At 35.7% G+C, this 144,179-nt stretch overlaps 1 protein-coding gene and 2 non-coding genes across 3 annotated transcripts; all 3 read right to left on the bottom strand.

Annotated features, from left to right (window-relative positions):
• Positions 1–6,568: 6,568 nt before the first annotated feature.
• Trnaf-gaa lies at positions 6,569–6,641 on the bottom strand. The gene has a single exon. It is a non-coding gene; the product is annotated as a tRNA-Phe (tRNA).
• Positions 6,642–18,242: 11,601 nt separating this feature from the next.
• Positions 18,243–18,315, bottom strand: Trnam-cau. The gene has a single exon. It is a non-coding gene; the product is annotated as a tRNA-Met (tRNA).
• A 59,816-nt stretch (positions 18,316–78,131) lies between these two features.
• Positions 78,132–130,441, bottom strand: LOC124634149 (transcription factor collier). The gene is made up of 14 exons (XM_047169572.1): positions 130,303–130,441; positions 125,373–125,526; positions 123,413–123,476; positions 121,194–121,249; positions 115,989–116,062; positions 114,435–114,503; positions 86,652–86,733; positions 84,042–84,186; positions 81,809–81,966; positions 81,284–81,410; positions 80,693–80,784; positions 80,119–80,293; positions 79,488–79,625; positions 78,132–78,235 (listed from the first exon to the last, which is right to left on the bottom strand). The coding sequence occupies exons 1-14, from the start codon at positions 130,431–130,433 to the stop codon at positions 78,132–78,134; spliced, it is 1,569 nt and encodes a 522-aa protein (XP_047025528.1). The 5' UTR covers positions 130,434–130,441.
• Positions 130,442–144,179: the final 13,738 nt, after the last annotated feature.

Raw genomic sequence — 144,179 nt, 5'->3', positions numbered from 1 at the left:
GTAAATACTGTTCAAGTGACAGTGATAAATTGTTTTCTTTTTATAGAAATCGATAACTCGAATTCTTTTCTTAATTCTGTAACTACTGAATGTCTCAAAAGATGAATCATGGAAAAGTGGATGGTTATCATTTATTTTAAAAGTATCGAACGAAATATTATCTTGCATTGCATGTGGCGGAAGTGATCATCAAATTCTCCGTAGTATCAATATTAGTGGCACTAATTTATTATTTATTTCATTTTCCTCTATAATGATGATTAATTTTAATCAACTGTGCTAAGCAGATAGATACAAGGCAGAAAATTGGGCGCATACTTTCAAACACTTTACACTGTATCTATAGCATAACACTATAAGTATCCAAAATACCCTTTAGCAAAAGATTACAAACATATTACTTACAAAAGTTGTGTTGAAAAGTTTGCTGGATACAAATGTGGAAAGCCGAATAAACATAGTTGTTACCTACATTTGTTTCTTTTTCTCACATCTGCATTTGTTAAATCTAAAGGGAATTGAAATTATAGAATAACTTAAGTAACCAATAAACCTCAATAGTTACAATACTTTCTTCATATCGTTGAGATTTCCGCTCCACAAGATTACGGAGTTAATAAATCCAAGTCTTCCCTTACTAAATACGGTATCGTTTCCCCTCACAATAATTGGGTACTACAAGTAGGTAAATTTATTATTATATTTAAGACGCCTCAATTACATACCGTGCTTAATAATTAGTATGGGCGTATCACGTTACCCGCGTAATTTACGGACCTTAATGGCCGATGATCGCGCGTAATTATTTTCGATCTTGTAACATGTAGATATGTGTATCGACTATCAGTTTATTTTTAACGTGAGAGAATATTATAGCCATAAGTATGTACGGGAAGCACAAGAAATGATTCGTGTTTTCTTTAATTAAATACGGTTAATTAACCAAGCTAATACAAAATACAAATACAAAAATACAAATACAAAATCTTTATTTATGTTTTAAGAGGTAATATATATATGCTTGAGAATTCCGTAATTTGAGGACATTAAAATTATGTGGGAAATTGATATTTTTCTTTCTAGAAAGACATATGTTTTTACGAAAATCCATTACTTGACTAAACAATGCTTTTGGGACACTCGAAATTCCGTTGATAATAATATTTGTCTTTGGAATAATTATCATAATTTAAGGTCGTGTCACCTGTCCTCGTTCGCTGGGCATCCCCGAATACTTCAAAACAATTGTTGTATAAATAAACAGGAAATTTCATTAATTGATATGAAAACAAACATTACATTAGTATACCTGATGAGAGCGATAATATCTCATTAATAAGATACTATGTTTTACTTACATGTTGCGACATTGTGTCGTTATCTTATCTAAGATTGTTTATATCCGCCTGAATCTCTAATTAGACCTTCAATTAGGTAAATAGGTCTGTAAGTCTGACCTAATTAGGTCCACTTAATTATGTATGTTCAAAAGAAACTGTTTACAATCCCAATACCTACTCCTGTAGCCAAAACTATAAATAAATACATATATTTCAGAGCATCGGAGTTACGCGTAGGCTACAATAGTTTGTTCTAACCCCGATAGGATAAATTAGTTATGCCTAGGCCAAACTAGTTCGTCCTAAAGTCGGGTTTGGCCGGTAACATACATATTGTGCTAAAAATATGTTTCATATGAGAGACATTTGAGGAAATGGAATAACAGAACATACTCGAATGAAATATGATCATTAGGGGTCATGAACGATTATGCCTTACATCACGAAAATGTCTAACAGCTTAGTATAGTACGGTTTCTCTCAATAACAGCACCTAATGCCTTTGACCTCTCTTACGTCGATACTAATAGTGTCCTTGAGTGACCACCAAATTGGCGAAAAGTCACAAAGTATCAATTTTCTGCAATCGTACGAATTTTCTTGGTTCTTCACTTTTAACTCAATCTTTCGTAAATTGCCTTATACCCAGTGCGGTGAGTATGGGTAAATCTCCACAGCTTGGTGGAGACATTTGTCCAGCAGTGAATGTTTTTAGAATGTGACAACGACAACGTTAATAAGATCCGCTGCACCTTGAGATTGAAGACACTTAAGCAATGTCTTAAGACTAACTCCACCTTATTATAAAACGTGGTCCTAAAAAAAGTACTCAATTCAGTTCTGGATATAAACCATCGTCTCGAACAAAGTTATTGTTCTAAACCTACTACTTTTTAATACCAATTTTGTAATAAAATGGACGGATATCATTGTGCCACAGAAGAGCGTAGGTAGGTATAGACAGTAAATGAATGATATAGAGTTTCATGGAAGTCTTTCAGACACGGAAGGGCTAAAAAAGGTACACCTAGTATTAAACAAGTCGATAGCTATAAAAGGACCCTTCAACCTCTAAAAGAACAACGTAGTACATACATAATCGCAGTGTGTTTACAATGTTATCAGAAACGTATGGGCGACGTCATAGCTTCACAATGCATTATGAGTGCACTCGAACGCACGTGTCTTCCGGGCTGCTACTAGTACCCTGACTGCTAGTGCTGATGCATTGCCAAGATAATATTTTTTTTCATAAGTACCGGATTTTTGTACGGTTTAAAGAGAATATACTCGTTGCCTTTCCTTCCAGCCAGCTTCTTAAACTTTCGCCTTCTTTTTTAGAAGTTTTGAATTTGGAACACCTAAGCTGTGAGGCTTCACATTTCGTATGACTGTATGAAATACCTATATGGTTTAAAGAGTCTATACTCGTTTGCTGTGGATCCGGCACATACTAAAATTCACGCATTCTTATTTAAATTTTCGAATTAAGAACACCTTAGCTATGAAGTGTAAGCCCCTACCATTTGATGTCTGAAAGGATTCTGTAGATCTAGTGTTGGTTTCAAAGAACCGGTTCTTGTTTAGAGAAGTCCCATAATATCACTTTGACCAGTAATCACAAACGTAAGGCTAATAGGCTACTTAGAAGGACCGATGTTCTAGCATCGAGTCCTTAGCTTCCCTATTATTATGGCTAATCTGTAGCACGATCTACGATCGCTTACCGTTTATTCATCTTCCACACATCTTTAAGCTATTTCGTATTCCTAACCAGTCGCCTATGTTTATACATATAGTATAGTACCTTTGAACGTAGCTGGTTTTAATCATAAGCATTTCTTATAAATGAAAATTAAACAAGATTGCCATACTTAGCCGATGTTTCATTAATATGATCGAAACAGGACAATGGATAATGTTCTATAATTGATGAGGCATTTTAAGACTATTTACAGAATGATATTTAAACTAACACCAAGAACTGAAAACTGAAAAGAAAGTAAAATCTTGAAGTCATTGCTTAACACCCAATAAGTATAGCACCAAAAGTATGGACCACATACAACGATGCAGTAAGAAAATTAATGTCGTATTATTACCAGTTTAATAGCAGAGTTCTCAACTCAAATTGATAACCAAGCAATGGTCGGCAGATGGCGTAACTACCACGTATTTAGCAGCTTGATTCATTGTACCATTCATGCCTGCACTTGGTAGTGTTGTAGAATGTGTGAATTTATCGCTGCTGCCTTTTTTTAACTGCAGGTTAAGGTTCTAGGTGTAAATCAGTGATGCTGTAATCATAGTGCTATTATGATGTTCAAGTTAAGATTGCCATTTAACGGTAAAAAGCAGTTTTATTACCTAGACTGTTTTGGGAAAATGTAACGAAAAAGTTCTTCTACCAAGATGTTAACTCGAAATGAATTTAGCAACCCATGCAAATGTAAAAGCATGCAACCACTCTATAGAAATCTAAAAACGAATATCTATGACTAGTTCATAGCTCTAAACACAAGGAGTAAGAGAAAATGAGCCAAAACATTAATTCAACGGGCTGAAGAAAACTTAAACAAAGCTGGCACCTTCAAGGGCTGCGGGTTGCTCGAAAGAGATACCGCGGCCCTGGTACATAAAAGGCCTATGACGGAACACGACGGTTTTTAGTCAGTAAGAGTCTGACACTCCCTCACCGCTGCTAACCCACAGCGGGAGGGGTCATTTGATGATTTTTGACGTCGTTAAAAAAAATGGCACCTTCAACATTTTCACCAATAGATGGCGCTACTATATTACGTAACAACATTAAAATTGGATGCCCGGTACGTAATCCTAACGTATCATTATTATACTCTTCATATCGTTGCTTTGCAAGACCTTGTCATTGAATTCAAGGTCCCAATTGATTAATAAAACGACAAAGGTACGATATTTACTCTTGATGTAGGTTAAGTACCAACCTCTGTAGGTAACTTGATAAGTACCTATCTATTTACTACTACTACTATTTAATCAGATTAAATAGGCACTCTTATATTAATAAGAGAAGCTCTCACAAAAATAAATGCATGATTGAATTAATCAGTGATTTGTCTATTTACTTAAATCTAATTTTACAATTTGTCGTGTTCTTTTTTTTTTTTGGTATGTCATCTCGCAGTTCAGCCTAGGAGGCCGTGTACTGCTTAACCGGACTTTAATTGTCGTGTTCTACCTCGCTCCGGGTTATATAGTACGGTAGTGAACGAAACCATAGCGTGATTCAATTCGATCCCAACGCCATCTAGCCAGGAAAAAAGAATTAAAGGAAAATGGGCAAGATATTTTAATATGGTCTACTCCCTTTTAATACTTCGTTTGAGTAGGTAGTTACAGGTGAATATTGATATTACTTTAAAAAAACTAGAAGAGTTTGTAACTTAAATGCAGATACTTAATCGATTGAACCAAACTAGGTAAGCAATAGTTTTTTTTTTTTATGTTGTAAGTAGGTATTTGTGTAAAAATATACCTATAAAGTATCAAGATTGTTTATCTTTTGTAGTGCCTACTCAAGAATGGAGTATAGTTTTTTGTAAATTGAAAACATTTTTACATAATTACTTTTATGAATTAAGTATTTTATTCTATTAAAAACTATCATCAGGTTAAAAAGGCACTCTTATATTATTATGAGGAGCCCTCACAAAAATAAATGCATGTTTGATTCAATCGCAATGTTTTTTTATTTAATTCTAATCTTACAATGTGTCGTGTTCTTTTTTTTTTTTTTTTTTTTTGGTATGGCATCTCGCAGTTCAGCCTAGGAGGCCGTGTACTGCTTAACCGGACTTTAAGTGTGTCGTGTTCTACTTCGCTCTGGGTTATATAGTACGGTAGTGAACGAAACCATAGCGTGATTCAATTCGATCCCAACGCCATCTAGTCAGGAAAAAAGAATTATAGGAGAATGGGCGAAATATTCTGATCTGGTCTACCTCCGTTTGAGTAGGTAACTACAAGTGAACAATCTTGATATTACTTAAAATTAATGACACAATTAATAACCTACAATAAAACACAATTAATGACCTACATAAAAAGATTGATGTATTTACATGTTGTTTGGGTGATTTCACAAAGGAATTACTGTTTATTTTATGCTATAAGTAGAATAGGTAATAATATTTAATACCATGTTACCAAGTAGAATAATATATAATACAATAGTTTTAAATAACGTAGTTTTTAAAATAGTGTTGAGTATGTTCTTAGCTATCGTATTAGGATAAGTCCTGTGATGATAGTTTTAAGGTGGTTTAATAAATAAATAAATTACTTTAAAAAAAACTGAAAGAGTTTATAATTTTTATGCAGTTACAATTTTTTGGTAAAATTCAGTATGGGCCCAACAATTACCTTTTCTTAAACAAAACTAAGCAGTAGTTTATTTCCTTAACGTTGTAGGTATTTGTATAAAAAGACAAACGTATCAAGATTGTTACCGTCTTACCACAAAAACTTTTAAACGTCAGTTTAAGCCTTGTCTAAAAAAATGACAAATTATGACGTTGACATATGGTTCATTTTGCAGCCACAAAATTTTTAGACAACTGTAAACCAGGCGTTAAAGTTTTTGTAGTAAGGCCATTTATATTTAGTTCAATGCCTACTTAAAAATTGAGTACAGTTTTTTTTTTTGTAAATTGGAAACAATTTTGTATGAAAAACAGAGCACTATACATACGCGAAGAGAAGGGTTAAGATACTAACAGATATGCTTTAAAAAAAACCAATAGTAAACCGCTTCTTTCATCTTAAATCTTCCTTTCTAGGGCTTAAAAACATAAGTAGATCGGTATGCGTTTTATATTATGAATAAAAAAGGCTGTTAGTCTTAGGTACTCACTAGGTAGGTACATACTACCTAGTTGCTTATATTTTCACTATGTTGTGTACACCCAGCTTTAAGTACGCTCCATTTATTTCAACCGCAGTCGCTATTTAAAACAAAGATTTTCTTATGTAATTTCGCTAACGATGCATTGTTTTTCAGTAAATTACATAAACAACAATATTGTTACGAAACAATAGATGTTTACTATTTATTATGTTAAAAATACAATTTTATGTGAACATTTCCAAAGCATTTTCTTCTATATGGTATTCCATAATTAATAATTGTTTTTACTTTATACTGTTTATACACGTGCAAAAGCAGTTATCAAACGGTACAAAAAAGAGACTGCCGAAACCCGGGATTGAACCGGGGACCTTTAGATCTTCAGTCTAACGCTCTCCCAACTGAGCTATTTCGGCCGATGCCTATGATGGCGAAATTACTTATCACAAGCTATAATCTTTGATTGACCTTACTAAGTGACGTCACATGCCATGTCCAAACATTTTTTTTAATTGTTAGTTTCATTTAATTTACGGTCCAGTTTTCGAAGTATTTTTTTTTTTAAGAAAACGGAGTTTGTATAGTTTAATTAAGTACTATTTATCATAAGCGTGTAATATTGTGTAATATTTATAATAAGCCACTGGTGTCCCTAAAGTGTAGGTACTATGTGAGTATGATACCTTGATGAAAAAAAAAAAAAAAAAAAAAAGGCTGTGACATTAGGGGCACGTATTTTATTAACCCCTCTGCTCGACAAGATTTTGACATAAGACTTTACCGTTGATTCGGCGGGATATTTTGAATCGCGACATGGAAGTCAAAAATTTGTACTAACTTTCAACACATGAATTCTAAGTCCGTAATGCCTGATCAGAAGTATTTTAACTATAACTTTAGAGCTCACTTATTTGACAACAACGTGCAAAGGTCAAATGGGGTCAGTTAATTCAGAAAAAGATAATAATTACGGTGTTTTTAAGTCTATCGAAAAGTTAGGCATTTCAAATTTGGTGAAAACTTACCAATAAGTAATCGCATCACTTTCTCAAACACAACACAAACGTCATATTTATAACATTTTCAATCCGTTGCAATACATTTCGTGCACTTATTTATGTTCAATAACTAAAAAATCAGCACATAAAATACACAATAAAAATGAACAATTTACAAGATCAGTCAAGTCACAGACAAGTAGAGTTTGGAATGGAGTATTTTTTTTTTTTCAATCAGCGGTGTGCATTCGATACCTAAATCGGAAATTTATTATAAATAATCGAATACCAATTTTATATATACCTATTTTTTAATAGCAACTTATTTCAATTTTATTTATTAATTTTAAATTATAGGTTCAATTTGTTTTTGTTGTTAAGAAAAAAGATATTTAAGTTTTTAGCATTAAATTTTTATATGTGTTGTATTTTGGTGTTGCGTCATTCGTAATAATTTTTAACTTTAATTGAATTTTTATTACCTATTACGGAATTTTAATTTATTCTTATATTATTTCTCAACAATTCTAACATTTTTGTTTCGGCGGAGGGTATGCGGGTGTTCTGAAATATAATGCAATTTGTAACTACCAAAGGTATGTACTTATTTGATGATGAGAAACAATAATAATAATTGATTGATTTGCCCCGCAGGGCATCTGAGGCGGATGACGGGGAGTAGCGACCCCGCGGGGCTATATATCCGAGTGCTCCAGGGAGAGTATACTGTCCCCCATCTCCGGCTTGCCGGAGTGAAGCATGACGGGGGAGAGGTCTCCCGCCTCTTGGCTTGCCTTCACCGGCCGGTCAGAGTGGAGTCGCTAGAGTAGGGTTAGCAGCCCGCTCGGAGGGTAGGTGCCTCGTGGTAAGTGGCGAGTGGGCCGGTGATGCTGGACCCACAGGGAGCGCGTGATCTGCGTTTAAAGTCCGCCGAGGTATCCTCACCCTTCAGCCGCTCATGTACCTGTTGCCCTCTTGTTGCGATTTAGCGACTGATTCCCGGGGGCCCAGTAAGTGAGTTGGCGAGTCTCCACCTGCCATTTTTACGTGTATTTATTACATTGTTATCGGCAGGTGCCATAGTTCCCGTAGTTTCCCCATTCCTAGTCCACTAGCATCCCATCACAATAGCCCAAGTAGTTTTCATCCATAGTTAGCAATAGTTTAGCACAGAACCGGGCATTGTCCTTGGGTACATTTCTATAGTGTATACAGGGATAATCGTCAGTTTTGTGTCACCATTTCATTAAAGTTGTCTCAAAAGGGCTTCAGCGTGTTGGCTTCGGCCCCACGTTCGCCTTCCAAAAATCCGGGACTCTGTAGTCCCGTGGTCGGTTAGAGACATAATAATTGATTGATTTTAAAGTCACCAAATATTTTTAACCGAATCCCAAAAAGGAGGTGGTTCTCAATTTGGATGTTTGTTTTTGGTCGAAAGGGTATATTCCCCATATTTGTTATTAGGTCCAGGATCTGATGATGGAAACCTTGAGAAATCGAGGGCAGCTCTCGAAAATTGTAAGCATAGATAAGGTTATAACTTGACACTCAGATGTATATCTGATAACACTATGAGACAGTAAAGGTTTGGAGCTGACCTGATGATGGAGACCAGAGAAGGTCAAGGGAACTCGACAACCGTACTTCTCTCGTCTCCATCTCCTTCACTGTTGCAGAGGCCTCGTAAATACGAACAATATAAGCACAAACACGAGAAAGTTTAAATATTCAGTTGTCGAGTTCCCTCGACCTTCACTGGTCTCCATCATCAGGTCAGCTCAAAGCCTTCACTGTTGAATAGTGCTACCAGGCAAACACCTGAGTGATAAGATTTCAACCTATGTATTTCTGCAACTTTCGAAAGTCGCCCTCGATTTCTCAAGGTTCCATCATCAGATCCTGACCTAATGATAATGGGACCACCTCGGAAGTACACGCTATCAAACAAAAAAAGAATCATCAAAATCGATAAATAAATGGCTGAGTAATCGCGTAACAAACATACAAAAAAAAACGGTCGAATTGAGAACCTCCGCTTTTTGGGAAGTCGGTTAAAAATAAGTCGGCGGCGGCCATCTTTCCATCTTGGACCAGCTTTCGATGAACAGCGAACTATTTGCCCCTTCAAACAATAAAATCGTCATAAAATTTTGCGATAACTACACCTAACTACGGCTCTCGTCAAATAGCTTTGCCGCTCAGTTAAAAAGTTGGAAGTAACGAATCGCCATTAAGTTTGGCAGATCTACAGGAATCCTGCACATAAAACACCCGAAGAGTAAGTAAGAATAAGTAAGTAAGAGTAAGAAGTCTTCATTTGCCGTCTTCAGAAACCCTAAAAACCGAAGATTTTTTTTATTCCGGCTACAACGTATTTTCTACCACTGATTTTCTAGCATTTTTTTCAAAATAAATTAAGTCATTTTACTTTTCCTAATTTATTTTCAGATTATGGTAAGTATACAAAAGTGCAATTTAGTAATATTATAATATCAAATAATATAAAATTATTAAATCGATTCTTTATTTTAACGAATCGGATCATTCGATGCAAAACTTCTATCACCGTCGCCATCTTGTCTATGCGTCTTCAAATTTAAAAAAACAACTAATGTAAACAAACATGGCGAGTTCGATCAGAATTCCCGGTAATTACGATTGGATTTTAAAAAGGTATATTTCTAACGGGATGCTAAATATGAAAGGTTTGAATGCGTAATAATAATTTAAATTTATTTAGTTATTTTATTTAGTACTCACAAATGTGGTTTGATTGGAAAGAAAATAAATATGAGCGTAAATAATTAGGAAAGTGTATGACTGATTCGCAGACCCCAATTGGGGTCTAAACCGAGCTTACGGTGACATTGATGTTCAGACCCCGATTGGGGTCCGCTACGGATTTGACGGTTAAAATACTACAAGTACATCCAACATCGAAATATTCAACACCTTAATTTCAAAGGCCAATATGACTACGACAAAACTCTATCAAAAATACAATAACATGGCATATGAACTAAAACACAACGACTATATCCTTTGGATGCAGAAAAATTAAACCGACAAAATTGAAGGCTAGGTAGCAAGAAATAAAAATCCAGCGAAAGCTATGGAACACACAAGTTGGACTATAAACACCCGCCACCCAGCTCTGCTACCTTTTATTGGGTAAACTCCAGTTAATGTGAGCGCTTTAGATGCTTTGAAGCAATAAAATGAAAGGAGGACTCATCGGAATGGCGAGAAATTGGGAGCGTTTAAAATAATGTTGGGGAATAAATAGGGCAGGATTAATGAGGCAAGTACTTGTTAGTTTTTGTGTGTTTTAATGAGTTTACGATGTGGGTAAGTTTTGAAAATAAAAGCAAAGTAAAAGATAACAGTAACAGTCAAATTAAGTAAACAAGTCTGTGAAATTAAATCAGTAAAACAGTGTATAAGTATGTAATTGTGAATCGCCATAAGGAAGGTTGGCATCAATGACTTTTTCTGGTTTGTCTAGAATTTTGGTAAGGCCCCACATTAAGAGGAATGTTTCTAAGAATTTAATAAATTACTTTAGTAACAGAAGCTGAAACTTGAAGTATCGAATGTACCATCAGAAACGGTAATCACCCAACCAATCCTGCACGAAAAAGGTAAAAATTCTAACTGGAGGAATTCTTTAATTTCCATCGTTTCCTATTATTATAGACCACAGATTTCCATGTGACCCGGTATAGATCAGGATGCGATGATCGATCCCATTACCCAAGGAATGGGTTCCGCCCTATTATTAGAATGGCCTCTCAAATTATTTAAGGGAAAATTTTTGTTGTTTTGAAAAAAGGGGACGCAAAAAATCAATTTGTTTGTTGTTTTTGAGCAGTTACAGTTTCGACGTTTGGAGATATCAAATCATATTATTTTTTATTGATATACAGTCACGTAGTACGAGTACGTCATAATTAAAATGAACGTACGAAATAAGGTATTTTATCAGACATTTACTTCTGAATTTAATAGTATTGTCTAAGAATAATTCATTGCAGATTCTACTACCGTAATCTTCGCATGAGTATTGAATTTAACATTTCTGTTAACGTTAACAGTTATAAATCGAATGGCATTAATTTAAAAAATTGACCGACAATAGTCATCTATAAAAATACAATCCCAATTCATTAGGCGCTAACCCTGCGGCCACTCGAATGTGGTCCGATCGACCGCACGGACCCAACCCCTAAGGCACTCACTGGTCATCCTGACCGATCGATTTGAGATAAAAAGAGCCGCAGGTAGCATCATTAATTGACTATTAAACACGTATCGGCACAAAAAGATATATAAAAGCTTAAAAACAATGAATTTCACCAAACTTGATAACTCAATTTGGGTCGGCGTAATAGCACAGCGAATGGCTTTGAGCGGATTATCTCAATATTTTATTTTTAATATAATTCGATCTATCGATGACTTGTCAAAGTTATTATTATATTTAAATATTAAACATCACATCCTGGAGATCTAAAAAATAATATTATTATCTATTTTACGTTTCCAATGAATTGTTATGAACATAATTCGATGATTAAACAATATTAGGATTCCCATAAATAAATTTTACACTACGTCAATGGCATACTAATTCGCAGGATTTACCTAATAAAAGCAATTAATAATTATGACAACTTAATATGAATTGAGCTTTAACGTTTCACATCAACATTAAATTAAAAGATTAATGTCAAATATTAATTCTATGACAGGAGTGATATTTCAAGTGTCATATCAATATGGAATAAATAGTTTAGTGGTGATGTCTCCATCGATTCGCTGTTCTTACCATCCATCGTTGTCGGCATCGTTTGTGAAAAGATGCAAGCTGAATAATAATAGTTTGTGCATTAATAATATCGAACACTTTACCTACATGATCGATCCGTTAGAGAGATAACTTGAGTTAAACGTCATAATTCTCTTTTATCTTGTAATCGACATGAAGGCATCAGGGCTTTGTAAGTGTAAAATGAAGTTGAAATTCGGTGCAGATTTGTTCTGCTGTCAATACCTACTTTTGATGATATTGTCAATAAGGTATTTTATTTTATAGATATAATATTTACATTATGACATAGTAGACAGGTACATAATGTTATACGACTATGCACCTAGGTTACGTAGTAGTTACCTAAAAAATACATTTTTCTCTAAAAAGCATAGGTATTATTTTTTACAAAAATCAATTCCATAACAAAAAGCCCCGGAACCACTATTTTGGACACGCCAAATAAATTAATCTTAAAAAGGTCACTAGAGGTCACTACTCATTTAAAATCTAAAACACCAAAAAGACTGCAAAACTTAACTAATCAGAGAGCTGCTAAAACAGATCCGAAGTAATTAATCACTGGCAACTATCTTTTTTTTTTTAACAACCGTTGCTAATCAACGATGGTCGTAATGATCATAGATAAATCAGTAGTTCAACGGTTAATAGCTTTGGGCGGCGCCCCTTAAAAGGGGCATAATTGGGTGATTCTGAGGGTTGCACCGTCACCGTTTTAGGGTTAAGTGGAAGCTGTGAGGGACGGTAGTTTAAAGTGGGAATTGCATTTATGATAGATTTGATTTCATTTTATCTCGATCTGTAATTGTGGTACCCCTTGTAAACAGTTTTCGGCAGCAAGTGGCGTATATTCTGGTAAGTATCTGATTTCGAATAAAAAATGCTGGGATTATTACAATTGCATATTAATTTTCATTTTTTTTTATGTGACGTTCTTATTAATTAGGTAACTGAGGAAAGACGTTAAAAATAATGACAAAGGAGTCTGTTGCTAAAGCATCTCTGTAGGATCTCGTATGTACCAGTACGGCTTAAGTTAAGAGCCCCTGAAATAATAAAAACTTTTGAATACAAAACTATTACTTACCTACTATTATAATTGCTAAGCATTTTGCTCTTCAGTGAAAGTGACACCTAATTGAACTTCGACCCTATTTAGACTAATACAATTTTACCTCGTATCAAAAGGTGAACTAAATTATCATAAACTATAGAAGAGCTTCTCTTTAAAACATTCCTAAGTGCATGGTGCCAAGGTAAGGTCAAATAGCAATCACATTAATATCGTGATTTATATTTAACAGACCGCCCTTTGTCCTGTTAAGGGTGGAGCTGGTAATTATAAACTGTGATTTGAAAAGGATTCAACTTTCAAGGAACAAAAAGGTGCATCTTCTCTGTTTTTAAATAAACTTATGATGGACTTGGACTAATTATATGGATTTTATTTAGAAGAATAATAAATCGAAAGTGAAATATGTGTCTGGAGAAGGACAACAGTTTTCAAACCACATACTTAGGTACGAGGTGAATTATTTGAAAATATTTGTATGAAATTTAAATGTAGCTGCGTAGGTAACAATTGGTATAAAGATAGTGTATAAATAAATAAGTGTAGTAGGTATATTTTATTTACAATTATTAGCATAAAATAACACTACCTAGGTACACATATTCTTAAAACATCCAGACTCAACAAACACCCCGAAGATTTTCCTTGTTGATTTAGTGAATCTTAATCCGAAATCTGATATTATACCAAAGAACAATACTTGATATTTATTTGTTTAACACTTCAAAAAGATGTTTTACAAGTTCGAATACCTTGAACATTAACGTCATTGGGTGTCGTGACGTTTAGTGATTCTGAATAATAACGTGTAACGTGAAATGCGTTGTAAATAAATAACGCAAACCGGTAAGTAAGCATGTCAGTTCAAACATTAATATGTGGGACTACCTATATTATTTGGCGCCACTTCAGCGTCGATTTCGTCATTTTCATCGTTTTGGTCATATTTCAATCGTTTATTCTCATTCCGATTATTTCCGATGGGTTGCAGATAACTAGAGCTACTCTTTGAAACCATGATCCCGATTGTTACGTAACCTTTAAATCCTTGTGATTTATGTAGTTCAGGATACTGATTACCCCTTTTAACCTACCCCTTTTTTTTTTAACGACGTCAAAAATCATCAAATGACCCTTCCCGCTGTGGGTTAGCAGCGGTGAGGGAGTGTCAGACTCTTACTGACTAAAAACCGTCGTGTTCCGTCATAGGCCTTTTATGTACCAGGGCCGCGGTATCTCTTTCGAACAACCCGCAGCCCCGGCAGGCCTTGGCCCTGCTGGGCCCCGCTGGGGTTGCTGACATCTCTTTGAGGAGCGCGTGGAACAACGCGCGCCGTCGACACGGGTCTGTCGTCTAAGTAGACAGAGGGACGTGGGAGTCATCTCGCGACACCCGGCGCCCATGGTGTCTACCTGGTCCAGCGCGGCGGCCGGGATGAGAGGTGCGTACTCTCTGGCGTTCCGCCTCCGCCTTCTCGAGCATGACCGCTTCGCAGAAGAAGGCGACGGCATCCCATTCCCTCTCGCCCCGGACCAGGGCCGGACGCGAGAGGTCGTCGCCGCCCAGAGCTTCGACGAGGACCCGGCGGTGCCCTTCCCATGCGGGGCACACCTGGACTGTGTGGTCCACCGTGTCCTCGGGGCTGTCCGCACAATGGTGACACCCGGGCGCCTCCTCACGACCGATTCGGTGCAGGTACCTCCCGAAACAACCGTGTCCGGTGAGGACCTGCGTCATGCGGTACGTAAGGGCGCCATGACTCCTCCGGAGATTTAACCTACCCCTCATATATATATTATATAAGTATTATATCATGTACAAAATATTCGGTCTGGATGGCCGGACACAATCATACAGGTACCTACTCATAACTTTTACAAAATACCAGTTTTACCCCTAGAGAGCTATGGATTCCAGGCTATGAAGATAAAATCATTCTTCACCTAGATGCTCATAAGTGAACTATGCTGAATAATCTTTGGACTCTCGCAGTCACGGTCTTAACCGTCAGGCTGTGAGTCTGACATTTCAACACTAGTCTATAATTAAACTAACCAACATATCCTCGAACGTAGAATTTTAATCAGACTATCATAACAGGTATAATTGAAAATAAAGTTAGTTAATCGCTGCAACGTGACAGTGAGCCACGCTCGTCAACTCGAAGGATTAACATGATCAATGATTTTATTATAAAACAATCTGCAATGTTTACAAGTTACTATTAAGTTAATTTACGACGTCGGTTAGATAGAAGTGTGGTTTGTTAACAGGGAAACGATGAAGATGGTCTAATAGACCGCTGGCATCTTTCATCTGTGAAGTTTAGTTTGTATAATGGCTTTTTGCAATTTCTATGTGTCTGTCACTAACTGATATAATCTTTTCGGGCCTCATATTCAGTATAAGAAGTTTTTTCATTCAGGTACTCACAATAGTAGATAATCTAGCTGACGTTTCATTGGGGGAGGCCTACGTTCAGCAATAGACCTCAAATGATTGATATGATGATGATGATGATAATCTGATACCCTTTAAAAGGTCTCATTTACGGGTTAACGTTGGATCCTTATTGAACAAACGTCAACAATCTGTTGATGTTCAATCAGTGAGGTAAATACAGACGTAAAACGGTGGATAATTACGTTCTCACAATAAAATGAGTTTAAGTATCAATAAATGAATGAAATGCGGAAGTATTGTGCATGAGCACGTGAGTATCACAATTTCATAGTAGTTTCTACTACACCTACCTACAGATTTTTTGAGTCATTGAAAGTTTGATATAAACAAAAAGAAAACCTAGTTAACTCCTCATAGTATGAATAACGTAAAAGACAGAATCCGCGGTTGTTAAAAGCTAGGCACAGGTACTGAAAAGAAATGGATGAAGTGAGGAAAGACCGTTTACTGTGGTACCTATGGACGTGTCATGAGGAGTTTTATACTCGGGCGTGCCAAGTATGAATGTGGATGGTATGGATGGAGCTCAATCTAATGAGAATAATTATATAGGTTATAAGAAGAACAAGTTACACCATTCTATCATGTAGGTTGCTTATGATGCTTCATCTCTGTATTTTTCTCCAAATACACCCTACCTTACCTCCTTTAGGATGGTATATTGCTTTTCTAGGTAAGAATACATACTTAGTTGAAAGGTCTCATTAGATGGCTTAACTGGGTTGGCAGACTGTGGGATACCAATACCTAGGTACTTACCTACTTACTGCTTCCTGAAAAAGAAACACATTCCATTGGAAACTAGGCTAACATCATTAACAACAAAACACTGTAAGCGCACAATATTACAAATTCCATAGAAATACCCATATCAGTTCTGTTCAGTGGCCTTAACCCGTGCACAGCGCTGAACGCGTGACGGAATCCGAAACAATACTCCATCAAGTTGCGCGGGCGCCTGGTTTATTTTACTGCCTTAACTGTCAAATGTGACCTTACTGGACGCTAGTTTACTGGCCAGTGCCAGTGGCTAGGGATTGTGTTGCAAGAATGCGAATATTTCAAACTTTGAAGGGAAAAAGTGGTGTGCTGCGTTAAAATCTGTTTCGGGTTGAGATAATGTGTTCTAGTGGATAGAGGGGAGTAAAGAGGAAGGGTAGTAAAGTGACAGTAGTACTTCGAGTAATGTGTTTACATTCTTATTGAAATGACTCTGTACCTGTATCGAATCTAATATTACCTACGCCCCTACACCTAATCCTATGTTTACTTAGTTACAATCATACTGATATTCCTACTCACAATGCCTTTGATTGAAGGTACATTTATAATACCTATAGGTACTTAACCCTGCCTTAATTAAGAGGTAGGTACCTACCTAACCCACCTTAATTAACAGCACATGCGCTTTGAAATAATTTCTTGATTAGTCCATCAGCAAATGTATTCATAATTTTTTCAAAGATTCTAAACAAAATAATGCAATAAAATTTTATTTAGATAATCGCAATAAAAATTCGTATTGATGGTAAAAGGGTTAACTACCGTAAAAGTCAAATATAAAATGCAAACATCGAACTTTTATCGACCATGCAACCTTCATAACAATAAAATAACAGTCGTTAGAATAAATAATTGGCGATGATAAGTAAAAATATATTAAAAAAGAGGTAAAATCCCTTGTTATTTAGCCATAAGTCCGGTATCATCAGAAAAGAATTTAAAACACTGGCGCCAGTGGACGACCTTGTAAAAAAACAATTCTCAACTTTATTTTTAATCGTTTACGTAAATATTTTATTGATTTAGAAACGTTAATAAATTGTCTTTTTTATAGTTAACTGGTAAACTAAAGTCAAATACATGTTAAGATTTTTTGCAACAATAATTCTATATTCTGACACGAAACGCCGTGATCGTGACCTAATCGACGGCGACGCCATAATATACTTCATAATAAATTAACTATCTAACAATATCCTGTATTTTTTGAAACTACACTTACTGGTTCATTTTATCGATTTTGACCTATCAGGTAACGAAGAAAAAACGCAACCGTTCTCAGCGTTCTGGCAAAGAGTTTTGAATACCTTATAATTTTTATAGTACCTAGATTATCAGATACTTTTTCTGATATTTTACAAAAAAAATGATCTTACGCCATCTAGCGGCGCATTTGTGAAGTTTTAGTCATAAAGAGTACCGAGTTCCACCGAGTTTCCATCTCCGTACGTAATTGAAGTTCCAAATAATAATGACAGATGGCGTAATATTAAAGCGCCATCTACAATGAATCATATACAACAAGTAGGATTGAGAGCTTCATGTATTACATTCTAACAACTATAGATGTCGTTACTAGTCGCAATTGTCATTGTTACAAGAAACACTTTCACAATATCCTAACAAAATTAAACAAGCACTTGCCAATTTGTTTTGCGAAATACGGTGTGCAAGTGCGTTTTGCTGATTTTTAAGGATAAATGAGTTTAAACAGATCAACACAACAAAAACCCCCTAAAAAAAAAACGTTGGATTGCAGTTTGTGTTACAATTTCAGTTTAACACATTACCAGTATAAATAATTATAGTCACGGAACATTATCCCGTAAAAATCCAAAATCATAATATAGGTCGAAACTCCAAAAGAATTGCCCCGGGTGAGGATCGAACTCACGACCTTAAGATTATGAGACTTACGCGCTGCCTACTGCGCTACCGAGGCCGGTGATAAGGGCAGGAAAATTACTATTTAGAAGCTAATCATAGTTTCGATTATTTTGCCATAGAATAAAGTCTAATTTTCCACGTCGTTATTTTCCCTCAATAAAATTATTCACATTTCTTGTGTGTGAGATGTACCTGCCTATTTGGAAAAAAAACATCGATCGTAGAACGACCTGATTTATTAAAGTTGGATGACGTTCATTTTTATTGGTCTTTTAATGACTTTTTAAGAGATTACATAGGGAGAGTACATAAGGGATATACACTTCTGGACACATCTATTGGCCCACCTTAGAGTTTAGGTTTCGATGGCCCCTACTGAAATATGATTGCAAGATTGAACAAAAACTGTTGATGCAGTTTTAAACCTGATACATTTTACCTTCTTTTTCGATCGTATTGTTTTAAATTTGAATTCAGAATACCACAAGACATGGAGCTACGCCTAACGAGTCGGATATGCGCCTTGTTAAAGGCAATTGATTTTTGAATAGAAAACATGTTTTATTAAATAAAGGTTTAATTTAATAACGCGTGTTGCCTCCATGGGCATCTACCACAGCTCTCATACGATTAGGCATAGAGTTTATCAACCGCTCTATGAAATTTTGAGGGATCATCTCCCATTCCTCTTCTATGGCAGTTTTCAACTCCTGCATCGTCTGGGCAACTGGCTGACGAGCCCTAACACGTCTTTTTAGCTCGTCCCACATGTGCTCAATGGGGTTCATGTCTGGGCTTCTGGCTGGCCAGTCCATAACTGTGATGTTCACATCCCGAAGATATTCCCTGACGTTGCCGGCTGCATGGGCTTATGCACTATCATGCATAAAAAGGAAATTTGGGCCCACATAGTCCGCGTATGGTATCACGTGAGGTTCTAAGCACTCACGAATGTACCTTTCAGCATTTAATGTTGGCAGCCGTGGTCCTGTAACAACCTCAAGTTGAGTTTTGCCGCTCGCGGATATACTGCCCCAGACAGTCCATGAGCCACCGCCATAAGCAACCGTCTCTTCAAAGCAGCATTGTGAAACGCTCTCCCTTACGTCGGTAGACCTTCTTCCTTCCATCATTGCCATGTAACACAATTTTAGATTCATCAGAGAAGAGTACACGGCTCCAATCTTGTTGTGTCCAATTTAAATGACTGCGTGCGAAATGAAGGCGCGCTGTTCGGTGGGCTCGCGTTAGTTTGGGCCCATTAGCTGGCTTGTGTGGTACCATATCGCGTTCTTTTAACCTTCTCCGAACAGTTCGAGCGCTCACAGATATTCCGTGAAAGTCGCGAAGTTGGTTTTGTATCTCAATGGAGGTAAGGTGACGATTTCTCAAGCTGTTCGTCACTATGAATCGATCCTGCCTTTCAGTTATGACCCGAGATCGTGGCCTTCCTTGGCGACGAACAAAGCCGCCAGTCTCTAGGTCCTCCGATAACCATTTTGGACCGCAGATCGACTTAAATTAAGTTGAGCACTCACGTTTCTTTGGCTGTGTCCGGCCTGAATAAGTGCCACAGCTTGGGCGGCGACTTCAGGTGAAGTATCCATAGATTATTGATAGAACCTCACCTTAACGTTAAGAATAAGTAATGTTTGTTGCAAAACCAAAGATATCAATCACTTTTTCAAGAATTAAATCCAAGTAAACCAATAAAACCAAGTTTTCTTAGTATTCGATTGTTTGATATCAACAAACAGGCTCCAAATTGTCTTTTGTTTCTTTAAATTCTGTGTTCGAAATTCAAAAAAAGACTATTGAATGAAATTGTGAATGTGCTAGGTTCAAAACTGCATAAAAACTTTTTGCTCGACCTGATATAAAATTTTAGCTAGGACCAAACGAAACTGAAAATACAAGGTGGGCCAATCTGAGGGCACGGCAGTGCCCCAGCCAAGACTCGAGCAAAGCGGGCACGGCCGTACCATCTTTTCTCGAAGCGTTTCGCGGCTATTTCAGCCCCCTGTATCTTCCATGTGAACAAAGCTAGAAGTTTAGGTTTTCGATGACCAAGAGTAAGTATCAGAACAAGCTCAGTCTCAAAATTACAAGACATTTGAATAAATAGTTTACGAGTTATGAGCGATCAAAGTTACACCATTTTGTCACTGACTCACTGACCGATCATCAAAAGTCTAAGGTACTTCTAGCAAACTTAGAACCTTCAAATTTGGCACCAAGATAGGTTATTAGCTACATATAAAGGGAAAATTATAAAAACCTTAAAACTTAATAAAAAATAGGAAACAAATTTATATTTGCGGTTTTTCAAGAACATTGTGTCTGAATTTTGACTGCATTGATAACTTTGTTATTTATTTATGTAAAAAATGTATTTGTTTCATTGTTACGTAGTGTGGTATATTGTTATCATGTATTAAATATACATACATATGAATAAAAAAGCTAGGTTAAAATGAAATGAATAATGATAAAATATTTCATATTAATGCAGTGCGATAAATACTGCATGCTCGCTCGATAGATGGCGTTGTGCTGGTCTAAATCACGCTATGGTTTCGTTACATAGCTTAGTATAAGCAGTACGTTAAAAAAAAATCAAATAATTTCATATGATAGCGCCATCTAGGTACCTGTGAAATAAATCGATTCAAAAATTCAACAATTTCGAAATTTTATAGTTATTTAAAAAAAATGTTGTTTACATGCTACTTTAGGTGTACGTATTTAGTTTGTTATGCATATATTTAGTTAGTTGCATGTAAGTTAATTTAATTTGTTTTATCGGGTGTGTCGTTCACAATCACATTAAATGAAATGCCTTAATGTACTGGTTAATATATGTCGATTAAAACAAAGAAAAAATAAAAATACGTCAAAATAAAAAAAAATGGATTTTTCAAACAAAGTAAATAGAATAAAAATGTGCAAAAATTAGAACACCATATAAAAGTCAGTCATTACAAACAACTGACATTCTCCCTTGAAAACTGACAGCTCAAAACATTCGATTAATCTCTGCTTTACACATGATGTTGTAAATTATAAAAACGAAAAATGACTCCTCTGGCTAAACCACTGAATGGATTGGGCTATTTTTTTTACAATTCGCCATAGAATACCATAAAGTATATGCGATAGGATTTAATGTGATTGTGAACGACACACCCTGTATACTTAGAGAAGAAAGAGACCTACAAAAAATAAATCAGATCCCACCAAAAACATTAAATGTAAAAAAAGCCAATCCTCTACGCAATTCCTCCACCATAAAAAGTTTTGAGATCGCATAGAAGCCAAGTCCTGTTCAACTTTATTTATAATAATAAATCAATATTTTGTGACTATATCAATAGTTTTGTTCACATTACAATAATATTGTCTTGGCCATGAGCACAAGTTAAAAGTCGCTCCTTGAAATAATGTGTAAATACCATTGAATTGATAAATTCTATATGGACATGATTTTACGATTGGACTGATTATACACTGATTGGAATTTGAGATCACCATGGACTAAACATGCGCCATAGTACATGTGCAGTTCATTGATGTTGGATGATACTGACTGTCGGTCATTGAGTAACAATTGAATAAACTAAAAGTATTTAATTCTGTGATATTAAACTTCATGTTTGACTTTCACCTCTCCAAGATATGCTGTATTATATTTGTAGTTTATTGTGCTCATGGCCAAGTCAATATTATTGTAAAGTGAACGAAACTATTGATATAGTCACAAAATATTGATTTATTATTATAAATAAAGTTGAACAGGACTTGGCTTCTATGCGATCTCAAAACTTTTTATGGTGGAGGAATTGCGTAGAGGATTGGCTTTTTTTACATTTAATGTTTTTGGTGGGATAGATGTGTCCGGAAGTGTATAAGGGGAAGATAAAAGAGTAAATAAGGGCGAACATACGGGAAGCATATAACGAGGCACCTAAAACGAAGAAATAAGTGTGACGCTATAAGTAAAACATGCAGGATTTTGGTCATGCCCACGGTGCCCACTACGGCATATCTGCCTCCGAAATGGAAACCATATCTATGTTCTATAATAAATAGGTACCTACGAACAAACGGAGAGGGAAGCCTTTGGGATTTATGGCAATGTAATGAAAATATTAAAAGTTGGATGTTCGTTGTCCGTCTGTCCACGGCTACACGTCCAACTGTCCCTTGGCTATTTACGAACATAGAACAGAAATGTAGTAGAGTAGGTAGAAGTTAGGTATTATTTTACTTTTCCTCCTGAAATAATGAAATGCTGTAGGCGTGTTTTTTTTATTGAAATTAGAAGAATTTGATCTGTTTTGACACATGACTTGTACTACTTGTACATGATAGAGTCCAATATATTTTTATAACACAGAAACTATTTTATACCAAATACAATAGCAAGATGTGGCAGCATCATAAAAATATAAAAATATAATATTTTTATTTTTAGTTGACTTCCCAAAAAGGTCTTCAATTGAGATGTTTGTTCGCGCATATTTTAACCATATCTGCGGGCGATTAAACGAAATTTTATGGCGTTATTGATGGTCTACATCTTTCTTGTTCTGCCATCTGCGTCTAGATTATATTTTGAGTTGCGCCATAGTTCTGATGGAATTATCTCAGTAGCTACCAATTCCAGTGCTATCAATAGAAAATTTAATATGATGAGATCGAGTTTCTATATAGCATGTGTAGGTAGGTATTTTTAAACAGAAAGACAGAGTATTTGTGTACAAATAGATATCTAAATACTTTGGTACTGGGAGGTACTTTCTCGGTGCCCAAATACCCTAACACCTAAACTTTGAAAATATTTGAACAGCCCATCTAACCTGACAGCCCAAATCCTTTCGCAAAAAGTTTAACGTCCAAACTTTTCCTAATCGACACCTAAAATGTCATTATTTCTCACAAATCCTCCCTGGAGTGATGAATTTTACCTCGTTTTTGAAGTTGGTAACCCTTCCTGGTTGAATATTTAAAAAGTCGTTGGCAACATTTTAATTGGGCAATCCTGGCAGGATTAAATTATCAAGACACCTAGTTAAGGCGCCTACAAACTTAATGAATTCAACATGAAATTAACCGTTGGGCGGGTCTTTGCTTTCGCGGGGTCGGAGCTGTACGGACTAGGATACCGGTAGAGGATTTTTATTTTCATAGATACCTTTGGCCTTTGTGCTTAGTACCTTTGTTTTTTTTTACGGTTTTTGTTATAGTTACAGTGCTCTTTAGGAGGTCAAGTGTAGAATGTCGAATCATTATTCGATTTTGATGGTTTGATACCTAACTCTTTTATTGCACTTGAAAGAGTTGAAAACGTTCATAAATGTTCGTTATTCAGTTACCTTTACATGTGCCTATAGAAAACCCGATGATGAACCGATTAATTTAAATACAAAAATAGAAACAACCAAAAATATCGTAGACAATGTCCTCAAAATGTGTACTTACACCGTCACCGCGGAGCTTACAAAGAGCTTTTTTAATTCACAGCCAACCAATTCCTAAGCGAACGTAAAATGTTTACTCTGCCAAAAGAGGGGGACATTTAAACTTTATTTTTTTGGACTTTTTCGTGACTTAATTTTTTACAGGGATCCTCTCGAGACCCATGTTGGATTTGAAAAGCCGGAGTTCCAAAACTTCTTAGAGTTCGTTAAAAAACGACGTTTTTACAATGGGTTACGTAAATTTTCGGGTGGATGAATAATTTTACGGTTCCCTTACGGCGTCTCGCTTTGTTTGTTTTGTGAAAGATCAGAGATTAATCGTGTGGAGGTTAAATATGTACGATGTGCTGGTTGTGTAGCGTGTGACTTGAGGGGAGACTGGTTACTTAAGAAGTTTCTATTGTTTGAGTTTGGTAGGTACGGCTTTGGCCTTGTAGGTAAGCTTTACAGCACTTCGTTATACCTATTTCCCCTTCGTATCCTCCCTCAAATACTAATAAAGGTAAACCTAGATGTAGATGAGATAGTTGTCTGTTGTTGAAAACTTACTTATACTATTCATAATGCATGAAAATGAAAAGACACCTGAAACAAATCGAAAATATTTAAAACAATTACTTAGTTACTACTTAGTTTAGAACTACTTAGTTGTAACAAAAACAAAAATAAACCTATTACAAAGGTACAGACGGTAGCACATTAATACTTTAAGTAACACGTAAACTTCAGAGCCCCTACTACGCGACAATATTTCGTGAGGAACATTAAAATTTATCACTAGCGCGAGAGTTTACGCGAAAGCCGGGTGATAAAATAAAATGACAGTTGTTTAGTATGGTCCCGGGAATATTGTTGGTACATACTAGGTAGAAATTGAAAGGTATGGGGCGCTGGAGACCTGTTTTATTTATGTCTGTAAATGGGTTTTAGATTGGCGCGAGTTCGTGGTAGGGGTAAGAGCATTGTCGTATGTGAAAGAATACAGTAGTAAGACCAGACCAGTAATTGGTATTGTCAATAGCCTTAAATCTTATAAACATGTAACTCATCTTTATCTACTTACATACATCGATATTATATTTGAGAGATATTTATTTGTAACCGAATTAAAAGCTGGTGAAAATCAAATTGTCATTATTGTGAATTATGTTTTGTCTTATGTAAATCCAGGTTCCTAATTTTAGTTTTCTAAATCTGCTCCTACCTCGAGGTAAGCTAGCTTTTACTAAGAAACCAATCTTAATAATGTTACCTCTATCAAGATCTAAAGTTAATCCAGTCACGTAATTACCCAAACAGGCAACACAGTTCCAAATTCAAAATTCAATTTCCCACACCTGTACTAAATTTAACAGGCTAATTCGGAATTTACAAGTAATTTCGTCGCTTCGTTCGATAAACGTTAACTTTGTACTACGTTCACGGATTGCGGGTACCGTGCCTTTGATTGCACGTAGAGTCACTTCACGTGGCGGTAAACCCGATTGTTACGAGCTATTTCTAGAATAATCCGGTTTCAGTTTGAATTTGGAATACGTGCAAAAGCTGAATTGAAAGAAGGTTTGTGTGCAAAAAGGCACAAGAAGAACTTTTTGGGACTGATAATGATAACGAACTAGTCATGTTGAGCGTACTTTAGTATTAATTATCTTAGTATCACATATCCATATTACATATCATATTACCTGTTTCACATAGAATCCTATTACAGTAGGGATGTAGAATTTTATGTAGGTATACTCTATATTCTTCTTCTCATTTTGTGCTTAACTTTGATTTAGACGTAATTTTATTTTATTTTTCCATTTCTCCGTGTCATTCTAACATTAAAAGACTTAAATTTAGAATGCCCTAGCCAAAATCTGCATTTCAAAAAAATGTATCCCAAATAGGTACGTCGATAACTAACAACTTTTGCACTCGACAGTACTCGTAACAAACACCATTACAGAAATTGTTCGAAGCGCCATGACTTTTATGTGCACCAGTACATAAACGATACATAAGTTAAGATTTTACCGTCGAACACAACATAAAGGGGTTGTTCTAGCTTTACGCTGTAGGATTAGGTCGGGCAGTAAACATGGTCAGGAAAGGTTTTATATCCCGTGGCAAATAATAGCACATAAAACTTGTGTGAAAAACACTAGTTACGGGGCAGATGAACGGCCGGTGTAGCGTGTGCGTATCAGTGACATCCTTATTAAATAAAATTATTTTTGTACTATATTGAAAAATATCTCGTTAATTGTTAGTAGATGGGTACTTTAACAGCTGAAATCGAATCTAGAGCTGAAAATCTTGGCAAACAATTTTTAATTATTTTGTTATCGTTAACTACCTCTAGTTCTCAGTCTTTTTCTTAAAACGTAAAACAAAAGTATATTTTCACAATTCAAAAGACCCTAATAGGTATGTATCATCATCACCATCATCATCATCATCATGAGCCTATCGCAGTCCACTGCTGGACATAGGCCTCTCTAAGTGTAGGACGTCCTCAGGCACGGTGGAGTGATGACTTGCGCAAGACGGCTGGCAGGAGCTGGATGCGAGAAGCCGAAAATCGATCTCAGTGGCGTGCACTTGGAGAGGCCTAATAGGTATGTAACATTCATAAATTGTTTTAGTTACCTTTTTAATAAGGCACAGCGTTTTATCAATATATTGCCGTTGTAAATATCTCTATATTATAATTAACATCGAAAATACTATTTCAGTAATATCCAAAAAAATATATACAGAGGGTTATATTTTTTTTGCTAACCGTACGATAATTCCTAATTCGGACTAAGCAATAGGGGTGAAGTAGCTCTTATATGGAATGTCAGGACAAGATTTAGCGGCTTCTGTGCATTGGGACGCGAGGTAACATATAAAACTAATTCACTTTGTTTTTACGTGCTAAATAATAATATAGTTTATAGAGATATTATTTGTACAGAGATTATAGGTTATAGGTGTAATGAACATTATTAATGTCATATTCTGTAAAAATCTAAATTGATATGATAGAGATAGGTAGTCGCTCCTTGTAAAACACTGGAACTCAGCTGAATCCGGTTAGACTGGAAGCCGACCCCAATATAGTTGGGAAAAGGCTTGGAAGAAGAGAGATGTATTGATACATACAATACTTAAAAGTAGTAGAAATTAAGACTTGTACTTTAACTTGTAGAACTCCAAAATGTCTAAATATTTTTTGATAAGTAGTTATAGTTGTGATAAATAGGCTACTCCTTTCAGTAAGTTAAACTAATCAAAGTCCCTTAAATATATTTTCCTTATCAAAATAAATTAAATATTCGTCAATAGCCGACCATAAAGTCCATCATTGTTCCAACAAGATGCTTGATACTTCATGAAACATTTACGAATTAATCGTGGAACCATTCCGTTTGGTCGTAATGGTGAAGCTGAGCTATAACGTCTATCGTAAAAACTGCCGCACTTTGCTATGAAAATTATATTAGGATAGATATTGTCTTGTTGTAGTACCTATTGCTTTAGTATTAGGCAATAAATCCTCTGTATGTGTTTGTTGTAATCATGACAAAATAGTAGGTATAATAAACTTAATTAGTAGGCAAATAAATAATTTGTACAAGTTTGTTTCAACGGCTATCACATTTTCTGCATTTTACATGATTATTTATTAAAATATTGATTGTCTTGAGTAACTTATGCTATTGTATGTATTTAGTTACTATATTTTATTAGAATTTAACTTGTTATAGCTACCTATATAAATGTATAACTACTTAAGTTAGAACACAATAGGTGTCAAATAAAATGGCAGAGGTATTCTCTAATTTAATTATGGAACACAAAAAAACAAAAACCGAAATTTGAATTCGGAATCAGAGAGATAACAATCGAAGTTAGAACCTACACATCCAATTCGGGGAGTTCAGATACGATCCTTCAAAGTCCCCAACGCGGATGTCATCTGAAATATAATATATTGCGTCGGACCCGGCCATCCCTAAGGATATTCTGTTAATTATCAAGTACAAGTCACGTATACCCGGAATACCCTTGAATGTTTTGTCCTTATATTAAAATATTTTGTTCTGTTATTCGGGCGTTTCTTGTGTCTTTTTACTTACTGAATACTATTTCAATAATAAAACTAGGTAATCAATTTTCGCCAGGGTAAAAGTATGAAAGAAGAAAAAGCAACTAACATGGCTTTTATAGCTTTTATATGTTTTAAACAACGGCAGGAAAATACAAATTAAAACAAACTTTTTCCTGCCAGTCTCTTAGCTCAGATTGTCTAACTGGCTGAAAATAATTAAATAACGCGCGAATACGATGCAATCTTAATTTTTTATTACTTTTTTAACGGTGACTTTTACAAGATGTTGTTTCGCGTTCGAACTTGGAACTGCCGCTGGGGATATTTGACGTCATTCCGTTTCGAAAATTAAATTTAAATCCCCTAACGTTTTTTCCCGCCCTCCGAATTATAGCTGGCCGTAAGGACTTTTCCTGCGTATTGTTTAATTTTGTAGGGGTCAACATGACCTTTATTATGATAAAGTGCGCTCATCTAGTGGGTACCGACCTTTTGCAAATATTTATAATTCATCCAACATTTCATGAATATTTTTTATTATGTTTCTTTGTGATTTATTTGTTTTTAACTTCATTGAGTTTTGTTTTATTTATTTTCAAGAAAATATATTAATCAGTCTCTTTTGTTGTATTGAGTGTTAATACAACCTCCTGCGGATAAAACATTTCCCTTATCATAAAACAAGGAAACCGTTCATTCATCCAATAAACAAACAGTCAAACTTACATATTTCTTTAATTGGATTCAAAGGAAAAATTTGCACATTATTTAAAAGTACTTGAACAAAATGTCAACTTTCTTTCAGTTTCTTAACATTATTTTCTTTTTTGTTTCAAAAAACTGAAAGTATTCGCTGCTTACGGAGCCATAACTGAAAAGGTAAGGAGCAGAGGCCACAAGGGGGCAGCTTCGAGGCACTTGTCAAAGCTCGTAATATTTTATTAGATAACCAAATAAACCTCCAGTTTGGAGTTTGCAATTTTTACTCCCAAGATGTTTCGAATATTTCTATTGTGATAAGGAAAATTTGGATTTACCTTCAAGCAAGATTTTATGAGATGCATTTATTAAAAAAAAAAATGTTTGAACCGATATAAAAAACATAAGAAATAAGACGATCACAGCACACAGATGTTTTAAGAGTAAGTTGATTCATCATACATTGATGATTATAATTTGTGAAATCTGAGCTATAAAGATGGGGTTACACTTACCCATTTAATATAATACATTACTTCGCATACACACACCTATTAATATTCATAATATAATTTAACGTACCGAGGTTAATTTCACCTAAATATGTAAATTATCATGAGCCGACCACCGTTAATTTCGAGATGTCAGTTTGTAAATAATTCTGTCTTTCTCACTCTTGTTTGTAAAAATTGAAGAGAAAAGGAGATAGATGATGCGTGTATTATGAATAAGGTGGCAGGGAAAATTTTAACGGCGCCTGTGAGGGTTGTGAACGCTAAAATAACTTTCAAATATTGTCGCTAGGTGGACGGAAAGTTCAGTTCCTGGGGGAGGCTGTTTGCCGGGTCGCGCGTCTCTCTGTTTATAAATGAAACGCATATCATTTTAAAACAACATCCAGTGTATGTTACCCCTAAACAAGACCCTTACCACAGTCTACACAACCCACGAAACAGTGGCATGCTTCACTGGGTAAACGAGATCCTTTTCTGCGAATGTGATGTTACTCTGTGTCTGGTCACGAGTCCTAAGTTGGTATACACTGTACGAGTATTTTGTACATGTAATTTCATTTTGGGACAGCAAAGTTGGGGATATTATAATAATGCTCGAATGTGTCCGGAGTTTTGGACAACTTCTGTCCTGTGTACTCCCTTAATTAGAGACGTGAACACATTAGTAGGAGGTCATCGGACTGAAGGGAAACTTTGGTGCTTAATGTAAAATAGCGCACTAAGAAATTCTTAACAGTGTAGTCTATGCTTTAAAATAAAGTAGGCGTCGAGGGAGCTGCTTAGGTGAAGCAAAACTATTAGTTACTAAGCAGAGCTACTTACAGCTATAAAGAAGAATAAATTGGTCTGAGTGTTGAAACTTGAATAATAATAAAATGTAGATAATGCAACTGGAATCCTTTGAAATCTACCGTAAGTTGATATCCAATAAAACCATGTTTAGTATTTTTATATTAGTTAAATGTAACTTCTAATTCCATACATTTTAAACGCACAAAAAGGTTTTACAATTATTTAGAAGTACAATTCTCTAGAGCAATCTTAACACTTAAACAATCCATCAAAAAGCGGAACAATAAAAAACTTCTCGGAACCGATAAACAAGAGAAAAAGCAGTTAATCCGACAAATTGCTTCGCGAGCGAGTAAAGCGTAATTAAAAATTCAATTCTGTAAAAAAAACGGCGCGGAAAAAAATCGGGTGCGGAATCCGCGTCATCAATCTGAGAAATTATTTCATTTGCGTATTAAAATACTCGTTTTGTCGGGTCGTGAATTATTTCTCGTCGTGTTAATTAGTACGGTGGGTTACGGTGCCCTGTGGATTAGATGATCTGATGTTACGGGATGGGGGCCGAGATGGTAGGTGATACTGTGTTTTTTTGTTTGTTTTAAAGCATTATCATTATTTTTAAAAAGCTTGAAAACTGTCACGAGTTTGATGCGTTGCATTATTTTTAAATATTTATCATGTATTTTTATATAGATATTTTTGGAATTGTGGCAGATGCTAATTAAACATTTTGAATTCCAAATACTGTTACAGCTTTTTTATCGTCCCACTGCTGAGCACAGGCCTCCTCTCACACGGAGAAGGATTGAGCATTAATAACCACGCTTGCTCAATGCGGGTTGGTGATTTCAGACTTTATAGTCCAGGTTTCCTCAAGATGTTTTCCTTCACCTTTTTATCAGCCATTGGTGTCTAAGATATACTTAGAAAGTACATACAAACTTAGAAAAGTTGCATTGGTACTTTCCTGACCCGGAATCGAACCCACACCCTCATACTTGAGAGGTTGGCTCTTTACCCACTAGGCCACCACGACTCGACAAAAATTCCAAATACATGTTTGTTTTTTTTTCAGAACGTATGCTGTGCTTTTCAAAGGAACACGGTTCCACATTAGAAATATACCAGCAGCAACCGTAAACCACCTCGAAATAAGGAATTGTAAACTAGACTATCGAAAATTGGTTACAAAAATTCTGCGACAATTACACAATACTGCAGAAATTACAGGGTGTTGTTATCTAGTTATGACATTATCCCACTGTTATCGATCCTCTAAATAAACAATCGCATCTAATGACTGCGGTGTGAACGGACGGGGGCGGACGATGGACCCATTATAGTGGACAAACGGACGGATTGACAGCACCCATGTATAATGTACAGGTCTAGACTAGGTTTTAGTGTGGCTTAATTATTGGTGGGCGATTAGGATCATATAAGATTAAGTTTATAGTTTATATTGATAAGTGAATAATGATCTTACAAATATTTAAATTGAAGACATTTAAACAGAAAGAAAACTTTTTGTTCAATATTTTCTGTACTTTAGATATGTACTGTATTATACATTACAGAAACTTTTTCAGCGTGGTTTTAAGCATAAGTATATTGGCAGTAGTGGTGATTTTTGTCATCTTTTTTTTTTTAGAGCTTACCCACAAAATTCCTGTGTTTTATACAAGTTCAGGTTTACCTAAAAATAATAATTGATGTCTGCAATTTCTGCACTAACAAATGATAAAACAAATCATTTGTGTCAAATATCTCTGACTGAATAGATATTTATCGTATAATAAAAACATCCCAACTAACCTTTAACCAAACACATAATCATTAAACACACTTAGCATAAGGTATGGAGGTGTAAATGTGCGAATTAGCAGCGCGTGACGTCACGCGTAGTGATTAGCCGCACGTGACAGCCCTACGTAATGGCTACTGCGGTTACGTGGGCCTAGCTGGAGGCGAGGACTATGAGCTGAGAATGCTTTACAGGACTTTTAAAAGATATAACTTAATTTTAAGGTGATAAGTACGAACTATTATTTATCTTATTTCAAGAACATTTTCAGAATATCGGAGCCTAAAGCAGTATTTGCCCAGCCTTTTCCCGATTATGTTGGGGTCTGATACGAGGCTCAGCAAATGCAGCGGAGTACCCGTGTCTAACAGGGAGCAACTGCCTACCTAACTGCCCACTTCCATTTCTAACCCCTTACCCGGGCAACCCAAAACCCAGTCAGTGTCAGTCGCAGAGTACGTTGACAGTAAAGGGTTATAATTCTGTTTCATTTTTATATATGGAGGTGTATCCACCTATGTATCGAGGTAAATGCTTCCACCTTCCCAATAATGATGTCATTGGTTATAACAACCTCCAACAAAGATTACCTGCTACGCCCGTAGCATTTCACTGCTACGAAACACCGTAGCCATGCCATCTTTTCACCAAAAAACTTGCTACATTTTTTCATACAAATTGTCACACATACTAAGCCTACCCTTTTAGTACTTCCAGTATTCGTATAAAGCTGTTAGTACGTCTATCACAACTTCGTATATCAGGGTAACTAATCGTGACGCGTCAATGAGGCACGTTTGACGCAGCTAATTGGACAATGTTACACGATGTAGCTAACTCGATCATTGTTAACGTGTGTTACTGTTTAAGCTGCTGTTTTGTTTTGTATTTGTTTTTTGTTATTTATAGCTTTTGTTGTATTGAATTAGATACGGAAAGTGGACCACGTCTTGTGACGGAACAAATACTAAGAAGAAAAAAAAATAGGAATTCTGGCATAAACTAATATAATTTTCTTTATCATTCTCTAGCTAGTTTGTTGAATTAAGAGAAAAGGAAATCAGTGCACAGTCAATAAATTTTCCATTTAATTATGTAGGTACTCGAAGCCTATCACATTAGTTTTATTTATTACATTAAAATACCCATATCATACTGTTTCAATGACATCTAATTGCAGTCATATAAATAGTAACTAGGTACAGTTCAATATCATTCGAACACTACCTTCTCTAAAATTCAAATTATCAAAGCTCAAACTATCAAAGTACCTATTACTTCTAGAAAGTTCGTTCAATATTAAGTGTAATACACATAATCGGGGCGTATCGCCTCATCGTGGGTCGACAATGTGCGGTGCGCTTGCTCAATTCCCCGCCGTCGTAACGTCTAATTCCCGTCGACTTACACACATCAGCGTTTCCGATATCGTGTGTACCCCCTTTATGCACAGAGTAGTGTGAGGAAAGCTGCCTTCGTAATGTCCTGTACGAAAAATTATATAGATTTTTTTTTTCTTTTTACAAATTAAGGGCGTTCGCGAAGGCCTTATTAAATTGTAAAATAACTTTTTATCAAGTTAACGAAACGAGATTTTTGTTATTTTAGTTTTTTTATGAATATATTTTAAACAAAACTTTTACTTTTAAACAGAAAAATCACAATTTACAGAGGTTTCCCCTATTTCAAGGTTTACTTACTTATAAGGGTCATTCAATGACAAGGTTTCTCATTTAACCCTTAACTATCCAGAATGCTTTTGTGACGTAACTGACCAGTAGTGTCCAACAGACACATTCTAAATGTAGGTAAGGTATGACAAAGCAAAAAAAGTTATTTTGAATCAAAAAGACAGTATAATGTATTTCAGTAATATTTTTTTACACTTATTCATTTACAGATATTACAAATAATTATTTTTTTCAGAATTTTCAGAGCTGACATTGCGATTGCATTTATCACAACACTGTTTAGAAGCCCTTGATAATTTCGTAGGGCAAATATAACAACACTTCTTCCTTTGCGCAGCAGGTTCAGATGATTGAGTAGTTTCCCGATTTGACCCTGCCACATTTTGCATGGCACCCGACACCATAAGATTACATAAGTAAATGTAAATAAAAAAACAATCTACCTTCACACTCGAATCAAACAAAATGTTACTGTGTCTGTTGGACACTTATGGGTTTATGAAGTGCTATTTTCGTTTATTAACCAAAAATAATAAACTATTCATGTTACAAATATTTTCATTGCACATTTAGATTCGTAAAACATTGGTGATAAATTAGATAAAAGGCCGATTCATAAAAAGAAATATTTTCGTTTTTATGAAAACATAAACGCAAAAATGTGTCCGCAAGACACTTGTGGGTTGTTGAGGGTTAAGTATGTAGAATTTGTGGTTTTCAACGTGTTAAAAAAAAATGAAAATATTTTCAATTGAAACACAAAACCATGTTTTTATTCTAGTAAGATCTGTGGCTAAAACTGTGAGGAAGACTGCACTTCAAGAAGTACATAAATGTATATTTCTAATTATGAAATCTCTATCGCCACACTACTCTACACATTCCTTTTTCCATTTACACGGAGCCGCACAAATATTGCAAACTAAACTGGAGCCAGCACTATTTACAATTTGGCCTCTACTCCCTCGGTAACGTCTGTCAGAGTACATTCAAACGGTCGTTACGTTGCCTATGTTTATATTGCAGCCTACCTTCTTTTATTGGATAGCCAAACACCTTATGGCCGGTTAATGTACCGAATTCCTATTGAACTGACCGGTCAGATTTTTATGTGGAAGGAATATTCAAATGTAATGGTTTGGGTGTTGATTTTGGTAGTGTTTTCTATGAATTCTAAATTTTGATGGCGTGTGCTCTTTTTTTGGGTGGGCTTGTTTTGCCAATATGCTTATTGGTGAAATAAAGTATTTTTTTATATAACTATATACATGGTGCCTGTTCAAAGCTGTATTTTACTTCTTCTTACAAAAAAATCTAAATTCTTTTAAACAAATTCGAGCAACTCAATAGGGTATTACATGCATTTTTGAAATATATCTTAAATAAATTCTTTAGTCTTAATATATCTCTAAAAAATTAAAAATATTTTTTTTTCTCACGTTATGTACGAATATAAATTAATTGTTTTATCATAATTTCAAATTTCGCGCGTATTTCGCGAAAACGCGGCACACAACGGACGCCATGATTATTTTTTGGTCATGACGTCATTACGCTACTACAGCTGTCAGTAATACATATTTTGATAGGGTCATTTCGCCTGTTGGCGACCATTTAGTGCAGTTGGCAAGTTTGACGGCGATAATAAAAATGCACCAGCACTCATTTCCATGTCAAATTTGTGTAATGTATTCCTTATATACTCTATTTTAAGATTAACTTTCAGTTGTATAAGAAATATCTTACGTTTTCTATTTAAATCGATAAACCTCAGAATTAGGCGTTTTACCCAGTTTGCGTCCACAAAATCCAATTCGCGTCCACCCATGGTCCAGTTTGCGTCCAGCGGCTTTGAAAAGGAATATAGGGGTGAAATTGTTAAGAATTAATAAAGAAAGATTGTATTTGAACAATTTCTTTATTTAACAATACACTTAATTATTAAAAATCAACATTATCATCATTTAAAATTCACTTTACAAAATAAAAATAATTCTTCTCAACATTGGTTTAAGTAACTTAAAATTAGGCAATTAATTTTGAAACTTGAAGAATAAACAGTAATCAATTCTGTTAATTTTACTCTAAATCACAGGGAATGCTTAAGATCCGCCTTGATTATACTAAGTTTTTGGCCATATTATTTTTTTTTTATTAGCCTATGCTGTCCCACTGCTGGGCAAAGGCCTCCCCCATAGCCTTCCATTTTTCTCTGTCCATCGCTATTTGTGGCCAGTCCGAGAGGAAGCTGTCCAAGTCTTCTCTCTAGCGTTTTCTTAGTCTCCCTCTCGGTCACCTTCCATCCTCAGGGATCCAGTGTGTGGTGATGTTGGCCCACTTGTCCGGGTGCATTCGACTTCAACTTTGCAGACTTATTGCCCACATCTACTATGCCCGGATCTTGGACCGGATAATGGTGTTGCGTAGGTATCCGGTCACTAAGCCGTATGCTGAGCAGGCTACGCTCCATGCTCCTTTGGCATACTTTTAGCCTGGACTTTTGAGATTCGGTCAAAGACCAAGTCTGAGCGCCGTAGGTTAGGATGGGCAGAATACACATGTCGACTAGTTTCCGCTTCAGACATAAAGGGAGTTCTCCCTTCATGGACCAGTAGCTCTTCCAGGCGTTTTCGATCCGTAGATCGATTTCCTTTCATATTAAATTAACAAAACAATTTAATAATTTTGTGTAAACATACAACTAAAAGAATTGTTGAGTCAATAAATTATCAGACAAGGTAGCATATTCTTTGCATATTTTTTATCGATTTATTCTTCTCTCGAATAACATTTAACGCTTTATTTAAATCTTCTTCTGTGTATGTTGTCTTTTCCTTCTTTTTTCCTGTATCGGAAGAACTTATCTTAAATGAAATTACTTATATCAGTTGATAATTTAATTATAACCACGTATATATCTTAATAAAAAAATGTACTGTTTAATATACTAATATTAAACAGTATGTTTTAATTATTTTTTATAAGCAAGTATTTAACGAAAACAGTGGACGCAATTTGGTTTATTATTATAGAGGATAGTTTTAGTTCGCGTCCATTGTGGACGCAAAGTGGAAGTTTCGTAAAATTCGATGTAGTAATTCGCGTCCACCTTATTTTACTCGTTAAATATAAAAAACATTACCAAATTCATAATAAACATTATACTTTTATTCATCATTAAACTGTTGAAATAGCTATCTATCCTAAAATTCACATAAAACAATATAAAACTTACCATCAAACACGCCGCTGCACACTAATTTTTATCTAAAATTCTGCGTGTTTTCGCTTTCTTGTTGAAGAGCCTAGACTAATTATTTTTTCTAAAAGGATTGGTTGGACGCACAGAACGTTTGTCTATCTGTGCGTGCCTCTTATACATTAACGTATTAGCGGTAATGACTTTTCGTTTGATTAGTGTGTTAATTGACTTGTTTTCGAGGATTTTTAAAAGGAGATCGGCAAAATGGACGCGAACTGGGCTATGGACGCGAACAGGCGAAATTACCCTATGTATTGAAAATTTTAACTGACACTTTTGTGTACTACCGTAATGACGTCATTAGCATGGCGGCGACATTTCGTAGTGTTCAAAGACAGATAAAAAAACCTAAAAACTTTAAACTGCAATAAAAAATATATTTATGTACCTTACGAAGTGAAACTAACATTTCCCGATTGCTTTTCCTCTAAACAATCATTGTAATTCACTTTTAATTTTTTTCTCATCTAGACTAAAATACCCTATTTCAAACACCAAACTTTAGCAAACATTGCAACGATACCAAATACACGACAATACCGATATCCACATTATGCAGCATTGGAAGACATTTCGAGACAGACGGATATCGCCTAGAGAGTTCACGCCGCGCCGTGGAGAACCAAATGACATGCGGAGATGTCATCACGGAAAATCTTCCTAGAAAGTAGCGTCGCCAAAATCTGAAATTTCGGGAGACAAGGAACGTTACTGTCTCTGCCTTTATACACCTCCATTGAAATACTTGCATTTTTTTTTAAACAAAAAATAGTCATGAGACGTCACAAGGGTCCCGTTTTTCTCGATAATTCACTCTCAACTGAGGGTTTTGGTCACTGTTGGCCAAGTACATAATATTTATTGACCTAGAAGACGGCGTTTGACCTACCTGTCTTATGGCATCTCCACTCGTCTTTCCTTATTCTGTGGTTCACGCTCTATTATCAGTTCGTAGAGATAGGGTAACTGTCCCTATTGTTGGCACTTACGACACACGCCCCAGGTTTTAGGTTCCAAGTAAGAGCTGTGTGAATAGAATTGTAGATTTCGTGCAACAAAATTGAAATGTAAATTTTGGATGGTATTGTTATTTTTATTTGTTGTTGTGTTGTATCGTTGATCGATACATACGTTTCAAGTTCTAGCATAAACAAAAATATTTTTTCTTGAGCGTGAGGTGACAAGTAGGTATGAATTAATTTTGTGAATATAAATGTTTTTGTACACAAGTGACTATTAAAAATTTAAAACGTATTTCTTTTTCTTTCATGAAATAAATTCTGCTCTCTACATTGTTAGTACTAATTTTATTTACGAACATTCACACCACTATAAATACCAACCCAAAAAAAACTACAACCGAACGTAAACGTAACCAATAAACAGTACATAATAAAGGTAAGTGAAAATCGATAATTAATTAATTACGTTTACAGGTAGTTGGCGCGCCCGCAGCACCTAACTAGCGAGCAACAGTCGATTTCCCATGAGGTCCGCGTTCAACGTTGGACAAAGATTATGTGGAAATTAATGTATAGAAGCGATATTGGTTAGTCGGTATTGCCGGTATTGTCGGTATGGCGGTAATGCCTATGAAGTAAGCTACTCAAGGAGTCTTAACATTGTTAAGTGGTAGTGTTTACAAAAGTTTTTAAACCAAAGTAGGGAGTTGTTTTTATGAGTTATTTAAATAATGATTATAACCTTTCAACATTGTGTTCAATATCTATGTAGATATATGTATGTGTAAGTGATTGCTGAAACAGCTATTGCGTTATGTATTACACTATATTCATGTACTCTACATAGGTTTAAAGTGAATTAAATTAGTTATTTTTTTATTACCTTGTCTTATAAAAGCCAAAGTTGAAATTTAGTTTAGGTACTGAAGATTCAAAAGTTTGCACATTTTTTAACAACAATCAACCTATCGATCGTTTTATTACTTTCATTTATTCTTTTCACAATAGCTCCTTACCCACGACGTTTCTCACCTACCTATTTTCATAATCTATGCCCAGCTACCGACGGCGCACCCGCCATGTTATTTCGCCCATTAAGGCACCTGTCATGTGAGTTTACAATAAGTAAATAAGGACGTGCTGGCTACGGGGACGTTTACCCTAATATTACGTCACTATCGGTGACTATATTGGCCTTACGTCACTTGTGGTGACTATATTGGCCGTTTTGTTTGCTGCAAAAATTATTGGCTTCGTTATTGGTAGGGTGAATCTGTCGCTGATTGGAAAGTTGCGGGGGTGATGTTTGACGAGTTTTTGGTGGGATAGCGGTATGTTCTATTGATATTGTACACCTGGTTTTGTCTTCATTGCAGAAACGTTTGATAAGTCTGGAATTATGTGACGAATTGCTTAGATGTGGTGGTATGTCGCTGTTTATGAAAATACGAATTAATGAAATCTTATTACTATATTCTACCATAGACAATAAAGTGCTGGTATCTCAAATATGACGTGGTATTCAATTTACAGTTCATAAATAAATGGTTCGCACACAAAAGGTTTTTTTTATTGAATATTTATTGAATTAACAGATTACCCTTCTTTATATCGTTCATTAAAATTAGTAGTAATCAGAGATAAATGTAGGTCCTAATTTAGAACTAATGTACAATTTGAATAACTTCGGTAGCGAAACAAAAGCGTACAAAAACACCGTCCAACCACACAAATTCGACCAGAAAAAACATACCCTTCCAAACAATTCACCACGAGAAACATTCCCAATAAATCTTTATATCAAACATCATTTCAATAAAAAACATTCGCGCTTACATTCGTAAAGGGTGCAAAATAAAAACAATAACGTTTCGGATATCCCGACGGACACATATACACCCCAATAATACTTTTTATCATATTTATTGACTGATAAATGGTAACGTTGTTTCAAGTGCATTTTTGTGTTTTTACGCTGTATTTTTCGGTAATATTTTTACGCATTTACATATTTTAAGCTTGCTCTGCTTTTCGTAGGTAAAATGTAGGTGAATCTGCTGCCTAAACTCGTTTATAATTCAAATTAGATGCTCCAAAATAAATGGATATTAATAGAAATTAATATAAATGACTAAAAATAGTTCCGACGGCCGTCGGCGTTTGAACCTGTGGGATAATATTAGATAGATATTATAAATATTGATGTTTGATTGTACACTGAGAGTAAAGATATTAATAATTCAAATACTTATTGAGAGATAAAATTACGTTCTAGAAATAGGTAGATATTCGTTGAAAATTCGGTGTTTCCGTAAATCGACTGATTTGGTACGCCAAAATAGTACATCTAAAGTTAAGTACTCTTTCTACCATTCAGTTTATTTCAATAGCGGTTTAATAAAAAAAAAAACGATAAAGATGTTTTAAGTTTCTTTCACGTCATGAAATCAGCGTAACCGAACCAAATAGAAACACGCAAGATGGAATATATTCAGTAAGTAAATACAAAAAACAGGTGCCTTTGAGTACAAAGCACTACTCTGCTGATCCCAAGTGACATTAGGAGATAACACATATCGTATGCGTATCGGGTGAAAGCATGGGGAATACAGATTTCCATCGTGCGGTGGATCGCGACTCGAATTTCAAAGGGTTTTTTTAGTTTCAACACGACCTATTTCGCGAATTATGGCGGGGTACATGAACTTTTGAAGCTCTATCTACTGAGTTTGCCATCTCCGATTTGCACGTACAACATGACATACGCGCACATTTACATCTGTAAAATAAGTATGAACTTGAAAAACCTCAGGCATAATAAGATGACTTTCTTAAAAAACATTATACACAGGAACATTTTCCAATTAGGTTTAAATCCACTAGCAGTAGCGGAACTTCTAATATAATTCTAAAATTCGAATGTATAGACTCCTCTAATATTAAAATTAACATTGACTTTCTTTCACCGTATGTAGAGCAGAAATTCAGCAATGTACGACAAAATTACTTAAAAAAGTTAATTTCAATTTGCTTTTGGGCGGCGCGCAATATTTCTTTCGGTAATTGGATGGGATGCGAGTCAGTAATAAAATTGTAATTAAAAATTAACTATTTTATAGTAGAAGCCTCCCTAAGGGTGCATACTAAGTAGCCTGATAGTAGGCACGTTTGTTTACTAAACTACTATAAACTATTTGAATTTATACTGGCGTTACAACGCATTTTATTGGGCTAATAATTAAATTGACTTTAGGCGATGCCCTTGTATTTTTTCCTTGTTGAATGAAGACTAATCTTGGATTAGGTAACTATTATCCATAGTAACTATGAAAGTTCATTCTTAAAATGATTTTATTTTCTATATCTAAATACACCAAACTTTAAGAAAATACGCCACTGTCAATAGAACTACATTTTTTTGAATTAGTAATAGGGTGAGAGGTGGTTTCATAATCTTTTTATTCAGAATTGACATGCATCTTAATCCTTAGGCTTAAATCTAAAAGATTAGTGTAAGTTTAAGTAAAGTTGTTACAACTGTATATATTTATTATACTTATTTCACTTTTCATAAATAAAAGGTGACGTCACCCATCACACCGTTATTAAAGAAACACAATATCAATTTAACAAATGAATAACCGACACCCAAAAGTTAACCCTTCATTACTTACCGAAAAACACGAACATTTAATAACTAAATTCGCTAATTAAGTACTTACCCACTCCCCGTATTATAAGCCCTGGAGCACATTATAATGTATTATGGCATTATTTATTATTCTGTCATTACCGTGACAAGATCGCGTGACTGTTCGTCATAAGTTAGGAGTCATCTAGCCCTATCGGTCCGACACTGTTAATTTCATTGGACATGGTGACAAAAATTCTGTTTACTTTGCCTTTAAAATGACGCTGCAAAGTAATGAGCGGCGATGATAAGTATGGTAATGAGTTTAATTAAGTGATTCGTGTGTAATGGGTTTTATAGTGGCTCCTGCTGCGTTTTTGTGTTGTAACTTTGATTTTGGTGTTTAGAGACGCTAAATCATTAATTTTAATAAAAATGGTTTTCGATAATTTTGAGAAGTACCTACACCTAAAATAAATTAAGATGATGACATTAAACAAGAGTAAAAGATTTCAGGTATAGGATTTAGTATACGAGCACAGCTTCTGGTACCTAATATTAAATAATAATTAACCATTCCCAAAAACATTTTCATGCACACTTACATTATTAGGGTGTCCAAACGCTACACCAGTGATGCCAAACCGAGACACGTATGTCGTAAAGCCGGTGATAAACGATTGGTCCAAACAAATCGGACAAGTCATCAATTGCAACACGTTATTGATATTGGCGTGAGCCGAGGAACTGTGTGGTCACCCTAGCACACGATGTACCTACATATTTTTGGACGAATTGTGAGAATTTGGGTTCTTTTAGCAAATTTTCTTCTAAGAAAATTGTGATTGAAAGGTTCTATATTTTTGATGAAACCAGATAAATATTATGATATAAATGAATATTTATTTAAATAATCAGAATAATTCAAGAATAAAGCTACCAAAATACGGACACAAACAATGAAAAGGGACGGATTCAAGACAGCCGCAAAAATCCACTTGCCAAACAAAGTAAAAATCCGCCTCCGGCGAAACAACACCTGTATTACCATAACAAGACATGAAATTTGAATGTCCACAAATCGAATAACCGTACCGCCGCCGCCTCCCGGAATTAAGTTATCCACTTTTTGCAAGAAAAGACGGACACGTTAACATATGAATATGACAAATTGTCCGCCGGCGGTCAGCCGGACTATCCCGCGTCCGACTGAGTTTTACGGCACCCTAGGGATGCGAGGGGGACCAACTTGAAAATTTTTCATTCCGACCAACTAGCGACCAAAGAAAAACGGCCAGGTCACACGTCAAAACTGTAACAATTTCTCAGAAACAATAATGGGATAAAAACGTGGACCCCACTTGGCCAGTGTAAAAGCTATTTTGGACAATGTCAATGTTATTTATTTGGACGCAACATGTCATGAATTTTTATTTTATCATGGGATTTCAAGTTTTATTGGTACTTACGGAACTTGAATGGAAAACACCTGCTCCGTAGTATCTATCGTGATTCTTCTTTTTATTTATCCAGCTTTTGGTCAAATGGTCTGATTTAATCGCTAGCATACTGAGAATACGTCCAAAGAAGCTTCATTTCTTCTACTATCATGATTGTTAATGCAAGAAACGTTGACAAAGGTTTAATATGAATATCGAAATACATATGATATAAGACAAAGCTACAAACCAATACAACTCGTACATAGAAACACGTACTACGTAACATTATAATGAAAGTCCTGATTTGTGAGTTTGTGGCGACAGAGTAATTCCCAAATGGAATCAGGAAGAGTGCAGCCTCGGCCGTGGACCGAATTGCAAATACGCATATGTCACTGACTTTATTTTATCCTTTCGAATAGTTCGTGTATTGAGAGATAAATATTACTAGTATAGACGTATGAGTTTTCTTGTTGCTGATGGAATTTTACTTTGAGAGATTCGTTTATGGTACAGTTGGTAGAAACCTGTGGGAACGGTTTCTTAATTTGGAAAGTATTGCTTTTTGTAATGACGAAAAAAAATATTTGCTACATTAATGTTCAGCTGGTATTTACGAATAATGTATCCTGGCTGGTAAGTTAAAAAATAATTCATCTTCTTGTTAGTCAGTAACGTCTGAAATGTCTATATATTTATTATAGGTCCAACAAAATTTAATGCTACATAACAAACAAACATACCACTGTCGAAACCACATCAAAAATGTAACCAAACTCCACACATTTCCACCAAAAAGTTTTCAGTGCACCACATCAACGCACAGGCAGCGAAAGTTTTCGTGCAGCTCAAAATAACGTACTCAATCCTAGCCGCACAGATCGGGTGCCCAATATAAATGTAAATACACTGCGCGGTGAAATATGACAGTTATAATTGCTTTATTGTGCTCAGAACTCTGCCATATGCTAATTTAACGTAAGTTTTGGAGTAACTCTGCATATATTACGAATATACGAAGTTGTGATGTGTGTGTGGCCGTGCGGTTTTGGTACATGTCGCCAATTAATGCAGTTTAGGTGAGGTATCGGGGATCTCATTTATGAGATGAAGTTTGGATATTGTTGTTTATGTATCTTCTGTATGAAGAAAAGGGAAAGCTAGTCATCAAGCAGCCTGCTACATGCGCTCATGATAAATAACATGCTAGGCAGCATAAGAATATACCTACTGATTGGTTAAATGGTACTGGTACCTAAAATCAAAACAACTGTAATGCGAAATTTTTACATGCAATGACCACAAAATCGGCCAAAACTATGTTCAGAAATATCAACTAAGCACATTAACACATAAAATGAAAATGTATGTTATCGTCATAAAAATAAAAAGACGAATGTGCAAAATTCTTACCCATTAATTTGTTCACAAAACAACAAAAATATTCCACTATTATTCGTCTCATAAATATTCAGAAGTAAGAGGAGACGGCTCATTTAGTATCCTGCCCCTGTTTTTTGCGATATTGGCTAATCCACCAGAGGGTTGTTAGGATCAACTTGTTACAACAAGATGTAGATCGATATGCCCGTTAATGGACCAGAGTTTTTATTAATTACAAGGAAATTTGCAGCTAAAAGCTTTCCATGTTTTTTTTTTCGATATTCCTTTCACAGTATTGAATTTTTGATCATGCTTAGGAAGAACAAGTCTATATTCTCATTTCTAGGAGCGAACTCGATATACGGTGTAGGCAGACAACATTTTGGGAATTCTTTTGTATGTATATAGTTAGGCGAGCAAATATGTGAGCTGCCCTAGTTTTTATTTTATTTTAATTTGTTGCGATCATGACTGTATACATTTTTGGGGTTCAATTTCCATGCTATTTTTACTTGAATCTATCAGACTGTGTTGAAAATACTTGATATCGGTACCAAGATCTTTGTTACTTTTGTGCAAAATATTTTGAGTTATTTTCGAAAATTTGTAATTCTCAATTAATACATGTACATATGTAGCTCTGAACATACAAGTAGACCTTCACTTAGGTATACCACACACCTACATCTTCCACGCTACATCACATAACATAGGTCTAACCCAATAAATCACACTGTCCGTTACCAAACGTATTGGGAATTGATCAAGAGTTAAGTCACGATTGTTGCATGGACGGATCATTCCTATGGGATTCATTATATGGGAACACCGCGACTGATTGTCCGTTGTATGTACAGATCTATGGACTCAAATGTGGAACAAGGATATGGATTCTGTAAGCCTATCTTATACACATAGGAGGTACACATTCAACAATTTATTCCAAACAGGAAAAAATATTTTTCATATTTTCATGTACAATTATAATTATCCATGATATTAATGTATCTCTTGTACATGTAGGTAGGTATAATAAATATACATTTCTTTCACGTTGTTTTAATCTGTTTCCGTTATAATGTTACTGTTACCAGAATGTACACAGCACCGACAGCACTGGCAGTTTGGCGCTGACAACCAGCTTTTTATCTGTACACCGCGAGAAAAAAACTTCAAATAAATCTTGAATAATTCCTAACATAGGTAAAGCTTCTACACGAAATCATAATGTCAAGAGCACATCACAGTAACATTACCGCCTTCTGAAAATAGCCCAAACATAAAACCCACTTTGATTTACATTCACAACTAACAAAGCAACACTTGTGCGACCAATTATCATAAAATATCAAAACGTTGCTATCATACACGAAAATAGTTTAGGAGTCAGTTATAATAACTTATATAATCAAGTATCTTTTGTAAAGGATAATGGTTTTGATAGCTGGGGCGTTTGTGATATAATTTATTCAGCACAGCGGGATTCTACTTCTGTGCAAATTGGGTAACATGTGGGCTGGAGTAATCGATAGCTTTTTTGATGTGGTGTTGGATTTTTAATGGTGGATTTGCGATTTTTGTTCTAATACTTGATAATGTGTTAGATTACAGTTTTGTACGCATATAAAAAAATCACGAAGATTCCAGATCTGATAAGACTCAAAGTATTTATAGCGACAAGCTAACAGAAAGCTGATTTCAAAATTATCGTATTACTTCAGTAGAGTGCATTGTCTCATTGACCATGCTTTAAAATCATTTGTGTAGTACATTGCATTGTCGATGGATTTATGGCTGAATCTAATTCCACTTCAGAAATGTTCTTAACATAATTTGATTCATTAACTTTAGACTCAGTAAATATTTTGGGAACTTCGGACATACTTGTATAAATAGATTGCTGCTGCATTTCAGCTTTGCATAACATAGATTATAATCATATCTTTTGTACAATTAATATGCTTACATCATGAATAACTAATAAGGCTGATACATCAACGGGCTAAGTAGGTAATGCATCGAGATATAAGCGTATAATGGAATTTATCGCAAATCGAAGGGGTGTGCCGTTGCGTCATCTTCCCCTAATTTGGTTTTTATTTTATTTCAACCCCTAAGGGCAGTGCGTGGAATTAGCGTTACCATATGCGCTCCTACTTGTGTTACACTTGGCCGTCGACTGTTCATTTTGTGTGCTAGTGGGGTCCTGTTCGTATGACTGGTACGGTATCCAAATGGACCAAATTTTTATTTATTTTGGTCTTGCAAAAAAGTACATCACTATTGGTTTCTAAGATGATAGTTGTTATTTTATGAAAAGTTTTTACCTAAATCGTAAATATTCAATTTTATTCTTGACGTATTTCAGTGATTTTTATTATGTTCATCGGTAATGAATATGTGAGCAAAACTTTTAGCTTCCAGAATAATCAGGCAAACGAACAAAAACCTATTCATATGAGGTGCGTCCCTATCTATTCTTTTCTCTACTATCGCAGCAACATAAGGGTGCACTACAACTAGCGTAATCCGAGCCAGTAACATGTGCGCGGGGCTTTAAATTTTGATCTAATACCGATTACCGGCACGCACCACTCGTGTGGGCATTACATGAGAAAAATTGGTCAGGATTAGCTTATGCGGTTTTGTTAAGGGTAATTATGGTTATCTTTTGTGTGATATTTGGAGTAAGTTTGCCATGTTTTGTCCATAAAGAGCTTTAATGCTGATATCTCCAATACTAAAATGATAAACACATTTTTGAGCACATTGAGCGTAAAAACTCTGCCCAGACCAAATACATTAAAAACTTTTTATTTCCTAAACAACTCCTCTTAATGTAATATATTTAACATCGCAACAATAAAGAGCAGTTTGCATATGAATGTCCTTATCAGACACATTATTTACACGGAACATCATTACAACTTTTTTAAAGGCGCTCACACCTATCTGCATCACTTGATCACCAAAACACATTAGATACAAGCGACGTGTTTAATCTATAATGCGCCTTATCGCAATATTTCCCATTTCCAGGAAAAACTGGGAGCGTTGGGCCATCGTCAGGGGAAATAAGGAAGGCTGAGTTTCACTTTGTTGCCTTTTTTTCTTGTTTTCTTTTCCGTGGAAATTTTTCGTGCTTTCTCTCTTCGTTTACACTTACAGCAGTTACCGGTGTTTCGCGATTGTTACCTGCATTTGGTTCTGTTGAATTAAATATACGTCGGGCAAAGGGTGAAACGTCTGGATTTGCATTTGGACTGTGAACGAGTTCTTTGTGTTTAAGTTGGACCGTGGATGTGATTGCTTACTGTAATTGAGTATTGTAGCTTGTGAATGTTGATTAATATTTTTTTGAGTTGAAGTTTCGAAATTGTTTTCAAAATGCTCACTTTTATTTTGTGTTCGATATGCAATGTAATGAGGTATATTTTGTTAGCTATGTATCTTGTATTGACTAATAGCAACTGTTTTATATATTACAATTCTTCAAATCTGCCAAAATTAACCCACACAAACTTGCATTATTTCTATAAAAGGCTAACATTTGGACCAAATACTCGTGCATCTTCATCCTTACTTCAATGAAAAACCTATTAAGCTCTCATCTTATTACGTTCTATAAATACCTGTACTTTCTGAGACAGCACTCAGGTATCGGTGTCGGTAATTAGTTAATGTTCCCTCTCATCTCCTATAATTTATTGAGACGGAGCGATATCTACCGGTAATAACTTCCCCCCATTCTAGTCGCTCCGGGAATTGACGGCGGCGAAAAACTCAACCAAAATATTAATGCACCAGTTCTATGGTAAGTATTGGCGCGATATTATATTTGGATGTGTTGGTCTTGATCCTTCAAAAATTCGAACACTTACAAAGTTTATTATGACTATTTTTTGGTTAAAATTATTCACAAATACCTATGTATCATCAATCAATCATTTGCTATACTACTTTATAAACGAAGCTCAAAGTGAAACTAAAAATAAATGTAAACTTATAACATCATTGTAACCATTTTAAAAATCCTACAAATCTATGGGTCGACTTTGCAATTAAACATAATTAATAATACAATTCCAAAAGACAACTTTCAAATTATCATGGTAAATTTTAAAGAAACGATTTAACTCATCTTTGAATTTCCTTCACAAGACACACAAGGATCAAGACCGCTCCATCCACAATATACACAATGGCTTCAATAATCTCACCGTAGGATTAATCAGGGATTGTTCCGTTCCCACTTCTCGTTGAAAAATTGTCACCATCAGCGCGTCGGAGGCTCGTCTGTAATAACCCGATGATGCATCGCTGCTTCTCGGTTCATTTGTTTTGCTTCTTTTGTTTTTTACAACTTTAGTCCTTATTTGTGATGGCAAAGAAAAGTTTGCCTGGCTATCAATGGAGGCTTAGGTTTTTTTTTGAATGAGATTTTTGTAATTTGTGTCTATTTTATATAATTAGATATTGATGTGAATTTGTCTACATGCTACTCACAGCAATTCTTCACAGTTAAACTACATAAGCGATCAATCAAGTTGTGTGTATTACCAGCTTCACAATTTTATGTTGCCGAAATATTTGGCACACAACATCATTTGTTGCTGTAAACTGGAATATAGGAATTTTCTTTATTACTGTAAATTGGAGTATTATTACTCCACAGCAAAAATGATATTCTATTCTCAGCTGAGCTGGCCACATATCCAGATATAAAACAATCTACGCCACACTTCATTACATTACAGAACTTTCTGGATCATACTTTTCCCATAACAAGTTCTCGCGCGCCGTGATTGGCTGGATCCCCTGGGGGTTTGAACTTCGTCAGCAAATGAGCAGTGAGCTAACACGATAATAATTTATAAGACAACCAGTATTATTTATCGTTTGTGTTATGCTTGATGAATTTAGAATGTATGAGTGGAAAAATTGGGTGAGTAAAATGCGCTGTATGATTTTCAGACATTTTTTCGGGGCCTATTGAGAGTACAAGTAGCATGCGACAACCAAATATTATTTGACTAAACCCTTGAAATGTTGACTGGCTGACAATAAAATGTGTCTGCGAACAAGATAGTAAAATTCATTGTTTGAAAAATAATATGCGCAATAGACTGCTGATTACTTACCTGTTTATATTTCAAAGATAAATTCTTGAATTTAAACTTAATACATTTAATACTACTGAACGAGTAAAAAAAGTATCGTACCTACAACATATTTTCCGATATTTTCATTTATTCGTTGCTAAAGTATTAGGAATTTCTATGTTCAACTTTTTTGTGTTCCCGTAATTTTCTCTCCAGCATCCATTTCCGCGGTTCTCAACTAACAAAAACATCGTGCCCTACGTTACGGAAATAAATAAGTACGTACAACCTACGTTTCGCGTGAAGAAGATGTATGGTCTGGCAAGGGAATACAATTCTGTACCAAAGGTCGCTCCCGTTAGTATAAATGTAAGTAAATTTGAATAAAACATGGCTGGGCCGCGGTTTTCCAATGTTTTTGCCGCGTTTTTTTTTTTTTTAGCTGTGTTTGTTTTTCGGCCAGTTTGTATTCTGTTTACATGGGAATTGGTTGAGTGGGAATGAATTTGAGAGGAAATGGATTTTTATTTTGTCAAGATTTTTCATATTTCTTAATAAACATGAATCCCTGTATGTAGCTCAATAAATGATGATATACTCTATACCATCGTCACGTGATAGTAGATAATGTACCATTTTTTTTTTAATTTTGAAAAATTTGCATTTTATAAGTAAAGAATAGGTTTAATAGAAAAAAGGATCGTGACTAAAAGTCATAGGAATATCCAAACTAGGTGAGATAAGACCACACACCCTTTTACTAATATTAATGACTCTTTAAAGTACTGATGCCAAAAACATTTTGAAGCCCTGTTGGGCGCCAACTGAGTTCTAACCAAAATATTCAATAAAAGTAATGGCAATGTATGAACAATGTACATAAGTCATATTTAGTATGACTTTTAGAGTGAATTGTAAATTAGTAATTTCTTTTAAGGACTATTTATTTGCGTACAAATACTTGAATTTTAATTTACGTGCATTTTCTTTTAACTAATAAATGCAACATATCTGTTTAATTTCAAGTTTTCAAACTACACAGTTGTATACTTTGAACTTTCTGTGTTAACGGTACAGTTAAAACTAAACATCAATAAATAACGTTGACATCACATTAACTAGGGAAGGGTTAAGTTGATACCGTTGTAATCACACACAAGTAAACTCGACTTTATTTAAATTAATACCACACATTCATTTCGTGGCTTTTCATTATATTACCGTGTTGGGATACACTTTCCGTATTATGTAATTGTTCATGGTTTAAAATGAGAAGTTTGAGTATTTTTGCTGTTAAAACAATTACTAACGGCCAGTTTCTTCATCAAAAGTTAAAGTTAAAGTAATGTCTAAAGTAAAAGTAACGGTCAAATTCGTTTTTTCAAGGCTAAAGTGACAGCAAAACTAATAGAAAAATTTAATTTAACCGTTACTTTTACTTTAGACATTATTTTAGCCATAACTTTAACTTTTGATGAAGAAACTGGCCGTTAGACTTTATAATTAAAATAATTAAAAATAAGCTTAAAAAATATGCATATATTGGAAGAAAAATGTATTTGACGAATTACTATAAGTTATATTGTCTTAACATCAAACAAACTAAAGTCATTAGGGAAAATCGTATGTAAGTATGAAAAACAACATTATTATTTTTAACTTTATTTTGGATATAACAATATGTTTGCATTTACTACACATACAATACAACTTAATACAAAATCAAGTTATTCACAAATCATATTTTAAGACAAATGTTAATATACACTACGTCGTCAAAAAGGGGAAGTTTGACAATCCGACATCGCTTACCCAAAAGGGTGTTAGAACAAATGTCGTACGTTTATGGGATTTTCATGTTATGTTAATGTGTTTTGTACCTTTTTAGACGCCTCATATAATAATGTGATGTTAGTATTTTCTATAATTTAATGTAAATATATGTTTATTAAATAAAATGTGCCCGAAATATTAGTTGCTCTGACGAGGATTGAGAAGGTACGTAATAGGATATAACATAACGAATTACTCCGGATTCCATACTCGAGAGAAATTATATAAAGGGTAAGGTATTTTTTGCAAGATGTAACTTGAGCAAGAATTAAATATCTGGTCTGGTCTTACTTAAAAATACATTACCCTAAAGTGCATACGGAACAGCGTATTAAAAATACATTCATAAAATCATCTTTACCACAAAACGATTAATAACAATCATAGCAACAATACAATAATCAATAAAGAGCAGTAAATCGCACAATAGTTAAACTGAATTACGTGCGGTCCCCAGCTAAACTAAGCTAACCCGATCAGGCATAATTTGTGACCAATTAGAATAATGGCGCGTGTGCTGTGATGTATGCAGACGTCACTGGAATAGGGAAAGACATAGAGCCGTGAATGCACGTTAAAATCTTAGTCATTCTCTACAAAATATCAAACATTGCAATTACAAAATACCGACCAGAGCAAGTCAAAATCGCTCACCGGAGGTTTCGTACAATTTGTACAAATTCTTCTTTAGTGAACTGTTATGGATCAGTTCCATCTTTTCACTAAAGAAGAATTTACTTTGACATTAGAAAACTGTAACTCATATCGATGGAGATCGTACATAATATGTATGTATTCAATAACCTTCCTTCTCCGTGTGACAGGAGGCCTGTGCCCAGTAGTGGGACGATAAAAAGGCTGTAACAGCAACAGCTAAGACGCAAACTTCAGCATAATTAGTTTTATTTTCAGTATCTCTTCCTACACGTTACAAAAATAAGTACCTTAGAAAGGCATTTTGAAACTAGCTTCTATACTAATTTAAACTAAAATCAAGAGAACTTAACTGAAATGTGAATTCGATTCCACTGCACTCTCTGTTCGGTAATAAATGTTTGGGGCAACGTTTGTCCGGTGGCAGAACGTCAATGTCGCCGATTGTACTCACTAGTTACGTATTTACAATGCGGTCGACTGTAAGGGATAAGTCCACAGCTATTTCTGTTTCAGATAGTACTTACTTATTTTCTATGCGTGTTTTAGAATAAGTCATGTAGAGTTATGGTGATTGTTAAGAAAAACATACTTATTTTTAAAGAAATCTTTTCATTTTTTTAGATAACTTCTTGCTTAAACTACACTCTACATGTACTACACTTTCTTAAACTAACCTTATTGAACTAGATATGGGCCCTGCCACTGTCGTCTCATTTCATATACCTCTAGAAAGAAAGATTACACAATTCTGTTGAAGTGTTGGTAATTAACAAAAAGGGAGAAAGTAGTAGTAAGTTCAGAATTTTTATTTGAATACAAATTCCCCAATAGTTAGGCACGGGTAACTCCACGTTACGCCTTGTCATGACATGTCATGTGTCTGGCAGGACGCTTGTTCGCAGTAATTAGATTATACACAGCTTTGGAAATCAAACGGTTGGAACTATAAATATGTGGGTAGATAGGTGTATGTTTGAATGTTACGTGGACATGTGTATGCAAATTATTATGTCTATTATGTGTCATGTAATATTTAGGTTGGTAAAATCATCATCATCCTTACCTGATGATTATGGGACCACCTGGGAGGTAAATCCTATCGAACAAAAAAAAATACGTGTGGCACTCGGGGACTGCCGCGGTAAAGCTATTGCATCAACTTATTCAATTATAATTATTAATTATGAATCATAATATCGTTGATCAAAATCAAAATCAAAAAATACTTATACACCTATATACTTTCTCACAAACAGCTGATTATGTATTCGTCCGATTTCGGAGCAGCTCGTCTCGATTCGGGCGAGTTCCGTAAAGTCGTACAATACGTCTAATCGCACGACACACAGCGCCGTGTCGAAGACTGCCGAACTGACACGACGTTAGACGATGCACGGCCTTCAAGCCACACCTCCGTGCCCGTCGGAGTGGGGAGTGTGAGGTTTTTTCGTTACGGAATTTCTGGATTTGGATCCCCTCCTGCGATAGAAGCTATGCAATAGCTTAAACATTTTTGCAAATCGGTCCAGGCGTCTTCGAGTAATCGGTGAACATAGGTACATGAAAAAAAAGATCCCGACGAATTGAGAACCTCCTCCTTTTTGGGAAGTCGGTTAAAAAACCCTTTAAAAACAAGTGACGGCTAGAAAGATCAAATAAAAATGTAAGAATTATGCATTATTTAACTCCGTAAATTAAAATATTTATGACAGTACATATTTTATAACAATTAGGTACTAATGAGTAGAAAACACCATTTAAAACGTAAATAGTGTAAAATTTTATATCCTAAGAGTTAGGTTGGCAGCAATAATCCCGGTGACATCACAGATTACCTTCTATTCTCTTTTTTTATTGCTCATGACGTGAACGTATGACTATCGACCTTATTGCTATTAAAATAAGTTTCTTTTGCCTCTGTCAAATATTCTTTCTTCTTTTAGTTGAAAGGTGTTGCCATGATTTTGTTAAGAACGGCAATCTTTATTTTGATCGCAAGCCAGCCTGCTTTACACTTGATGTTCTAAATTCAAAATTATGAAAACGAAAAATAATTCCTGTTGCTAAACCACTGTATGGATTTGTTTTTTTTTTAATTCGTTATAGACTACCTTAAAGTACCTATATGTGATAGGATTCAATGTGATCGGGTATGACACACCCGATATATACCTTCATATATAGAAACGTATTCACACCTACGGTATTTACAAAGTACACATTTAAAGGTACGTATGTCCCACGTGTCAGCTACCCTCGTCAGGCTTCAGCTAATTTATATCCGCATTTGTTTAACCGAAAAACGTTTGAGCCGATTTACAACCCTTGTCTCAACTTTTTCAGACAAACAGCCCTTCTTTTGAAATTTTCGTAACACATCTAGAAGTTTTCAACCTGTTTAGATATCTTCACATTGGTCTGTTTTCTACTATTTTGTGAATAAAATATTTGCGGTAAAAATCTATAAGTAGAAACATAATAAAATCATCAATATGTAGGGTTGCAATTAACATGATACGTTTAATTACCCACGCATAAATTGTATGCAATATTGTATGTTTACGAGTACAGTCGTCAGTAACAAATAAAATGCAAAATGAATTTTGGATGCGGTACCTACAAATTCAAAGAGGATTGATATAAATTCCTACTAAGAGACGATGCCGCCACGGTGTCTTCCCTGCCTGTAGCTGGACCTACAGATTTATAATTTCATGTAAAATACAACAGATATTGTTATTAAGCTCATTTCTATCTATTATTAAAATAGGTGCCTTGTACAGATACCCGTTTAATTACAGAAAAGAGCATGACACATGAATACCTGAACTAAAATTCCTAAAAGACATCACTTTACAGCGAAAAACAAAAGAAAATCACCGAACATTCTTCGTACCTCCGTGATAATCATAGCCATAAATATCGGCAACAAATTCCCGCCAATCGCGACAATGCACGTTCCATTTGTCGCGAATCGCGCGGTAAATAATAACGGAACGCAACTTTATCGAGCTTATTTATTGTCTCATTATGGGGATAAAATTGCCTATTTACGAGTAATGTGTTTATTATTCTTTATTTGTGTGTTAATGACAATGTTTTCATTCTGATACGGGTGTAAAGAGATCTGTCAGTGATCTAGGTAGATATCGGCTTTCATTTGTTTCTTTTGAGAAGTGTATTACTACAGGGCGATGCCTAATAAGACTGTATGATAATTTATCACTACTCTTGCTTTACTTTGCTTAAAATCTCAATACAGTAAAAATATGTACCTATGTAATTCCCAGAACACAAAGCCCCAAAAATCACTTTATTCATATTCGACAACGGGCACATTAAAATAGTTTTAATGTCCGAATTTGGATCACCCATTTGATTCAATAATATTTAATGAGGCATAAAACGAGGAAGGCTTTGTATCATTACCATCGAATAACGGGTAATGATCCCATGGGTTTAAACGTAAAACTATATGAAGGTTGTGTCCAAAATTTGTACTATTATGCCACAAAATTGGTAAGTCTCGCTTGATTTGCTAGCCAATGTGGCAAATTGAAATGTTTAACGGATCGTTTAAAAGGTCCCTTAACTAAAGGAAATGTCATTGTTTCGGTTAAATGGAGTATTTTCTTGTTTGGAGACCATTACCTATATTAAACTTTGATTGATTTAATTGATTCGTATGCATACTTTCACTAATTGCAGCAATAATTATAAGGTTCCACGCATACTGGCATAGTATAATTTCTGCCTAGTGAAACATGTAACCAACTAAATTATGAAGCTCCTACTTGTCAATAAAATCTATTTGGTGCACATAACTGGACCACGAATGGTAGTTTCTACAAGATAAAATCTTAGCTACATACTACAGCTACATATATGTTTAAAAATGATACTAACAGCAACGGCATTAGCTGATGATTCGTAACTGAACAAAATGGTCTTAGCTACCTACTTCTAAGTGTTTAAACACAACCCAACTCAATATCTAAAATACAGCTACATATTTTATAGTAACGATTGGAGACATTCTAATATCAGAGCGGTCCAGTCTTCGGGGACCGGCCAGACAGTCCGCTCCAAGTTAGCCCTGGGACAATCCGACGAGATTAGATTAATACGTTTTGCATTGCTTTAGATATATTGTGGTCACTGTAAATTAATTTATTTGTTGGTTTGTTATGAAGTGTGGGTTTTAAGTTTTAAATAACACGTTTTAAAAGAATTTGTAATGAATGTTGTAATTGTGATTGGATCAATACATTTATCCAATGAAGTAATATAATCACAATAGAATAATTTTTTTGGAAAGTGAGCAAGTCCTGTCCATTTCCAGGTTTGCAAAATCTTAGGAATGTAAAAAAATACATGAACATATTTCAGTGTTTTTCTTTTTCATTTACTTGTTTTTTTATCAATAAATTCTGCATTATTCTGATCGAGTCTTCCTCAAATTCTTATAGGGTAACACGCCATCAAAGACATCTCGCATAATATTACGTGCACCACCAGATTAAAACGATAAATAAAACGGTTTACAATGTACACAGGCTCCTCAAAATGCATAGGCCATTATGTGAAGAAGTTTATTGTGATTTTGCGTTTAAACAAAAGAGGGTGGCATTTTTACGCGACGCTGTAATGAATTTTCAGGAAGCCGAGACATTGAGCCTTTAAATATTCAAAATGTAGGGGGATTTGTACACCTCATTGAATAACATTGCTTCATGCATAATTTTGTTTTTAAAAAATAATGTCGCGGTGTTTATTTTACGTATTTCAAAGATCGTATATTTAAAAGAGTTTCTGTGATTGGTCGAACCATATAAAATCTTACGAATAGATATTCGTTAGTTTATAAATTTACTGTATGACGTCGGAAATTGATAAATTTACGAAAATGTGGACGTAAAATATTACAATTTATCTCCCGTTTAGAATCTTACGAAAGTTTATAAACTTCCTAGTAAATTGATAAACTTACGGATCTTGTTATTTTCCGGAGACATATACACCACATAACAATAACAAGTAAGAATATATAAACAAAATACAATGCACGAAATCCGCGTGCCCACACTTAAAAGACTTCGATCAATCACCCACAAACCTACACAGTACCCATATCTATACTCCAACCAACAAAATTCGTCCTTTATTAGCGAAGCCAACTATAACTAATATAATTTCTTGTCGGATCATATCCTGAGGGAAGGGATCAAAGTTGTCGCTAACACAATTAGGGAGACAGATTAGTTTCGGTCAGAAGTCTCGGCAACTACCTGACCGCTTCGTAAATTGCCATTAATTTTCAAGATAAACATGTTAAGAGTGTATTAATTGGTTTGAGTGTAGGTACTGGATGTAATAAATGTACGGTTAATGGAATGAGTGAACTGTAAAATAACTATGTCACTTTTTATGACTTAATCGCAAATGCCACAAATTTTCTTCATAACCAACACATCTCTAAATTTCAACGCCCAAGTTTGGCTATCCATCTTTTAATTACAATACACACAATGTAAAATACCGTCGTATTTTATTGAATATCATTTTTTAAGGTACCTAGACTAATACTTTACCATATATGAATAGGTACTACAACAATACTTTCCGATATACGGTCAAAACTTCATATCTAAACTCCCAAACGTTACCAGAAAGGTCACAAAAACAATTGCCAATCGCGATTCAAAATTAAAAGCCCCTTTAGAATAACCCTAAACTAACCCTTGTGAAATATTAAAGAAGTGACATTTTCGTCCCCACATATAATTACATTGCATCCGATAGGCACGTCTGTTTCATTGCGAGACGTTCGAAGGTCGAGATAGACTTCAAATTGGATAGCCGTATGAATTCTATAGAACGATTTGGTTATTTGATATTGATTTGAATATCGTTTGCTGTTTGAGGTCAGGCGATATGGGTTTATTGGATTACGAATGCTAAACGTGATTACGTACTATTTGAAAACGACCCAAAAAGTTTTCGTTTCAGTAATTCGAAAATGATAGAGGCAGGCAGAATATTGAAAGTTACCAATCAATGGTGTGACCATTGATTGATAACAGGTATGATAAATACAGTATTGATAATAAAGACACCAGATTTGCATATTTAGAGATAATACATAAAACTTACTTAAACTTACTTCCGTAAGTAAACTAGGTTGTAATCCACGAATTTCCACTCAAATATTTTTAATTCCTCCAAAGTTAATTAGTAATATTATAAAAGCGAGTTATTCCATGCTATTCCTTATATCCCTAGGGATGCACATCTGAGGTAGCCAGTAACTACATGCTTGTTAACTCGTCTCATATATTATGAAGCTATGTCAAATGGATACCAGCGAGTGTTGCTACAGGTTGTAATATTTTTGGCAGTTCAAATTCGTACTTTTTTCACGGTTTTGTCGAATTTTATATGAGGTGTTTTTAAACTTAAGTAACCAGGAATACTTTAATAACACACTTTAACAACACCTGACTTATCTATTTACGGATTAGTATTTTTCCAGCATTCTTCTTGTTGGCGAGTCGATGGCAATAAGTCTTATACATATTTTGGTGGCCCATTATTTAGCTACTTTAAATATCAAGGTATATAGGCATCCTGGAGGGAGCGACTGTCGCAACCCAGTGCAGGGCACGCCACCATAGTGGCGGTAAGTCCCCTCTTTGAGGAGTGGCCCGGGAGGAGTCACGGCGCCCTCACGTATCGCATGACGCAGGTCCTCACCGGACAAGGTTGTTTCGGGAGGTACCTGCATCGAATCGGTCGTGAGGAAGCGCCCAGGTGTCACCACTGTGCGGACAGCCCCGAGGACACGGTGGACCACACAGTCCAGGAGTGCCCTGCGTAGGACGGGCACCGCCGGGTCCTCGTCGAGGCTTTGGGCGGCGGCGACCTCTCGCGTCCGGCCCTGGTTCAGGCCATGGTCCGGGGCGAGAGGGAATGGGATGCCGTCGCCTCCTTCTGCGAAGCGGTCATGCTCGAGAAGGAGGAAGCGGAACGCCAGAGAGTTCGCACCTCTCATCCCGGCCACCGCGCTGGACCAGGTAGACACCATGGGCGCCGGGTGTCGCAAGATGACTCCCGGCCACCGTAGGCGTGGGTCTGTGGGCGGTGAGTTGGAGTGGCTCATCGTCCCTCTGTCTGCTTAGACGACAGACCCGTGTCGACGGCGCGCGTTGTTCCACGCGCTCCTCAAAGAGATGTCAGCAACCCCAGCGGGGCCCAGCAGGGCCAAGGCCTGCCAGGGGCTGCGGGTTGTTCGAAAGAGATACCGCGGCCCTGGTACATAAAAGGCCTATGGCCTATAACACGACGGTATTTAGTCAGTAAGAGTCTGACACTCCCTCACCGCTCTCATTTTTGACGTCGTTAAAAAAAAGGTATATAGGAATATAGGTACCTGTTACGTCAGCGTACAATAATAATTTTAGTTAATTTATGGTTTATATTAGTTTTTATTCATTGAGGATTTATTTCCTTCATGTTTAAAGTTGTGTATTGTACTCGTAAGTCCACATCGTTTTGAAAAAACACTAGCAACATCTACATAATTTCCAAAAATCACATATTTAAAACAGACCACCCTGTAGACGTCTGGTTAGATGGAAGGTAAAATAAAGGCTCCGAATGTCGGATGTCGTGACCTTCTGGGATTTCCCGCGGCTTACTTATTTAACTTGGACCTGAACTATCTCTCTCCGCCAATATTTGCATGTGCCCCATATTAACTGTAACCTTATTTATTGTCTTGTTACTTATTTACGAGGAAAATGTATGTATAGTTTTGATAGGCATAGGATTTGTTTTGTTTTTGTGTAATGTAATGGGAAAATGTATTTTCTTCATTTACTGTATTTTAATTTTTTTGTAAAGTTGATTTTGACTAAACAAATGCCTCTTTCTGCTTGCTTTGTTTTTTTAGATTACTAGGCATACTAAACCGTAAATGTTCTATATATGCTAAAATAAACCTAATTACATCCGTCACTAATTTTCAGTTTTCTTTCCTATTTCATCAAGTAAGTTAAAGGCACAAAAAAAAATAAAAAAAAAACACTCGCAAATTCTGTCACTAATCTACCGTAAAATTTCCATTCATTTCTTCACAAACACAAATTCCTTTACAAATAAAAAAAAACCTTGCATCCATTCCATCAAGCCTGTGTTACCTCAACAAACACACCTTTTTTCGCTGAAGATGATTTGTCAAAATAAATTAGGCATAAGACAGAGTCGCGTTTTCAAATATTTATACGGACCCACTGTTACGAATGTTAATATTGGGCTTTATGTTATGGGGATCATGAGTAGAATTTTTAAGAATAAAATATTTTTGAGAGTAGGCTTGGGATAAAATAATTTTGTGAAGAATAAATCTCTTGTAATTTCTGAAAAGGAAAAGGTAAATAAGTTAATATAGGAGAATATTCTAGGTATTGAAAATTGTTGAAATGGTCAAGATCAGTAGGTATCGTTTCAAGAAAGAAAATAGAGTACAATGTTTTTAATTTATTAAAATTGTTAAAAAAAACTGTTAATTTTCTGAAATGTAGTTTTCATACCTATGCAGATCATAACAATAATTTATTTATTGAGAAATTCGTAATCACGATACATACCAACATTGAACTGTTCGAGATCGGTTCCTCAATTCGTGTACCGCGTCATAAGAGTAAGTTCAAATCTCATGTGATTTGGTGGTCGCGATCCATCATCGTCGTGGCCTGCCGTAATAATGTGCCACTGAATAACCACAATAGAACAATTTCATTGTTAGTATAGAAATAGAATAACATAACATTTTATGTAAGAAAGTCCAGTAGAAAGAGAGTGTATAAATATTTTTTTGTGTAAGGTTGCCGCGGCAATTATTTAGATACTATTTGATAAAGGCATAACTGTAGTTTTATTTTCTTACAAGAATTCACCTAATCAATTGATAGTATAGTCAAGTAAGTTAGTATCCAAACCGACAAATATTAGCCAAATCTTAAGTTTGAAACCTATTCAATGTTGAACCCAAGACAACTTCCCATCCGTATGGGAGGGCTTGGCGTCCGCAAAATTTCCAGTATTAGTTTACCGGCATTTATTTCCTCCGTCCATGGCACTGACAAATTGATCAGGAAAATCCTACCTATTACACTGATCAATTTTGAGGTGCCATGCCTGGCGGAGGCTATTAATGCCTGGAAAGTCACATGCCCGAATACCGATCTACCCGCCAACCCATCCTCCCAGAGACAGTGGGATGAGCCGCTCTGCAGAGTAATACGGAAAAATCTCATTGATACGTCAATTACTTCTGCGGAGCGAGCACGCCTACTGGCTGTGGGTGAATGGGAGTCAGGTCTTTGGCTTCACGCATTTCCGTCGGCAAACATAGGCACCATGTTTGACGACACCACTTTCAGACTCGCTGTCTGCCTGCGTCTGGGTGCTCCATGCTGCACTCCTCACCGCTGCCACTGCGGGGAAGCTGTCAACAGCCTCGGTCACCACGGCCTGTCGTGCAGCCGGAGTGCGGGCCGCATACCACGACATGCGAATATCAACGACGTGATCCGTCGGGCTCTTGTTGCCGTCGGCGTGCCAGCCGTACTTGAACCAAATGGTTTGGCACGCGACGATGGCAAGAGACCAGACGGCATGTCGCTATTTCCGTGGAAGATGGGTAGGACTTTAGTGTGGGACGCGACCTGCGTCGACACTCTTGCGCCATCCCATCTTCCTAGAACTGCGTGTTGTGTCGGCTCCGCCGCTTCACAAGCAGAAGACCTCAAACGGCGCAAATATAGTAGCCTTATCGGGAATTACATGTTTGAGCCGTTTGGGGTTGAAACTCTCGGGCCGTGGGGTCCGAGTGCTCACGCGCTTGCAAAGGAAATTTCTAAGCGCCTTGTTGACACTTCTCGTGACCCAAGGGCTGGCTTTTATTTCGCACAGAGGTTGAGCATTGCCATCCAACGTGGCAATGCTGCCAGCCTTCTGGGTACATTACCCGGTGACAGCGATGAGGAGCAATTTTTTGATGCTATGTATTAGTTTTAAGTTGTATATATAAGTTTATTTTTAATTCTTAAAATTAATGTAAATATTATGTAAATATTTGAATAAAATTTTATCCGTTTATTGAGACAACTTCTAAAAATAATTATCTGAGATGCATTAGAAGAACTAAATGGAACCATGTATGCACGGATGCACATTGCACTTACATTCATCAACTTATTCGCGTGCATTCTTCCGCTTCGGTTAACTTACCGCAGTTTTGTTTTATATCACCCATGATGCGTCTTTTCTATAACTCTTTGTGGAAATACCTTAGAGATTGTGGTGGGTAGTAATTATTTAAATAAGAGCTGATTTAGAAATACTTTCGTTTTTAATAACCATGTCCCATTTTTAATACAAGCAGTCAGAATCATCCAAAGATTGTCTGGAAGAAATCAAGTAATGTTATCAACTTTCAATTCGTTTCTGAGATCAAAAATGAAAGTGGATAAAGTAGCCTGCAAAAATCAAACAGTTCATTCTTACATAAGTCAATAAACGATTTTTCATTTTCATTTTCAATAAATAGACAAACGGAAATGTAGAGGCAAGAAAATAACTTAGAACCAAGAAGTTCCTTATTCACATCTAGAGAACAACTGCAACAATAAAACCTATTTCCACTTGTAAACTGTTGCACGTTCTAAACAAACGTTTAAAGAATAGTTGCTTCGCGCTAACAGAGCGACGTAGTTCAAGCAAGAAATTAAGAGTTGAGTCGCGAGTCGGTCTGTCCTTCGGGAAATCCAGCCAATCACGGACGTTACGGCGGCTACGCGGTGACCATACATGGCTACTTTTATAAGACTTCCACTGTGATATATCTTTATGTTGGAAAGAATTGGAGATTGGAGAGAGAACAGTTTTTGGATTTTGGAAGTTGTTGTTCGGACTTTTGCTTTAACGTGCCGATGCAGAAGTGATACTGTGACGTTTCATGATCATGGCATTGTCATGACAGAAAGTATAAATATGGAAATAGCAATAAGCATAGAAAGTATCCATGGGTTAACCCGTTGTATGCCGAAGCCCAGAGCGCAGATATTATGCGCGAGACGCAATTGATTTTCTGTTGTCCTAAAATTACGAGTAGTTAAGGAGTTAAGAACATAGCAAATTTATTTGAATACAGTCATTATGACTTGAAGCAGCAACCGGCTTTATGAAGTAGGTAGCTCTTCATATTTTTGGAATGCTTGCCAAAATGTTAAGTAGTTCACTCATAAGACAAAATATTGCATTTCTTTCAGTGTCTCGGTATAAACACTAACACATATATAACGAGATTTATCTCACACGGTTTCCCCAATTTCGTTCAGAGGTTATGACGTACGCTTAGACATGCAACGATACCCATACACTTCAGACAACCTTAGCTACAATACGAATAAGGTATATTTTTGAGTAAACCAGCTGCCACAGAAGATTGTAACGCAACATGCTCACTTTACTGGTATGAAATGAGCTGCTACTTTCGTGTTATTACGGCTTCCGAGATGTAAGTTTCGTGTAAACACGTTTGTCTTTGCAAATTTGTAGAAGAAGAAGAGACTCGTTATAGTTTATGTTAGACAATAATCGCAGTTAGGCGCTCTGGATGCAAGAAGCTTCCAAAAAAATCCATTCCGAAATAAATAGGGAGGAATGGTGAATCTTATAGGTAATTCTTAAACATACTACATATTATAATGAATTGGTAAACGTTACTTCTCCTACTGAAAAAGTACCTACTCTTCAAATACAAAAACACCTTGAACCTGAGGATAAAAAATTCAAAAGAAATTTTTAAGTCTCCCACAATCCATTATCACAAATTAATAGTAAATACGAGTTGTCAAAACATCAATAATCACCGTCATACTCCCATGGGTAAGTCGGATTCCAAAAAACGCCGCGAAAGCTTTTAAAATTAAAATCCATTCATTGAACGCATTTCTTTGTCATTCCCCTTTTAAAATAACCGCAGATGATCGGGAATTGTCGGAGAACGTTCGGGATTCGGATGTAGCGATTTGACGGCTTTTTGAATGATTCCTTTAGAAAACCGGAGGGAAATGTGCTTTGTTTAAGAGTGTTTGTCTGTTGGCTTTACATCTCTCCTAATTTAATGTTTAAATCTAACTGTATCCCTCCTGTCAAGAAAAACGCACTAACTGCCTTTTCTCGAAGCGCTTATTCGTCGTATTTTCAAGCTGCCCAACTCGGGAACCAAATTTTTTTAGTATAATGTTTTTATAATTGTGTAATATTTTTGTAGTTTATGTAGGTAATAGTTTTATATTTGTGTAATAATCAAAACTTCTCAATACAAAACATAGATCTATAAAGCAATAAACATTTGAACTTCGCCCAATCTAACGAATGTCACCTAAAGCCATAAAGATTTGAAAATCGAAAAATCTTCGTTCGAAATTCAAATCCCATGTGATTGTCACGTCACAGAGCTGCCGTTGTGACGCTCAGAATTACTGATTGATTATGCATTCGCGTCACACTTGACGGCCGACGGGAAACAATGTGATTCGGATATTTTTGTTTTCGGATATATTTTCCTAGGTTGTGAATTTGTTTGTTATTTTTGCACATAGCTCATGTTCTTAATTCTAAAGTGATAAATGTGTTCAATTATTGTAAGAATTTAAGTCTCTTGTCAGAATTCGCGAAGACGCATGTTATACTGGTTATGTATGATTCGGGCATGTGAAAAATTATTTTTAGTTTACGAAATTGCTCAACTATACCGATAATAATATCTACGTAACCACCAACAAAAGATAGGAAAGTAGGTACCTGATGATACCTGAACCGTAACATCAGGTAACATCAGTAACATCAGGTAGGTACCTATGCTAAAGATGTCTAGACAATTCTTTTTTTTTCTTCAACATAAAAGTTTATGTATTTGCTAAATACACATCGAAAACCACTACCCAAAACTCCCAAATTGTCCAATGTCCATATTTAAATCTAAAACCACTAAAGTAATTAGCGGGTGACCCTTCTCATAATAAAACAAGCTTTCATCTTGACACCCGGGTTGCCCCGCAAGACTGACTGACCACTTTGTGACCCCTAAGATGAGGAGCACAGATAACATGAAAATGTCCTGCGTCAGTACTGATAATGGTGTTAAGCGGGATAACCAAATGTTGAAGAGATTATGTACACGAGGATTTATTTATAGGGAAATTGTTTTAGATGAGTACTTTATTTTACATGGTTTAAAGGTAGTTTTTTTTCCTATGGCATCTCACAGTTCAGCCTAGGAGGCCGTGAACTGCATAACCGGATTTTTTTACAGGTATCACTATCTGTAGGTACTACACAAGAGTTTTAAGAGTGCGTAAATGCTGTAGTTGTGGTACTTTACTTGGCTGATTTAAAATTTAAGAAACCTTTTATTACTTTTAAAGTTCTTTCATCTTGACACCCGGGTTGCCCCGCAAGACGGGCTGACCACTTTGTGACCCCTAAAATCAGGAGCCCAGATAACATGAAAATGTCCTGCGTCAGTACTGATAATGGTGTTAACCGGGATAACCAAATGTTGAAGATATTATGTACCTACATGTGGATTTATCTGAAGGGAAATTGTATTAGATGTGTAGTTTATTTACCATTGTTTTAAAGGTAGATAACGTATTAGAGCTTTTAATTACGTACAAACGCGGTAAATGCGGTATCCACTAGCAGTACTTGGATAATTGAAAAGGTTTTTATTAGGTAGTTTTAAGTTTTTTGAGTTTTAAACGTGCTGTGTTATTATATATTATTCTTTAACATGAGTTAATCTCTTTCAGTTTTTTTTTTCTAAAACATGGAGAAGTTTCGCTATGAATATTTTTTTTTTGTATAGCAAACAAAATAATAAACTATGATTAAATAGTTGGATAAAGTAAACAGTGTATATAAAACTAGGGCAATAAATCAACGTAATTATAACATGAGAGCTTTTTAAATATTTAGATGTCCTGTCAGGTCAAAAAATTAGGGGTGACTTACGTAGGGATGGGCAAATGATATCGATGTAGTGTATTTACAAATAACTTTTAAATGCTACGAGTTTAATATTTTGCAAACTTGATAGATCGCCTTTTAAATATTAAATCATAGATACCTAGTTAATTTCTATTAAGTACAAGATTTTACACGCACAGTACATAATACATATACACAATACGTCAAAGTTTAAATAACGTGAAAATAAGAATGACAATTTTATTTGGTTATTAAAATTATGTGTGTGTAGATAGAAACACATTTCTAGCTCCCACAAGTTATAGAAAACGACGCTACGATTAACGTTATCGATAAACTGCACTAGTCATAACAAGCCCATCACTACTCCATTGATCCCTATTTTAAAGCATGTGGCGTACGGCCACTGAGCCTTTCACCCAAATTGAGTGCTACTTTACTGGTTAATAATACGAAGGACGCCCTTATTATTTTTCTGTGTTTGATCTAAGAGGGATTTTGAGAATCTTTAAACAAACTTGATTAACACAAACAAAAAAGTGTAGTTTTTTTATTGATCATCTTCTATGACTACAGCGAAATGGCACCAGACATGTTTTATAAAGTGGTCAAGAAATATTCATACGCTTGTACCGGATTTGATCTGTTCTATTCCATGTGCCTACCTTTTAGGCCTAAAACATAATGTGCCTGATATACTAAACAGTTTAAACCTAAACTCAGCTATTTTTAATGCCCTACATGATGTTGCACAATGATTTTAAACTTTCGGAAGTTGCTAACTTTAAGTTTAACCACATGCTTAATAGATTAACTAACTATCAAACATATGGAACATAAACCAACAAATGTGACACCACACACAATTATCTAGAAATCTCTCCAAATAGCCAATTAAAATCCAAAAATTCAAGCGACAACTGTTTGTCTTGTTAGCAATATTTTTAATTGAGACAGACCCTACACGGGCTGTCAAACAATAGTTTTGAAACCACATTACAAAGACCTATGTCGGTACCCAGAAATTGTATATGTTTCGAGGGACCAGTTGTAAAAGTTCGGGGGTCGTGTTAAATTGGTTTATGTGTGAGGTCATTGTTTACACGAACAGGGCAAATAATTAAGAATGTTCATTGGTTTTGTCAACACAATCTATGGAACCGGCGCAGTGTGATTGCGGTGGGATTCAATTGTTTGATCTCTTTACACATTGTGCTGAAGTTTATTGGTTCTGTCGCAGATTGGTGTTTACCCCTTTATTTTCGACGCAAGGAATACCTATCATAATATTGGTAAATAACGCAACACGAGATTAATAAAAATATTTTTTGCGATAACTTAGGAAAACTGCTCCTAGGTTATAATTTATGTGGTCGACTCTTTGAGGTATTCAAAGCGGCTTAATTCTTGCTTAGATCCCTGAAAAATAGGTGCTTACTATTGTAGGTGGAATACAGAAGACCATGCCCGTAAAAATTATAGGTAAAGCCACCGTGTTTAGAGTTTTTCAAAGGAATTTAATGTCATATACTGCCTTATTTTCTCCTTACATTGAATATTAAAACCTATTAGGTATATTTCCTGCAATATACAACATTAACAGAACTACCAGCTACCCCAAACCGAACAATTCACATGTACAACTGGGTACAACAAATATTCCCTTAACACACACGCATTAACTTCCTTCAACCGTCGCAATTTCTTTTCCGAAAGGATTCTTCGGGGGACTTATTCATTCTCTTATTAGGCCGATGTTTGTTTTGTCCGGGACAAACGGGAGCTGGGGTCATTATACGCGGTGTCATGTGATGCGTGAAATTATTTCGTACTTTACACAGTGACGGCGCGGGCGCGGTGCGTGCGCGCCGGTGTCGAGGGGCGGTGGAATAGGGGTGATGAGACATGCGGAGATTTTTTTAAAGATGAAAATATAAAATGCATTTTATATTTGATAAAATGTTGCCTAAAATATAATTAAAAGATGTATGATAATGATGTTAGAAAACTAGGTACCTAGTTTGGGGAAGTACAAAATATAAAGATTGACATTTATTTATTTTTTTGGATGCTATACAACATTCATTTAAAACAGCAACAAATATGTAGAGATCAAAAATATCTTATTTTCCTTAATACAACGTTAGGTAGATTCATAAAATGAAAAGTCACTACCTTATCCACTAAATTCTACCCTAACACGGACCCCAGCCGATAACGACCCGAAATAAAATGAAGTTGTAATACAATACATCTGCTACAAACTCTCGGCTTCTGATGAATGACTCCACAATAGGAAACTTATACAAACGCCATTAACAATTGTACAATAAGATGTTTATAGTTCTGTCGTATGGAGTTAATGAGCCGATGAGAATCTGTATTAGTTCGAGCTTAGAGGTCGAATAATAGATTTAATTTTATTGGAATTATGTTTATTCGATGGTAATAAAGATCAAATTAGTTGGTGATTCAAAACTTATACTATTAAGAAACGCAAATCAAGTTTTTCTCTCTGAAAGGGTTTTCAGGTTTATTAATAAATTTTGTTGATTGGTGATTCTTCTTCTTTCGTGGCGATGACATGTCTAATAGTGAGACTACACTTGCTGATTTACGAGTACTGAATTTACTATCTGATACTCTGATCTTATTTTCGTCAGTACCTAAATGTCATGCATGATGTTGTATACATACTATGAAATACGTAATTATGTAGAGTTAACAGTTTCTAGATTTTATCCTAAAATTGCACCTATGTTTTATCCCCAAAACTGTATTAAAGATTTAGATTAACTCGGAAACCAAATCGAAAATGACTGCGTATACAAAATACCTTCAGTAAACACGATATTTTACTTTTTTATTCAGTACGCTTTCGTGAAGCTTGTCTCATCTTATCTGCAATCTCGTTTGTGGGGCGTAATAAATTAAATTCACAAAGAGGTGTGGAAGTAAACGCATAAACTCGATGTTTCTAACAAGCGACAATCTGAATAAATGGGGTGAAGTGATTTTATCTTTTGAGGAAGAATGTCAATGTATGGACTTAATTCCAGTCGGGAAAAGGCACTCGCGTTATAGAGTACCTACCCATTCCAAACGATTTGAGATAAAAACAATATGGGCATTCATTTTCACCATGCTTTACCTGAAAGGAACTTTGTTAAATCTTAAAATAAGCCTTGAAATAAAATACTTATATGTTAAGTTGATTTTGTTATTTGAAAAAGATAAGTTACATTGTCAAATTCTATAACTTGCACCTCCAGAAAAGATACGTTCAGAAAGACGTCAAGAATTTCAGCAATGATGGAGGTATTGTAATACTCTTTAACACGAAATAATATAATAAGTAAACACATACTCCTTAATAAAGGAATTACGAAAATACCCAAGAAAAATGCCGAAGGGGGAAAATGCCGAATAAATCTGATAAGTGCGTTTGCTTACCTGAAAGAATTTCAATTTGAGCGTGCACTCCGCCTGTCACACGGCATTATACGGCGAGATATTAATGATTGCTGAAAATACATGCTTGTGTGTGACAGCCTCCGTACCTTGGAGGTTGAGGTGTTCTTAAATGGTTTTCGATAATACCTGCAACCTGGGATTGAAAAGAAAGCGAATGTGTTATATTTCGATAGTTTGCAGGGAGATGTTTGCTTGTTATTCATTATAATAACAAGTATTATTAAACAAAACTATTTATAGATCGTGCAGATACTTATAAAGCTGAAGAGTTTATTTGTTTGTTTGTTTGAACGCGCTAAACTCAGGAACTACTGGTCCGATTTGAAAAATTCTTTCAGTGTTAGATAGCCCATTTATCGAGGAAGGCTATAGACTACTTTTTATCCGGGTTCGTACAGAGGTTTCCACGGGATGCGGGTGAAACCGCTGGCAGAAGCTAGTTGATTATAATAAAAGGAAAAGAAAAAAAATTTACCTCACTCTACCACAAGTATGCATCTGGACATTGTTTTCTTGGGTACAAGTTTGGGTGTCGACATTTACACGGAATACGCTTTAGACGTTTTAACTTTTCCATCTCAGTGGCGTGCACTTGGAGAGGCCTATGTCCAGCAGTGGACTGCGATAGGCTGATGATGATGATGACGCTTTAGACGACCACCAATTAAAATTTAAACCCAATAACGAGGCAGAGGAAACGTACGCTAGGTTTATAGAGATCCAACAGTATGTTGCCCTCCAAGAATAGTTCGAACATATTTCGCCAAACACAACCCGTTCCAAAAATTCTCTACACCCTAATTTCCTAAATATCTTAATTTCATCGTACATTGAACGCCAACAAAAACACAATACAACAAGTTGAAATTAAATTTATTGCTTGTCAAATATCACTTGTCGCTATTGTTACTATGGTAGTGTGTGTAGTTAGTGGTAATAGACACAACACATGGTTCTACCATCAAAGGGGTAGGGGGTGATAAATGTGATAGAATTATGATTGCTCGTTAAAGGGTATTGAAAGAAATGTTCTTGTATTGTGTGGGTATTGTAGTTATGGAAATTGGTGTTGTACATTTTGTAGTGCATATGGTTAGTTCGAAAGTTGTAGTAGGTACCTACTGAAATTGTTTCCTTTCGAGTAAATTTTTCGGAATCTTCTTAGAACTTTATATCCTCCCGGTCGAAGATCACGAGGCCGCCCTAAGACCAGATGGCCGGACGTGGTTCTGAAAGATATGGAGGAGTGCCAGGTGTCCGAGAACGATGTCTTAGATAGAGCGAAGTGGAGAAGAAAAATTTGGAAAACTCACCCCACCACCATGTGGGATAAATAGCTGGAAAGAGAGACAGAACTTTATATCCCGTGATTCATTGTATCTACGTATGTAGAATTTTATTATTATCTGCCTTAAAAAATGCGTCCTTCAAACTAAATTGTACCAAAAAATACACATTTTCCTATCTTTATGTTTTACCTATGTATTCACGTGAATTAATATTAGATTTAAATAACCATACCTAACATGCCTCTATGTAATAAAACAAAATAACAAATAAACCACTAAAAACAAAACATAAATTCATCCAAAAAACCTTTTAACTAAACTCTCCCATACATTTCCCTGACACCCGTCACCAAACTTTCCTAAAACAGCCACTATTCAAAACTGCCACTAAAAAGCAATTTGGTATACTTTAAAACTCATATGAAAGGCGCATGGCATCCCCTAGAAGTGCTAAGCCGTGTCGAGACCGCCGTATTCCCAGGGACACGGTGCTTATCCATCAATATATCTTTTGCATACCGTGCCTTAGTTTTATGTTGTGTTTCTAGCTTTATGTTTGAGACGAAGTGGTTTGGTTTGGCTATGTTGTTTAGGGTTTGCGTGAAAATTTAGTTTTTCTGGTTTTAAAATTAAGTAGGATATACCTACGCCAGCAACGTGTTGCTAGGCTTATTGAAATGAAGCAATTAAGACTCTTGTGTAAGAAGTTAATTCAAGTAGCAATTTCAGGCATAAGGGTAAATGTTGGACGAAAATGTTTGTTGGTAAAGCATCCGAAATAATTTTAGTATAGAGCTCATTATAGAGCTATAGAGAAAGGTTGACGTTATTTAATTCTAATTTGAATTCTCAGCTTGAAAAATTCAGAGCCGACCCGACGCACGTTAATACCTACAGGAACCTTCATTTTCCTGAAAATCCATAAACACTGAAGGTTTACTCACAGAGTATAATTTAAAATTCCATTTCAATCAACTCGCAATATAAACGAGGTAATTCGTTGGACCATAAATTCGCAATTACGTCACTGGCGAACGACGTTCAAAATTACCTATTTCCAACATTTTTTTTCCATCCAACTCCCTGTAGGCATCGAAAACTGGGTAGGTGTGGTCGGACCAAGAGAAATGGTTCCTATTGGCTGGCCGTGAACACACCCACAGCTGTAACAAAAAGGAACATCGGTACTGAACGCGACTAGTCCCTAAACGGCGAGCCTTGAGAATTTCTCTCTCCCTTTCTCAAGTCGCAGTGTTCCATTTCAGGACGGTGCCCACTGAAACTGAGTTCGCCTCGCCGTCTCTCGGGCATTGAACAGCGCCATCTCTGCGAATTAGGCGGAACTACGTGGATAAAGTTTCGGCAAGATGGCGCCGATAGTCGCATTGAAAGCCTTCTGGGAGTAGGAAAAGTTGTTGAGTTTGTTAGGGAACAGTCGAAGATAGTTTGAAGTTATAATAATGGAATAGGTTTGTTTCAGTTCATGGTATTTTTAACATTGTAATTTGGACGGTTTTGAAATAGTGTAGGTTGTAATTGTGATGGTTTAAAATATTTAGGTACTAAGGTATATTTTTCTCGATATTTTTTCTAGATAGGTACTTAACAAAATATTTCAGAAAAAAATTGAGGAAGATATAGCTTCTACAGGACTCGATAAGATTTTAAAATTCATCATTTGAGAAATTTCTTATATCCTAAATTGCCCGAAAACTATCATATTGTAAGTTACATTTCAGTTGTTTCTAACCTCTTATTAGAATTACACTATTTACAGCAAATGTCTCCATATGCCATTAATAAGTCAAACTTAAATGAAATAAAAATCCATAATGCTATAACATTTTATTTGCACTACTAACCTTACTATAAACAACATATAGGTACCTACTATACAAGTAATAATTTAAAAGATTTACACGAACTTAATAAATAATAGGAGTAGCCATAAAATGCGAAATCGATCTCTTATAAGTAGCTTATCAATTTATAAGGGAGGCTTAGCGACCTACGCACTAGGTGCTTATCTGTAATACTTATCTATCTATCTATAGAAATTATTTCTTCGTGCAATTAATTAGGTATTTTGTTTTAAAACAGCTAAGTATTTTTGTGAGACATTATACTTGTAGTTGCTATTTTGCTTTCTATGTCTAATTTTCAATTCACAAAAGTATATTCCATTTCCCCAGACAAAACGTGTAAACGGTTTTTAGGAGCATAGATTTAAGATATAGTTTATAAGAAAACTTGATTATAATAATAGTAAATATACAAATAAATAATTAAATGTAAGACATTTTATTATTGTGTTAATCGATTCTCTGCTAAGTTGTAAGTAAGTATTATTAAAAGTCTATGTACTTCTTCAGATTATTCTAAAGACACAATGTTTGTTCAGAAGTGAGAAACAAACCAACGTTACATATACCATACCAACATTTTCAGCACTCACACCATTTTCATTTCGACGCCGAAAACTTTTACCAAAGACAAACAGCCTTTAATATAACCGTGCAAAATTGCGTTGTAAGTCACAATATATCGGTAATAGCTAATTAGCCGTAATCCTATAATCGGTCAGGTTAGAAAATTACCCACTCGGGTCCTATTTGCGGTGGCCGCGATTAGGCCCATAAAACTCGTCGAGATCTTGATAAGGGATGCGCGAATCGGCAACGTATACTGTGTGAAGTGCCAGTGTAATAAACATTCGTTTAAATTTATTGTCTAACTGTTGCAGATTAGGTCGAATATGTAGGTAGTGGATGCATGCTGTGGTTCTTTGTTTGTTGTGGTAATGTGCTATTTTCTGTTAGATTGTTTCAGGCGTTAACAAAGACTGTTTCGTTTGCAGAAATTGTGAATCTAATTTTTAAATTCTATTACATCACAAGTACTCAGAATACTTATAGGTAGGTACTGTAGTAATCATTTATGTAAACATAGATATCAATCAGTATTATATGTCCATGAAGTATTATTAATTGATATGAACCTAGCTAACGGTTCTGCAACTCGAAACGACTCGTCACACTAAAGTTCAGCAACTCGTATAAAACACTCGTCACAATATTTACTGCTACTAACCACATAAACAAAACAGTCCTCCTATAAATACTATTGCCATTCTCCTAAAATAAAGACTAACTATTCAGGAGTTTATTATTTTAGACTCAACGTAAAATTTTAGACAACGCACGTCAGAGTTGTAAATTTTTCGCTAACTACCTTCACACGGCGCATGATTTTTAGACAAACTTTTGTCTGCTAAGCTCCACTGAGACGTCATTTGAATTCACGTTTGTGCATATTCAAGTCGGCTTTTGTTTTGGTAAAGGATATTTATATATAGCTTAAAAAAAAAATACACATTTAGTTCTTTTTCTGGAAAGCCGAATTTAGTCCTAGTTTACCAACAACATAAACATCAGCTTTCTTAAAACAACTATCTACTTACATAAATTTTCACGTCCAATTTTCAAAGTAAATAATTGTTTAAAAAGAACGCTTAAACTGACGATGAACTTGGGCCCAAGTTTGCAGTTTTGTTAATTTACAGTTAGTTAAAAACTTTTCAGTTTTCATGCACATTTTTTACAGCAACTCAATAACTTATTCCACCGGCCCACTTAAGTTTTTCAAAACGCTAGCCTATCTATCGTTTCAACTATACTGTACCCACATACGTACAATCAAAACCTAAACGGAATGTGTACGGGCAAAGCGAACGTCAGTGGGACGCACAAAACAAAGTGCCACAATTAAGTGCGACCCGCTCCGTCGGAGTTCAACAGTTTTTCCCTCGTAATTCTATTACATTATTAACTTACACCGTGTTAAGGAAACAGGGAGGAGATCTGTTGTCAATAGCTGTGAAATCTATCGATAAATTCCATTATGAAACTTCTTTCGCATCACGAACAACTTTGCCATACCTATTTAAATGAACATGTTACAATTTGTTTAATGTAGGTACAACAAAATCTGTAACTTACCCAAATAATTAAATATTATAAAGTCCCACTTTTCATGTTCCTTTATTAAAACCAACAACAACTCTTTTGACATACTTACCTGTAAATCGATATCAACAATTTAATCAAATCATTAAATCTATCGACATCGACTATCGATGCGCAACCCAGCACTTCCCCACAGAGTCGGCGGTCGCTCGTCGCGTTCACAAAGATCGCTAGCTGAAAACTTTTAATACTTTAACTTGACTTTCACTCAATTTCGCTTAACGCCTCCGTTGACACGCTTCGATGCCGCTGCGGTATCACCTTATAACTGTTTTACTATGACGTTATGGTGTAAACTTGGTCCTTGAGGTTTTGAGGAATTTTAAGCTGTGTAGCGTCTCTAGGACTTATTTTTGATCGGTATAGAGCTTGAAGCTTACTACAATAATTAAAAACATGCAATTGATGGGGTTCTTTTTAAAGTTTACATACCAGGTACTTAATTGTACATGTTTTTCCGACAAGCTAATTCTATGCAATTATTCTGTCTGACGTAGAATATTTTAAAGCCTAACTTTTAAAACTATTCAAACTTTTCCCCAAGCCTAAACAGCACCAATCCAAACCGAACTAAATAAAATGCACAAAGAGATGGCCCCAAAAAAAATTGCAAAAGGAGAAACAAAATAAAACCCCATCACGACACGACAAATTGATGTCATCCATCCCTCTCTTACTAACAGTCGCTACATATCACTCGACGCACGTCCTCGGCATTTTTCCTCTATATATTATTAATACATAAGTACAATCCGATGCACCGTTCCCCCCTTCGCGTGATGTATAGCCCCGTCCTTTTCTATATTGTTGGGTCTAGTTTTCCCAAGCGACCGAACCCCGAGGGTAAAACTCCCTAGGGTCGGTATTGACTCTACTGTAGAAGGAAAGTTATCTGTACACCTATTGTCGACCACCCCCTCTGTCCCCCATCCCAGGTTTCAGCCCCTACCACCCTCGACTTTCTTATGCGTTTTACGTTTATTTTTGAGAATGTTTTCTAGGCTTGAATTCGTGCTGTTTTCATAGTTTACAGCTAAACTATAAATAATTTATCTTATCTGGAAGCAAATGCTTCATTTTATTTATAAACTGTTTTCAGATGGAGTGTCTTGAATTTTGGAAAAAAAAATGTAAAGAAAGTTACTCGCATGTAACCTGTTTACATATTTTCTGCCAAATTAACATTAATGCAAATTAAAATACAATATGTATAAAAAAACTTAGTAATCACATTACACTACTAAAACTGATATTGATTGCAACATGGGTCCTTAAAAATATTTCAAGTAACGTGACCCGCGCCGAACTTAATTCAAGGCTAGGTGCACACCGGACGCTAATTTGGTAATGCGCGACATCGCCACGCGGCCGGCACGCGTCGCGACCGCCACGCGACAGATTGACGCGACAAGACGATTTGTTCACTTAACTTGTTTATCGTGAGGGACAGACAAATATGCGTAAGAATAAAAATGTCACTCCCGCCCTCTTTGTAATTCAATACTCAATCACATTTTCATAATAAGGAATAACAATTGCTAATTCTAATGCACATTTTGTTTTGAATCGGAGCTGCGGGGTTCGAAAATAGTTATAACACTATATTGAATAAAGTTTCGTACCTGAAAAAAATATGTTTAGCTGTAAAATCGTACCTGCCTACCTAGATCGAATTCCATTGACTCCCATTCACAAATCTTGTCTTATAAAGACTCTTGTCTCACAAATGTGAAGATAGCCCCACACACCCAGAACTTACCTGTAACTTACCCCAACTTTAGCTATATCTCTATAACTCTTAACCTTTCCATAGACCTTACCTAATCAAAGTAATCACTCAAATAAAATTGCAACAAGAATCCTAATTATATTACGAAATACAAACCCACACCACGTGTTCCAAATAAGGCCATCTTCACACCGATATGGAATGACATCCGGACAGGCGCGTGCGACTCGCTCCGACAGACGCGACACGTGCGCCGCACACGACGACAAACGAGCACGACTAAACACTCATTTAGATTATTGTAGCGTAATCTACTTAAAACGATTGTGTGTGCGCAACCTTAGTTTGTAACAAAGTTTTATTCGTTGAAGACTGAACTGCCTTTTTTACCCCCATCTGCCAAGAAGGTTTATGTTTCTTCTAATCATGTTTTCATATGAGGCGAGTTCCTGTGATAGTAATACTATATTGATAAGTAGATAAATGTCGCCACAAGTGAACTAAAAAAAAAAGGACTATAAAAAATGTTCTATTTTTAGTAGCTATCATGCCTCCAAACTTATTAAGTACCCATTTATTATAACACCCTTATACCCAATATTAGATCACCGTAATTAATTTAAATGCACACAATTGTATCTTGGAAACGGGTGAGGCTATTCTGATGCTAATTCGGTAGTAATACGATATCCATTCTTCGCTAAGTACAATTTGAGACAGCGATAAACCCATGCATTATCTAGTCAGGGCCAACAAAAGAGAATATTACCCCTACAAAAATTGTTAGTATAATATTTCAAGTGGGGTGCAAAAAGTACCATGTGTGAAATCACAATGGTTTAAAAGTATGTTTTTGTTTGAGTCACAAACTCATGTGAGAATGATTGATGGTTGAGACCAGTTGTGATCAAGTTAGATAGATCATTATGATAGTAATCAGTCAGGACCTATCATAAATTAAGAGAAGATCTTCTGTTTACATATAATTTCTTCACTGTAATCCTAAAAAGAAAAAAAAAAATCTTTTTTATCAAAAAATATTGAAATAATAAGTAGTTATAGATGCAAGTCATTACTCATGATCAAATCTCGACTTATTAAGAAAATCAATGTGACTTAATATTCGTAAATTAAACCACTTTATAATTATTTACGTAATTTAATCTCGTATTTCGTGATAATTTGTTTCATGAACGATTACAATTTACAATGTCTTATTGATACACGGTTGCGTTAAACAATAATACGTACTACATAATATATTCACGGAGGTTATCTCACAAAATACAATTCGTTTTGCGTGAATCTAAGCAAAGTGAACCAGAGAAGATATATTTTATTTTTTTCGTATACATTCATTTCGGCATCAGATTTTCTTTCGTTGTACATATTATCCCAAGCTTCGTATTCAATGGATATGTATTGTTTCTAGATATGATCAATATTCGGTAAAATATTTCGATGTCCGAATTCGTAACCTAAGCGCAAAAAAACGATTGAGACGCTATCCAAATTTAAGAATCGAAAAATTTACAAGTTTTACGTTTTACATTAAAATTTACAACGATACTTACAATAAATATATCACAGATTTTACAAGAACAAAATCGACACACATTAACAGGGAAACGTAAACAGAATCACTTTTTACAATGATTATTTTATTATTTAAAATCGTCCTGAGCAGTTGACGTTACTTAGCCTCCATATGTATATAAAATCTACACTACTTCCAATCTAGCAACCCAACTAGTGAATTTGATTTATTATCTATGATATTTACATTAAAATTACAGTAATATTTACAATCCCGCATCAAGTTTCGATGAATCAAGCATTCTTCAAATATTGCCCTTTTGAATTTTGACTTTTACAATTTTACATGTAGGTACCGGATTACATGGCCAATAAACACTCTTACTATAAGAACTGACCATCGTTGACATACGGCAGCGGGGGCTACTTGGAAGCCAGGGGGGCTGTCTGAGCATACTGTTGAGCACTGCAAGTTGGCAGCGAGAACGGGTTCACACTGAACGGCGATGATACTAAGCCACCCATTCCTGTGGACAAGGAAAAGGTAAATTAAACCCTAATATATAAGCAAGAAGGTTCATAAATTAAAAACTAGTTTTGTCAAAAACTCTCTCACACCCTTGAATATCATTTTTCGATCTACCAATCCAATATCGGAACGATTTCGAAAACATATTTTAGATTCAATAAACAATTTACCGACCTGTGTTTTGTTATTCACGACGCAATATTGTAGTTGATAGCTTGAAAAATGTACGAGGCGGTTCGAATTTCACGAGACTACTCTCTATTTTTGGTTTAGAAACATCATTCAGAAATTAAGTTCTTTTTGTAACTTTATTTTTGTTAATCGACAAACAAATGCATCTGACTTTGTAATTGTGTAAAGAATTTAATGTTACATCCTAAACAATTTTGCTCATGTTTGCACCATATTAGGGACAGGTTAGTAAAGCAAGCGAAAACAACAAACAGCGTTAAGAAATAAATTTGGAAGCAAAACAAAATAATACAAGATACAAATAAAAACAAAACTACTAACACTGAACGGCGAGGTGGTGCCAATTCTGATGATGCTCATTGGCAACCCGTGGCGGACTCTGCCTCACAACGGCAAAGGCGCTTCTCAGCTTAGTCTCTTTATTCTGAGCCCCTTTCATATCGCTGCCGGTGCATTTTGTATGAATGTTTACCGGACAGTCGGCCAGGCTTTTAGAATTCCCATTTCTTTCACTGTAATGTCCGCTATCTTTCGTATTATACGAGTTATAGTGACGGTCAGATGATAAGTGTCCATTCATGTTCGCTGGATGGTACGGTCCTAGAGACACTGGACGGATAAAGAAAACAGGGGTTAACACAAAGCGACGTGAACAAACAGATGCCGTGCGAAGAAAGCGTTGGAAACGTGAACTTAAATCTTATTTGTATTGTTTAGCTGGAGATAAGCTGAGTTAGAAATTTTAAAATAACAAGCTAGATGCACATGTTGTATTTGTTTTTGGATTATATCATTTTTTATTATGATAGCGTAAATAACCTACGGTTACATTTGATGATCACAAAATTGAAATTGTCACGATAAAGCTCTCTAGTCATTAAATTATTGCGAATTTTAGTTACGAATTGACCTTAAAAAAATATTAACGTGTCTAGTAAAGGCCCTACTTACTGCAATTACTGTTTTTTTTTTTTTTTTGTAAAGAATAATTTTTTTAGTATCAATTTTCCCAACATCAACAAAAAATAATAATTATTAATTTCCAAAATCGAACTCACGTGACGTAGTATTGAACAACGATGTCGGCGGTGCGGGGTAGTGCTGCGGATGCGGGTAGGCTGCGGGTGCCGCATGCGGGGTGGAGGCGGCCGAGCAATACCGCGGCGACACCGAGCCGCCGCTGCGCGCGTACTCCTCTAAAAGAAAAAGCCTGGGATCAACATATAATGCTGTTAATTTTTGGGTACCTGTAAAAGTGTTTACAAGTTTTGGGAGACTTTTTTATTACTAAACATTCGAAAAGAGAACATTTTCATTTTGGGAAGTCGATTAAAATGTACATTTTACATACAATTTAGGAAGTTACCAGATGGTTTCTAGAACCCTAGGTAGGTTACTTAATTATACTGATGATCCTAGGATAACATTGTAATTTTTGTTTTGTCTAACTCTTCTTAACTTCTGTAACGTTCAAATATTTATATGTATGACATTGATTCAAAATAACTGAAGGTACTATAGTTTTACCTAATTCTACTGAACTGACCAGGCAGTGAAACCGTAACCGACTGTGCTCTTTCTCCTTATTTTAACCCCTTTGAAAAGAGTCCATTCATTTCCAAATAACTATGATGCCCTAAAAACTTTCAAAATAACCCAAAAAATAAGTTTTACATAACAAAAACCCACCTTCAGTCCACTGAGAGGCAGCGGTATCCTGCACGCTGACGGCTAGTTGTCCACTATAGGAGTTGAAAGGCATGCTCGCGGGCGGCGACCGAGGTGCGCCTAGCCCCAGTTGGTTGTTCCGAGGCATCGAGTATAGTGCCTCTGCTAGGTCTGCCGCTCGTTTTAGTATTATTTCCTAGGAAAAGAAATGTTATTTTTAACAAGAATTCCAAAAATCTAAAATGGTAGAAATGGGCTCTGTTGGTCATTCTTTAACACGCTAGCTATATATTTTTTTTACATTCAATGTACAAAAATTACCTCACTACCGATTTATTATTTGTACACCTAGATGATTTTTTTTTTTCAAGACTCAAACTGTAAAAATGTTAAATAGTTTTTGCCAGTTCCACTACTTACGGCTACATGATGTACTAATTTATTTCGAATATACATTTTACATGACAAAGCGTTATCAAAATTTTGTTTTTAGACATTTAGTTTAGGCGTGAAACTGGATTTATAATACAACAGTAATATTCTCTATAAACACACAAAAACCCAAGTTATAGGTACCCAAAACAAAACAACATACCTTAGGTAATTTTTCCGGGTCCCCGGGATGTCTCGGTATAAGTTTCTGTAGCCTCTGAAAGCCGTAATCTATCGTTGGCTCGTTCAACGCTGCTATGCGAACAAGAGAAAAACAAAATCAATCATTAGTTGGCCCACTAACAAATGAAAGCCTAATTGATGGATTGTATAAGATTTTCCGATGTCCCCCTAATTACTGATTATTTTGCGAGAAAAAATTGGAACATAAATAATGAGCTCTTGTGTTTGTGCGATAAGAGAGAGTACTTACAGCCTTTTTAAGGAAAGAAACATCAAATTCTAATTAGTGCAAAAAAACAAAAATATTGTGTTAAAGAAGAAGAGGTACTAATAAAACGAGTTGAATTCAAATACTCTTCTTAATCTTAAAAAAAGCCTGGAAAGGATAGATGCCAATATCATTGGAAATGTTAACATTAGGCATCTTTTATGAGATGCTTTATCTAGAATTAATGCAAAATATGACTGAATAGAAAATATAGGAATCCTCTGGCTTCAATACACCAGAACATTCTTTGAGTAAACTTCAAAATATGTTTTCTAGAAATTACAGTTGGCCAGATATACTCACAAACATAAACGAATCTCCCCGGAGCGCCCTTACAGAACTGCTTGCTCTTGTAGGACAGCGTGACTTCCACGACACCTGGTATGTGCCGCGGCGGCGTCTGCACTCTTATTGCGTGCGATGTTATTAACTGTTAACAAAATCGTGTGTTAAAGTTTATCTGGCTGGAACTGTAATTAAGGAGTGTGTAGGAAGAAATTGTGCGATTGATGAGTGAAATTGAAATACGGAAGTAATGACAGTCAAGTCAACCTACCCTTTTAAAGGTGGCAATAAATATGAAAATCTGAATTTATTTGGATTAATCAACATTCCTGACTTTAGTTTCTTTCACTCAGACCATAATTAATGCAAAAACTACACCATTATCTGCCCAGAATCACCACAAATTTTAGCACCGGCTAAGGCTATCAATCTTACATTAGCAAATCCTGCTTTATATTATTGATAGGTACTAAAGGTAATTTTTTAACCTGACCCGAAATATTGCACTTAGATGTACACGTAACACGTATTATTAAAACTCACCTCACTCCAAACCAACATAGTTCCGAACACAACTTGTAGGCCGTCAAAAAAGTTGTCTCCGACTATGATAACTGTGGACCCTCCGGACGTCCAGCCTTCGCTCGGTGATATCGCCTTGATGCACGGCGTGGCCACCGGCAGCGGAGGGTATAGACCTGCTGTCAATAATATAATTTGAATAAACAAAAATAAACACTCCTTTCAAAAGAAGGGCAAAACAATTTGAGGAACTAGCTGTAACTGTCATGTAATTTGCCTGGCCCCTAAGCTCAGTCTAAGCTCAGTTAAAATCATACGTAAAATGTCAAGGCAATGGATACGACACTACGTACAAAAACTAATTATTACGAGAATATACCAAGTCTACAAATAGGTTTACACAGTTTCGCAAGTCACGATACCAAAGCTTAAAATAGTTCCCCAACTTTCATATAAATAGCATTCAGGGTCGTAAAATGGCATCTCCTAAGAAGCCGCAAAAGTAAGGGCTGAATGCTACAACAACTTAAAAGTTAAACGCAAAACCACTAAAACTCGCTCCGTCCTACTTGAACGTACACTTTAGACTGTTCTAGAAAAAGGACAATTGTACACCGTAAAAGTCACCGTGTAATTGTCATTGATACAAGGCATGAAGAGATCGGTAAGGCTAACTGAAAATGAATTTTAATGGCAAGTAATAAAGTTGGTTATGGAATACAGTTTCACGGTCGTTATGACGTTGTCAGCTGCCGTGAGTGCAAGGTTTAGGGGGGACACGCGCTGAACAAGGGGGAAACTGAAATCTTGCGAACAACGTTGTAATAAAGACGGGAGAAAGTGAATTTAAGGGGACGAAAGGCGATTACTTCGGTGGTTCTTTTTTAATTTCACTAATATTATATTCTCCCTATTTAAGATGTTTTAATATTCCCTGAAAAAGGTCGTTCGGATCATGTATTTATTATGGACGAGACCAGACACATAGCAATCGATTGAAAGATATAAAAATAAGTTATTAACTTTTTAATATTAAAACTAGTCTTACTAGAAAGTACAGATCACTAGAACAGAAACAACCAGCAATGAAGAAACATTAACACAGTAAGTTAAAATGTTTTTACAAAGCTACCAAGTATTCGTGAAATTTTCCCATTCGCACCGTGTAATCCCTTCGAGTCGGTTTCGCGCCGTCTAGCCTGCTTGTAAACTTTGACGCTTTGTTAATGTGAAACGGGTTAATTTTGTTTTTGTTCTACTTACATTATTTAGTAGGCACTTAATATCTGTGCAGTTAACTTAAAAATAGTTAATTTATACATTCATGAATGAATATACGTCTTTTGAACGTTTATTCCACTGATATTAATAAATATAGTTGCCTTAAATGACTTTTCTTTCGAATTGCATATAACCTGCCTGCAATTAAATGAACTTAATTTTTTCCTTGGTTAAAAAGCTTATTATTCGAAAAAAAAAATTTCAGTTACAAAAACACCAAAATTTAAATAGTACAAAAATGATCCGTAACGCATGTCCCAAGTTTGTGCGGAGCATAATTTCTCAGTAAATTATCCCTATTCGCTCTGCTCGCTTCAACGCCCCCACCCACGAAACTCCCGGCAGAAGTTCTTTGCAAAATGTCTACAGTGATTCCTTGAATACAAACGACATCTTAAAACGGTGTATTATGACTTTTGCACATTTATCGCCGATTGACTGGCGGATTTCACACGTATTTACGTCTGTTGTTAAAATTGGCTGTGTTGTATGGTATTTGCTTTAAAAATGTTTTAAAATAATGTAGTAAACTCTAGTGTATTGTGTCTTCGATTAAATGTATGTGTAAATTAACAGAAAACGTGTTCAAGTTTGAAATGCTGCTGCGGATGTTTTGTTAAGAGGTCTAATTAATAAACGTTGAACTCCATTAAGTTTCGAATAAGACAGAAATTGTTTTTGTAGAACAATAGCTCAACAAGTTCGACCTTAATCAATATAGGTATTTACTTAACTATGTATCAGATGTGCTATTTATGTTAATAATAAGTGAACTCCTTAATACTAAAACCCGAAAAAATAGCAACATTAAAACGTGCTTTTAGCAATTACAATAACAACTTCATATTTCCATCTACCTATAGGCATAAAATATAAATGGCCTTGTCCCATAAAGCAACGGTGTTATACAGGAGTGTCCAAAGCACGTCTTAACATCACCAAAAAAATCATAAAACAAAAAAGTAAAACGTACAAGTACTGTCAGTCGCGGCATCTGTACCTTCGCTTGGGTCTAACCGCTTCGCCCTGCGGCCATGCTTGCTGTTGTTGTGGACAAACATGTTGTCCGATATCGCTAAGAGAGGCCCGTCCACCATCACTTGAGTTGATATTACCACCTACGACAAAAGATAAAGATTAGTATAATGTTGGAGAATAGAATAGGTATAGGGGTAACATTTTCCAGTTTTTATAACTTTTCAAGGGTGTTCTTTCTTACACGGGTCATTTAAATAATAACTGTATGTACCTACATAGCATTACTTGGAAAAAATTGTAGACTTCCATTACGATAGCATGAACTGAATACATGAAAGAGTTTAACCTATATTGAAGCGGCGGTGTCTTGTAACACCAATAATATTGTAACCCATTATCACTTGAGTATGCTAAAGCTAGGACTGTTTTAAACAAAACAAAATTGTGCCAAACTTTCAAAGCTATTAATAGACAAATCTAAAAGTACAGTCACCAAAATAAAACGCACGAAGATATACAACGCGTCTACATTTCACACATGAAAACAAACACCGCATTCCGACGCACACTAGCGTAGATGGAACCGAAAGGGAGAGTCCCTTGGGAGGTGGGGCCAATGTCTCGAAATGGACGAAACTCTTCCAATGGGTATGCAAGGAAGTGCATCGTGTGCATGTGTGCGTAAGTATCCGTGTGTGCCGTGGGTGGCCGATTGATAGACGGCCATTCAATCGATACGGTTTTTTTCAGAGTACTTTTGGGGTGTTGCTTAAAAATTATGTTGGGTAAACAGAGTATTAGCTACCTGTGTGCGGGCTTTGTATAGTTCCCTTATATTGGCCTTTAGCCATGTTAATAGACTGTGTATACCCAGTAAAGTTAAATAACAGTATGCTGACTACTGCAGCAATGGTATTATTTGGAGTTTAATTTTGAATTTCGTTAAAAAGTATTTACAACTTTGAAATTATTTCTAATTTTAATCTTATATAACAATAACTCTGAGGTCTCATTATACTGCAAAATATAAAAACAAATAACAGAGCAGACCTAAAAATATCTGTTCGCTCCCAGTTCTAAAAGAGGACCAAGTTTGACACCTAAATCACCTGGAATACAATATTCACGTCGATAAAGCGACTGCATTATTTCGATTCCGACACCCACCTATAAATATGTACCTAGTTATATATTATACCCATATATTCTTACCCTTGAAACGGCGGGAAACGACCACTGAATTATTCAATGACACACAGAAAGCCCAAATATAGACATTACTATAGACACGCACACATGCTCAGGAATTGTTAGTATTTCAGCTGCATATATAAATGAGCAATATGTTTATAGTAGTAAGTTCTATATTTGTTTAAAGTTGGTAAGAGGACACGTAAGACAAATATGTCTTAGACCAACTGTGGAAGCAAATTTGTACTCATAAGTAGACTGTGTGAATGCACCTTTTGGGTAGTTATGTTAGGGCTGCTACTAATTAGTTATATTATGAGATACGAGATTTTGTGGGGAAGTTTTAATCGAGAGTTATGACTTTGTAGTACTTAGAAACTTATGTATATATATATGGTACCAATGTTAGTAGTGACAATATAAATTATTGAGTAAGTTTTCTAGAATAACTGAGTACCATATTAATACAATACTCTGTGTGTTTGTGTTAGTTATAATTTAAGCTCCTTTCAAAGAACTAACAAGCTGTTTATTCAGGACTTCTCACTAAAGCCTTTGAATAGGTAATTAATGCTATCCTAAATCAGCATAGACGTTATTTTTAAGCTACAATTTAATCATCTATTCCACGTCCAAAATTCTAATTAATCACATTTGCTACTAACAAAATAAAACAACATAACCAATTAAAAAATACAATAAAAGGGCAAGCAGAGATCGGTTGAAAGTAAATAAATAAACTCGTATAAATAAATTTAATTTCATCCCTCCCCTAAATTGGAGGCGCTTCAAATATTCAAGAGTCGTGAACGCAACCCTTCCTTCAGTTAAGGGCAATACAGACAGTTGTATGGTGCAAGGGAAGAAATTATATCGGTTAATGACAACAGTAAAAAATCAAAAGAACAATAAAATACAGATACAAATACACAAGAGCAGTAAGAACCCAATTTTTAAAGCTCTATTTCACAATCTTTATTAATTTATTAATCTTTAAAGTTATTTTTTAATTCCTTTTTCAGTGTACTAATAGGTATGTTCCAAAGTCTGCAGTGAAATTGTCATCTCTTATTGCAGCCTAGTTTAAGGGTTTGTCGCTTCAGTCTGTACCTTGGACCACGCACTACTGTAATACAGACGGTCTCGAACAGAGATCGTGGCAATTTTTCGCTGCGTTTTCTAAACAAGCTACCGTTCACGTATCGAAAGCACGACTAATTACTAGTTACTGGGTAGCGACCATTGGTTTTCAAGGCATTTTAAAAGTTAGATACTTATTTTTTTAAGAAAATCTAACCCTCGAAGTAGAATATTTCAAAAATATCGCATTATAAGTTGACAAGGTAATACATACATATGTGAATTGTATAACAGTAAAGAACTAACATTTAATTTAAAGGTAAAGATACCGTACCTGAAACCTTCTCATATCTCGAGGGTTTCCAGCATTCTTCAAACAATTCTGATTGCATTTCAGGAAGAACTTCAAGAAAAACCTGCAACAAAAGCATAAAGTTAACACTGTGAACGCGAAAACTATTTTGTAAAACTTTTTTCATATTAAAACCTGTCACAAGTATATAGTGGGTCCATAAAATATCGACGGGCGTGTGAACAGATAATATCCTGCAAATGAAGCGGACACATAAATCAAACGTCGACAACATATGAACTATAGACACAACACTAGTGTTTATGGTTAAAACTGTTGTACATATTTTAATACACATTTAATGACTTTTGTATAATTTGAGAGTGTGTACTCAGTAGAGAGGTATTTAATAAACAAATAGTAATGAGCAAGATTGCGAGACGGAAACTAGACAACTCAGTATCATACAAAAAACAGCTCAACACTTATTAAAATTAGCATAATATGTTGCTAAACGTCTTTAGAAGCTCGATCGCTTCCCAGAACTTCGGATGTTTCAAGTTCGCTTGCAAGTTTAGCAGCTGTTTCCACTTCTCTACTGCGCAACGCCACTTAAACGGCACCTATTAATTTGTTTCTCGTGTTCACTAATTTCTATCTTCCGCTCTTCCGTTCAAACGACACTTTTTACCTCCATTGACAGCCGATGTGTGAATTTTACGACACTTATTTTTTGTGCCATAATCGAAAAAACGTGTGACGATTTAAAAAAGAATATGGAATGGACGTCAAAGGAAACAAAAGGTATGGACAAACTGCAGACAGCAACTAAAATCCGACTCATTTTTGAAAATAAAAGAATAGAACCTACGTTGTTTTATTGGCTGTCAAAACGAAACCTCGAAACGGAATCAAACAATTTCCAACGGAAAGTCTATCGGGGCAACTATCGGCATATCGGATTACACACAATAGTCGGACTTTGCAATTTTGTTCAGTGTTCTTTGTTGGTGTAGTGTGGCCTTTATGTCGAAGTCGTAAGGTTCACGTGGGGTGTTTGTGTAAGTTGGTTGGTGCGTAATGTTGAGCGTACGATCAGGCGGGCGATCACGATGAATGCTTTAGCAGAAATATTTTACATAGCCTGAGGCACCGGCGATGCCGCCACGCCGAATATTGCTGTGCCAACACGTGTGGATTTAGTGGAGTTGTTAGACACCCCTAATGTACGTGATAAATTATTCTCGTTCATGAATGGCGCGCTTGTGTTTGACTTGAGAATTGTTTTTCAATAATCGCACGGTGTGTTTGCTTACCTAACATTCATGATCCATATCAAGAAGTTGATTACGTTTCCATCAGCATAGATATAAGTAGCTATAACGATTATATTCCATATATGTAATCCTAGAAATTAAAAACCCATGTCTTTGTCTATAATATATTTGATGTTGAGAGATTATTAAGCAAATATTCCTAAATAGAGCACAAAATCATGCAAAATTGTTAAAATCAGAATCCAATACTTTTATCAGAGCGATACGTACGATTCTAACATGATTGTAACCATAAAAGCGCAGGTGATAAGGTATCACCTATTCACTATCTGTTAGCTTAATAGGCAACTGCCTTCTATTTTTGCGAGTTCCAAGAGTATCAACAGCTCCATAGAAATAGTAAAAACGTATCCAGATATGAGCGGCGTTGGTACCGCGAACGTATTTGTGTTGCCCGCGGCACCTCACATCTGTTCCCGCATTATTTATGTTAAACACCTTATGTCACAATATTGCGAGTTACGACTTTACGAGTTTACGCCACTGTCAAACGACTTGCCGTGAATGGGGATTTTATTTTGAGGAAACAATAAGTAAGAGAGCCCGGTTAGGTGTGGAACCGGCTTTATATTGGTGTACCTATATGGCATAAAGCTGATTGTTATTGTATAAATGTACTCTGTACAGAGTTTCTCAATGTTACCACATTTGGACACCAATATTAAAGTAGTATAAAATAAATAAATAACGCATCGCAATGTCATAACGTCCAAATATTCCTTTCTTTATCCAGACTATAACTATTTTCTCATAAAGGCTTGCAATATTAGTTTTCACCCCTTTTTTTCTCCACACATAAAACCCCGCATTAAATATCCAAAATTCAAGTATCTGAACAGCCATATTTTTTCCCTTACCCTTAAGACGTATCGTAAAAGTCCTTCCCTGGTCATCCGAAGCATTAATATCATTGTAAGGGCCGCCTGACAGTTGCCTTATCCTACGGTATCGCTCTCGGTGACCGGTAAGCCCAAAAATTATTACCTTTGTGTAAATAGAATGTATGGCTACAAGTCATGAAATTATTTTCTAGTATTTTTTCTGTTTTGAGAATTTGGTTTTTGCAAAATATTTTATTTTAATGATTTTTTAGATTTCTTGTATAGAAATTGGCGGTGGCTAGAAGTAAATAAATTAACGGTTATTGCATAAGTATTTATTTCATTTACACCAAGGAAAGGTCAGCTGAAACCAGGAAAAAGAGAGGATGACCTTGGTATTGTCATAAGGTCAACACGCAAGCAAGAAACAGAACATACTTACCTAAGAAGCAATCGTGCAATGGGTACACCTTTCAGTATATATTACGTAGTAATGATACAGGCCACTCTACATTAATAAGGAGGTCGACAAAGACTAAACCAGTCTTTAAATACAGTCAATTAAAATAACTACATTGAACGCAGAAAATATCATAACAACATTCTTTGAAACTCTCTATCTATACATAGCACGTAGTATATCTTACACTATTCGATGGAAAAAATCTAGTACAGCATTAACTCGCGGCAAAGAACCGAGGCTGTAGGTCGCCCTCTTTCAAGCCCAGTCGGAACACTTGAACACCCCCTACCCACACCACTGGTGGCATAGACTATGTTTATTTGCATCGGATATTTCTTCAGTATATATTTCAAAAAAAAACTATGTCGCTAAATAATTTGAGGAAGTTGTGCTTCTAAATTATGAATTATGAGTTAGTCTTTTTTTGTGAATGTTTTTTTTTTCTATTTTATTTTTTAGCTCTTATCACCTACTTAGATTTTTCCCAAGTATGATGGGATCTACTTCCAGACATAGCAGATGCATCTGATTAGTTAGTGCCTTTGCTTTACAGGAAGCAACTACTTATTATAGGCGTCCTCCACCAACTCGGTCGGCTAAACAAATAAGAATATAGTACGAATTTATTATGGTTTATTTACTTGGTACTTTAATCAAGATTCCTAACCAAACTAATGATATATAATACCATATATGGAAAGCAGATCACAGACCATTAAAACTATCCACTACACGAACTAATTCAAAACCACAAACGAAACGCGAAAAAAGAAAAATTCGCTAAACCGCATTCGAAAATCGAACTACGCAGATCCGACAACAAGCGGTCTCTTATAACTTTTCCCTTTTAACCTTTCGTCCCCCCTGGCCCCGCGGCCCGCGGCCCGTCGCCAGCTCCCTCGGGAGGCGGTCCCCTGGGCTCCCATCGACATCGGCACCAGGGGAGGTGCGCTCCTCCCCTGCCACCACTCAATACCGACACGCCAACGGACGCCAAAGATTAAGCAGGTGGAAGCGGCGTTGTACTAAATGGGACGTTTGTGGGTGACGAGAAGTTCAATGTCGTATTGGTTTGAGGCTTTTTAGTGGGTTAGTTTATGTTTTGATATGAATATGCAATAATGATTTACTTTAATTTTTAGTTTTTTTAGAGGACCAACAGGTCCAAATTTTATCCAGATTATGTGTTTAATTTGCGTAGAATATAAATAGAAAAAAAAAATATAATGTTTTATGTTTAGTTTTTAGGCAAACCGTTGGTGTTAAAGAACTTGGCTGGAGATGAGTGTGATTGACTCATTCCTTAGTCTATTTTATTCTTCAACAAGAAATCAGCCTGAAAATAATTCAAAAAAAGTCTTCCAAAGATAAGCGAACAGATTGTCGCATCTGTACCATCTAAATAACATAGTCGAGTTAATCTTTGCGTAACATGCGACGGGCCCATAACGGGCCCAGTTTTCGACTTGTTTTTCCGCGTGCTTCCATAGCAGGCGTTAATATTTCAGTGTGTACCAAATTCAAGGGTTAACTGTTCCCCGTCTACGCTGACGATGTAAATAGACCGAACAATTGAACGATTTCTATTGTCATTAAGTAGAGCCTGAGTACATGATTTCTGTTGCATGTGTTTTGTTAATTGGTTATGTGCACTTTTGCATGATTTCCGTAGCCTATATGTGTATAAGTTACAATCAGAAGTAAATAAAATATAATGGATTTTATTGGTTGGTCAAGTAGGTACAAAAATATGTAAGACAAGTACATCTTACTGTCGTTTTCTGATGCTGAAAAACTCTTTATCGAGGTTTAAAATTTTACATAGCTACTTAGAACAAGTATATATACCTATTTACAATCTCTAAAGAACAATTTTTAGACTGTACTACGCTTTGTTAAAAAACAACTTTCTAATAAAATTACAAACGAATATTTTTATGTCCCAACTTTTACTTCAGCGTTCTATTTCAGCCGAATCTGACATTGTAACACAAAGTATTGCACTCATCGATTTTAGTCAAAGGTTGGGGAACTTTCACTTCCTACAATACTTCGTACATACATATCGAAGGCAGTAAATATAAAGCACTGTAGTAGTTTTTCCAATGTGTCGAGTGAGGAGGGTATCGCGGACGACGCAGCATCCCACCGTTGCCATGGCAACGCGATAAAACCTCGCCTTTTCATAGCCCTCCGTAACAGTAAACGTTAGTTTCTGAGAATTTTGCTTCGACGGATATTGTTTGGTTTTATGGTGAACGCATATCGAGGATTGAGGATACCAAAATAGTTTTGTCACCCGATGTTTAAGCTTTGCACAAGCTTACGAAAACATTTTTCACAAGCTGTCTGAACGTTCCTACGTTCCATACTACGTATAAAATTAGATAACTTTTCACAGCATACTATGTAGCCACAACTTTCAGTTACAAAAAAAAAAAATTCTGTCTGTAAGTACTACAGACAGAATTTTTAATTAGACGTGTTATTATTGAAATAGAATTTTATAATAACCAAACAGTAACAATAAGACGCTACACGATACGATACGCAATAACTTTTTTTACATATTTTCCCCCATAAAAATCTCCAGTCGTTTTATCTGCAAATCTCGCATATACTGTAGAAGGTACTCTTTCAAATCTAAAAGCGCTTGCTCTCGGAGCCGAGTAGTTTCCAATTGACAATGTACTGGTAGACGGGCAATCGCTCGCGGCTTGTAAGCGCCTTTGCTTCGTCTGCCAGAATTCTGCTAAAATACTTCTTGTATAGCTTAGTTATCTTGTTTACTTTGATTATAATTGTATGAAGTTCAGTCTTTTGTAAAAGCCAATAGCTTACTCCACACTCGACACTTATTCATATACTTGTGTGATGAAAAATAAAAACTCAGCGATGTAAATACGGAAATGCAAACAAGCTTTTAACCACTTCAGGTATTTAAATTCGAACCGTTCGAAGTTAGATTGAGATTAAAAGACCACAATAAAATCAGGGAAGTACTCGAAGTTGTTTATGATTCGCTATCCTGATATGAGTTGATGGTGATCCGTGTCTAACTTTAGATAATAAGCTTACTCTGTTAAAATGCCACGCATAAGTATGACATTGAATTAGCATACCAAAGAAAACTTTATGAGCACTAATCAACCATTTACCAAGGCCGTCTGACACGTGTCTAGTCGCCCTAAATATTCATAAGCCCAAACTAGTCCGAAAGTAACATCACACTACTTGAAACATATACGAGTAACATTGGTCTTTGGCACAATCAACATACAAAGACAAGGGCCAACATTACGGGGCATCACTTCATTGTGGGCACCGGTCTAATTGTAACTACACTCTTGGGCACTATCAGCCGCTCAGCGCTCCGGCGGGTAGGCGTGGGCCACTAATCTTCGACCCCTACATACCAATACACTCCACCACTCCCCCAAAAGAATATCGAACTTACTACAAAGAAATAGAGTCCAAATTCATCCGCACAAAAAAGGTCGTATTTGCAAACGTAGCGAGGGTTAACGCACACTATCAACTCATTAAATTGCATCGCCTTTTTAATGAGTCTGAAAGTGAACAAAGGATATTGAGCGCGATTACATTAAGTACCTAGTTGTAGTGTTAGAAAGGTAAGATAGTGTTTTGTGGACTATTTTCACGATGTTTTCCGGTTACTGTTTTGTTGTTAAATGAAAAACTTTGAACATTGCGGTGGAACAATAATGTGGTGGAATTTCCCTTAATGTGGTCGATTTTAGCTACTGTTTTATAGCGTTTTCTTTGTAGGATGTTATTATGTGCCTTCTTTTAGCATTATATTTAGTACTAGCTTCTGCCCGCGACTTCGTACGCGGATCCTGTCCCTTATACCAGCGACTACGGGATTAGCAAAATCAAAGATCTGAATCGTCTGATGTTGAATTTAAAGGGCCCGTTGACGGGAAAACAACGGAATACGCAAAATCATTCGAAACGTTCTATATATTTAACTTTTGTACGTCAACGGCAAAAGCACAGCAGACTAAACAAAACGCTAAGAACTAAAGCGCAATAGGCGTGACCATAGGGATAAAAGTAGTGATTCTGATTAGTCCGCATTTAAGTGGTTTTTCTGAACGGACCCTTAAATAACAAAGTAGTGGTGACCTAGTGTTTAGAGAACCAATCTCTCAAGTATGAGTGTGTGACTGCGATTACAGGTCTGGCAAGTACTTGCTAATGCAACTTTTCTTAGTTCGTATGTACTTTCTTAGAATATTTTGGACACCAATGACCGGTTTTTGGAGGAGCTGTCATTTCTAGTGTGTCCCGGCTGTCAATGAACATCCTTGGCAGTCGTTATGGGCAGTCAGAAGCCAGTAAGTGTGACCAGTTTTACCAAGAGGTATTGGGTTGAGCGGGTAACCGGGTTGTGGAGGTCCGATAGGCAGTCGTTTCTTGTCGTTTCTTGTTGTGTACTCAGTTGCATCGAAGCCGACCTTAACATAGTTGGGGAAAAGGCTCTTGAAGTAATAACAATAATAACAATGAGATTTAACGCAACAAAGTCGGAGAGCTCGTGATGTCACGTCTATGTAAAATTTGTGCTAAGAAGTGACTTAATACAAAATTCAAGCGTTTTGTATCTTCCTTGTTCTTTGTTTGTGAAAGAAAAAAAAACAATACTTGTCCATTATTTTAGGGTTATCTAAAAGACGGACTATTACTTTCTTTGATTCACCATGCTTATTTTGTATAATTTGTATCAGTAAACGTGTCCGACTCGCGAGACAATGAGTAGCATATTCTTTACTTGAGAAGTTCTCTAGACATATGGATGTAGATGCGTAAATAATATTAATATTAATGGGCATTTAGAGAGCTCATCTACAGCGTCCTTGGATTGCTCAGGAAACAAATTGCGGAGTGTCTTCTGCATATTGATGGCCTGGAGATGAGGCATCGGAAGAAGGCCCTAATTTTCCAAGGAGTTCCTGAAGCTAACACTGAGGACTGCACTGCCACAATACTGAGCATAGTCAATGGCAAATTGGCTCTCAAAGACATCGCAGTTACTAATATAAAAGTGGCACATCGGCTTGGCAGCCCCAGTAAAGATCACCCAAGGCCAATTCTTGTGAGGTTCTCCGGTCTGGATGTTAAGTCAGCTATTTGGAGGGCAAAGACCGGCTTGAAGGGGACAAAGATCTCAGTGAAGGAGTTCTTGACGAAGAATAGGCAGTCCGTCTTCGCCAAGGCCAGGCAGCACTTTGGAATGCGGTCATGTTGGTCGCAGGACGGTGTAATTGTCATCAGAACTTCAGATGGGACTCGTCATAAGATTTCTGCAATGGACGAACTGAAGCCGCTTTTGGAGAAGTACCCGGTGAAGTCTGATGCATCCTCAATGGGTTGATCTGAAACAAACTATACATTAGGTATGTGACGACTGGCATTTCAATAGCGGAACTTGATTTTAATATGTCACTATTAAATTATACTCACTTTTTCCTCTAATTTCCTTATAGTGTATATTTACATCTTTACTTTTGGTCATTTTGTTATTTTACTTTGTGTAATGTTACTTCATGTCTCTCTCTCTGCTCAAGTTCACGTATTTTATTCGATTCTTAGTTTACCCTCACAAAAGTTAAATTAAACATTTCTGTTTTATTCTATCAATATTATAATTTGATGTGTAACGAATGTCATGTCAGTCGTGTCATGTGTCAAGCATGCACAGATAAAATTATACCTATGCGTTTTGTTGTTCCGTGTATCTTTTTTGTACTTTTATTTTGTTATGATTTTTGTTTAACTTGATTATTGTTTTTCTTTTTTGATAATTTGGTGACTGTTTTTTTTTTTTCTCTTTGTTTTGCTGTTCATGTTTTTCTTTTTTTTTGTTTTCTTTGCCACATTGATATTTATTGGTGTTCGCTGGCGGGTGGAGTTGAAATAGTTAACAGTAAATTAATTTCTTTATTTTTTTTTTTTTTTTTAGTTTTTAGTTTTACATGTTTATAATTATTTGTTTTATATATATAATTTGCCTTTTATGAACTCTGGTAGTGATAGTTTTCATTCTGCTAATGAATCCTTGGATGCTGGTAGTAATGATGATAGTTTTTGCTCTTTGCCTGATACTCTTGTTGATACTTTGAGAACACAATTCCAGCAATTAAATAAAGTTTTTAATGTATGCCACATTAATGCTCAAAGTGTCCCGAGTCACTACAGTGAACTCTTGGTGACTTTTAGTAACACTAATGTTCACGCCATCCTGATTTCTGAAAGCTGGCTTAAACCAGATCTCTTGTCCACCTCGTACTCTCTGCCTGGCTTCGTACTTATTCGGAATGATCGGCTTGGGAGAAGAGGGGGTGGCGTGGCAATTTACCTCCGATCAGACTTTCCTTATAGGATTTTGGCTTGCTCTTCTGGTCCTCTGGCAAGTGCTGAATATCTCTTTCTAGAGGTTTCGGTAAAGGGAGCCAAAGCTGTCGTTGGTGTTGTCTACTGTCCCCCTTCCGTCGACTACTTCACTGATTTCGAATCGGTTTTAGAATCGCTGGGTTCAGAGTATGCACATTACATTATCATGGGCGATTTTAACACAAATCTCCTTGCTCCTAACTCTCCTCGAACCCGTAAACTCCTGCACCTTCTACAGTCATCCAGCTTAATTATACTGCCTCTTCAGGCTACTCATCGATCCACAATCGGTGATGATTCTTGGCTGGATTTAATGATCATTTCCAACCCATCCCTCATTTCCTCTCACGGTCAACTTGTTGCTCCTGGCTTTTCTCATCACGACCTCATTTTCCTTTCCTATGTCCTTAAACCTCCTAAGCCCAAGACTAAGGTTTTGCATAGGCGGAGTTTCGCACGCATGGATGTAGATCGGTTGCTTGAGGACGCCTTTAATATTGATTGGACACCTTTGATGACAGCTGATTCCATAGATGACAAAGTCACTATTTTTAACAACTCAGTGAACAAGCTGTACGATGTCCATGCACCAATTAAAAAGGTAAGGATAAAACGGCCACCAGCTCCGTGGATGACCAGTCTTATCAAGATTGCCATGCGTAAGAGGGACCGGGCGTTTCGCAAGTTCAAGAGGGAACGCACGGATGAAAACTGGGTTCTGTATAAGGCTGCTAGGAATCGGTGTAATCTGATGATACGCAACGCTAAACGCCGCCATATACTTAGCAATGTCTCATCATCGACTTCTGCTGATATCTGGAAGTTCCTAAGGACTCTGGGTATTGGCAAATCGCGACATTTAGACCTACCTAGTTCTATAACTTTAGATGCTTTAAACAATCAATTCAGCACATCTTCCCATTTGGATTATTTAACCAAACAGGACACTCTCAACTTTATATCAAGTCTAACGCGTCCTAATATTAATCCTTTTAAGTTTCAGCCAGTCGATGAGGGAGAGATCAGAAGAATTATCCTATCCATTAAGTCTAAAGCGATGGGATGTGATAACATCAGTCGCCAAATGATTATTTCCATCCTTGTCCCGATCCTTCCTGTTATCACCCATATCGTCAACTATTCCCTCTACTCTGGAACTTTCCCGTTGCTTTGGCGTAAAGCGTTCGTACGTCCTCTTCCCAAAATTTCCAGCCCCACTCTCCCCAGTCATTTCCGTCCAATCTCCATTCTTCCCTTCCTGTCCAAAGTGCTTGAGGCTTGTGCTCATAAACAATTTGCGCGTTTTATTTATGCAAATAAACTCATTAGCCCGCTACAATCTGGGTTTAGGCCAGGCCACAGCACTTCCTCTGCCCTCCTTAAAGTGACTGGCGATATTAGGCGGGCTACGGAAGATGCTAACCTAACAGTGCTGGTTCTAGTCGACTTTTCGAATGCGTTCAATACCGTCAGTCACGATATCTTACTATCCATCCTATCCTATTCGATGGTCTCTTCTGAAGCTCTAGATTGGTTTTCTTCTTATCTTCGGGATCGCCAGCAGTCTGTTCGGGTGGATGAAGGCTCATCAAGTTGGTGTACATTGAATGTTGGCGTTCCACAAGGCGGCATACTCTCACCTCTTCTATTCTCGATATTTATAAATCTACTCACTCTCGAGCTTCAGTGTTCGTATCATCTCTATGCCGACGACTTGCAGCTTTACCGTCACACCAAGGCCATTGACTTGACTGATACTATTGACAAAATTAATGCTGATTTAGAAGTGGTGAAGACTTGGTCTGATAGGTTTGGGGTGGTGGTTAACCCTACCAAGTGTCAAGCCATCATTATTGGGGGTTCGAGAGCTATGAGCAAAGTTGATGGTCTTGGTTTACCAACGTTAGTGTTTAACGGGGTTAACATTCCTTACAGCTGCACTGTGAAAAATCTTGGCCTACACCTTGACTCCACGCTGAATTGGCAATCACAGGTTGCAGCTGTTAGTCAGAAAGTGACCAGTACCCTGCGGTTCCTCTATCGCTTGAAAAATTTTCTCCCAGTTAACGTGAAGGCGACGCTTATGCAAACTTTAATCTTTCCCATAATCGACTATGGTGATGTTTGCTACTATGACCTGAATGCAGATCTGCTCAATAAACTTGACCGGCTTCTCAACAATTGCATTCGATTCGTTTTTAATCTCCGCAAGTACGATCATGTGTCAGCCTATCGAGCGCAACTTAAATGGCTACCGATAAGACAACGTCGTGTGATGAGGGCATTAACTACTCTTTTCTCTATTCTACACTCTCCCTGTACGCCTTCTTATTTAACTCCTCACTTCCAATATATATGTTCTCAACATAGCAAAAATCTCCGCTCCTCTAATAATCGTCTTCTTCACTGCCCTGCTCACCGGTCAGATATCATTCACTCTTCCTTCTTTGTTAAATCTATTCTTCTCTGGAATGAGCTACCTCTGGAAGTCAGGATGGTTAACAGTCGTTATACATTCAAAAAGAAATTACGCGACCACATCCATAGGAAATTGGCAGAATCGCTACCGTAGATTGTTTTTTTTTTTTTTATCTATTTCTTTATCTCTCCTGGCAATTATATGTATGTATGTATATTATGTATTATTATCTATATATATATTGTATACTTTTAAACTAACTATCCAAACAAAAACCTTGCACCTACCACTGCTATTTCTCCACCACCTAAAGGTAGACTGGGAGAAAACGCCTAAGGCGTTAAGTCCGCCATTGTACGAAATGTGCATGAAGTATAAATAAATAAATAAATAAATAAATAAATAAATATGCCAATGACGGAAGCGCGCTTCGCGATCCGATGAGATTTCCTCGGAGCAAGTAGCAGACTGATGTTCTCGAACAGCATCAAGTCCTTCCAAACGCTCTTCGGTATATCTTTGGGATCTTATGATTCTCTCCCTAAGAACATTGGAAAAGATTCGACCCATGGTAATAGTTTTATTGTGAAGAAGATACCTGATCAATTAAAATCTAGCTGACTGCCCCCTCGCCCCCCGCGGTACTGAGTAGGCTACCCTGTCACGAAGATAAATGAAAAAGAATACAACACTCAAATAGCATTAAAACTCGAACATTCATTCTATAAAGTTTTGTAGTAAAAGAGTAAAATTGACGATGATATACCATCACCATTGAAAGTCTGTCCTAAACTATTACCGCCTTCACTGCTTGGAGGTACTTCCAGCTTATTATATCACTATACAGTGAAATTAGAGATAGCTTTCATTTCCACATCAGTTGTTTCTGATCTTCGATTCTCATAAGTCAACAGAAAATATACATCAGATCGAACAACTTTTGCTAAAACGTCATTTCAAGTGTAGTAGGGCACTTGGAGTTCAACTTGAGATGTTTTAGATCTTCGATTTTTGTAAGTCAACAGAGAGTGCTCATCAGATTGAACAACTTTTGCTAAAACGGTATTCCTATGTATGCTATTGTGTAACTGGGCTCTTGAAGTTCCACATCAGGTGTTCCAGATCTTCAATTTTTATAAGTCAATAGAGAGTGCTTATCAGATAGAACAACTTTTGCTAAAACGTCATACCCGTATATGCTACAGAGTAGCTGGGCTCTTGGGGTTCCACACCAGGTGTTTTAGATCTTCATTTTTTATAAGTCAACAGAGAGTGCTTATCAGATAGAACAACTTTTGCTAAAACGTCATACCCGTATATGCTACAGTGTAGCTGGGCTCTTGGGGTTCCACATCAGGTGTTCCAGATCTTCAAATTTATTCTCTCAACCGAGAATGCTCATCACGTGGAACAATTTTTGCCATGGCACCATTTTTGTATCTCTTATAGTTTTGTTGATCTGTTGCAGTTCTGCACCAGGTCTTCAAGTTTTGAAGATAAATTATAGCCTATATGTTGCCCAGACATTATACCGATACAACAAAGAAAAAATCATTGAAATCCGTCCAGTAGTTCCGAAGATTAGCGTGTACAAACAAACAGACATACAGACATACAGACATACAGACAAACAGACAGATTTTTTTTTTGGATTTGTGCTCGATTACTGTTTCTGAACTCCACTCAATTATAATTTTTTAGGGTTCCGTACCTCAAAAGGAAAAAACGGAACCCTTATAGGATCACTTTGTTGTCCGTCTGTCTGTCTGTCTGTCTGTCTGTCTGTCAAGACCCTTTATCTCAAGAACGCGTGGACGTATCAAGCTGAAATTCACATGAAATACTCAGGTCTATTGTCCCTTTAAGCTGTGAAAATATCAAACTTCTAAGCCAAGCCAATCAAAAGATACAGCCAATTATGTCGATATTTTCAACAAATTTTGGACACTCGCAAAGGAATCAAAACCTACAGGATACTTCCCGTAAACTCAGAGTCTTGAAATTTGGCATGAAGCATTGTCATATAATGCAAATATAGGAAAAATTGCGAAAATCTCATTTTTTTAGTTATATAATATAAAAAAAATATTTTAATAAAATGAAACTTACTACCTTATTTCTCACGAACGAATAAAGATATCAAATTGAAATTTATACCAAATACCTAAGTCTATTGTCCCTTTAGGCAGTAAAAAAATCAAACTTCTAAGTTAACGCGATCAAAAGATACAGCAGTTATGCCGACACCTTAGACGAATTTCCGTCACACGCTAGGGAATCAAAACCTACAAGGTACTTCCCGTGAACTCAGAATCTTGAAATTCGCCACGAAGCAGCGTTATATAGTACAGATAAAGGAAAAATTGCGAAAATGATAAATTTGAAGTTACATAAAATATTAAAATATTATTTTTGCTTACACGACATAAAATATTTTTTTAATAATTATATACTTACTACCTACCCTTTTTTACATGAACGCGTAGAGATATTAAAGTTGAAATTCATATCAAACACTTCTTAAATATAATTGCCTCTAAACTGTGAAAAATTTTAAATCATTCAAAGGTCATTGGGCACCTTAGTATGGAACACGGCGGATACGAACGAAATATAGCACAGTATAATGATAAAGGCTCTGATTTACTATGGCATTAGTCGCATCTATGTGAACCATGGGATTCTAGAGAAAATCAGGTGTAAACATCAAATATTTTCCTCATTTCAATGGGGAATTTAAACGACCAAGTTTGACGGATTTGAGAAATCATTTCTTTGTAGTGAAAGAGTATACTCGCCGTTTATTTCCATTGTCATCAGGTCAGGATCTGATGATGGAAATCCTGAGAAATCGAGGGCAACTATCAGAAATTGTAGGCATGCATAGGATTAAAACTTGATTCTCAGATGTATGTCTGGTGATACTATCAAACAGTGAAAGTTTAGAGCTTACCTGATGATGGAGACGTGAGAAAGTCGAGAGAACTCTATGTATATTTAAAAAAATAAAAGATCCCATTAGTAGTGAATTCTCATCACCTAAAATAAAATAAGCTCCAACACTAGGTTACGTTATAAATTGTAAAGGAGTTCCCATAACTATATCTGATCTTTGCTATCGATGCCACAATGGCAGTTAAACCTATCTATGTAGAAAGTCTTCGCCAATACGAATAAAATAAGCCCAAACACGTGGTAGTTGCAACATACCGTTCAGAAGTTCCCTCGACTCTCTGTAGTCTCCATAATCAAATCAGCTCCAAACCTTCACTGTTTACAAGTACCCTCAAAAATACACTCACATGTCTGGTTTTGACTCGATGCGTGACTACAATATTCAAGAGTTGCCATCGATTTCTCAGGGTTTCCAGATCCTCATCAGAACCTGGTCATCCGAATTGGCATGTTCTTTCTTTATGAAAAGTCTTTAACAATAAAAACTAGCATTGCAACCTGTACAATCCTCTGAAACTGCTTGTCTTTTATATTTTTCAAACGATCCTGGACATTCGTCTCCATGGAATTTTAATAAAATATTTATATTCAAAGAAACGTCATACCATTCTCCACGATTTAAAACTACTTTGATTCATGTCCGCCACTTTTTACAAAGCGGGTCAGATATGCCCAATGACCTTTAAGACATAATTAGTTATTTTCAATCAGATTTCTGAATGATGACTATAAAATGTTGTATATAAATAACTTTAATAAAATAACTTTTACAAAGTACTGGCCTACTATTTTAGTTATATTATAAAATAAAATATATTAGCTATTTTGACTCTCACGAAATTACCATAACTATGATTGTTCTAAACTGAACGGTTGGCGCGAGACTCACTTTTTATCTATACAGGATTTGTACGGAACCCTCGGTGCGCGAGTCCGACTCGCACTTGGCCGGTTTATTTTTTATTATATTCAATGTACAGACAAAGTTTTTTTACAGATTTATTATATGTATAGATAAACTATGTTTGACTGAGTTATCAATGTGATCTCAAAGACAAGTTATGAGTCGGGTAAAGCTCTTTATAATACATATGCTTTATGTGATATCAGAGCTGATGAATATCAGACACAGATTGTTTTCAAATAGTTACTTGAGAATTCCTTGCAACGGGAATACTCCCAGTTGCAGAACTAAGAAGGTCCTAGACGTACAACCGTGCTATAATATTAATCATTACCAACCTAATAATTTGGGCCCTACTGACCCTTCAAACGGCTACCTCATCACAGATAGTTTCTACCGCTTACTTTTATGTAAATACATGTAACATTATTACATGCCGCCCTCATATTTACCCGGTGAATATGCTATAAAGTGATATCACGTGATCGTTTTCGGCCGGGTAATAGTTATAAATTACCCGGGTAGTTTATAAAAGCCGGTTAACCCGAGGTAAGCGGACAAGGAGTATAATTTATTATTGGGAAATTCGCGAGCGCGTATTTTCATACGCTATGCGGATCACGATATACGTAATTTGAGTTGCAATACTAAGTGGCTTTATTAACTGTTCATAATTTGTGGTTTTATTCGCTAATTGACTGAAAATGAAAGTTCTCAGTTCTACTCTGGATCGACTGACGTCTTGACGAGCGAAAGTAAGCTGACAAAAATATAGTTTCTTTCAATCCAAATGTGATATTAAGATGTACGTAATGACGTTCAATTGTTATGCGGGGACATTCAGTTATTCTATCATCAGTAGCATAAGACTCTGTTTATGCATCTATGTAGTAATTAGAAAGTGCCAATTTAACTATTAAAAATACGAGTAAGACGCATCATTGGCAAAACCGTCGATAATAGCAATGACATATTGTTTACCAATACAAAAAGTACCTAATAACATTTTCTTCATAACCAAGTATGAATAATCAGCTTCTAAATTCTCTAAACATACATTGATAGTCATAACTAGTATAAAATATTGAGGTAAGGATAGATTTTTGGCAGTCGAATGAGAAATATACGGAGCTGCAGTGCGCACTGTATCATATCCGCAAGAGGTACCTTCTGAGTTATTGTACCGAATGTACACTCGCGAACTAAACTGTTCCTTCTTGAAAGCATTTTTTTGGTTTATTATTTATTCGATTTTTTTTTGTTTACTAGGATACGGATGAAATGAGACACGTGAAAAAGAGACTATTTACATGGCCGCAAGAAAAATTGCCAAAATATAGGTAAATACTAACAAGTGCCTATAAGGAAATAAATGTAAAAATCATGTCATACGCATTTCCACCTAGGATTAAAGAGAGGACAGGTACTTATCACTTTAAACATCAAGCTTAAACGTTAAAAAAAAACTTTAAGGTAACTATCATAAACTGAGTTCGCGTAAATAGGTAGGCTAGAACCTAAGTAGGTAGAAAATAAGAAAATGTCAATTAACACCGAGCCACAGTCTTGTGTGGGCGACTGTACCACATGCTTTATATTCACGAACCCTACATGGTATTTATCACTTGAAACTTTTAAGGTAAGCATATTTACGTCTCTTTAGTAGATATATCATAATTATTAAATACGACGTGAGAATTTAATAAATAAATAAATGCTGCATTGAAAAAGTGTTTTTTTACAGTTAATTCAATTCATATATACATTTTTTTTTTCTAAAATTCATCTATTTTTTTTATAATAAACAATAACGAAATATTGTAAGAAAACAAGGCGAAAGGTATCTACCGAAAACCAAAACATAAACGTTATATCGCCGATCCTACCAAACTGCTCTATCAAAATATAACGACCACGATAAAAACGATGGAAAAGAAACCAAACGTTTCCGACGAATTTCCAAAGATCGTACAATAACGGTGTTCACATCTCTTTCTTACATAAGTGTAAAGTGTATAGCTATCTTTTTTTAGCGGGACTTTTTCATTTTATAGGCTAGTCGATAATATTTGGACCGCTCCGCGAGATATGAGTGTTAAATATTTTATGATGTCCAGTGCGGACTCCGGAGTTTGAAGTCGGGAACACGAGCTTGTAAAGCCTTGTACGTTATACTGCGATACGCCGTCTGCAATTTTACTACACCGCTTATCTTATTGCCAACATGTATCTAGTTTAACTCAAAATTCTGTAAAACTTATTTTGTCTTCACTTACAAAGTTTGTCTCAACAAAATAAAGCTCATTCTGCCACTTTAAATAAAAACATAATAAAACCCAAAAACGACGGCTATCGGCCATTAAATCTATTCATTCGATCTACTTAATTACAACTTAGTTTTTTGTCACGTTTGTCTCTTACAAACTGTCTTGGCGTAATGTCATTAATCTTAGGAGGCTGGCAGCGCAGCAAACGACCTCCCGTTAAGACCCTCCATGGGCTGGGTGCCCCGTAATATGCTTATACAGCCTGAACACAGAATAACTAAACACCAAAACCGTACAAGCCAAACACAACCTTCCACTAATTGCTATTAGTGTCATTAACGCTTGTACAATCCACCGCCCCTTCCAACCTTTGGCCGCGATGCCAAATAGAAAATAAGAAAATAAAGGAATCCAAGCGCGAGAAAAAAAGGTAGTACGTAAGATGTATTTTTTCGCAGAGAAGCGTGTCGGTAGCATTGTTAAATATATCGTCCAATCAGTATCTCGGAACGAGGAGGAATTAGCGTTCCGAAGTGAACGACGGAGCGACGAATCCTGGTCTACCCTTTTATGCGGCGCGGCGTAATAAAAAAAAAGAAATCTTATTTGAATTTGGAAGACGAATTAAAAAGAAAATGAATTCTGCACTAATTTAAACAGAGAGAGTTTCTAGACGATTTTCGGGGATCGGTCCAGCTTAATTAATGCATTAGAGTTGAAAGTCCCTGTGACTTTTCATTTATGCCGGCGAACCATCCATTTTACTTTGTGTTTAACGTTTCATATCCGTAATAAGATTAAATTTTAAACTTTTGATTAATTGATAAAGGTTTTTGAATCATTCAATAAATAATATGAGTGGTTGAAACCGCTGTAAGTGTTGGTACTAACAGCATTTTATATGTCGCCAAAAACTAATCAGAGATAAGAGGACGGCCTCTCCCACATTGATCCTTAGCTATCAGAAAGGTTACGAAGGCACTTCATCTTCATTCGGGAATCCCTTTAAGGAATCGTATCAGTTGTAATGAAAGCTAATTCTTTCATTAACTCTCCGTGACAACGGGAAAAAATGTAAGACAAACGAAAACAAAATGTGTAGGAACTTTGTGTAAGAAAATGTTCGTGTTAAAAGTGTTTCATTTGTAAATTACTGTTTACAAATACTGATGCTCGAGAAAACATTAAGATATGAATCCAGTACTTTATACACGAAAGATATATAAAAAAAAAACTACTATTGTCTCAGAAGGTATAGATATAACAATATTGTGGCACATTTTTGATAAGCTGTCCTTCTATGCTAAATTAATCAATAAGCTATCCAAGATTCTCAATAATTCGATGAAATCTTTATCTCTGTATTCGCAGCAATATATCCGATTTATCAAATATATAAATCGTAACCCGATCTGACAAGGCGTTAATGGGTAGCTCAATGCAATTTAATCTACCCCAGTTGGCGTATAACCGAATTTCTTCCTTATACGCACATTTTGCCAGAGTTAAAAATGCTAGGGTTCTCTCTGTATGGGATATTGAGCAATTTTGGGATTTTATAGATTAAGTGTGATTTCTTTTCAAGAACAAATAACGATTTATAAATAAAAATAATTTCGGATCTACTTCTAAATACATTTCTGAGTCACTGAATTGTTAATTTATTTTCTTGTGAAGAGTAATGATGGCATAGAGAGCAGAAGTCAACTTAAAAGCGCAAAAAGTGACGTAAACGACTTCTAATACAAAAGGTATCATTGGCAACAATTCCATTCATAACACGAATTCTAATGCAAAACAAATCAACCCTTAAAACCGTGCCCCTTAATTGCAAAGCCTAAAAGTACTGCAAAATGGATTACAAAAGTGCACGATACCATCTAGTGTGCAAAAGATGTGTATCTAATATCACCCCTCGATATGTGAAACTAGCAATATAAAGTGAAAATTGAATTTACAACTGACAATTGAACGCGCTTCCATCAAAGACGACCCCTACGACATGTTTGCCAAAATACATTTTAAAAATGCTCTCTTCGTATAGTAAGTTATTGTGATATGTCGATGGAGTGCCTTTAACTTCGAAAATCTTTGTGGGGCAAGTGGCGTTCTGTAAAAGTTTTTTTTTTATTGTAAATAAAGTACTATTTGAATGTCTAACAAACTAGGCCGATGCACCTCAAATTATTTTTTTTTCGCTTTTTAGTGTTTTGGGAAGTCGGTTATATTTTTTTGTAAAAAAGTTTTTATTTTCAGATTTTCAGTGAAAGGAATAGGTCACTATCCACATAACTGGTAAGGTCTCATTGATTCGAAGAATATAAGCCCAAACACGAGGTAGTTTTCATTTTCAGTTGTCGAGCTCCCTCGACCTTCTCTGGTCTCCATCATCAGGTCAGGTCCAAACCTTCACTATTGCAAAGGTCTCGTCAATACAAATAATACAAGCCCAAAAATGAGGTAGTTTAAAAAACATACCGGCCGATTTGAGACCCTCCTCCTTTTTGGGAACTCGATTAAAAATATGTAAGACCTAATTTTCATCAACACCATTCCAACGTCTTAAACCACGTCACTTGTTCCATTATCCCTCAACCGAAACCCAATAAACAGTGCTCGCATCATTATAATACGAGTAAACAAACACACAAGCAAACCACGTTAATGCAATTTACAAAGCAGCCAATCACGAGAGTCAGCCACATTGTTGTACAGTCGCCGTCAAAGAGCCAAAGGAAGCTCAGTGTTCCTTAATAATTAATTGGCGCTTAAACGCGCTGACGTCTTGGAGCCCCTAAGGGGGGGTACTAACTGCTCCTATGCATATGCTTGCGATCCTAAGTGGAGATGGGTTTGCTCATGTTTTGAATTTGTAAATTGTTATGCAGAATGAGATTTCTGTTGATGGGTGCAGTGATTTTCAGTTCGATCGGGTAAGTTTGAGAAGATTGTTTTAGAAAAAATAAAGAAAGGTACGATGAAAAATATTTTCATATTTTTACAGCAACAATAATTGGCGCATTAATAGCAGTGCACTTTGACCGTTCCACTTAAAGTGGTATGAAATACAATTACTGACGCCGTTAACATGTAATAAAAATCAAAATATAAGTAATAAGTATCCCCAAAAAAATCTGTAGCAGTCCTAATGACAAAACTCACTGTCATCAAGTTAATGGATATAAAACAGTGGTTACGATATAACAGGGTCGATTCGAAAGCCGCAATTAACTAAACGTAAAATTGAAGAAGATTGGAGATGCTATCAATCAAGTAAAAGGCATGATTACATACAAATCTAGATAAACAAATGAATGAGCCACTCGTATAAATTGAATTTAAGTGATGTTTTGCTTTTTGTGGCTATGTGACGGAAGATTAAATTTAAACGGTCTATGACATGGAGTACTAAAGCTGTTAAAATACAGACCAGTAATTATATAAAATCTTAAATGTATATATATGTAACTGTCGCTTATGATTCACAAATAAAAGCTGTCTTTCTGTTGAGATAAAAATGTTAACGGACTTGAAGATGATGACGTGACAAAATAAGCTTTAATAAATGAGTGTATGTATCGTATTATATACTAGCTTCCGCCAGCGGCTTCGCCCGCGTGGTGTGTTGATAAAAAGTAGCCTATGTGTTAATCCAGGGTATCACCTATCTGCATACCAAATTTCAATCAAATCAGTCCAGCCGTTTTTGCGTGATTGAATAACAAACATACATCTATACATTCTCACAAACTTTCACATTTATAATATAAGTAGGATTATAACAAAACGACAGGATTAATAAGAATGCCGTATCCTAGCATCGACCTTACTACATCAGTGTCGGAATAAAAGTAACAATTTGTTTGCTATCTGAACCCAACTCACGCGATGTCATCATAAAAGCGACAATTAACTTTAGTTTGTTTTACTACCAAGTACTGGGTGTGTTTGTCTTCAAAGGAGATGTCACGCGTGAATTTCTATTTAAATTTAATGATGCTTTTACATTACCGCTTTTATGACCAACACTAATGAATGAATACACATAAAACCAGATATCTACCACAAACACCCACAAAGATACACTCAGATACAGGAAAATATAAATTACAAAAGAACGTCTATTATTAGATACGCCCAATATTATTTAAGCTTCGCCAATATGGCAGTATTACAGTTGAAATTCTCAACGAGTGGTAGGAAGGAGGGCGGATGATAAAACCCAGTCACTAATTAAATGGGCTCGAGACGTCCTATTCTTAATAGATTTGTCGCTAATTTGAAGTAATTTTGTCGAGCTCTACGTTATATAAACCGTCCAATATAATTTAATTAGAAATCATATCTGGGAGAATTAAATACTCTTATTTCTTGCTAAATTAAAAATAAACTCAAAATTATATTTATATGTAGAATAAGGCGTTTTATATATTCTAAAACGTACATGTGTATGTAGTTCTAAAATAGCTCCATAGATTAGATCGTACATTGGGATCGGACTAGTTGCAATTCATCATTATTATTCCAGACAATTTATCAAGCGGTTGGCTCGCCGCGCCCGACCGGATCGCACATTCTAACGAGATGGTGAATTTTCACCGAATAATTTGCGAACCGACGAATCACGTATTGGAATCGGGAATGAGGTCGGAATTGAGATAGAAGACCCGAACATTGTGGAATAAAAGGCGCTTCCAGGAAAAGATTTGCGTTGAAAGATAATAGAAATGATAATAATTAATGAGCTACTGATATAAGTACTATGTGAATTTATACCTAATTTACAATATAAACTACCAAATTAGGTTCGTGCAATTTTTTCCCGTCGTCACTGGAGCGCGTTCAGCCAGAGGGTCGATACGATTACGAGAGCTTATTACTGCGACTTTATCATATTTCAATTTACGATCACCACCCGGACTTATCGAGTAGAAAATCGGGGGGCAACCAATACGCAGATATAAATCAGAAATGAGACGTCTCATTACGGAAATAATATGATTTATTGATTTTTGGAGTATATTTCAATAATTTATGCTATCATTTTTAGACAGGAACTTAAATAACCATGTTAATTATATCCAAAATTTAATACGCAGGATAAAATTCATGAGCTACGAAAGTTAGCCGCTAATATTACATAGGAATTTTAAGCTGAACAGTAGCATTAGATAAGTCGGCGGGCAAGAAAATGCTTGGTCGGAGGGAATAAGAAAACGGTCCTAGTTGTTAAGTCTTGCACAGTTTCTGTCGCTATCTCGTGGATAAGAAGCCTAATCACCAGTCGTCGTGTCTGTATCGGGCCGAACGGAGCGCGCGAGTATTCCCAACGGTATGCTTTTGGGACCAGTTTTCTTTTTTGGTTTACATTACACTGTAAGTGTGCCGAATTCTTTTGTTGCCGCCTCCGCTTTTTGTACAGATTTGTGTGATTTGTATTGTGTTTACTTGTGTTAGTGTCGTTTTAACGGGATAAGTGGTGTAATTTGACGTGAAATGTATAAAATGTTGCTACTGTTTGAGACTGATCAGAATGTACAATTTATTTCTGCATACCTTCGCTCTAATCTCTTTCAATAAGCATGGCATTAATCTGGAAAATATATTTGTTCAAAATGAAAAACGAATGGGATAATATTACAATCATACCCAATAAAAAGTACGGTAAACCAAATTCCCCTTTCTCTGCGAACAGAAGAAAGTCCAAAGCTATTAATTAAGGGACTTATGAAGTTATGGAAACTTTCTCAGGGTAACTGCAAACCGAGCCGTTCCGAAGTCGTGCACCAATAAACTTTTAGTTGGAAACTATTTGTAATATAAATTTATAGTTTCGCGTTAACACTGGTTTTCTGCGCCTGATAAATAACACTGGTTTTCTGCGCCTGCATGGTTTTAATGTAAAGAGAGAAATAGTTTGTAATAAAAATAAAGCAGGGTCGAATAAAGGTAGTCTTGAAAGATATCGAGATAAGTATCAAAACAAAAAAGGTAATAGAGATATCAGACGTAAAAGGAATTTATTTGGCGAGAAGAAAGAGGCGGGTGGTTGGCGGCGCGCCGTGTCTAATGAGATAATATAATAGCCGTGATTCCCTCACACCGACGTTCACGAGACCGAAAATCACCGGAAAACTGCAGCCGATAGAACCGTCCTCTTAGTTACGTCAGTTTAAATTAAAATTAGGATTTCACGTTCGAAACTGAGAGTTTTTGGAGTTTGATAATAGCGAATTGTCGTATGAGTCTTTTCTTCTCTATATAAATGTTTATTAGTTACAGGTTTGGTGATCGATAACTGTAAGATTTTCAAATATTTCAATACTCTTGTTAGGCAAAGAAACAATTATGATTCTTCTAAGATCCCTTGCAAGAACCCCGAATCATTTCAACCCTTTTTCACGAGTCGTTTAATCGTATTAATTTCGATTTATTTCTATGGTGCTACCAGTACATTTATATCCAAAATATGTCTCTATCAAACCAGGAGCACAAGGGTCATGTCGAATTGGAAATCGATTTTGTCGCACCCGAAATAGGGTGTAAAGATCCCATTGTAATATAGATGTTGCCCATATGTCGATAGAAACCGGACTTTTTGCCCTTTTACCAAGTTTGACATTTAAAAAGGACCTTTATACAAGATCATAGAAGACAAAATTGAATTGCAAGTCGATTGAATTACATTACAGGGTTAATTTATCTTAAAGAGACACTGGGAAGTGGGAAGTTATTCGAATTAGTCTTAATTTTAGTGTTTTAAATAGTCTTAATATTCAAAAGAATAGTTTAACATTTTATACTATGTTCGACAATCCATTTACTCTGAAATAAATATATTTTATTTTATAAAAATTGAAAGTAACATTTATGCATTTTTCTATTGTATAATTTGCCTACCCAAAAACAATTACGTGTAAACACAAAAAAATTAAATGCGTAAGTAAAAGTTTGAAGCCACCGACTTTGTATTCATACACACATCTATAGGTACATACATTAAAGTGCAGTATTCTGTAACATGTAACTATTCTAAAACCCAACTCTCACGCTGCTCAATTAATTACAACCCCAATTTCAATAAGCAATCTTTTTAACTAATCCTTTAATAGCTATTCCAGTCACAATATGTTTTAGTAGTCCTGCGATTAAGCCCCTCATACACGATTTTAAACTCAAGTGCGACAAAACATCTTAATCATTACGGTTCATAAAATTCTTAAGTGATTGCGTAGGGGACGTTTGCGTGGGCCCGAATTGATTTGGTAAAGTCCATCTTGTAAAGTACCTGCCCAGTAAACGGTAGTACTTACAGACAAAATTGAGGGGTGTTTTCTATGATTTTATGTGAGCTTGATTGCATTTTAATTTGTCTATTTTTTAATCTGGGTAATTGGTTGAAAATTTATAAGCGAATGTTATAATCAAAATTGTGTAACTTAACTTAAAAAAAAAATGCTTCAAACTTTTTTTTTGTATCAGCTAATAAAACAATACTGAAGAGTTAAAAAATATACTTCCATTCTTATGTCATGTAAACAAGTGCTCAAAATTAAAAATACATATTATGAAAAAAACTAAATACTTAAAAAAACTCAAAAATAAAATGCAAAAAAAATATTATAAAAAAAATACATCGAAAAAATAACCATAGCCAACAGTATCGCATAAGTTAATAGTAGATTCGGCCGGGCACGCGGGCAGAGATAATGAAATTGTGTACAGAAGCGCAACGAGCCGCGAGCGTGTCTCGGCCAAAAATCCACTTAACAAATTGCTGCTGATTCGTAGGGTTCTGGATTGTTGCCTGCTTTTACCGTTACGTCAATTATTCGCCGTGTTATCGATACACGAACGGTTTAGAGTGTTGTTCCGAGTTTTGTTTCCGATTGTAAGAACGTATGTAGATGTTTAAATGTTGACGATCTCTGACTTATTTGGTTGTCAGAGTTCGATTATCAACTCTGGCTGTTTACAAACACAGTCTGTGGCGTTTGAGTTGCAAATTGTGATTGTTGATGGTATAAAACTTTGTCATAAGCCAAAAGCGCCTACTCTAATACACTACTACTAAAAGTATGCCACTAATAAAAACAACTTTTATGATAATACGTCCATTTGCTAAGTAAAAAGACGACGCAATATGATGACGCATGCATAAAATAATTAAACCATCGGAAAACGTATCATTTCACTAGCAGCGACACTGCAAAAAGTGAAACAGAGAGAAAAAAAACAAATTGCAAAAAACACGACTGTAATGAATTCGGTGTTGGGCGTTTCGCACGCAATTGCACAATTTCAATTATCACATTAGTTCGCGAGTGTACCGCGGGCGAGGCCAGTGTACATGAATGGCTGATGGATATTGCTGCGTGTACTAGTCACTTGTGACAGTGATAGTACTTGATGCTTGACGTTAATCCGTCTAAATTGTGTGTAGTTCAAAGTGCACTACATTTTTCGAAATTGAATTTTTGAACGGATATTTTGTAAAACGAATGTAGGTACTTATCTACTGTGTTATTTTTTTATATGCGCATCGTTGTAAAGGGAACCATTTCATTTCTCCACCGATCATAAACAACAATAAATATTCATACAAAAAATCCCTTTATCTGAAAAATTGCGGCCTAATAATGAACATCAAAAAACAGAGTTTAATTTAGATACATCAAACGTTCAAAAAATCACAAGTTTTATTGGTGGTGAGGGAGAATTTCCACGATCAACTTCATGCGCCGAAAACCAAAGGAAAGTTGGCACAAAGGCCAACCGTTGATTTTTTGTTTCCAAGGTAGAAAAAATTTGAATCGAGCGAATTACAAAACCGACGCGCGACGTTTGGTGGATAGGGTTGGTAAACGAAAATTACCTATAGATTTTCTAGATATACGATGGTACAAAATAATAATATACTTAGTTAATGCCTTTTATCATTTCAAAATTTCACAATGATTTTAATACGTAGGTAGGTTTATTTATTAAAGTAATTCTTATGTGGAAAGTTTTTACTCATATCTATTTTTTGGGAACCGTTATATCGATACTATCCAATAAAAAAAAATACTTTTGTAAAATTAATATTTTTTAATTAGATAGGAGTATGTTTTATCCTTTAAATACACATTTTCCTGTCACTTTTACAAGACATCATCGTTTATTAATTACTTAAAAATAAAACCACCAAAATAAAAGAAACTCCCTCAGGTAAATCATTGCCAACCCTAAATTTCAAATATCGAACGTCGTTCCAAACGAGAGACGCCTATCTCTATTGAATTCCCGAAAAAGGCCGAAAATAAAAAAAAATATAGAAAACGCCCCGCGACCCCTTCGTATCAATAGTGGCCGCAGCTCTATTGAAATTTTCGATATTTGTCAGTCTGATTAGCTGCCGTTCCTCCCGACACTGTTCTACATCAGAAGCCCGAATGGCTCAGCGTGAGACCGATGTGAGCTCAATTTCGTGCAGCTTTTGTTTTTATTCAGTTGTTTGTAGGTACCCCCTGATTGATGACTGCCGAAATATTGTGGGTGTACCTGTGTCTACGGTAGGTACTCTGATTGCCTTATAAATAAGTCTAAGAACAATAAACAAAAAATTAAGAGCATTGCATACCTTTTTGGAAGTTAAAACTGTTTTTTAAATAAAATAAAATTCTCAAACTATACGCCGGAATCACAATGACATTTCCCTATTCTATTTATAACTCCGACAGTCAAACTTTATCAAACACATTTCACATGGCGACGAAAACGCAAAAACAAACTCTCTTTCAATAAAATTTCCCGAACAAAAACTCCGCAATAGATATCTGGCAGCAGCGATCGCAATAAAAATACAATGCAAACTGAGAGCCTCAAAAGTTTTGTATCGCGAAAATGCATTTGCCTCGGGAAAGTTTCGAGATTGCCGTCATTGCAGCCTGATGAATCGCCGCGAACTCTCGAATACGGAATTTTAACAAACGCCACTCTATTGTTTTAGTGTTCAATGAACTTTGAAATGTGTTTTTGTTATAGTTCGGTGTTTTTGTTGAATTATTGAGTGCACTGTGACTAGGAAGCTTGGAGAGAGCCTAATGTATGAGCGTTGCTGTAATGTGTAGTCATTTGAATAAATTATGAGGTATTTAGTAGCGTGTAAAGTGGTATCAATTTTAATATTCAACAATTGTTTTGAAATTTAGTAAGGCAGTCATTGGTTCAGACTGAATATTATTGAGTGTCTTAACTTACCGGTCGATGATAACTGGATCGGAAGGCGTTTCGTTTCTGTTACCACAACTCTTCTTGTCACAACACCGACTGCAAACAAATTATATATTTAACTCAAAAGTATCACAAAAAAAACTAACATTATTTTTGGATATGAAGAATATCATTTTTCAGCGAATGGTTCAAAAAATATTTTACAAATAACATCAGAAAATGCAATAAATTGTCAATATAGGGACACATTAGGGCGATCCCCCGGTACCTTTAGCGGCGCACTCTTAAAGGGATACCTATCCGTTTTGGGGATAAAAATCAATAAAGTACCAGTAAACGTATCGTAGGGTTTAGATGCATCATGTCACTCAGAACCCAGACGATTTATAATTCTTATGGATTTTGTTGGTTGAACAAAAGTATTGTAAAAAAATGTATTTTGGAACTTAATTTATTAAAAGTTAAAATGTGAAAATAGTAATGGTGCTGAACTTTTTGATTCCTATTTTTATGAAGTTGTAAATAGTTTCTATTATAAATGCCAAGTTTGCATATAGGTAGGTAATCGTCTTGACCGATTAATTTAATGTTTAACTCTAGTCAAATTGTGCGTACATACGTATTACCGTCTGGATAGTAAAACTGGTTACTAACAACGTCTATAAGCAGAAGAAAAATTGCATTTGTAAAGCAAAGTTCCTATAAGGATCAAAAAACTTATCAACCGGCGTATCCACGTTAAACAAACAATACGGTGCACGCGCCCTACCGGGCTTTCTTGACGCAAAGGGCAAAGACATTGAAAGGACAGACTCCCTAGAGACTCCTCCCCTGAAGACGACCGACAAAGACGCACATATCCAGCAAAAAGAGACAACGATACACAGTCTAAGGTGGAATAAAATTTTAATTGCTCACACTGACGCGAAGCCCCATCGTCACACACCCACACATTGACAAAGTGGCGAGACACAGTACGTTTACGAGCGGAAAAACCACCCCAAACAAATGGTTAAATTAATAAGGACGCTCATTTCTTTGTTCGCCTGCTCGTAATTAGGAAGTTACAAGATGCGTCTGTGTACAACTGTTGTTGCTTGTTTACATTTGTACTACTAAACTTGTTTTAAACTTCTAGTCGGATAAATGTAGTTACTTCACTCTCTTTTAAGAAACATTTTTTTTTTCAGGTAAATACCGCTTCATATCTAAGTAATAATTGGTTAAATAAAATATTCTTAGGCTTGTCCGTGATGTTAAAAGAAATAACGTAAGCCCGTCTTAAAAAGGGACGTTGCTTTTACATTATGACCAATTCAAAAAGTATTGACACAGTCGTATCGTGAATAGCCACAAAAGCCTGCCGTTTGAAGAAACATGACCGTGCAATAATATTTTGGGAGTCAATATTTATGACAAATGACTGTCGCGTACGTTTCTACGAATATAAGTTGCACATGTGTGCGTGACTTGTTGTGATCAGTTTTTGAATATGGAATCGAATATAAAATTGAGAATTGGATACTATTACATTCGACCACTTTTATAGTTTATATTTTCCTAGAAAAATGCATATCTTACCTGCACATAACTTCATGTGTAAGTAATACCCTGCACATTTCTGGATTCTTATCTTGTCCTTCATACACGATTGGCTGAAACAAAAATACACTATTAATACTCACTTTTCACAATTATTTTAGTCAGATTTAAAATATAATAAATTACTTACTATAACTTCTAATTAAAAACTCAGTTTTATCATTGATCATAGTTTTAAATTATGACTCAAAAATATAATTAACCTAAATTATAAATTAGGGACAGAAGAACATTAAATTAAAAATCGTCGAACAGATAAGATAAGTTGGGCCGTCTTCATCAAGTTATTACTTTTGCTAATTCATGCACCCTCGCATGCATAATTATTGCATTTTATTATCTAAACCAAAAACTTATTTGCATAATTCCCGCATTGAATTCACGAACGAGATAACAATTTTTAAAAATCAATAAAAACTTCATGTTTCATAACTCACATGAGGTATATAAAATACTATGAAAAATAAACTGGTCTTGAATATTTTCATCTGGCAACATTCAGGAGCTCTAACATGAGTACTTCATGTTTATCTAATAAAAACTAATTACTGGCAACCCTCAATGTAAGAGGGTAAATAACAGTGTTCTTTCACAATCTTTAAATTAAAATTGTCGCTTTTAATATTGAAAAAAATCTGTAAAAAGTATTCAGGCTCTGTACAACATTCACGGGTAAATAAATAGTCCGGCTCTAATCTTCAAACTTCGGTTAATGGTTCCAAGAACTCATGGAGATAAACCGGCAAGAAACTACATGCATACTCATATATGTATTATAGTAACATCTTATAAATATTACACCAACTACAAGTATGGAAAAAATCACATATTTGTCCACAAAAGTACAACAATTTGTACAACTATTACTTACACTTGCAACATTAGCCTGATCCCCTAAATCCGAAATAGATTTTTTCATCCCTGACAAAATATTTAATTGAATATGAAACAGGGGTACTATCATCTTTTGTACCATGGATTTATAAGGACTTAGCTTTGTACATTGTAATAGGTATCTAAGGGTCATACAAAAGTATTTAGGAACACCAAAATAGCTTTGGGGTCGTATTTTCTGCATTCGGCTTAAGTAAGGGGTCGGGATCAGGTGTTGTTGTAAATCAAATCGATTTTGTATAACTTTGTCATACTGGTAGTTTGGGAATATGATGGGGAGCGGAAAATATTACTAAAAATAAAATAATAGTAAATAGTTCCGAAACTATAAATTTACTTAGTTTGACTACAAGCCATGGTGCTAACAGCAGTAATTTGTTATTTAAATTGGTCCAAACAATCATGGCTGTAAATAGAGAAATATTCCATTGATCAGTAAGTATTATTTAAAACATAAAGTAAATAACCACAGTAAATAACCAGTGGTTTTATAGTCTTAGATTTATACAATTTTAATATCATCCAAATCGCTACAAAAGTATCTCAAAAAACAAAACAACTGCCTAACGATGTAACTCGTTTCGTTGGAACTCAGAAGGTTGCTTTTATCAAAAAGTCGCGCATTCTCAAAAGTATGAGCAGTTGTAACTCTCAACAGTTCTTTGGTGAGAATAAAAACACTAGGAGCAGATAGTGTGAACTAACATTTTTCAAGTTCAGCCGGTTGAATTGAGACGATCCCCCAGGATGTCTGGGTCGCAGCGCTGGGCATAGACCGTCGCATGGGATTCAATCTCTGGGGAATTAGTGCTGATTTAAAAAAATTGTAGCTACTGTGGGATGTAGTTTCATGTTTTGTAATTAGAGGATTAATTGTGCCGTTTTGTTTTCAGTGATTTGGAAGTTAATTATAATATATGCCGAAGTAGCTATATTACCTATTACTCAAATTGTATATTTCATTCATTGTTGCTTAAAATTACTATTAATATTAAATAAGGAAGTAACTAACATAAATTTAGTTCAGTTTTTTGCATAGGCATAAATTTATGTGTGATTGAATTTTTAGTAATTTCATCTGAAAAAAAACTGAATTTGGAGACAGTATTTCCAAAAGTGATGTTAGTAAGTTGCTAAATCAAAAGTGACCTCTTTACTCCACTATCAAAATGATTGAACAAAACAGATTGAAACAAGGAGGTAATCATCGAAAATGTCACGTAACATTATCTTAATAAGTCCGGACAAACCGAGTGACACGCAAAAGAGTCGTTCACAAAAATGGCGATGAAAAGATGTTCGGGTAATAGTGACTTGCGGTCGATTTAATTGTATTAAAACGTTAGGCTGTGGGCACATGGCAATCAGCTAATGTCGTGCAGTGCATGCGAACGGGACACGCAACCCTTGTTTTGGTAAGACACAAGAATAAGCAAAAGTCCTCGTGTGCGAATTATGTCGAAGTGCTGTATGAAATATAGGGCGCGGAATTCTAGACATTTTTAAAGGGTGGCCTTTGAAAAGAGTGCAAAGAGTTATTAATTTTATTCAGTTGAATTGGTAGTTTAAAATTCCATGTTTCTTTGTAAAAAAGGGTGGCGATTTTTTTTAATTCCACAATGTTTCAGAGTCGTTCTGTGAGTATGCTCTTCGAGAACATTTTTGTTGCAATTCCGTATTCAAAATTACGGACCCATTATCCAAACAGGAACAACAACCGGATTATTTGTGTTCCCATACTAAATCACTATCATATCAATATCTAAAATACCAATCTGCTCACCCTCTGTTTGAGTATAGTCTTAAGATAGACTCCATAGTTCGTCGAATGAGATTCGACAAAATCCCATAGAATGGTCCAAGGTTTGAATAGAGAGGCGTGCGCGGTGCACGTGGCCGCATGATTGTGTTTATTTAACGATGTTCAAACAACATATTAATTTGGTTGCCTTTTGTTGAGAAAATGACTTTCGGAAGCTGGTTTGTGAAGAATTTTGTACTATGCTTTTACTGGTAAGTAAGATTTACAGAAATTATGTTATGGGCCGAATCATAATCGTGGTTATGGTATGGTTGTTCATTGGTCTAATGCTTTAAGGTCATATACTGGTCTAATATTTTTACGTCAACTCAATAATAAACTTAAGTCTTTATTTGGGTAGAAACAATGTAAACTTAAACACTTACATGTGACGTTAAGATAAATACCCTTAGGAAACATGCCTAGACGTCCCAAATACATAATTTTAAATAGCTCACTCAAAACAAATTTTGCGAAAAATACACTGAAATGTAAGTAAATAAATTGTACGGAAGTAGAACTGCAGTTATAACGAAAATATCTACAGTAACTGTTCTTGCGAGGCTGCCAGGCGTCTTTGCTTCGTGCGTAAATCACAGCGCTTGTTGTCTTTTACACTATTTTACTAGTGTGTTACAAGTTTTCAAAGAGATCTCTTGAATAAAAAAAATAAATTTAAATAGCTTGTAATTGTGCTGTTCGATTTTTACTTAACTTCAACGAAGATGTTATATGACCAATTTTTCTTCAAGTTCAAAGACAGCATTTCAGTAAGCCGATTTTGTAATGACGAGAAATAAAAATCCCTTTCTTACAAAACACTAACCACTCTAACCCCAAAAACAGTCTTCAACATTATATCAAAACAAATTCATAGATAACCTACAAAATACAATGACAGTAATTTTTAGAAAATTCCTTCTATGTATACACACAGGCACGTCTAGGTGCACACCAATAAGACTTGCATTTGTGTGAGTGCAGCACAATTCTGCAGTCTGTATGCGTTGTCGCTCATGTAAATCACGCGCGATGCAACTCCAAGTCTCCGGTCCACTGCAGAACACATTTTATTTGTTGCTCGCTCATAAAACAAAACTATCGTGCTTGCGGTTCTGATAGAATACAATTTATTTCTTAGTATATTATTGTGTGATTTGTGGGACAGTTCTGAAGGAAAATTGTGTAAATTTTCATGTAATTAGGTAGTCAATTTTTATTTTTATTAGCTTTATACATTTGTTCTGTAAGTTGTAAACGTCTTTAGCTCTATGACTAGCCTGCTACTTTAATATTAATTTATAGCCAGATTTATAATTGGATATGACATACGGCACTCGTAGTAGTTATGAATTGTGAATAAAGTACCCAATTTTAACTTACGTTTGCTTCAGTTATGTAACAAAATATTTTAGATTTTTCCTTCAATATTTTTTTATCCTTTATAATAAACGTACCGCGTCCCACCCAATAAACAAAACACTGCAACCTGTACCACATACGATTCCGTAATTCTTAGTTAACAACGTTCGGCCTAAGTTAATTATGTGCTCAACATAAATCTTTGGTAATTGGCCTCTTGTTACACAACACTAAGAGAGGACGTGTTGAAATTATATATGTGAGGTGGTGAAGTTTCATCATGCCGCAGTTAATATTGTTATTTGTGGTGTTTATAATTGCAGTCGAATGTTTCTGGAGTTTGTGAATTTAGAGTTCTTGTAATAAGCCCTGAAAATATTGTTTCTACAGACCTTTCAAAGCCAAACTTTGAAATGCAGGATTACCTACTCTATTTGTTTTCACTTTCAATTTTTTTTAGATAGCAAGCAAGCATATAAGTTTACGATCGCATAAGATTGTACACGCCCATTGAAAAATGTTTAAGTAATGAGAGTAATGTACCTATGTTTACTTATATTTCCAGATAACTTAGGTATATTATAACTGCTGGTAACTTTGACCATCTGTTCCAAGTACTTTTAAAAATTCCCATGAAACATTTTGTCTCACAAGCGGCTTAACACCTACATACAAAAGCTAGCTGATATAACCCTTTCAACGATTCAACATGACACGTTCCTATCAAAATTTCTAAACTAAAAATAAAATTGTAACACGAGATAAAGATAATAATGATTGTGCTCAAACGCAATACAATTTAGTTGACCAAGGGGCGTGTGGATTAGGGTCTAATCGGACGTCGGCGATGACAATCTATCGCGTGGCTGTCACGTGGCCGACACGTGCCTGTGGGGTGGAGCTACCTAGTACTGCCGAAGTAAAGTAAATTGATAGAGAAATTGGTATAATGCATGCTAAAGTTGCATTGGAGAAATAATGGCTTGCAGTCTGTTAGTAGCCGTTTCATAATTAATATTACACATAGCATCTTCTTAGTACGCTTCTTACAATTATCTATAGATTTGTTACCACTTTTTTATAAGGCAGCTATTTAAAAAAATATTATGACAGGTACAAAAACTCACCTGTTTTGTAACTGAATCGATAAGTCGCACAAATATGTCTTGTTCTTGTCGAATACCTGTAGAAGATAAAAATATGTAAATTAATTATTTATTTTCTGAGCTATGATTAGATTTTGAACCCAAAATTAGGTATTATATATTAGCATCACTTGTAAAAATTGACTTTGGTACGTATGTAAATATATTTTAATTTATGCCTATTTCCTCGAATTCCTATTTTGATTGTTTGAAAATTAATAGAGATAGAGAAAAACATTAGAAATAATTACATTACCAACACACAGTGCAGCAGTATGTTTCCTAACATGTTGTGTTTATATTAAGATCGTTCTAATTCTCGCTCCTATAAAACAGTAACATTTACACATAGTAGCAATAAAGATCGTAGCAAGCTACGGGCTACGAGCGTAGCCAGCGTAGCACCAGACATTGCACAATTTGTTAACCTCCTAGAATTGCCTCTACGCTTGCTTCGCTCCTTTTAGAGTTCCGTGCTGAAAACTGTTTGAGGCAACCTATGTGTTATTTCCGAAGCTTATTTTTTGATAAGCCGATTATAATCAACTCAAAAAAATAATTATAAAAAAAAATTGTGAGATAATATCATAGATTTTGAACAAGTAACCTGCTTGCACAGTTGACTGCAATTTCAAGAAAATATCAATACAATACAGGTAACATGTATTACGCTTTTAACGATGACAGATAAGAGTTGTTATTAGAAATACTCGTGAAATTCCAACTTTCTAATGACTAATTGAACAAAAAAACACCTTTAAAAAATTCAACTACGTCTTATTTCCTAACCAAACCCCCGCTCCAATATCATAGTATAAGAGCTTCAATGCAGTCGTCATTCATAGTCCAAGAGCCCGCTATTCTGTGCCAATTTTCCATTATCCCTGGTCTAGCAAGACGGCAAATATTTACAATGCGACCATCGCGTATAGTCTGTGTTGTCAGCGACGTCTCTTGAATACGAGATTGAGGTTTACATTCTGATTTATGCCTTCTTGCTACGGAATAACGACTATAATTGCTTGTGTAAATTAGGTTTTCGATTTTGAGGTTATCGCAAAAAATTCGGCTAATATTATTTTTTCTAAGGTCCATTTTTTACCACCCAGAAAAAAATACGTGTAGTATAAAATACAATAGTAGTCTCAATGTAGTAGAATGAAATGTTAAACCTACCAAATCTAGCCAAACTGTCTTTTTCTTTTTCCAAATTTTATTCAAGCAAAACTTAACCATCAGTTAAATCAATCTAATTTCTCCATATAGGTACCTGTTACTGATTATAAAATTAAGACAAGGATTTTCGGAAAAATCCTTCAAATATTTTAATTTCAAACTAGCAAGCGCCATCTTAGAGGCCTGAATAGCTATTGACGACAATAGCCCGCATGACAGTACGACAATGAAGTCAAGTCGGGCAATATTTGCTCGACTCCCGACTGAGCGATAATGCTTTGCACATGTATTGACGGTGCACGATCTATTCTATACCATTATGTCGGCGACTGTACTGCATACAGCGTGTTTGTAGTGCAAGTGTACCTACCTATAGCGGTAATGCTATATGGTCATTGTTTAGATTCGGTTATAGTATTTAGTTTAAGTGACTTATATGTACTTACACGTTATCTTTAACTATCGAAAACTATGTATTTTTTTAAATTAATTTCTCTATTTATCTCGACTCCCGACCGAGCGATAATGCTTTGCACATCACTGTATTGACGGTGCACGATCTATTCTATACCATTATGTCGGCGACTGTACTGCATACAGCGTGTTTGTAGTGCGAGTGTACCTATATGAGGTAATTGGATATGGTCATTGTCGACATCGGTAGTAATACTCAGATTAAGTTACGCATCATTTTATTTTTAAATCAAAATAATTTTAATATATCGTCCTACTTATAGCATCAAACTTAAAGTCACCCATATTAGTTAGGTAGTAAAAGCCTGTGTATTTTTCACTCCAGCCCATTATACGTAACTTTCTCAAGACTTTTTATGACAGAAAATAAGTAATTGAAAGACTGGCCAGTGTCTATGTCTTTTAAAATTTAATCATCTCAAGTTAATTAAATACAAGTATGTCATTTAATTTTAATTGAAGTTTTTCTTCAAGCTTTACAAGGGGGGTTTGTCCGGTATCTCGGAACTTAGTCATGGGCTGACCCCAAAACGTGGCAGATAGTCACTTACCATTTGCATAAAGTAATTGAAGTCTGTACTGGATTCCATTGTTCGTCTTTTGCCCTTCAACTTCCTGGAACAAAATGTTATCGTTAGACCAACGTAGTTTGAGGATTTTTTAAGTAATTGTATATACAGCCACGTCAATATACAATATTTTTATCTTAATTGTGAGCAAAGACAGAAAAATGTACGCAAGATTTTTTAGAGGCCTATTTTTAGTACCTAGCTATCACGATTTAGACGTGATCTTGACTTCTTGTTTGTATGCCTAAATTATTATAAAGACCTAAAAATATATTTCTGCGTAACTTTTCAACGAAAAAAGCTTAATTATAAGTAAGTCTAAAATTTAAGAATAAAATGATCTAATCCTATTTTATTTAGACGAAGACTCATCAAACACCAAAAAAAAACTAGCGCCATCCGAAATATGTATACTTAATAATAACATTTATAAGTAAAGTGCGAGCCACACGTTCGGTAAAAACGCGAACATGAATGTTTACTATGTGAATAATTAACGCAACGCCAACAAACAAGACGTGTGAACGTTCCACGCCCCCTGGCGACAGACAGAGTAACCTATATTTTTATATTGTTCAGTGCGTAATTTTTTTTTTTCATGTATTATTTATTTTTAATCAAGTATGGTTTTTTAAATAAATGTAAAAGTCGAATCCACAGTTACCTATTTGGTTTTCGTGTAACAAAAGAGTTTTCTGTTCTTTTCTAGTAATATTTAAAATAAATGTATCAAGAAGGAAGGAAAGGTTAGTTGCTTGAAACGAATATGGCCTAAGAATTTAAACTATTCTGTAATTGAAACATGTGGAACAGCAACGCTTTTTAAATTTTTAGCTGTCTATCGGACCCTTTTAAACGCATACAGAATAACACTTTAAAACAACCATCCCATCATTCTAAAGAGGCTTACAATCAATTCAAAACATTGATAATGAAGTAGACCAACACCAAAAAGGTCCAAGTTTCGAGAATTCCAAAGTTAAAATTTAACACATGCCACCAGCACGCATGCGTATTATGTAAATAAGTATTGTGCACACAATAGAAATCATGTCGGGCCGATCCTGATTGATGAACCAGAGAATCGCGATATATATCTCGTCTCGAACGTTCCTTGATAAACTAACAATATGACGCCGTATTGAAAGGGGCTAAGTTGAAAGTTATTTAGTTAAGGCGACGAATTGGTCAACAATAATTCCATAACCGGCACGCGCATCTAAGGCGCCAAAAGGGGTCAGAGCGTCTGAGCGGGGCGAGGATAACAATACGCGCGCTAGCTTATAACTAAAAGTCGTAAGCGACAAAATGGTTTTGTAATTTTATTATTTAGAAATGATAATTTGATAAAAATTCCTTCTACAATTTTAAAGAGTATGTATATACTCAACTACTAAAAAAGTTAAGAGGCTTAAATCGGTCCCGTTTGCCCATAATATGTGAATCTCTTTTTAAAAAGAGGTATGTTTGATATATTTTACTCTGTTATAAAAGTTACCTAATCATGTTTCTACGTCTAACAAAATAAAGTTTATATCATGAACTTTCAGGTAACCAAGTTGTATTTTGATCCGTTTTGTATTTACTGAGAAAAATTCCAATTCGTCCTCTTAAATCTACGACGGCGTAATCGGGCGTTTGTTACTGTTGCTTGTGGGATAATGTAAAAAATATGATATTAATAATTTCGATCTTTGAGTAGAGCCTGAAAAAAATATAAATATGATAGGATTTTTGTTCTTAATAAACTAGCATCATTTAGCAGATTCCGCATTCCGTAGAAAATACTCCTGGATAAATAGGTCATCTAACATTGAAAAAATATCAAATCGGTCCAGTAATTACTGAGCTTAGCACGTTCAAACAAATAGCCTCTTCAGCTTTATAATATTTGTTTGAATCCTAAGCTTAATCATATTATTGAAATAAATGTATAATTTACCTGATCTTTCTCAATGAACCCGATGAAGGCAGTGCGTTCGATCTCGACGGGTTGTCCCGCCCGGTCATACAGAGCGACCACGAAGTGAAAGAAGTTGCTCTTGCGCAGGTTACTGGGCGGTTGCTTCTCGAAGTGTGCTCGACCCACGCCTACGCTGCTGTTAGGAGAAAAATAGGTAAATTAATATTCCTCATAGGTTAAACATATAATAAAGAAACAAAACAAAGAGTCAAAACATTATTTTAAAGGGGTCAAATAATGTCTACCTGAACACGCATAAAATACCTGCCTATGTAATTGTACAGTCTGACTACCTACCAAGCGGCAAAGTTAATAATAAATATTTCTTTTTATGAATCTGTTACACACAGGGACAGAACACTATCACGATGTACCTACAAGTAGGTATATTTTAATAAAAAAAACTACTACCTACTACTAAAACTACTACATTTAATTATTAACAATTATTTGGTATCCAAACTCTAAAAGGATGTTAGAATTACTTTCAATAATCAACCTGATGCCTGATCGATGCTCTTTTATATTTTATGTTTTATGTTTATATATATTTTGTATATAGTATTTTATTTTTAGTTTTGTATAAAGATAAGTAGTATAAGTTAGTTGTATGTTGTATATGTATATTTATTATTAAGATATTGTAAAAAGTTATTTGTAAATAATCAACTATCAGTGACAAACCAACAGTGACGCTGCAAATAATTAATTAACCATGAAGTTTGGTAACAAAAAATCCGGAACCCACATTTTGGGATCATAAATATCACATTTCTTTCACCGTTCCTTTATTCCCGAACTGCAATTTGTCAATAGACAGCCACCAAAACTGTTTAGCGCGCTTTTGTGACAGACCACAGACTATACAAAAACAGTCGATAGACAAAAGAATAGATAATAAGCCTTCTTAAAATTGATTTATTGCCTTCACCGTTAGTGGGAATGAAGCTGTAATTTTTTTTACTGTTAACCCTTTGGCTATTATGTACTGATGACATAATTTTCTAACAATGGTAACAGTTACTTTATATTGTCATATTTGTCTTGTGGTACTGCCAATAATTATTTTATGAGAATTCAAGTCAATGTGCGAAAAATATTTCTATGTATAAAGTTTTCAAACTGAAGTCAATTCGTGTAGGTAAAACTATCCACATTCTGGAATATGTAAGATTAACAGTCGGAAGCAATTCTAAAATATCGATAACGTTAATGAAGTGACGATGTACGAATAGTGCCACACACATCGATATCGACACGTGCTGTTCGAATTTCGAACAAGAACAATACGAGATTACATTCACTATGACCCTTAAATTGAAGGTAATAAGGTTGATTTTGTGTTTAATGTAAAGTAGTATGTGATTTGCCAATGTGTTCAATAAATGCATCGATAGAGCAACATTTCAAACGTGCGCAGTTCATCAAATCTTCGGTCTCATTTCTCATTGTTGTTGCCTGTAAATGTGAAGCTAGCTAGTGATGTTCTAGTGCTATTTTGCTCCAAGTACTTATTGTTGGTACATGTATTAATACTAGTTACTAGTTACTTCGTCTTGTAATTAACAGTCGTTTATGTGAGGTTTGTTTTCGTCACATTTATGATCATATGTTATTTTTGTTACAAAATTATTTCATGCTTTGTTTGTTTGAGTAGAAAACGAGATAGGCAATGGTAATTCAAATATTTAGGTACTACTAATGGCCACTTATTCGAAATTTCTGCCTTTTTTCATTTGCAATAGTTATCTTACCAATATCTGTAATTTTATGATAGATATTATTTAGGTTTTGCCGAAAGTCGAAATCTGATTTCGTCTTAAAATTTTCGGCTTTCAAACCTCGATACCGCAGTACCAACACTACAACATTACCAGGACCGTATTACGCTATGGTTGCCCATTCATCTCTCCCCGCTGCAGAATTTGCGTAAACAAATTGGTTTCGCGATTGCCATTTTATACTCTCGTACGCGACGATACATTGTTTTATTTATCGTAACCAGTTTCGGCGGCGCGTTCGCGATTAGGCCGTAGTGCTTTTTCCGCTTACAGATCGAGCGCGTTTTGTCAATCTTTGGCGATTTTTTTAGACTGTATTTTTATTGGTATTTTATACATGTGTAGGATTGTAGTCGTGTTTTATTTGTTTTGGTTTTGTTTTTTTGGGAGTGTGTCACGTTGTACGTTGAATGTTCTTGTTGAAGAATTATTGAAACTTTCCTTCCTTAAGTTATCCTTTTAACAAGAATTTGTTGTGGTTTAAAGTATCGAATGTTCTAGTCAATAATGGTATTTTCTACATCGTGTTCTACTTGTGATTACTGAAATAAAATTATGGTTATCCATTATCATTTACATGCCCCTACAAAAACTAGACCAATTAAAAAGAACTAATCACTCAAAGCGTCCTAGAATACAAAACAATTACAATTTGCGTGTACAACCACTCTTAGACGGATCATTACGTAGTAACGTAATTTATTAAAAACGCGAGTACAGAGGTGCGCCTAATGATTTACAGTGGCTATACAAATGATCCTGTCATCGCCGACGGGTGGCTATCTGTCAACATTTGTCATCCCACGACCCGGTGATTGCTGGCAATTACTTTAATTAATTACTTATTGGTATGGTTATTTTTTTTTTTTTTTTTGGGGGCATTTTTTCAACCCCTCTCTTTGTTATAATTTGGTAAAAGACTTAGATTCCGGTAAAGTTGCAACGAATAGAGGTTTTGTCTGCCTATAAATAAATAATAAATAAAACATATTTTCAATGACAAAAGTAGCTTAATTGATCTTAAATCATTATCATCAGGCGTTCCATTATACCTACCGATCTTTCTAATTTTTTTTTAAGAAATGGTAAGTAAAGTACAAAAAAATGCTAATAAATATATCTAACCACTAACAGAAAAACAAACAACATATAACCAAATAAAAACATTCAACAGTCCAAGTAAACATTTTAAGAACGGTACTGTCGGCCAAAACTCGACAGATGTCGGGAGGGTCCTTTACGATTCTGTGCAAACACAATACCTCCGTAATTCGCAGTCGGTACATCAATACGTCATAGAACACCAAATGTTTATTGTTGCATAAGTTCATTATTATCATAAAATGTATGGGTTGGTTAGTCGACGGCCTAAATTATGAGTTTGAATAAATAATGAAGTTACAAGTATTGGAGTCGTAAAAATGTGTTGTGATTCGAAATTGAATTTGAGATGATGATGATGATGATTTTGTTTGCGATTAAGTTTTTGATTATAATATGCTCTTTGCAAAAGTCTTATTCTTTGCATTAAAGTTGGAATATGTAAGATATGGAATTACTTCCAGCTACCTCATATTGGTAACACGCATCAACTCACTGGCTGCTACTGTATTAAAGAAAAGAATATAAATTAATTACAAATCACTTTAAAAATCACAATCCAGTAAAAGATCAACTAAGTTGTTTGGTGTTATTACCATTATTGAGCAGCAAAAGGTAATATCTAGTACATTTTTGAGCTAAGTTCCAATAGAAAAGTGTATAAGCTAAATAATTTAACCAATAATAAACTTTAACACCTAGATCATTGAACACAAAACTGTCCCACAGTGTTAATTACACGGGTACAGTTACACGCAAAATTCTGTATCCACTAGCTCCCCGCATCGCAAGCTATGATTTATAGCGCCCTTTGCTTTTATGAATACACACTTGTTACCGCATACTTCATTATGGGCCGTGCGAAATTTGTACGCCCCTGATTGGGCACCGCGTGATAATAGAGTCATTGTATGTATCGGATGTATAGAGGGGCAGGTGGTTCTCTGTGTAAATTTAGTAATCTGTTGTTTTAAAATATGTTTATAGGTTTGTGTCTTAGCGGTGGTTGCTTTTTAGTGCGGGTGACTGTACTTCTGTATTCCTATAATTTGTATATTTAATTGTGAATTTATATTTCCAGTAATAATATTTATAATTCGTTTGTCTTTCGTTTAGATAATAATTATATGAGATATATTTTACTTAACATGTGGTGTTGCTGATTATAATTAGCAATTTCTTCATGGTACTATGACTTCGACGATTGTGTTTGTATGTAGGCAGGTTCAAGTTATGATTTACTTCAAAATAACTGAAAACCGCATGAAAATTGCCGTTCAATACTTTTTGATTTTACCAAGAATAATGAAATGGACACACAGGTACTGAAGGACTTGTTTTACAATATTTAAGGAAATAAAATTACTACAATATTTGAAATAAAAGCTAAATAATGTTCCCTACTGGTAGTTCCATTCATCCACAGTTGTTCTTTTACCGTACAGACAAACATATTGATTGACAGCAACCCCCAAAAAGTCGCATTAGGAACCGAACTTAATCCCTTACAGTTATTTAATGTCAAATAGGGAACATTCGTTTTGCTTTGAGTTCGAACGTAATGTAATTTCGGTGGCTTTAATAAGTTTAGCGCGATGCTCTTTTCGCCCACTAAATGGTTTAGCTAAGTATCAAATAAGGGTAGTTTGTAACACGAATATTTTTTCAACAAATTAGGTAGGTGCTTAATTCTAATCTGGTTTAGGTTTGGTTAAGTGTGAATAAATTTTATGACGTTTTCTGTTTTCCTCAGTTTCTTCCAAAGAAGCTTTACTTTCTTTTTAGTCGGGCAACTAACTAATACATATAAAAAAATATTGGATAAAGTTAAATAAATAAATAACCAACTTCCTAAAAAGGCCGAGGTTCTCAATTTGAATGTGTACAAAAATTATGTAATTTGAAAACAAAGACTTTGTATTTGATACCTACAAACCAAAGATCAAATTTTTAAAAGTTATCCCTATGGTTGCAACAAATCTTAAGTCGAATCTCCGAAAAGACCCCCAAATTATCTTATCACTTACTTGGTATTATCAACTAGTGAAGTGGGTGTCATCCAAGCTCTGGTGAGGGGTTCCTCCTTGAGCGAGGTGACGGGGCCCCGAGGCTGCGCGTGGATGCCGCCCGCCGCCTCCTGGTGGTGCAGGCCGAACATCAGTCCGCCTGGAAATATGGTGTTATTAGGAACAGAATATAGAACCTTCAACTTCCATTGCTATTTCTCCACCACCTAAAGGTAGACTGGGAGAAAACGCCTAAGGCGTTAAGTCCGCCAGAGTACAAACTTGCATGAAATATTAATAAATAAATATGGGAAATGAGAACTGAACAAAGTTGTCAATGAATTGAGTGAAGAATTGAAATGAGTTGAAAAGAACGGACTATGAATTGAGTATAATTATTATCTTTATGACAGTCATCATCTCCATCATGTGATTTTACTGGAAATAAATGGCGGAAAACATTCTCCAGCAAAAGCTTTTAGAAATTGAAATTATTTTAAAAGATTTAATAAATAAAACATCGGGTGTCATTAATATAATGAGGATGTGTAAATATTATAAAAGATTGCAAAAAGGTTTTTAATTTACTTCAATATCAGGTGACTAGGCAATGAGTAGGTAACTGAACTTCTAATAGGTATGTTCTTAAAACCTTAGACGTTAAAACAATATTAGGTCCTTTATGTTTTAAGTTAACATCCTTTTAATGCTGCTTAGTAAAACTTGATATAATTATATTGAGTTTTAGCTTTATGAAAACATACTACTCTCAACAATGAGTCAAATATTTTTAAATAATTGTACCTACAGATTGTTTAGAGTTAAATAAATTAATGAATTATATCTTTATTTACGGAAAATAGACATAACTTTTTAATTGATGACAACAAGAATTTAAAAAAAAAAAACTGGACTTGATAATTAAATGTATTCATATCAGCTTTATAATGGTTACTTCTAAAGAAGTCTTTACTAGATATAGAAATCAAGAAACATTATCATAAGTAAAATAATCTCAACTTTATTTATATAAGAAATACTTTTATGTATTAACTACATACGACAAACAATACAGTTAAATTTTAACTGATGGTATTTTATTTATCTTTATCATTATGGAGTAAACTTATCACTTTTATCCAAATTTTCAACGATGTACCTGTCTATTGAAAATTTATGAAAACTTAAGTCTGTTAATATAAAAGTTTTGCTTACTCTATAAAACCGACATTTATAACTATATCATAGAACAAAGTAAATAAACAAAGTTAAATTAGTTATTATTATTTCAAATTACAGTCTAATTTAAAAAATGCTCAAAAAGTATTATTACTGTTCATACAACTTTATACTTTAAGGTTTATAACATAAAATTACTTATCGCTGTAAGACGCTACTGAATTAGTCGGCAAATTATAGTTCGGCCATTCAGAGAATGCGTTCCTGACACGTCGCGATTGAACTGACGACGTAACTTTGCAATGGCGTTGCAGTTACGATAAAAATATTTTTGCTGGTTGTTTACCGTTTTAACAATTGAGGAGCATTAAAACAACATTATTATATCAATAATCAATGAATGTTATTACGTCGTCAGTTCAATCGCGACGTGTCAGGAACGCATTCTCTGAATGGCCGAACTATAATTGCTACGGCTGCTACGTTCATTTGTTATGCTACGCCGTAGACGATCCCGTAGACTTGATTATATCAACACTTCGAATTTACATTCTCTTCGATTTGCTTTCATTTGACGGTTTCTCCAAATTTTAAACTTTGAGTTATTTAAACCACACATACATGAAAGTAAGTAAAGAAAAGTAAGTTTATAACTAAGTATATCATCAATGCTATGTCAAGGAACTTCAAATAAAAATATTATATCGATATTATTTCGAATTGTACACATCTCCGTAATTAACTTAAAAGTTTTTACATTTAGTTCTGAAAAGCTTGCAATTTTCAAATTTTTGATCAGTTTTCGAAATCTTTCGTCGTAAAATAGTTACTTATGAATCCTTACAAGACAAAAACTATTCATACAGCTAACTTTTTCTAGTTCCGTACATACCTGAAGATCGTGGTGCTCCCGAAGGGTACAGCTTTCGTCCCCATCCCACGGGGTCGAGTTCCAGCGGCGGCCACGGTGATCCCGTGTACCCGCCCGCCGCGTTCAACTCGTCCGACCGAATCTCGAATCACGACACGCACCCGATTACGCGCCCGAGAGCGCACGAACACCCCCGGAAAATCACGAGCGCGGACGAAAAACGCGGTCTAAATTCAAATTTTGTTTTTATTGCACTGCTTTTTATTTGTAGTTATTAAAAATGTAATGGTAGAAAGCTTTTGAGAATTATTTGTGGTGTTTGGAAAAAAAAGTTTTACGTCCAAGAGTGCATTATACAGAAGACGGTATACCACAAATATATTTAAATTCAAAATCACAAGAAAACCTCAGGAAAATAACACTAAAATCATTCGCTATCGAATATACGTTTCGTTAAAAAATTGCCAACTTCGTACTAAGTATCTGTTGTATAACTATCCGATAGGCGGCTCTGTGTTATCGTATGTGCGTTCAGGGATCGAGTCCCGGTTGTGCGGGCGATCCCGTTGTGAATTTGCGGAACACTAACAAGCGTCGCGGGAGCGCGGCGCCGAGTGCCCGAGCTTCGCGGCGCCCCGTCCGTCCCCGCGGACTGTGGGAGGCGCCCTGGGGACACGCCCTCGCCTCCAGAGCGGGACGGATACACCGGCACAGGTGGCGCCACTTACACACCGACATTTCCTCAAAAACTCAAAAAAGACTTGATATTAAAGCTAAAATTGGAATGTAAAAAATATTTTAGATTTTTAGTGTTAAAATTTCGTAACACACGAGTGAATTTATAGGCGAGTATTATGGTAATGGAGGGACGGTGCGAGGTTTCCCTCTGAGACCGCGGCACGCGCGCGCCAGTAAGGGACAGAGGGATAGATGAGACGTAGTATCTCTCCGGTGGAGCAGCTCTGGGACGGGCCACGCCACGAGTATTACTTATTAAACCCAAGTTAGATTGACGATGATGAAATTTCAGTGGGAATTGACTTTAACTGCTACCGAGATGAGGTTTTGTCGCCTCATTAATTATATGTAAAGTGTTCTGTATGTTTGAGCGTGAACAAATCGCGGCATGCTAATGCTGCTGTTAAAATAACGTTTCTGTGTCGTTGCCACGACGAACACTGTTGATTTATGATGTCAAACTAAAATAAATTTCAGATTTTTTTGAAACAGACATGGCTAAGAGACATGTTTAACTATGTTCTTTGTTTATATCTTACGGTTCAATATATTCGTACACGTAAAGTCTGTATAATGTTGATGTATTCGCCGTGAGGAAATTTCATGATCGTACAACAGACTGAAACCTTGTTTTATTTAATGTTGTTTAAAAATATGGATATTTAGGTACCAAAAAAGGTTGTAACAAAACTGGATTGTACTTTTTACATGCTAGTTGGCTTCATAGATATTCTATCTTACGTAGACACCTATTTTCCATTTTTATACCCATAAAACTTATATACATTAATAATTTGTCGTTCCTTTTCGAAAAATAATGATAAATCTGTATGCAACAAACAGTGTACAAACGACAGTCATAAAATTCAAATGTGTGAATTTCAAAACCATGGTTATGCAAACCGGCGTCAATTCTACTGGGAATTATTTGATGGGGGATTATAAATACTCTGTCGTTGGTACACCTAGCTGTTACTGACGAAAGGGTTAATTGGTATTATTTGAAGTTTCTGGTTTCTGGTGGTTGATTAATAAATACCTGCTGTAACTATACGTATTATTAAGTTATAAGCCAATTTCCCTATCGAAAAATTTTAAGCTAGAAGAGTTTGAATTTATACAACAAAACTTTCATACTTTTCTCTCATTTAATACTCTACTCATTATGCGTATAAAGATTAGGAAACGTTTTCCTATTTCAATACAAAGGAGCTGCATAAACATTAGAACAAAATATTACTTACCAACACCATCATAATACCACTGCTATTAACCCAATTATCTTTAGGGGTGGCTGCAGCATGTCTTCTTCGTCTATTCCTTCATATCAACTGACGTCATCACATAGGGAAACGCTCTTTGCAGCTAAATCGTCTTTTACACATAAATCTATCCTCTTCCTCTTTACCTATCGACATTCATCATCATCATCATCTCAGCCATAGGACGTCTACTGCTGAACATAGGCCTCCCCCTTAGATCTCCACAGATACCTGTTGGAGGCGACCTGCATTCGACATTCATGCTCAATATTTCCATGCTACATCAACATGCTACTCATATCGCCACATATCATATGGTAAGGGCATTCCGTGACAAACTATTGCCACGTAGTTTCTCTGTTACTGGTAGCACTTTCAAACTTTCTCTTATAAGTATGCTATTTCTTACTACCTATCATCATCATCCTCATCATCATCATCATCCTCCTGCCCTTATCCCAATTTTATTTGGGGTCGGCGCAGCATGTTTTCTCTTTCCATACTCTTCTATCTTCTTCTATTTTCTTATTACCTATCCGGCCATAAAAAAATGTTACCCCGACTTTACACTTGTATCTAAGTTGAGTCTGTAAAAAATACTTAATTAACTTCCATAAGTTCTAAGAAAATGAAAGTTATTAAAACACACGTGACACAATGGGTGGTATTATAGCTAACAGTGAATCTCAGATGTTAGTCAACCAATTAAACGAATACCTAGTTACGATGAAACCGTGAAAATTCCAATATTTTTTATAGTACCTAATCACTGTTACTGTAACTGTTACAGCCTTTTTATTGTCCCACTGCTAGGCACAGGCCTCCTCTCACATGGAGAAGGATTGAGCGTTAATCACAACGGTTGCTCAATGCGGGTTGGTGATTTCAGACTATATAGTCCAGGTTTCCTCAAGATGTTTTCCTTCACCTTTTTATCAGCCATTGGTGTCCAAGATATACTTAGAAAGTACATACAGACTTACAGAAAAATTGCATTGGTACTGGCCTGACCTGGAATCGAACCCACATCCTCATAAAATGCAATAATGGCAATAATGGCTATTAAAAGGCTTCTGAAATTAGAAACCGCAGCAGCACGGTCACTAGAGATTACTGTCATAATCGGGACGCTGCAAATAGATGCGAACCCAGACTTGCAGACTGGCCTAACGATCGATTTATTATTTGAACTATGTACAGTAGGCTCATACCTATATGAGATTTTTTTTAACAATGAGTAGAGTTCGGTTATATCGCGTTTCTAAGAGAATTCTTCAATAGTCCGGGATAAAACTATCCTATGTCATCTTTCTGAATCTGTCAACTCTTGTACCAAATTTTATAAAAATCAGTTCAGTGGTTTAGACGTGAAAGCGTAACAGACAGACAGACAGAGTTACTTTCGCATTTATAATATTAGTATCGATCTTACCAATTTTACCATATAAGGCTGGTGACAAAAAATTCTTATGTTGGAAAAAAATTTTTAACGAATGATATCACTAAGAATCTTCATGATGTTACACATAATCAATAATGTTTAACTGACTTGTGAACAACCCTTGTCAAAAAAGGTTATGATTATAATTCAACTGTTTAGGAATCAAGCACCTTAGGCCATCGATTATAAATTATATGCAAGTTGAAATGGGTTTATTAATTGCAAAAATGTGATTACTTGGGTACATTTGAATGGTCAGACACGCATACAATTCGTGAAATGCTGAAACGACATTCCTTTGTTTTTTTTTTCGTACCTACATAGTTTTTAAACTCACAGACTAACAATATGCATTGCAAATAGATTTACAAGATTGACAAGTAGGTAAGTACACAATTTAGGTACCTAGAGATACGTAAAATGACTAATATCGAAGTTCAACAACAGGGCCCAAACAAGTTGGCACTCGTCTCCCGGGCCTGAGTGCTTTGGGAGGCCTCAGAGGGACCGCCCTCTTCGCCTCGCCACGCCCACAGCAAGCCACGCCTACAGCGCCTAGAGACTTGCCTGGTACGTGAAATATCGGTGCTTGTTTTAAGTTAAGATGTATGATGTATATCTCTTATGTACACTTAGATGGTCTTTTAAGTAATGTACTTAAAGGTCTGTAAATGGAGTTGGATATTCATTTGTTTCTTTACGGTATATCTTAGGAAAAAATGTACGTCCCTTTGGGTAAGAAGTCTTGAAAAAGCTTCGATACCTACACCTGAGTATCGCGTTCCGGTTGAAAAGAAAGTGCTTAGGTGAATTTCAAGAATTGCAAACACTCTAAATATCATGTCGTAGACATTTCTTACACATTTACCCAACTGCTCAAGAAGTACGTAGAAATAATATTTTACTGCACCACTTTCGGGCATATACCTCTTCTCACACAGAGAAGGTTGCTTGTTCAAGCTGAATTGATGATTGCAGCCTTCTTCGAAAACGTTTGCAGTTGACATATCCCTTCACCGCTAATCAATAGTAAGAAACTTTAACTGAATTTATTTTAAACTAGCTTCCGCCCACGGCTTCGCCCGCGTAGAGTTCGGTTATATCGCGTTTCCAAGAGAATTCTTCAAAAATCCGGAATAAAAACTTTTCTATGTTCTTTCTCAAGGTCAACTCAATCTCTGTACCAAATTTTATTAGAATCAGTTTAGTGATTTAGACGTGAAAGCGTAACAGACAGACGGACAGACAGACACAGTTACTTTCGCATTTAAAATATGAGTATGGATACAAAAAAATATTTAAGACATACTCGTAATTCCTACACACATTCTAACCCGTCAAAGCTGCTAATCTTATTCAGCATACAAATCGATTTCCTGAACATCCTTTATTGGAACAATAGGATCTAGATCCAAGCATTATAATCGTATTAACTATTGTATTAGGAACTGGACCGTGGACAGTTGGGAAATCGGAATTAGCATTGTGTAGGTTATACTGCGAATATTAATCGATATTGTTGAATGAATAGCGATGTTGCACGTGACAAACCTTTTTAAACCGAAGAAAATTAAAACTGGATTGTATAAAAATATCTAACATAACTGAGTAAGGGTAGATATAACGTCAATTCTAGGGTTCTCCTGAATACTGCTTGGCTTCACCGCAAATCCCATCCCAATCTATTCAGCCATTTCAAAGTGAAACCATAACAAACTTTAGGTAGGAAGTTAAGGCGAGAATTAAAAACTATACAACTTGTATATTTAAGCATGGACCAAATACGAATTTGTATCATATCATATAAGCGCAGATCCTGTATTTCTACAAAAATAACTACCAAAACAGTAGTCACATTACAGTTAAGAAACAAGCTGACAAGACTTCCTCCTTCATTTTAATTCGAAACCTTAAGTCAGCTTTAAATTACACTTTTTGCTGGCCTTATAACCCCCTTGACGCGGCCTCCGGATTAGGGGCTACCAACGGGTACTTTTTCTGGCAGTGTCAAGAAACATCGTCCTGCCTTTACAAGCACCCCAGGGGGTACTTTCAGACCCTTAACGTTTACGACTACCCGATTGCTTTTCTATGAAGGGCCTCCAAGAAATGTCCGCGACAAAAACGGACAGATGCTCACAACGGATGTTGATACCAATTGATTAGTATATTTTTATTTTTTTGGTTTGCGGTTTTTTTTTCGGTAGTTCACACTTATTAAGTGGTTGGTGACAAAAACTGGCCACTTCTGTTTATGAGTAGCGGAAGAGTTTTTACTGTGTTGCTCGACAAATCTTTACTAAATAGACTATCAGGCAAGGCGGAACTAAAGTTATTTTTTTATAAAGCTGTCATATTCAAAGTATGTCGTTCTTATGCTATAAGTGCGTTCATTACTCTACCAAAGCTCGAAAAAACCCTTGCAAATAATCACACCAATCGGCACAAAATGCACATCATTATCGACAATAGTCAAATCAGTAGTAAAAGAAAGACTGAAAAAAAAACACACAAACTTCAAAAAAAAACAGCCACACGCTGTGAAATGAATTCCACAAACATTTTGACACAATACTCCGTTGTAACACTCCGAATGCGTCTTCAGTGACGTCTTTGACAAAACAAATAACCCATAAAAGGGTATTAATGTACCCTGTGTCCGCAGTAAAAGGGTTAGCCGTCTGTCACACCGATACTACTGTTTTGTTTGTTTGTAATGTAAAAGTTGCCGACTTTTTTCACGAAACTGCTCACTTGAATATGATGTCGTGCAGCGACGGTTTTGCGGAAAGACGGCAAAATTAATTTTCATTATTAATGGTCATGAATATTTGTGGCTATTAAATGTATTTGTTTGAGAATATTGTCGTAGACAGACGAATATGCGATTTAATCTTATACTACGTACTAATTATGTATATTTTGTTAAATAATACCAAATCTTTCACAAAGGTATCATTGTATTGTCTACATCATTTTATTGGTTGTACTTATTATGTACAAATTTTACTCTATATTTTATCTATATATATATACCTACATATGCTTCTTTCCCTACAAATATCGGCCTACTTTACAAATATAAAAAGACACCTATAACTCAAGCAACCTACTTTGGTATTAAAATCTCAATATTTTAATCTATTCTATTTACCTCAAAATCACAACATCTGAGCAGCTCAAATAAAAAATCAAACAAAACACGATCTCTTGAACACAACAAATTCGATAAAACGTCGAAAAAAAGGCCAAAAAACCAAACCCGAAGTTTCCATTTCCTCTCACAAAATATGCATACTTCGTCCATCTACATCGCCTTAATGGTACGGTTGAAATTTCCATGATATTTCCATGGTATATTTTCCCACAGACCCGTGTTATCATATTTGAGGAGTGGCATCATGATAAAACACAGTAACTCGTCATAATGTGTTTAGCGTTCGCTCTTCTGGTGAGCGGCAAAGAGTATACGACAGTAAAGTTTACAGAAGAGACAAGTAGTCTCAATAATAGTAATTAAAGCTGGCACAACGTGATGAAGAGACGACTTGGGCCCAAATTAGACCAAAATAATATTGAATGTAAATACATCTTCAATGATTCATGATTTGAAATAACTTTCAAAGCTGATGTTTCGAATATCTCAGTCTGAACCTACGGAAATCCTAATAGTTATGAAGTATTGCTGTGCGATTTAATACATGTAACATTTCTTACTCTATACCTAAGTATATAATTTTATACAGACCTGCGTGTACGTACCACCTGTATACCTAAGTGCGGGAATTCAATGGCCACTGTCTTTGCCATAGAAAACATTTCATGATATGTCACGAACTGTAGGCACAAATCTAACCAACCATTAACAACAGCTTTACTAAAGTGTCCGTTCTGTTATCAAACTTATCTCTGCATTCATATTTCGGGAAGCTTTACTTATTCAATATTTTCAAATTGGCTGCACACCGTTCTTGTAATGGAGCCGAAAAAATGCGGAAACCGAAGCAAATGGATTCACGAGCTGTTTATTTATTTAAGTTTACGAAATAATCTACCTTCGAATTCGGTTAGCGTTATTTTGTCAAGATGCTTTTAAACCATTTAAACCATTTATTTTGCTACACACACATGAACACAAAAAAATATACATTTACAAAAAAATACAGCGTAGCAAGGGTTCCATCTCAGTATATGCTGTGCTAATGCACAGCACTGATTTTCAGATGGCCCCTGACTGTTGAGGTAACATATAACACATCTGCGCGCACACGAAATTAAAAAAAAAACAATGAAATGAAATTATATAAAAAAAAAATGAAATGAAAAGCACTTATCCTTCAAAAAAAAAACACACATTAAACTGAATTTGACAAAAAAGAAAACATTACAAGAACTTATGATCTTAATATAATAAAAACATGAAAAATACTATGATAAATAATACTAGGAGGTATTATGACTGACATTATATTATTTGGAGGTTGTTACTCTGACTTCTGTTTATTTAAAAATAATATACTCAAATGTTTTTTCAAGGTCACCTGGGACATACTACTGCGAAGGGGAGGGGGTAGATCGTTCCATATCTTGGTAGCAGAGTATTTAAACCCTCCCTTATACTGAGCCGTTCTGTGAGCAGGTATAACTAATTTATTTGCTTCTCTCCTGCGGGTACATCTCTGCTGCACGTCCCTAACCCAGTCGAGCTTGTCGTACAAGTATGCTGGCCTTTTCTTAAAAATAACTTTATGTACCAGACACGCGAGATGTATTTTTCTACGAGCTTCCATTTTTAAGGTGTCTGTATCGTTAAGAAACGGCGTGACATGAGCACGCTTAGGGACAGGATAACAGAATCGGACGCACGCATTTTGAACTCTCTGTATGGCTTTTTTGGTTTTTTCGTACAGTCTTGGTCCATATACCGTGTCACAATAGTTAAACTGAGACAGTACTATGGATTCCACAAGCGTTTTCCGTATGGGTTCCGAAAGATATTTTCTAATATTATAAAGTGTTTTACCCTCTGCTTTGCTAATTTATTTGTGACATTGAAAGCGAAGGAATATTTTTATGCGCAATTTTAAACAACGATAGTATTTATGGTTTTGCTAATAAAATCCGATTGATAGACTGAATTTTTGAGTTTCACGGGTTTTCTCCCGCGTGCCGCGGAAACTTCTTCGCCTATGGATAAAGCATCCTTATACCTACATATATTACCTAGTATAGATGAAACCTAAGACGACACTAACTGTTTATTCAAATAGGAAAGAACAAAAAACTCTAATTATGAAGAAAATAAAATTATAAATTATTATTAAAAAAAAACGTGCACCATCGCTACACTAACAAGTGGCTCAAGTGGCTCCTCCGAATTTCGCCATATGAGCGCGATGTCAGTGCGACCATTTATCATCTGAGATGTGACAACTGAATTTATTTATAAAAAAAAAACAACAAACAATAGGACACGTTAGGGCTAGTGGCGCCCTCGATAACTGCTGCACAGACTTGTAGCTTTTTTATGAAGAGCGTTAAAGTTTTAGAGGGTGCAGATTTTTTCGTTTATATTTTTATCATGATAGACGTACGATTTGTAAGATTTCTTCCACTTCAATCACAGTGATTCTTAGCACTTATCGTACAAAATTGTATGATTGTTTTTGCTTGTGAAAATAAAATAAGCCCATCTGAAAAAATAAAGCTGGCCAGTAACTTATGTTTTTTTAATATATAATTCGTTACCTACTTGAATTTTAAATGCTTGCTTAAAATAATTTTTATTATATTGCAGACTTCTTACTGCTTTTTATCACATGAAAATATAATGTTAGAAAATTGTGTACACTGTCAATAAAATTACGGCAAAACAAAAAAAACTGCCATGTCTAAATCTTCTATAGCTCACTATTACACTGGCTACACAAACCAAGGGGTACCCAGTACCTCTGATTTAGGGGTGCGATACAATACAGAGATAGCAATTTGATATTCAGGCCACATTTTTAATAAGCACCGTTCGCTAACTATAATGGCCTGGATGGGCCCACTATTAAATAGCTTTTTGTTGCGCCATTAGTCACTTGAGTGACCTTCTGGTTTGACCATATCGTACCTACTGGATATTTTTTGTTGCCATTGCATTTTTATTGGACAATGACTACTAAGTATTATAATTCTGAAGAAACCTCATACAGCTGATGATTTGGTTCATATACCTTCTGTTAATTATGTTTTTGTACATAAGATTAAACTGAATGTCAATATAATATGTATATGTACAATGTAACAGAATATCAACTACATAATTTAATTTACTTTTCTACACATTATTTCTTATTAAGTATTAGGTAGTGCCTAGAATAAAGTTGTGAATTGGATATTGAGATAAATATTATTTGGTTGGTAAATAATTCGTTTACACGAGTAGATAGTTAAAAAAAGACACCTCAATGTTTTTCTGATTATGAGTGAACAAATTCTGGTAGAAAGAATTAAAATAATTTGGCCCACGCTTCTTTCAAACTCTCAACACGCCATAACAACAGTTTGCTCTTATACTAACAAAAGAACATAGACCAACCCAACCGATCGGCTGTCCTTTAAAAAGTGGCATATGCGCAACATTATGATTCATTATGATGTTTTTATTGAGTGCGCGAGGCGTCGGCGTAACGAAGCATTGTGACGCATCTGTTCATTTTTGCTATCTAGTGGCTTTTTATGTTCTTAACAATTGCGAATTGGGTTTTGGTAGGCACGATAAATAAATCCCGGCTGTCATTTGAACATCTCTGGCAGTCGTTACAGGTAATCAGAAGCTAGAAAGTCTGACAACCAGTCTTAAGAAGAGGTATCGGATTGAGCGGGGAACTGGGTTGAAGAGGGCAGATAGGCAGTCGCTCCATGTAAAACACTGGTACTCAGCTGCGTCCTGACCCTGTAGAACTGACCTTAACAAGTGTAGAACAGACATTATGAATGTAATAGGTAGGAAGCTGCGTGTTATGGTTTCACGGTAAAAGAAGTGTGATTAATTGAGCTGAAGTGTGTAGAGTTACTCTAATTTTAACAAAAATAGAAGGCAAAAATCAGTATCAAGTGCACATAACACAACAATTAAAACTCATCTAAGATACAATTAGCTACAAATGAAAATACATCATCCTCCGAGCCTTTTCCCAATCATGTTGGGGTCGGCTTACAGTCTAACCGGATTCAGCTGAGTACCAGTGCTTTGCAAGATACGACTGCCTATCTGACCTCCTCAACCCAGTTACCCGGGCAACCCGATACCCCTTGGTTAGACTGGTGTCAGACTTACTGGCTTCTGACTACCCGTTCTGACTAACTACAAATGAAAATATGTACCTACTTAAGAACTGAACAAACTCAATTAAAATTAAACCAAGGAATCCTAAGTTCGGTCTAACCAAACTTAGACAATACAACTTAGAACCAACTTAGTACTAAGAGGAACAACGTATCACTTAATTAGTATGTCGGTAGTGACGGTGTACCAACTTGTTTAACTTAACAGACCTAATTAGCGACATCTTGTGTCTTGTCGTGCGTTTGTAGGTGTTTGGTGCAGTTAGAACTATGTAACACTAAGAATTCTGAACATTGCTTACGATTGCAAATGTGATGATGTCGCCAATAACTGGAAATTTTTTTACCGCATTAGTAGGTATGAATTTCTATGGAACGTGTCCTACTTTGGTTACAGTGTAGTGGTTGCTTTGATAATCATCTTCTGAATAAGTTGAGACAACCACTAACATCCTTACATATATTGTAAATGCGAAAGTAAGACTGTGTGTCGCGCTTCCACGCCAAAACAAATAAACCGATGTTAATGAAACAGAGATATGGTGTAGGGCCTGAGAAATACTACTTATGAACTAGTTCCCTCAGAACGCGGGCGGAACCTAAGGGGAACAGCTGGAAACTTTCATAAAATATTCATAAGACTTAAAAGGCAAATGGACTCAGTTTCCAAAACTGATGCTGGAAATCTTCCTCAAATTATCAAGAATAACCTATCAATTAAATACGTTTCACGTCTTATTTGCGTCGGATGGCTTGCAAAGCATCGCATTATGTATGCAGGCCTAATATCCGCCTACACACATCGACTTGAGGTCGCACTAATTAAATACAAATCTCAAGACAATTCTCTACCAACGGATTTCTGAAGGGAGAACCTCACGAGGTGAAATTTTCCAATTTGAGGTTCTAAGATCTCAAGTTTCGAATGAGAGAGTTGAAATTGGAATTGAAGGAGGTTGGCTTATTGTGTGTGTATAAAATGTGTAGAAAATTGTGTGTTAATTGCGGTGGTATTTTTCGATTTTTTATTGAAAGAGCAATCTACTGATACAAAGGAAATCTTCTACTAATG

The sequence above is a fragment of the Helicoverpa zea genome, chromosome 10, assembly GCF_022581195.2.
Source record: "Helicoverpa zea isolate HzStark_Cry1AcR chromosome 10, ilHelZeax1.1, whole genome shotgun sequence".
Classification (NCBI taxonomy): Eukaryota; Metazoa; Arthropoda; class Insecta; order Lepidoptera; family Noctuidae; genus Helicoverpa; species Helicoverpa zea.
Note: the sequence above shows the minus strand (reverse complement) of the source record. Positions and strands in the feature narration are given on the sequence as shown.

Coding starts and splice junctions, on each gene's coding strand:
- LOC124634149 (XM_047169572.1), bottom strand. CDS start 130,433: ATGTTCGGCCTGCACCACCAGGAGGCGGCGGGCGGCATCCACGCGCAG. Junction 125,527..130,302: donor TCACTAGTTGATAATACCAA/GTAAGTGATAAG, acceptor TCCTAACAGCAG/CGTAGGCGTGGGTCGAGCAC. Junction 123,477..125,372: donor GGTTCATTGAGAAAGATCAG/GTAAATTATACA, acceptor ATTTTGTTCCAG/GAAGTTGAAGGGCAAAAGAC.